This window comes from Denticeps clupeoides, chromosome 3, assembly GCF_900700375.1.
Source record: "Denticeps clupeoides chromosome 3, fDenClu1.1, whole genome shotgun sequence".
NCBI classification, from domain to species: domain Eukaryota; kingdom Metazoa; phylum Chordata; class Actinopteri; order Clupeiformes; family Denticipitidae; genus Denticeps; species Denticeps clupeoides.
Window position 1 is genome coordinate 3,523,854 of NC_041709.1, and position 143,492 is coordinate 3,667,345.

Below are 143,492 nucleotides of genomic sequence, written 5' to 3' on the forward strand. Positions count from 1 at the left end.
TGAAGACAGAGCATCACCATCTCCAGACGTTCCGGCTTCAAAGCCAAAACCTTCCAATCGCTGCCTAATACAATCATTTCCCTGTACGTTACGGAGCCGAATGGAAGTCCCGGGTTCGAACCCTGCTCACTGCTGACTGAAAGACACACGCCATGAAACTCGTAAAAAAAAAAAAGGGAGGAATGGTAGTAGCCTAGTGGGTAACACACTCGCCTATGAACCAGAAGACTCAGGTTCAAATCCCACTTACTACCATTGTGTCCCTGAGCAAGACACTTAACCCTAAGTTGCTCCAGGGGGACTGTCCCTGTAACTACTGATATTAAGTCGCTCTGGATAAGGGCGTCTGCTAAATGCTCTAAATGTAAATGAATGGCCGAACCCCGGAGATGTTGTCTCGAACTTCTGCGACCGCGAGGCGGACGTGTTCCAGCTTGTCCAGCTGCTCCTTGACTCGGTCCTCCAGCTCCTGCATCATCAGGAGACTCTCCTTTTCCCGGAGTCCAACTTTAGCAGACATCCCGCTGAAAACAGAACGGTCCACGCGTTAGAAAGGTTCGGAAGAACATTTATCCCCAAATCTCAGGTCGACCGCAGACATGCAGGGACATGAAGAGAAACGTTTCGCTTTTTTTTTTTTTTTCCTTCCGTTTTCGCTCATTGTGTTCCCAGACGAAACGCTCATCCGACAATAAGTATTACCCGCGTCTTTGGATGGTCTCAGGTGAACTTCCAAGTCTTCCCAACTCGAAAACGTTCGGAATTCTGCGGCGTGATGACGTCACAGGAGGACGTACGCTTTTCGCGGCAACGCGGAACGCGATGGACGAAGATCTCGCGCGGTGACAGTTGTTCCTCCGCTGTGTAATGTAGTTCCAGGACCACATTGGTGGTTTCGGTGAATTAAAATTTGATTTCAGGGCACGCGGCGTTGCTGGAGGCAAATTTTACCCCAGAGGAAAGGGTCCTCGTCCCCTTCGGCCTTTTTATTGACGCTCAAAAAAAAAAAAAAAAAGTGGCACCTTAGTCACTGCACCAGGTCTTCGAAAGTGTAAGGGAATTTATATTTCTATTCCTTCAGCAACCACCCAGTAGTGTAGTACTGAATTGAGTCCACAGCAAGAATATGTACAGTACAGGCCAAAAGTTTGGACACACCTTCTCATTCAATGTGCTTTCTTTATTTTCATGACCACTTACATTGGTAGATTCCAAATAACTCCACCTGTAAATGGTCATGAAAATAAAGAAAGCACATTGAATGAGAAGGTGTGTCCAAACCTTTATATATATATGTACTGTGTGTGTGTGTGTGTATATATATTTTAAAAATGTAAAAAAAAAAAAAAAATCAAATAGGATAGAACGTGGTCCAGGGCTTTCATTTCCGAAGCCGTTGGCCAAAGGCTAAAGGTAAATGCCTTGGTGGTTGCGCTGGTATTACGATGCTTTCTTCACACAAAACCCACCTATTTATGTCACCCAAAAAGAGCACTTTTAAGGATGAAAGGCACAGCAAAGTCATATTTATAGACCCAGTTTCCCAACGTTGTCACCAGCCTTTTTTTTTTTTTAAAGGGGTGTGTGTGTGTGTGTGTGTGTGTAAATCATACGTAAGAATAAATAAAACATCTCAAGAAAAAAAAAAAAAAAACACAACTTGCTTTATTTTTACCCTGGCGAACTTCAACAAGAAAAAGGGGCAAATATGATCACATACTTAAAAGGATAACAATAAGATAGATACCAGGATCAGTTGCAGGAGAACACCAGTCCTTTAACAAAAATTAAATATGTAAATGAGAGAGCGGGCAATAAAACATCCACTGTCGCCCTTTAAATACGAGGCTACAGAGAAAAGTAAACGGGTAAGAACAGGGATGAGAGAGCAGCCATGAATTCAGTTCCAAGTGCTCAAATGCTAAAAGAAGCCCAATCACTGCAAAAAAAAAAAAAAAAAAAACCCACAAGGCTGTACAAACGTCCAGGAAACCAACTCCAAAAGCACAAGCGGGTGAAAAAGTGGCCTTCGCGCGCATGTTCCCATGCTGACTTTCCCTTTCCTATTAGTGATACAACAATAAACAAGCATGTCTGGGCTTTCCACAAGTTTGACAGTAATTCATCAGAGGATAGAACTGTACATTAATAACATTAATAATGCAAAGGATCATCAGGATTTTTTTGTTCCCCCTTCAGCATATGGAAAAACGTGCCGTTTTGGTGACAGCATGGCATGGTAGACGCTGATGACGTTTTCATCTTGGTTTCCTCTTTCCGAAGGTGTTGCTGTACCATTTGAAGAAAACAAAACACAACACAGCCGCTTGGTGCCACGTGAAGCAGTTCTGCGAAACGTTCCACTCCCTCCCCAGCGAACGTGAACATGAAGGTTTGGACCCTGATTACAAGAACATGTAAGCTGCTTTTATTGCTCGTGCCACAAATCGAAACCAGGAGTTTTATATAAGGAGCGATGTAAAATACACCAGATCACAAACCATTTTCCAAGACAATCGCACAGATGTCAAAACACATACAAGGAGCGGGTGGGAGTAATAAAAATAATAATAATATTAATAATAATAAAAACGTCAAAAGAGGCTGAACAATGTCTGATTTCAATTCATAACTGCTTCTGACAAATTCCAACGTATGGGAGGCATCACAACCACATTCATTTTCCTATGAACACCAGCCATCAATTCCCTCCCATACCTTCATGAAGGCTCACAAATGAAAGAAACCCCACCCGTCAAACAGCAAAGCCTAGTTTGTCCTGGACACAGAAATGCATTTTCAACAGACCTTCTACACACACTCTGAAAAGCTGGCCAAAGTGAACACAGCCACATCATCAAAATACACACGCACCGCATCGATGCCACTGGAGCGTCGAGAGGCAACATGTTTAATAGCATATTTACTTCGGTTTACAATACATAGGAAAAGACAGAAATGAAAAGTAACAGAAAAATGTGTATCTGAGCAGTCTTTCAAAAGCAGTGTTGTACCAGAAGCACCTTCAGGGAGCTCGTACCCCCACTTGAATGAATCTTCAGTTAAACAGAATAAACGTCCTCAAATTTGGGGTTTGAACGGTTTCTTTTATTGAATAAAACGTGTCCTTTAATAGAGCAAATAAGTGTGGGTGGTTATATATTTAAAAAAAAAAAAACGGGGAAAAAGGTTAAAACTCCATTCGCTGGTCACCAGTAAAGATGAGAAGGGGACGGGGGGGAAGTGACTCTCTGCAGTTCTTTAAAAGGCTTATAGGTAAGCTAGTTTATAGGAAAGTCCAAAAAATGGCCAGTTTTTTTGTAATGGCAACAGATGGGATGCAGGCATTGAATTCACTTTTTCGGCTGAATCTGCTGACGCAACATAAAAATCATGAACTTTCTGGTTTAACACTATTCTTCTCTTGAAATGGACATGAAATGTTAATAAATAAAGATCTTAAAGAGTCTGCTTCAAAGTGTCCCCAACTATTATGTCTATGTTTATTTATATATCTATATATGGGTTTTCAATATGTGTCGGATTCATATACATACATATATATTTTTTTCCATTTTTTCGTTTTGGGGTTTGTAGGTCCGTCCGTATGTGGCGAGCTGGAAAAGAGGGGGAAAAAAAAAGAAACAGACAGACGCTGTAGACAGCGAGGCTGGAGGGTGGCACAAGTCTTCTCTTATGCTTTGCCCTCCTCCGCTTTGACAGACTGCGGCTTGATTGCTCCTGTGCGGGCAGGTTTGGCAGCGCCTGTGGCCAGAGAGTCCTGCAGCTTTGTGGGCACGACTGCTGCTGGTGCTGCCTTGCTCTCGCCCACTGCTTGCCGGCCTTCCCTCAGGGGCTATACATGCACACGTATGGGGGGGATTTTGAGTACGCTATTAAGCACAAGTTAATTAATCAAAAAGTGCTTAAATTTGAGCATTAAGGGTTTCATCTAGTGCTGCACGATTAATCTAATCGCAATTGCAATGTCAGTCTGTGCGATTACAATAAACGCAAAATGCTGCGATTTAAATGATTAGTACATGGATTGGATCGCAAACATATCCGATCCATTCTCTCAAAGTCTCACTTCAGTCGGATGTGACGTGTTTGGTCACATGACGTTCGATTCAGAGACATATGGTTAGACGCCGCATGACGCGCGTGCATCGTACGTCAACGTTGCCGCCATATTGCGATAGGCTGTGGCGTGAAGCATATACATGTCTATGGAGAGAAGTGCATAAAAAGGCCTCACTCTTGTGCTGCTTGGGGCTGTACAAAGCACTGTACGCTCCAAACCAGATCCCGGGGGATTACATTTCATAGGTAAGTCTGGACAATTGTTTTGAATATATTTGGCCATTATAAAACGGGTCTTAACCTTAGCTAAGCTAGGCTAAGCTGGCGAAGCTATGCATTCCTGTGTTCAAGTCAGCCTCCAAAAAACGTTTTGGCTAAACGTAGGCATTAACTATTTAGACTGTTCTTAGCTGTTTAGTTAACTTTTCTCAAACTTTGAAGGTTTCCTAAAGAAATTCACCTCAGTTTACAAATCTTAACCTTAGCTAAGCTAGCAAAGCTATGCATCCCTGTGTTCAAGTCAGCCTCCAAACAACGTTTTGGTTAAACGTAAGAACTATAATACGGGATTTTATAATGGCCAAATATAATCAAAACAGTTGTTTAGCCTTACCAGGGTTTGTCGTTCGACAGTAATGTTTTTTAAAGTAAAGACTTTTTTATGATTATTTAATTTAGTAGAATATTGTATTTTGAAAGCACTGGGCATTTCAGGTTGTTATAAGTAGTTTGTATGTTTCACTTTGAAATTAAACATTTCACTATTAGTATGCGACTTTTCATTGATATACAAGCAAGTGCCCTTTATCATATCGCAATCGCATATCGCAATATTAATCTCAATATGTTTTTTTTTTCCCCCAAATCGTGCAGCCCTAGTTTCATCCCATTAAAAATAATACATAACCATGCATTATTAACTCCAACTGAACAGTAATACATATGAAGAGATGAAAAAGGGACAAGAAAAATGAAATTACCTATATTTACAGTGGCTGGCTCGCCTTCATGCCATCGTCAGGCCCTTTGGCGGACTCTGGGGCAGAAGGGGGGGTGGAGTGGGTTGGCTCACGGCCATGAGTGGGGTAAGGGGGGGAACGAATGACCACTGGCTTGTTGACCTGCATGACAGGTCTCTGAATGGGGTTTGGGAAAGGGCCGTTGGTGGGGGGGCGCATGTGCATTACCATGCCGCCCTGAGGTGTGGGGACCTGTAACGGTTGGAAGCAAAACGTTAATTTCACAACCGTGGACAGTTGCAGCTGCCAATTAAGTTATCAGGTTAACCTTCTGTGTGCAGGTGGAAGAGAGAGAAACATGTCTGAAGGGGAACTGATCGTACCTGGGTCGTGTAATGGCCAGGCAACGGGACAACAGCAGGAGGGGCTCCAGGGCCAGATGGCTTACCACTGGGACTGGCTGAACCAGGTCTAAGAGCAAGACGAGGGAGTAAAAGCTGATGTCAGCCTACGTGGACAATTCTGGTCTTTTACACACTTCACATATTAAGGATGATAATACAAATTATTATATTGGAGCTTGAAGAATTGGTTTTCTACAAAGTGCCTGTTAATGTACTTTGTAATTGGCCAAGCAGGAATAAAAACCTGACCAGTCGTGCTTAAATACAAATTGAATGTGTGATAAAATTCAGATAAAAGTTAGAAACTTTTGTTTTGCCTTAAATGAAAACTCCCAAAACTGCATTACTTAATGACATACATATTATACAAATGAGCCAAGTGACTAAAATAATCACCTGTAGGATCCTCCTGGTATGCCTGGAGAGTGACTGGGCTTATCGGAGAACTGGAAACCCTTCATTTCCAACTGAGAAGCCTGAGCAATCAAACGGAACCATGAGACGATGGACTAAAAACTAAAACGAGAGCAGGTGATGACGCAGTACACACCTCTCTGCTAGCGGTCATGACAGGGGGTTGAGAGCCAGGGGGCATAATCCGACGCGGGGCTCCGACGGACAGGTTCTGGCCCTGCTGCAGCTGGATGGACTGGGGTAGGATGAGGTGCTGCTGAGCTGAGCCATACCGCAGCTGAGAGCCAGGAAGAGGCATGGTCACCTACACACAGGTGACCACGACAAAGACCATTTACATAAATATTTTTACACACACACACACGAGAAAAATTGGTAAAATAATAAATTTTAAGAATTTCAGGACCTACTACCTGAATGAGCTGAGAGTCCATGAGCTGGGAGGTGCCCATGCCTGGAGCCTGGTTCATCTGGCCATCGTACACCAGGGGCTGACTGCCATTGATTGGCTGGTAGTGGGAGCCTGACTGGGGCTTGACCATATCTGATGGCTGCATGCCTGGAAATCCAGAGTATGGCCCTTTAAGAGGAGCCCCTCCAGATAGCACCATGGGGCTGGGCTGGGACAAGCTGGGGTGCATGTAGACCTGGGACCTTCCAAAAAAAAAAAAAAAAAAAAAAAAACATAAGTCAGAATCTGATGCGCCAGTAAAAAACAGATAAAAGAAAAATCTACAATTTCACATTTGTTTTATTACTCGAGTAAGGAATAAATAATGATTGAAAAATGGTTTGAGAGCAACAAGCTGATCCTATTGTCATACAAGATCGCAAAAAAAGAGTTTTGTGTGTGAAGGAAGAAAAAAAAGTTTTCAATCAAACATTTGTACCTAAATGGAGGCATTGAGCTGAAGATCTCCTGGGACTGGGAGACAGGCAGGCCGCCCCGGAGCCCCAACTGAGCCTGGGCCTGCAGAGAGGTGTGCAGGGAGATGGGGATCTGTTGGGCAGCTGCCGCCTGCAGGAGGGAGCCTCGGTTATTTAACATTGAGTAAAAACCAGAGAGTGAAATGAAGCGTCCAGACCCACCTGATAACTCTGCTGCTGTGTCATGGTTGGGGGAACCAAGCGAGGCTGACTGGGAAAGACGTGAGCGTCCAGGTAGAGAGGTGGAATGTGGTTACCTGCAGGTTTAAATAAGAATTTTTTTTCAAAGTCAAACAGGTATGATAAAATAGATTCCCATGTCATCTCTTCAGAGGAAGCCTGACTCCTTACCTTGCATGGAGACAGATGGAGCAACAGAGGCGACAGGCATGGGGGGCATGGAGACCCCACCAAAAGAGCTATAGTTCACACCACTGGAGGAACCCACGCTGCAGGCAGTCTGAGCCCCGGACCCTGGCCCACCAGGAGAGCCCTGCTCAGGAATAGACTGGGAATTCTCCCAGGCTTTCCGCGCGGACTCCATCTGAGGGAGGTGAAGGCAGAGCGTCTTCAACAACGTTTCATTTCAGAACATGCTGGACGTATAGATTGACTGGCATGGTGGTTTACCTTGAGTGTGAGGTCAGGAAAGGAGATGGGGTTGAGACTGATGCCAGGTTGCAGGTGGTCTCTGCGGAGCATGGGGATGGTCTGAGTGAGCACCGGCTGCGTGGGAAGACACAAAAAAATGCTGTGTAAAGCATTATCGCCCTCTATGAACAGCGCAGAGTACTGCAGTTCCAAACGGAAACGAGACAAGTCGTACGTTGCTGGCAAGAGGGTCCTGTAGCTTGGTGACTGGATTGGACACGGGAACGCTTGTGGGGCCAGGAGGCAGGCTGAAGTCAGTGTCTTTGGAGCCAACACCAAATTCAATGGGTGGCACAGGAATAACATTGTCCACATGGATGTCAACACCGTTGACTGGCGTGATGGGTCCTTCTAGCCGCTCCACGCCCTCAGAACCCTTACGATGTTTGAGGGAGCGCTCATTGCCGATGGGTCCAGGCTTGTGCTCCTTGCTCTGCTCTGGTCCTGCATCCGAGTCCTAGTGGAAAATAAGATCAGTGGCCCAAAAATAAATAAATAAATAAATAAAAGCCTTAACCAGTTCAAATTCTAGCCTTTGGGTCACAGGTCCATTTGAGACAGGAACAAAATACATTGTACTCACAATTCAAAGTTAATTATTGGCCACAATAACCTATTGACTAGAATGTTTTGTACTGTTCAAAGACAGTAAGCATGTTATTACTAGTATGATATACAGCAAAATCTTTAGCTTGACAGACGAGTTAAAAAAAATTATCATTGATAGAATCAGTACATGTTCAACATCTTTTTTTGGCATTTGCTTGGTGTGTGTTTACAGTAAAAACAATCATGTATCTGGCAACAGTGCAGCCGGAATGTCGTTCCCGCATTGGGTCATTTTGACATGTCTACAGCACCAGTGAAATTAAATAGCAGCACAGCAATAGGGTGGTAGTAACCTAGTGGGTAACACACTCGCCTATGAACCAGGAGACCCAGGTTCAAATCCCACTTACTACCATTGTGTCCCTGAGCAAGACACTTAACCCTGAGTGTCTCCAGGGGGGGACTGTCCCTGTAACTACTGACTGTAAGTCGCTCTGGATAAGGGCGTCTGATAAATGCTGTAAATGCAATAAGCCTAATGTGATTAATATGTTTAAGCAGCGGTCTGTTTTAATGTTTAACTCACAGGATGACCGTGCAGTGACTTTTCATTTGGAATCTGTATTGAGCCCCCCCCCCCGCGCACACGCCTTACAAATCAAACTTACAATGACCAAGCCACAACCTTTGGAGAACGAGGGTGCTCTCACCCTGGTCATATATGGGGCTACCAGACTGTCTGGAATTAAACTGCAAAAGACTGGTGACAAGCAGAGTTTTTAACATGGCACCTTCTTCTCCATCTGACAGGGTGGAAGGTCTTTGAGGCTCTCGGGTTTGGGCTGTGCTGGGGCAGACCCCATGATTTCCTCTGGCTTGAGGGTAGCATAAGGGGAACTTCTCTGGGAGGAGCTGGCAGAGGATCCCTGAGACTCAGCACTCAGGTCAATGCCACTGTCAGCCTGACTTCCCTTAAACACCTGGGAATAAACACACAACATAGAGGGTGTTTTCAGACTCCCAATGTGGACCACATGGCTAATTGTATGCCATGCCAATTTGAAGTCATCGGGCAGATTTCCACAAACGGAAATCAATGTTTAGTGGCACGTTGTTTGATGACAAGTGAATTTTTTTTTTGGAAAGTTTTTGGATTATTCCAGGAAAGGGGCTTAAGCCAGCATGCTGAGTCTCAGAAGATGTCCACCCAGGCCGGTGAGCGGCACAGCACCCCCCCTGCCAGAGGCAACCACAAGGAAGCACAGAGGGCACATTCAGAGATGATGAACCAGCACAGCAGAGCTCAGACACCCAAGAAACGCCAAGGAAACACCCCTAAACCATGATTCCAAGCAGCTTTTGACCTTTTCGTAAGACACTCACACACATGCAGGCGTATTTAAAAAGCTTGACCGTACCTCAGAGTGCGGATCACTTCCCGTATAGGACACTTGCTTTGTCCAGGAGTCCCCACCCGCAGACGACACAGTTAGGGCTATGGATTGAAAAAGGGAAAATGTTTAAAGGCCGTAATACACATGAAAGCACGATGCTCCAGTGAAAGATGAAAAAAGTAAAAGCCCTGTATTACCTGTACTGTTAGTTTCCCATATCTCGGTCCCCAGGTTACTGGCTGAAAGGGGGTCCTCTGGTTGCTCAACTGAGAGGTTGCCCTGCTTCTTAACAAAGCGTGGGGGCATCTTTGATGGAATTCTATTCTTTACTGCTACCTAAAAGCACATAAAACATCATGTGTTTGTTCCATAACTAACAAAGCTGTTGAGCAAACTAGACCATTTGAATTGCGGCAGAACTCACTGGAGGCCCCTGTTCCTTCCTCCTGCGCTCCTCCTCTTGTGGACGTCGCTGCTTTTTTGACAGGGCATCTGGGAAGCCCTCTGTACTTTGAACAGAGCCTGTGGCCTCTCCATCGGCTAGAATGTATAAAGAGCCAAATGACAGTCAGGAAATCTGGGACATGACATTTTAGAATCAAAACACAGGCTTGAAGACAAACGTACTGGGGTAAGCGCTGAGATCATACTGGGAGAGCGGCTCAGCCATGTCTCCTTTCAAGCCCCTGGGCTTCAGGTCCTTGTCCATCTTCTTTCCTGGGACCTCATTAGGACCACTCTGGAGGGGATCTTCAGATTGCTCCAAACTGTACACTGAGCCTGTGTACTCCTCTGAACCCCTGCACAGAACAAAACACAGGGGTATGTTTTCCCAGGACTGCATAGGACATAGCCAATCAGAACACTTACATTTAAGGCATTTATCAGACGCCCTTATCCAGAGCGACTTACAATCAGTAGTTACAGGGACAGTCCCCCCTGGAGACATGTTGTGTCTTGCTCAGGGACACAATGGTAGTAAGCGGGGTCTTCTGGTTCATAGGCGAGTGTGTTACCCACTAGGCTACTACCACCCTTAAATTAACCAGCATCTAGGCCACCACTGCCCCTGTGTATGTGACGCCTGTTGACACCCCTGCGTATAACATGTTGTATAAGCATTGCAAATGAATGGAACAGAGGACACTGGAAAACATGCTATATACATAAATAAAAAACATTTTGTACTCACAAAAAAAAAAAAAACCACGAAACTGCAAAATGCTCCCATTGGAATATTACTGCATGGACGACTATGTTTCAGATAGCAATACGTGATTTAAATGATTAAGTGAGCAGCCGGTTATGCCATTATGGAATTTATACTTCCCTGATTGAATGGGCATAAACACTGCTACAGCAAATGAGCTGTGTGAACTAATATTCATTCCAGCAGATTCTTCACCACATCAGGATCTTGCTATTTACCTGGACAACTCGCAGCTCTCTCCTTCTGCATCAGCCCGCAACCTTGGAGTAACAATAGACAACCAACTCTCCTTCATAACTCACATCAGCAATCTTTCCCGCTAATGTAGATTCCTTCTCTACAATATAAGACGAATCCGCCCTTATCTGTCAAACCAGGCCTCCCAACTACTGGTTCAGTCCTTAGTATCTCACGACTGGATTACTGTAACTCCCTTCTAGCTGGTCTACCACTATGTACCATCCGACCTCTGCAACTCATACAAAATGCAGCAGCACGACTGATCTTCAACCATCCCAACTTTTCCACACCACCCCTCTGCTACGTTCCCTCCACCGGCTCCGAGTAGCTGCACGCATCAGGTTCAAAATACTGATGCTGGCCTACAAAGCCAAACATGGAGTAGCACCATCCTACCTCACAGCCCTTATTATACCTCGCACTGCACCTCGTTTACTCCGAGCCTCCAGTACTGCTCGCCTGGTCCCTCCATCTCTGAAGGTTAAAGGAAGACATTCATCTAGACTCTTCTCCGTCTTGGCCCCTCGGTGGTGGAATGAACTTCCCCTCGAGGTCAGAACAGCTCAGTCACTGAGCACCTTCAAACGACAGCTCAAGACCTTCCTCTTTAAAGAATATTTAGATTAACGTGTAACTTTCTTGTTGTCGAACTTTGTGTACAGAATCTACAACAGAGTGAATAAAATAGATGATCTCTTCATCGATGGTAACTTAAGCACGTTGTAAGTCGCTCTGGATAAGGGCGTCTGCCAAATGCCGTAAATGTAAATGTATTAATGTGTGTGAACTTTGTTCTGGGCACACAGTTCTACAAGCAGCAACGAGGTTAAACTGTCTAGATTATTTCCCAGTTTGAACCAATCCAAGTTTGTCTTCTTTGTAATAGTCAAAATCTGGACCATAAACTTCATTTTAATTTAAAAAAAAAAAAAAAAAAATCACCTGACTGCTGTGATGAAAGATTGTAGTTGGTCAGGTCTTCAGATCACTCACCTTTTACAGGTCAAAGATACTCCATTCTGCCAGCTATCATTTCTGCCGGAAGTGGCCGCAGTCGTTTGAGTGTCTGCGGAATGGGACATCTTCTCCAGGATGGCAGGTTCGCCCCGGCGATTCTGACGCTCCAGGGGACGTTGGCTGGAGAAGCTTCGCTTGGAGAGCTCCCTCTTCTCTCCGGAACCTGGTTCACCGTGCCCTGAATCAGATGGTATGTCTCCATGCTGGGCCAAGCCACGCTTGTCTCTCCATTCGCTGAAGTCACTGTTGTCCGAGCCAGACTCCCAGTCCTCAGTCTGCTGGTTTCCCAGCTCAGATGTCCTCCCACCAGTATAGTGACCGGGCCAGCTGTCTTCCCCGCTCTTGGAACGACCAGGCCAAGGACCAGCAAAGTCGCCGTTGATGTACTCCTCACTTGTCCACTGGCCACCCGGCTCGCGATCCTGCCTCAGGCGCCTGAAGCGTGGAGGCTTGTCCTGACGTGGAGGACGCCGCCTCCTCAGAGGACGGTTGTCTGGATTCTCGTTGTCCAGGTAGTACTCCCCCTCTGCTCCTCGATCTTCTACACCGTTTTCCACAAAAGGGCCAGGGAACTTCTGAGGGTACTTCACAGGCTCGCGCTCAACGGTCCTTCTGGAGTACAACTCTGATCCCACACCATAGCCGTTTTCTTGAGCGCAACCCCCAAATTGGCCTCCTCTCCCCCTCCAAGCGGAGACTTCTCTGGCTCCAAACCCACGTTGGTATCCAGTATTGAGCCGTGGAGGCAGAGATCTCCCAAACCCCCTGGCCGCTTTGGCCTTATCTCTTGACTCTCCAGCGCCTTGGTCATCGGCGTAGACTTTGTTCGACCTCCAGGAGTCTCGGTCAGCCTTCTTCACGTCCCCATACGTAGAAAAGCTGGCCTCCCCGTTCTCGGAGCCCTTCTGACGGCGGCGTTTGGGGAGCTCCTCGTACTCGGACGCTTCGCTCAGCGTTTCGCTGACATTGCGTCGGCGGGGCTTGCCCCTCTGGACGTCTTCAGTCTTGAACTCCCGTTGGCCACGACCCCGGCCCACTCTCTGGGTTTGTGCGACGTTGGTGTTACTATTATAACCCCCTCTGGTGTTCTCCCCACGACCGCCCCGGCCGCCACCTCTGGAGCCAAAATCTCTGAAGCCCCTGCCTCGGCCACGCCCAGCTCCACGAGCTCCTGCAAACGCCTGCTCCTCGTCAATAAATATCCAATTGTTGCGACGTGGCACTGAAGCGTCTCTTACCTCAGACACATCTCTGGCCTGAGATTTGACTCCTTCCCAGGTGTTCTCCTTATTGGATTCTTCTGCTGGCCTGGAAGGATTCTCAGCTTTAGCAGGTGAAGGCTGCTTCTCCTCTGGCATGACCGTCGTGGGGTGTCTGCTTGTTATTGGCTGACTGTCTTTCTTGAGGTCATAGACGTTGGTAAGGACCTCTTTTTCCAGCCTGTAAGGAACAGTCTTCTCTTCTGGCTCAGCTTTTGGCTTTTCGTTTTCCTTTTCTTCTACTTTCAGGGCCTTGAGCACAGGCTTCTTAATTGGTCCAGTTCTTCTGGTGAGGACTCGGCTGCTAACTTCAGACGGCAGGCTGGCGCTGCTGGAATTAGGCTCAGTCCACGGCTGCTGGCTGCTGCTACCACAATCCTTCTTCTGCACTGCATCTTTCCTCCAGAATTCTGAATCGTATCCCTTCTCCTTGTCAAAAGCTTCATCTTGAGGATCGGAACAGTCCTTGCGGAGTTTGCCAAAATCTTTGGGCTCAGATTTGGCATGGTCAGAGTCTGTCTGGGAGCGGGAAGATGAAGGCGGCAGTGGGGAATCACTGTGGGCAACCTCTCTCTGGGAGCTCAGAGGCAACTCAGAACTTCTGCCCTGACGAAAGCCCTGAGTAAGGTCTTCAACAGGGGTATCGAAGCACTCATTGCGGTCTTCATACGAGTCCTGCTGTGAGCAGGTTCTCTCACTCCTGTAAAAAAAAAAAAAAAAAAAGGAAAAAGTGAGAACACTGGCTACTCCACAATGTCAGATCTTTTTTTTCCCCCCAGAAGTTTTTCTCTTCTCACCGGTCATCTCCTTGACTTCGGTCATTGCTCTCCCGCTGTCTCTGATAAGGTGGGGTAAAACTACGAGCCGGGTACGCATCTTGGCCCCAAACAGGGTAAGGCTCAGTAGAAGGGGCTCTTCTCTCTGGAAGCAGACTAGAATGGCTGCCTTCATCAGAGGCAGAGCTGGGGCTGTTCAAATGATCCTGCTGCATCATGGGCTTAATCACCCCTTAATAATAAAAAAAAATGTTAATAAATAAATAATAATTAAAAAATTTAATAGTTTTTCATAGAAAAATTTAAAAGAACGTGCCCGCTCACCTGATGAGTGAACGGGATTGGGGTAAAAATCCACTGCCGAGCGGCCCTGTGCCATTCGAGGATCCATGTAGGATGGCATCATCATCCAGCGGGGATCAAACCCAAGCATGTGAGGTGGGTAATAACCACGCTGGGGGTGGGCTGAACCAGATTGCTGCCACTGTTGCATATTATACACTTGCTCCTACAAATCACATAAAAAAAAAAAAAAAAGTGATAAAATAGTCATTTAAACAAATACAACTGCTCCAAAGAACACTAGGCAGCAGTGGCCTTCATGCAACGTCTGCTCCCTTCAATTCTCCCTAGTAGTGGTGATATTGGATTTACAGGATTAGGTCATTAGCGCTGGCATCCTTTGAAGCGGTCAGCTGCTACGCTCACCTGCTGCTGGTGCTGCTTTTGGAATCGGGGTGGAAGAGGCTTCTGGTTCACCCCAGGCGAGGTGGGCTCGTGGCCGTTCTCCTCCGTGTGCCAATTGAAGCCAGAGCTCATGTCATCTCTGTAGTCCTGGCTGGAAGATGGCTCTGATGACAGCTCAGACACCTCTGCCGCAAGCGTAAGAGACACATATGGTTAATGGCAGCAAAAAAAGCAGCAGGCTTCTAACACATGTTTGTGACAGATCAATAGTGGCCACTTTAAATTAAGAATTTGGTAATTTCACCTTTAATACCGTAAGTCCAGGCCTCTTGGTGGAGTTTAGCAGAATCTCTGCCAGGAGACAGCAAAGACTCCTTGACATCTGGATCTTTCTGGGACTCCCCAGGACGTCCAGCCTTGTCACTCTTGCCGAACTTCTCGTCGAGCTTCTTGAGTTTCTCAGCACAGGCGGCCAGACGCTCCTCCCGTGCCCGTCTCTCTTCCTCCTCCCTGCGCCTCCTTGCACGCTCGACGGCTTCGGAGACCTCGGTTGAGGCAAACTTTCCCCTGGAATGAGCCTGACGATGGGGCTCCTCAAGGTCTTCAGCAGGTTCACAGTGCCCAATGGCCTTGTGCTGAGACTGTGAGGAGAGATTCCATCACGTAACACCACCATTTCACTTTAATACTCTCCTCCTAAAGCTCGGCACACACTGTGCAATTTGGGAAAATACAGCTGTATGAATAAATTGCATGCGAAGAACACGCAATGCTCACTCACAACTTGCCCACTCTGCTTTTAACAATCACCCTTGGTGAGCATTTACATTTTGAGCATCGATCAGACGCCCTTATCCAGAGCGACTTACAATCGGTAGTTACAGGGACAGTCCCCCCCCGGAGACACTCAAGGTTAAGTGTCTTGCTCAGGTGGTATTAACAATGGTAGTAAGTGGGACTTGAACCTGGGTCTTCTGGTTCACAGGCAAGTGTGTTACTCCCAACCTGACTACACACTATACGGGAGCAATATAAACATGTCGGACCTGCATCGATAGCGAATCTCACCAAAGCAAAAGCAGTTTGTGTAATTTTGTGCGCAGAAAACACAGCACGGGGAGCCAGTGTGTATGGTTACACTTCAGGGGTTAAGAAAGGGAAGTTATCATCTCCCTACTTTTCTCCCTGTTGTTGAGCCAGACCTCCATGTGCTGCTGCTTGTACTGTGCTTGTACAGTTCTGTGTTCGCACAAGGCCATCAAACACATTTTGTGATTGTGTGCTCATAACATCAGGTACACTTCAGGACATGCAATCAAGCTGCGATTGGGATGTACTCAAGCGAGTGAAATTCAGCTGAAAGTGGGCCAAAAACCCAGCATGAACAACTAGCTTCATATGCTCTGTATGTGCTCTTACCTGTAACTCGGCAGAAAACCTGCCACTGGTCTTTCTGGCGGCCAGGGACTCGTGGTGGCGCTGGTAAGCTTCTTCCTCTGCAGCATCATGGAGGTACACACCCTCTCCAGAACTGAGAGAGGAATGCCGCTCACGCAGATTCTCCCACTCACTCCTACAAAGGAGTACTTCAGTCAAACTGAACTTACTCAGGGAGATTTCAGAACCTAAAACCATAATACTGACCAAATCTTATTTTTGTCATTATTGGAATGGTCCTCCTCATCATCACTGAACTTAAGCTTCTCGCTATAATCCACTTCTTCATGGAGGCCTAGAAGTAAAAAAAAAAAAAAAAAAGAAAAAAAATCGATAATCATACATCCAGATATAATCTCTGTGCGAAAATATACCCCTTATTCACCTGCCCACCCATCCTCGCAGTCGTTGTCCAATTCATCCAGATCCTTCAGATCCTCTGGATTAATGATGGCGGGACGAGATGGTCTGTCACCAGGCCGACGGATGGGACGAGGAACTGTTCGTTGGGGTGCACGGATGAAACGGCTTTCTCTCCTAACCTCTCCGCTGAGCACAGAAGAACCAGGAAGTTGGTATATTCAAATTAAACCATAGAATTATTATGCATTAAAGGAAAATAGATCACTGTACAGATAGAAAACCAGAATTAGAAGAAATTAGAAGCCTCTCTTCCCTCCATAACGGACATTGACCACACACGCGGCACCAGGAAAGCCACCAGCATTGTGAAGGAGTCTACACACCCCTCATATGCACTCTTCACCCTCCTACCATCCGGAAAAAGGTACCGAAGCATTCGAGCCCTCACTGCCAGACTCTGCAACAGGCCATCAGACACCTGAACACTCAGGAACTTTCCACCCTGGACTGACACACACACACACACACACTCACCCACACTCACACAACCTCTGTTATATTGAAATATTATCTATCTGTAATATCCTCTATTAATGCACCGTTCCATTTTGGACAGCAATATTTGCACTATTTTACTTTGCACATTTATTATTCATTTCAGTAGTTTAGCGCTGCCTGTCTCATTGTTGTCTACATGTTTTTTTTTGTTAAATGTTATTCTTGCACTGCCTGTGACCCCTGTTTGTACTTCATGTAGCCCAGTTCGTCTCTGTCGAACACGTGCACTTCATGTCAGCATGTAACATGTAGCAACAGGTTCTGGAGAAACGTTATTTTAGTTATTTCTGAAATGACAAAGTTAGAATCTAATATAAACTTATTTCATCAATTGCGAGATGGTAAGACCTACTTGATGGGTTCTGGGGCAGAGAAGGGTGGTCTGAAGGTGGGCCTGGCATCAAAGCGTGCTGGAGCAACCACAGTAGCTGGGCCATGTTCAGAGGAGCCAGGAGCATCACGAGTCTCCTTAGTGCACATCTGCGGAGGGGAAAAAAGGCGAGCAACATGACAATGATGGCCCTTCCTTAATCTTCCTTTTCTTTACATGTGCTAAAGATCCCATCTTGCCACGGGATCATACTTACGAATGCTGGAAGCATGTCATGGTAGGTGGTTGAACCGTGGTGGAGCTGGTACTGCAGGGCGGAAGGCGTTGTCTTGCGGACCGGCTGAGCAGGGCGCAGCGACGGTTCCTTGGGGTCAGGGGGAGTGGTGGTAATGGCAGCAGTGGAGCTGGAGGAGGAGGAGGGAGCAGGGAGGGATGACGCTGCCTCGGCCGCACCACTGCTTTTGCCCTCGCCCTCGGGAGAGAGAGCGGATGAAAGAGTGGCAGGCTGAAGATTCCTCCCCCCGCCCTCTCTCCAGCTAGTCACATCTGAAGAGGAAAAGATAAAAACCATCCCAATCACATGGCTGGACTCCATCAGGCGTTATGTCTAATGTATTCATAAAAGGACCAATGCTCACTTTGAGGGCGGAGGCTTGGTCCGGGCCCATACGACGGATCGTAGGCGCTTCTTTCCTTGCCAACCTTGTCCTGTTCTCCAGCTGCTTTCAGCGTCGGAAATTCCTCGTGAGAGAAGGGCTGCAGTCGGTTTGAGCCCCTTAAACCAACGAGATCTGCTGCCTTTCCATTTAGCTGTGCCCATTGCTTTGGTCCACCTGTGTTTGTGCTCTAAAAATAAATTAAAAAAAAAAAAAAGAAAATCTCATAGCCACCATATTTGTACTGTCTATTTGAACAAGACCCTACGATTTATAAAATCTGTTCAGGTTCAGCTAAGAAAGAAAAAAAAAAAACCTCTGTACCTCCTGGCTGGTTATTGGTGTCGGCTTCTGAAGACTGGAGACAGATTTCTGTAAAGCCAGCTGCGGCTGCAATTCCTGCAGCTGTGCTGTGGATGCAATGGAACTGAAGGACCAGGAAATAATAATAAAAAAATTAATTATTTTTTTTTTAATTATCTGCAGTGCTGGATAAATGAACAATACAATCCAACACAATCAAATAAAGCTTCACTAACCCCTGGAAATGTATTTAAATTAATAACACAAAAGATCTGTTAAATGTAATACAGGCACCATACACGCCATTAAAAAAACAATTATAATTTTTAATAATTCATGAAAATCCATTTTCTGCCCGCTCTCATACGCTCAGCTACCCACGCAAATGTAAGCACTCGTGTCGTACCCCACACATGGCTGTCTATGTTCCTGAACTACCTGACAGATACATCCCTTTCCTGCTCGTTCGAGCCGAGCGCTGTTGTGTTGCAAGTTGTGTACGTCTTCACGTCATGCCGCCTCTCTGCCGATCTAAACTAAAACCCGGCACTGCTGGCAGAAGAGGCAACGGCGACAGAGGACTGGACGTTTTATGTCTAACCTCTTTTGATCGGGTTGTTCCTGTTTGTTTGCCCATCCTGTTCCGTCCTTCGGAACAATAATCACGTTGGGATCGTTTCCTTTGTTTTCAGACTTCAAACTCGGCAGGTGAGCAGGCGGGGGCATACGCCGGGCAGCGGCCACTTTGCCAAGACTTTGCAGGCCATGTCGCTGAACAACTGGGAAGGAAATAAATAAATAAATAAATAAATAAATGTACTCAAAAGGACAGTGCAGACCACACACTGTGTGCAAGAACTAAAACTAAAAGCAGACTATGGGGGGCGGAGTCACAGTACCACGTAGGCGTTGCTCGAGGCATGTTTGTGAATGGCAGGTTCAGCAGTCAGAAAATAAAAACGCTGATAATCGAAAAGAGCTTGCAATACACTTGCATGCGTGACCTATTAACAGGACGAGTTTAGATCTAGAATTAGTAAGTAAGGTGAGAGAAGGGGCTAGGTTAGTAGTTACTTTCTCCTCTCATAGAAGAAAACAAAGCCATAAAAAAAATAAAGCCCTATATGTTTATATATATATATATATATTTTTTAAACTCCAAATGCCCATTTTCTCTCCAAATATTTGCATTAATCTAATGTTTAATGTGACTTAATGATAAAAAGTATTTGTATAAGGTGGTCTTACCTGTGGTTTTCTGAGTTTCTATTGACTTTCCCTTGTACTTGTCAAATAGGCTGAGCGAGGAATACTTGCTTTTCCCATCCTTGGACTTGGTTATTTGCCCCAAACGATCGGACATTGCGATGTAATGTCATCGAGTATGGAAATTTTTCTTTGCACCTCTTCTTCTGTGCCGTCTGTGTCTGTAGAGATAAATATAGGTAGTAGTGGGTAACACACTCGCCTCTGAACCAGAAGACCCAGGTTCAAATCCCACTTACTACCATCGTGTCCCTAAGCAAGACACTTAACCCAAAGCGCCTCCAGGGGGGACTGTCCCTGTAACTACTGATTGTACGTCGTGTTGGATGAGGGCGTCTGATAAATGCTGTATATGTAAAAGATGTTTTTAACGGAATGAAGGATCACGTTGCCTTTGAACAAAGATCTCCCAACATTTGATGGGCCACGATTATTTCAGCAGTCACAATTCAACGTATGCCCTAATGCCCCAGAATACAAATGTGCATCATGTTCAAGGTCACACTCTGAAAATGTCTTAATAATGTGCCAAACGTGAAGAATTAAAAGCACGCATGCCTCAGACATGCCAACCCCCCGCCCCGCAAAAGAACAAAAAGAAAACAATCACTTAAAACCAGGGGATCACATGGTCCTAATAAAAGGGCCCTCGTGTGGCGGATGTCATTCCAGACGCAAATGGCTCACGCCACCGCAAGTTCAAAAGCCGCCCTCAGACAGCGTTCGCTCCCTCACTCCCTGAGGTGAGCATTTTAGGCAAAGCCCCCCCACCCCCCGCCTCGGGTCACAGGGTACGTGTAGGTCCAGAAAAGGTCCCACTGTCTTCTCCCAGTGGATGGAAAATTCAGTTCAGAGCGGGCTACTTGCTCGGAGACCACTTTTCCGACAAGGTACAGGCGTGACGATTTTACACTACGCTGGACAGACGGACCTCACATACAGACGACTGGTGAACATGGACCTCCCCGGCATAAACTACAAGCAGCACATGTACATGATGCATAATCGAGAATAAGACTCAGACTTCTCCACTTTGTTTTTATACTTTGGTTTTGCTGTTTTATTGTGCGCTTTACTTTTTTTTTTATTGATCTCCTTCTTTGCCGTTTTTCGAGGCATTAAAAAAAAATCCTGTTCTTTTTGCTGGTTGGAATTTCCTCTGGACAGTTGTCCGTGTTTTTAAGCTATGGTCCGTAAAAATTTTACAAAAAAAAACACCGGTATCCATGCTGGGGTATGATCTGGGATTTAAAAAAAAAAAAAAAAAAAAAAAAAAAAAAAAAAACAGGAAAAATAGAGATACAAATAAATGAATAAATAAATACAAATACAAGCCATGTTCCACTGGCCAACCGGACGACCACACAAGCCGCAACACAGAAGAAGTCATTAACATGACAATAATGTCACTAATGTCAAGTGACATTAAGGGCAGGCATGAAAGGCGAAGCAGAATGTGGGGACGGTGCTTTGATCAAGGCGACCTCGGTGGCACCCTTAGCTGTTCTGGATTTAAACCTGCAACCTTCCGATCTGCCGTATCTCCGCCATGAACCCCGAGCTGCACCTGACATCCCTCCCTGTGACCAGTGACCACACAAAGTCTCTCTGCACAAAGTAACGCACAGGTAACAAGCACATAAATGTAATGTAGCAAAAGATGTAATATGAGAAGACCTCCAGTGCAGTGGTGGCCTAGCGGGTAAGGAACCTGCCCTGTAACCAGAAGGTTGCCGGTTCCAATCCCGATCCACTGAGCAAAGCCCCGTCCCCACACACTGCTCCCCGGGGGCCTGTTACACCGTGTGCTGTGTTTCACAATGACAATCGCTTCACTTTAAAAGTGACATTAAGGCCTGTTTTATAAGGGGTGAATAATCAAAGCACATCCAGATATTAAAGTGGCCCAAAAACAGCCTTGAGTCTGGATTTGATCACCAGTGTCTAAATAACACTGCTTATAATAAACAGTGCAAAAATAAACGACAGTTCTGGGAAATATGGGGGGGGTGCGGAGCATTAAACGTGTTTGCCGTAAACAGACACGCACAGAGGGGGGAATCGGGACAAATGTGCGAATTCATCTCACGCCGCATCACACTTGTCCTCGCCGGTGATGCCTGCTTCGCACAGCGGCGCAATTTTAATGGCGTGTGTGCTTTACGGTGCACGGACCGTCGAATGCGTTTGGGGGAATTAAAATGCGCTCAACACTCAGGATCTCAGAAACGTTACACGTACACGGCACGGCGCAAAACGTCTCTAAAAAGACGCAAATCCCCAGAACAAAAAAAAAACAAACAACGTAACGACTCATAAAAGAACATAACGACAAGCAGAAAGGCCTTGATAACAACAAAAGACTACATGAAAGGGAATGAAAAGGCCAACGCCGATTCTCCAGCAGGCTAATTAGCCATGCTAACAGGGACCGATGCTAAGTCCAAAATCTACAGACGATGACGGGTTCTGTTCGGATTTCGGGTCTAATAATAAAAAAAAAAAGATACAGGCATGTCGTGCTATCCCACGATAAGACTGTGAACGGTGTGTAATATTATATGTGTGTGCGTGTGTGTGCTTTGAGGCCCGTCATGATCCTGCTCCTCGATTTGTAAACACGGCAGGCTAACGTTAGCGGTGACGCTGGGAGATTGACACTAGCTCAGATTTTCGAAAAGATTGTTATTGGAGCAGAAAACATGCCGCTATGTATAAATAAAATTAATAAATACATTTATATGAGTTTATGGGTTTTAATGCACGTAAAACTGTATCCACTGGTCCATTTAGCATCAAACCGCAGGGTCGCCAACAGAGACAGACGACTGCCATGATAGCAAAGACAGCGGCAGGGTCCGGGGACGAAACGGGCTGTTAAAATGGCCAGGCTGCGAAAACGACAAACGCGGGACGTAAACCGCACGCAGCCCGACGCGACCACGGGGCAACGCGTCTCCAGTCCCCCCCGGGGGGGGGAAAGGCTGCGCGCATCGGACGAGGCGATTAAAAATGGCTGCAGCGCAGAACAAAGCAACAATAAACCTGGGCAGAGGGTGTTTCTGCCGGAGCCCGGCAAAAAAAAAAAAAAAAGCGCACGGCGTTCACGCCCGAGGAGAAGCCACGACTTACGGGGTGCCGCGCAAAACGAGGAGTTCGGTGCAGATCGGGCGAAGTGGCTCCTGAACGAGCGCCTGTTCGGAAGGAAGGATGGATGAGGATTGCGCTGCCGATTCCTTTATCCCTTCGTCCCGTTCGCTTGTGTTGATAGTAGGACCTACCCGGCCTAAAAATGAAAGCCCTCGCTCTCGTCTGTTGTGGGGTCGCTGTGCACGGATGTGACGTGGTAAAATGAAGCAGCGCCACCCAGCGTTCTGTCGTGATATTGTACCCAGGAGAGTCCCATTCCAGGCGATTAGTAGAAATCACGAGGACTGAATGGTGACACATGCCTTCTGTCTACATTGAGACTAGCATGGCCATTTTTATTAAATCCAATGTTTGTTTGTTTTTTGCTGCAAGAGAGTACCTTTAATATGCATCATGTGGGGCAGTGGTGGCCTAGCGGGTAGGGAAACGGACCCGCAATCAGAAGGTTGTGGGTTCGAATCCCGAACCTCTGAGGTGCCACCGAGCAAAGCACCGTCCCCGCACACGGCTCCCCAGGCGCCTGTCACTGCTCACAATGAAAATCACTTCACTTTCATGTACATGTGTTGCTTATAGAGGTTTCCAACAGTCTCGTGTTCACCAGCTGTCCGTATGAGAGTACCTATCGTAATTGTTTCCATTAACAATGGCATTATACAAGGTTTTTGAATTAATGCATAATAGTCAAACACCAGCCATAACTGCTTATCCAAAATCAGTCGCAGCCTTATAGACGCATACTTATAGGTGGCCTAGCAGGCTTATGTGGTTTGCATGGTTACACACACACTACTTCCCAGCTCACTGCTCACTAATTATGATGGGTTAAATGCATTTACATTTATCCAGAGCATTATCCAGAGCATAATCCTGAACGATTTACAATCAGTAGTTACAGGGACAGTCCCCCTGGAGCAGCTCAGGGTTAAGCGTCTTGCTCAGGTACACAATGGTAGTAAGTGACATAAAGCAATCATTTTCACTTTATTTACGGCTGATTTAGAGTCTCCATTCCATGTAGAATGCAGGACGAAACCCATGTCAAAATAAGGACTGCATGCAATCTCATCTGAAATAATTCTTTTTTTTTCAGAATTTAATGTCATAAACTAATGATAAACATACCCATTAACCCTCAACATTTATATTTTAATGTTCTTTCTGTTTTATTTTGTTTTGGGGTTTTTAATGCACACATAATATATATGTGTGCAACATTCTATATTGTTATGCATATATAATATATATGTAGAGTCTTTTTTTTATTTAATTGTTTTTGTGTGCACAGTGGCATGAAGGATAGTGATTTGGCCTCACGCCTCCATGGTTGTGAGTTCAAACACCAGCTCAGACCTTGTGTGTGTTTGCATGCTCTCCCTGTTTTCCAGGTTTCCTCTGGGTTCTCCAGTTTCCTGCTCCATCCAAAGGCATGGGCGCAAGGTGAATTGACGACTCTCAGTTGACAATAGCTGTGAGTGTGTGAGTGAAGGTCCTTTTGTCTGCCAGGGGAATTTTGAAAGATGCCTGAATTTCATTTCTAGCAAATTAATATTAGTGTTGCATAATTGCTTTAGAATGTGCTCCAAGTTACCTTTAGGTTTCCTTTGGCATCCTGCAGTTTCTTGGCAACTTTCTTGTTTAACTGATCTAGAGAGCATGTTAAAATTTTTATTGTAAATGCATCAGATAATAAAGACGTACAATAAAATATAAATTAATCTAATCATACTACACAGGGATCTATTTTCTAAATGGTGCAACTGAAATGGTGCAACAAACACGTTCCAGGTCGGTGTCTTTTTCTAAACCAATCAGAGACCGCAAAGGGCGGGACTCGCCTCTGATTGGTCCAGCCCGACAAGTATCGCTTCTTAAAAGCACCAACCCGGCGGATCCCAACATTCCATTTATACATTTTAACATCGTTTTTCTTGGTTAAAGTTTTTTTTTTCACACCTTAAACTACTCATCTTCCATTTTAGCGCTAATCCTCTGACGGCGCTTTTGCATTCTAGAATTTCGCACAGTGCATTTGTAGAATAGATTACATGCAGCGATAAATGTACTGGCCCAGTGTATCTTCTCCCCAGCAACCAGATCATCAGGCCGAGACGACACTCAAGTTCAGGCACTTACAACACTTTTCATTTAGATTTTATTTTTTATTTCAAGTAAGCACTTTAAACACACAACACATTTCCAGCAAGTTGCCTTTCATGTAGAATTGTGCTTCAAAAAGGAACTTCACGTTAACCAGATTGATATTAAAATCATTCACAAGTAAAGTTTTTGCTACATGCACAGCGATTTAAAAATGAGAAAAACTGAACCTGTAAAACTGTTTTATTAAAAGCGATGTCATCGAAAAAATGGTGCATCTAACTTTTGTTCTGGTGCATCTCAGAAAAAAGTTAGTCCTGTTACAGACATACCTGCCTGATGTGTATTACAACCTGATTAATGCTGAATCTTAAGCTCAATAAGATTTTTTTTAAGTGCAGTGATTGTCATTGTGATACACAGCACAGCACATGGTGCCACAACGAAATGTGTCCTCTGCTTTAACCATCACCCGATAACTACATTAATAATGGCGAAGACACGGCGATTACATTTGACTGTAAGATGTAACAGTACCTAAGGAGACATGTGTGTCTGTGTGACAGATATTACATGATCGGAATTTTAAATCAGTCCAGTGTCCACAATGATGTGCAACAGGACAGCCGGATCTGCCTCTAGGTGGCACAAGAGCACAAATAATCAACTTTTTTTTTTTCCACTTTATTTTGGCATTCTGGGTCCAGTTAGTCTGTCTTAAATTGAACTCACAATTAGGATATTTTTTCATTGAAAGACATCTTTAGTATCTGTATTTACACATTCATTTCACACATAAAATACACGTTACTTATTGAAATGGGTGTGGCTGTTGTTTTTTTTTCATCCATTGCATAACAGTTATTTGTCAGATTTGAGCTGGCAGTGTGGGGATGTGTCAGTGGCAGGATTTGGTTATATGGCTCTTTCAGGTCTCCCAGTACAGTCACTTCAACTTGGAACCAAATTCCTTGCGTGTGTTACACACTTGGCCAATAAATACGATTCTGATTCAGTTGGAACGAAACGAGCATAGTCTTGATCGGCTATGCCTGGTGTGTAGTTTTGGAAGGTTTATAATTTACTTTAATTTCCAAAACAACAGCAAGGTCTGTTACCTGGTACTAAACACTCCAAGCAGTCCGATGTTGGTAATAATGTTATCGATTGTATAGCTCTTGCTGAAGAGTTATGAAATTATTATGTGAATGTTAAGAACAGTTTCAATGGTTGACTAAAGATGATTGATTTATAGTTTGTTAGATAAATGGTTTGGTCCAGGACCATAAAGGCTGGCCCAAGTTGTTAGAGAAAGACTGAGATGAAATGAGATGGAGAAGTGAGAAGAGAGGAGTTTTATTGCCGATTTTTAGAGGTTGACTTACGTTTCGTTATTTAGATTTTTAAAACTGTATTTATGTATTATTAAAGTTAATTTGAAGTTTGATAGAATTCAATATACAGAGTCTGTTTTGTCCACTTTGTGTCTCCATCCCTGCCACCATCACCGTTCAGCTGTCCTGCACAAGGCCCACTCTACAGCATCCAGTAATCACTTTTTTAGTTAACCACATCCTACAATTTAGCTATAATATCAAACTATTAGATGTGACTTTTTTTTTATTATTCTGCTTGAAAACCATTTCTTCATGTGAACAGTCTGTGTTCGGGGCGAACACGACACTGGCCACTTTCAGTCACTTGTGGGGGACAATCTGCGTTGTCAGACGAAGCTGTTCCCATCACGTCAGTGTACGTTTATCTCCTTGAGGGAACAGGACCCCACGCGCCGTGGGCCTCTTAGCTGTCAGAACCAGATGGTTTTGCTCAGCAGCTTTGCTTTGCTCCAGTTGAACATCAGCTCCGAGACGTTTGTTATTCCTGCTGCATTTTCCACCCACCTCTGCCACATTCGGACCGGGTTCACACAGTAGCTGGGTGTCTTCTGTCCTCTTGATCAGTTTAAGAGCTTTCAAGAAAAGGAGTCCCACGTCCCTTACGAACATCTGCAGGGACATTCCTCTCTGTTCTCAGTTCTTGTTATTTAGAGTGTCGCGATCGCAAAGACGTGTCTGCTGCTACTGCTGCTGCTGCTCTCACATTTTGTGCATCACCCTCTGAACACACTAAGACGTTGAAACCACTTCCTGTCACAGTTTGAGTTAGGTCAACAGAAACCAACCGCTCTACGTGGGATTAGTCCTGCACCCGGAGTCTCAGTGCTGAGGTGTGTTAAATACTTCATATAAGGCCTACTGGTGGAGTCAAAGTTGTTAATATAGAGCTCCGCAGTTGTGGAACAGCTTGCCTGTCAGTGTCCGGGACTCAGACACAGTCTCAGTGTTTAAATCCAACCTGTTGGATCCAACCTGTTTTCTCTGGCTTTTTGTTAAAATCCTAGACCCTCATTTCACTTCACTTTGACACAGTGTCAATTATAAAGTCCAGTTTATCACAGAGTCCCCCTGTTAGACACAGACAGTTAAATTCACCAGTTAGGCTGTCCTAGTTAGGGTACCGGGCCACTGTAGCACCAATATACCACTATAACCACATATTTCAGTATCGGTCGTACAGTGCAACCGTCTGCCACTGCTTCTGGTTGTTTTTCTCCGAGACACGGAATCAAGCGCCCAGACTACTGGCAGACCCCAGAGAAGACACCAGCTAATAAATCCTGGTTCCTGACAACTGCTAAACAAGGACAAACCATGAAACAAACCAGAGGGTCACCACAGCCACCACCACCGTAACAACTACAGCTTCAGGGATCTTCAAGTGGACCAGTAACATTATTATGGACACGTAATCTAGGCCATGACACTGGACTACACCCTGGACTTCTCCAACCCTACAACTGTAGGACCTATTATTATATTGTACAAATCATCACCAGCCCTGCACTGACACCATTTGCAGGCTCACTCTACCCCGGAAGGGGGTCCCTCTCTGTATCACTCCTTCCCAACGTGTGGTGGGTGTCAACTGTAGGGCTTGTCCATGAGACAAACTGTATGTGATTTTGGTCTATATAAGAAATAGATGTTGTTGTTGTTAATGATACTTACTTTCTCAGGTGGCCTCGCCTTCATCCGAACAGTGCTGAGGTGGGTTCATCACAGTCACACACACTGCACAGGCCCTGGAGTGTGACACCTACTTTTCACCAGGAGCTGCGGAAATGCACTGATCTACAAATCACCGCAGATTAGGACTTTTGTCTGTGTAGCCAAGTTAAGGGAAGTATAAAGTGGTCCTCTGGTCCTTTGACCAGATCCATTTCTAACATACCTTACAACGGATTTCCATCGATCTTTCCATCGATTTTTATCAGCCACTGTTCTGTTTGCGTGACAATAATCACTCCCAAACCGTTATTTTCCTGCGTCACTCACCCGTTGGACTGTCCCTTTAATTAACGACTACAAGTCGCCTTGGACAAGATTAATAAACATATTTATTCAAGTCACCATTAACAGGGGAGGAACACTTCGGGTGGAAATGGACAGAGAGAGAAACAAAACCATTTGTCGCTGTTTTTTTCCAGCAAGTGACAGATTGTTCTTGTTCCTCCTTTTGCCCAACCCCCCCCCCCCCCCCCCCCCCCCCCCCCCCCTTCCTCCCTCCTTCTTCCTCCTAAGACAGAGTGTGAGGAGATTAGAAGGCACGCATGGCAGCGGGCCGCGTGGTCGTCCCCGATACATTAATCTGCCCGTGTGCAACACTGGGTTTATCAGCACCTCCACCCCAGTGTGTGTCTCTAGATGAGGTTCACTGGAGATGAAGGGGGGGGGGGGGTCCCTTTCCGTCCTGTAAAAAGTCTCATAACAGCTGAACCTCTAATGTAGTCTGGCATGGCTTTATCGCTGAACAGCACACTATCTGCGTCCCTCAGTCTCCCACTGCGGCAAGGTTATTCATATCTACATGCACATTTTGTTTTCATTTTTTGCAGGAAACACTCACGTGAAATTACACATGAGAGGGAATTCATCATTTGCTTTGAGTGAAATTGCTCACATCTAATTTATGAAGACAAGGACAGAGACGGACTTCCCCCAAATGACCGTTGCAGGTCAGCATGTTTAATGTTCCAGGTCTCGCATGTGGGTCTGGTTGTCACAACCAATGATCAGCCACTGGCTTCAGAAAAATGCATCCAGTTAGTCATGCTAATGTGACTAAACGGACCCAATTAACAGTATGCATTTTAAGGAGCTTTATACATGCATTGCAGCACCATTTCTGCACAGTGACATTCATTTTGCACAGCACAGTCATTTTCAAAACCGTTCCACAAACACACAAAGTACAGCACCAATTGTCAAAAAACAAAATCATGCTCAATGCAGCTTTACAAAATATGTACAGGTTGAAAAAAAAAGCCTATTATTATGGGCTAATAGAAAACTTTGCAATGCAATGAATGATAGTGATGCAGAGTGCACTTGCGCTGGAAGAAGGCTGATATATGATTTCTTTGTAATTCGTTTTTATGAAGCTTAAGAGCCACATTAGCCAAGGAAATAGCTGACATGATAACTCATTCAGGTAACAGACAGTCGAGGATGGTCCCCCAGTCCCGTAACTCAGCACATGCTCTGATCCACTATCATCATCGCTCACTTTTAATAGGCTTTAATGGGAGGTTCATGCTAATGTCTTCACAAAATTGTCCCTCTCCGGAGCACAAACTCGAAGGGAATAAAAACTGGTCTTGTGAGACGCCGCTGCCAGAATAGTAAACGGCAGCCGTGGATCCACGCCAGACGGTTACCAGCAAAATAAACAACAAAATGCCCATCATCTGTCACGGACCCACACACAAATAAGACTGACGCCACTAGGTTTGTAAAGGCCGGGGACAAAGTATGAAATGTTGCCAGAAAGAGTTGTTCAGTTACCACAGCCTGCCATTTACTTGTCTATTTGTCTAAATAGAGATATTTGAATTTACATACCGTTACTCTTCCACATAATCAGAAGCAGTGGTATTAAAATGAATAATCTGGGACATAACAGCAGGGTAAATTTCTATTTGTAGGGTACAGATGTTAAACTTTACATTCAACATAATCCCTGAAGCTGAAACAAAAAAACTATCCCTTACATTTGATCAAAGACATTATCGGTCTTAAGCGCATAATAATGAAATGTATTAAATATATTACAATAACGGCCATACAGTACCATGCTGCCATTAAGAAAACAACAGAATGGTGTAAATTGGTTTAAAAGGGCTGCACTTTTGATAAGCCCTCAGTAGGTAAAGAGACTCAGGACAGAGAGGGAATGACCTGCCACTGACTTTCATTAATTTGTCTTCAGACAGACTTCACAGCCGCAGTCTGCACTTTTTAAACCACACGTCACACAAGACTCAGACCGCCAGGGTTCAGGTGATGCCAACTGGCTTCCTTAACTGAAGGGGCTCCAGCTGAGAGTTCCGATGGAGATGAGAGTCTGACAGGTACTGGAGGACAGCCACACAGTCTCCACCAGACTGAAGTGGAGGAAGCCCAGGGCGAAGCCACAGGCCGTGTCAGTGAGGTGGTGGCGGCCCAGAAGCACGCGAGACATGCCCACCAGGAAGGCCCAGAGCACCAGCAGAATGCGCAGGGGCACCGCCAGCACCAAGTGAGACAGCAGGAATTTGGACACCATTGCTGCCCGACTGGCGTGGGCTGCTGGGAACGAGTAAACATCCATGGCCATATAGTCTAGGAAGCTGGGACTCATCTCCCATGGTCCTTTGCGCTTGACCAACTTCTGCACTCCAGCCACAGTCAGCACATCCAGAATCAGAGCTGATGATTTGAATAAAGACATTTTAATTGATTAGTATATATACAACCAAATAAGATCTCTGTACAGGCTAAGAAAATCTAAACTTATTTAGGGTTAATCTTATTTAGGGTTAATGACAGATCTGAACATCACAGGTGACTGAAACATGCTGTCACTTGGAGACCAAATAATAAAATAAAACTGATGCATAACTGCTAAATCCAGCTGCGTGCACATACAGTATATACCCTACATCGTTCAGGGGGAATAGTCCTGATCTTGATGAATGGTGCAGGCAGCTGGCACAGATCAGGTACTGATCGATTAGAATACTCCATCAGGGAGTAATTTCTTCACTTCATTCCGAACTAACTCACTATCACATCTTGATGTACATATTGATATTACGAGACAGAAAAGGCCATTGCGAGCTAGTAACTTCCGCATCAGTATTCTGTAGTTTCCTTGCATTCTTTTGAAAATGATCTTTTTGAACGTTTTAAACAACAACAATGCACACATTGTACCTGTATTACACAGACTGAAAATAACATCCTCACTCGCACTCTGTAATATGTGGGTGTTTACTGTCCCAGGGGGACAGTAAAGGAGCACATCATCCCAACATAAACCAGCAGTCACATACAGAAGCAGACAATAATTCATTGACTATTGTAAATGTTTTGATATGTAATGAATGTGTTAAACGGCTGTATTTAATTAATTAGTTGGCATAGGTTTAGTAGATTTCAGCTCTTCAGTTTTGAATTGATGGACCAAGTGATATTGTATTTTAATATCTATGCTGACCTTTATGGTTTGTCATATAGGAAAAATAGCTCTTTGTCTCTTTATGTTTTTATTAACTTTTTCATTTATTCCCTTCTTAAACACGAGTGAAATCCTGAGCACACAGCTGCCTGACCCAGACATTTTGCCCACATGCTCATAGATATGCTTCATTTAGCGACCCATAAACTCTGCAGTCTGAAAATATTTTCTAAAAGCACAGGTCCTGGTTACATTTATGCAGAGATACCAGCTGTGTAACACCAGTTGTGTTAGATCAGGGACTGCTAGTCCTGTTCCTGGAGGATCCCCTGACAGAAAAGTTTCATTCCAGCCACTTCATGCTGAAAGCACTAAATGTGGGAACAGGCAACAGGACTGGGATCTATCACACCTCACATCTAACTTATCTAGACTTTCAGTGTCATGTGACCTCTGCAGGGGTTTGGAGGAGATTAGTTCTGAACCTAAAACCTGTAGAAAGGAACATTATTGGGAAAAACATTTGGCAGCCCTGATGTATTGTATGTTAATGTGTACTACACAGTTTCTTAAGGGCTTGATTACTAAATGTGACATACTTCATGTTTTATTTGTGAATGCTGCTCATATCTGAAAATAAAATGAAGCATACATGATTAATATGATTCCATGGTGGGATGCGGTGAATTATTTTTACATATGCATCTATCCTTTCGTTTAAATTATATATTTTGTATCATATTTTGTATTATATTAGTATATGTCTTCTTTCACAGTAGTTAAGATACCCCTCTGGCTTGGGGATTGTACTTTTTACATTGACAATAAAGATATTCTGATTCTGACATGTGTCAGTCCAGAAATATACTACAGTGTTTCCTTTAAGCATCGGCGACAGAAAGTTTTAATTCAGAATATGGGACAACACATTTAAAGCACCATTAGGACAAGGCCAAGGTCAAACCCGTGTTTTTTAGAAATATGGCTGCCACCCGCAGCACTTCTGCATCCTGTACAGCGTTGCAGAAATGCTGATGGATGAAGTGGCCGCAGTAGAGGGCACATCAGGTAATTAGCTGGAGGCGGGTATTACATATGCAGCGTGTATTTCTCTACACTTCTGCTAGCTTCAAGGTTGTGCTGTTACAGTGGCCTCACTGTCCACATGGTAAGCTAAGTCAGCCCGACCTTGTGGGTTTATCCCGTCATTTATCTTCTGGTATCTGGTATATCGTTAAATAATGATGAGCAGGACCAGAAGATGCTGGCAACACTCAAAAGACGACCTCTGGGTATGACGCAGAAGGCTAATTTGGCACAATTTGGACATGAATGTGTGTGTATGCAGTTCTTTTGGGGGGACATAAAATAAAATAAAACTGATGCATAACTGCTAAATCCAGCAGCGTGCACATATGTACCCTACATCGTTCAGGGGGAATAGTCCTGATCTTGATGAATGGTGCAGGCAGCTGGCACAGATCAGGTACTGATCGTTTAGAATACTCCATCAGGGAGAAATTTCTTCACTTCATTCCAAACTAACTCACATCTTTTACATCTTGATGTACATATTGATATTACTAGACAGAAAAGGCCATTGCAAGCTAAAATTTACATTGTTTCAAGTAAAATCTTCAGTTTTGTCCCAAGGAAAGATATAATAAAATATTTACAAAAATGTGAGGGGTGTACTCAATGTATAAATAAATGGTCAGTAATTCAAGTTGTAGATAATTCCAAATATCATACTTCTCCACAAAAAACTGAACTTCACCTCTCCAATGTGGACAGGCCGAATAAAGTGGCCAAAGGTGACCAATAACTGGTTCTGTGAGATGAGATACCACGAAATGACCCCTCCCCACTTCTCTGAATGCCATGCCATCGAATCGCTGTCAACAGAATGTGCCTATGATCAATAAAGTCACATGTCCAGAGGCCATGTTTCTGTGTTTTAAGGGAAGCCATACCCTACAATTCAAAGTTTAGGGTCATTTGGAAGGGTCATTTTTCCATAAAAAAAAAACTGAAATGGCTTTGAATATAAAAAATGACAAAAATAATAATTAATTTACAAAGTTACATAATGACGTAGTAAAAAAAAACCCCACACATCAGCTGACGCGCTTTCTAAATGACCCTGAACCATATGAACCGTAGCGTAGAGAAGGTGTCAGGGGTCATCACGAGCATCTAGGCAGCACACAGAGTCACTTTTGCCTAAATGTGGTTTGGCTTGAGAACTACTGACTGATGCCTGAGATCCTGTTCTCCGTGGGCCACTCTGGCACTGTTTTTTTGCGGCAGGGCCTACAGTGGCCCGTGCCACTCACTCTAAAGACGGGATTTACCCAGCAGAAGGTTGACCAAGACCTCTTGGCCGGCCAGGGTGCTGCTTCTAGTCAGACACACAAGCGTGCCGAAGATCCACGGGATCCCGTGGCCGGTCAGCGCCAGCAGGGTGACCATGGAGCGCACGCTGGCCCAAGGGGAGGTGGCGTGGGCGCAGACCCCGAGGCGTTTGGACAGGCAGATGTCGATGGCCAGGAGCGAGTTGATCGCGATGCCCCGGAAGGACGGGTTCAGCTGCATGCAGTCCTCCTCCGGCAGCCTGCACGGCTCCTTGCCGCCGGCGGCCTCCGGACCCTCGCACTGCTGGCTCTGCTGCTGCTGCTGCTGCGGCGGCGGCGGCGGCGGCTGCTTCGTCTGGCTCGCCCGCCGTGCCGGGGTGCTCCTGGGCGTCTGGTTCAGCGACAGGAACTCCGGCCGGCCCAGCAGATTGGCGCGGTCCCTGGCTCTGGCTCTGCAGTGATTGGAAGGCATCGCGACCGAAGACCACGTCGGCTGCTCCTCGCCGTCCGGCCCGGTCAGATATATTTGGACGCGGGAGAATGCGCGCTCATGTTACCGTGTCCACGGGAACGCGCCCGGCCCAGCAGGAGAGACAGAGAGAGACAGAGACAAAGACAAACAGAAACCCGAGCGGAACCGGTCCATTCGCCCGGCGGCGGCGTCGCCCCGTGCCGTTCCGGGTTGGAGTTCTCCAAGGTCCTTAAAATCCGGATGCTGCGCTCGGCGCGCCCGGAGACAATGGCACTCGGACAATGCCCGAGAACGCACATTCGGGCTTCTTTTAACTATCAGCATTTTCTTGTAATTATGCACACCTTTGTTAAAGGCCATTGTTGGTGCATTTTAAGAAAAATGACATTAATCAGATAACAGAATAGTTTATAATCGCACAAAAATCGATTGCACCGTTTGGATTAACTCACACAACCGAAAAAGAAACACAATCGTTAAGCGCAATTTTTTTTATCTTTATGAATTTATGCGTGAATAGTAAATTAAAAAACACAAACAAACAAACAAACTCAATTACCCAGAATGCCAACGTCAGCGAAAAGGAAGTGACGTATCCGTCCAAATCCAATAAAGGAGCCCCGTCCCGAGCGGCTGAGGCAGTGATGCGGGAGGACGGTCCTGCGGTGGCCGCGGTGGGGCCGCAGGAGCCCCGTCGACCGACGCACAGACCGGCGTTTGGAGACGGACTTTATTAAAAACAAGTGACATGTGTGCATATGCGTCTTCCCGGCGTTTTGGTGGCAACAAGCCTGTTCACGACAACAGACATTTACAGACAGCGGAGAGAAAGTTGACCCGGTTGCCTTTGGATGTTGCAGGGCTCGTTGTAACCTGCGATGATAGCAATGTAAGTTGCGACTGAGCCAAACGAAACGAAATATATCTGCAAAAAAAAAAAAAAATATATATATATATATATATATATATATATATACACACACACACACACACACACACACACACATATAAAATATGTATGAAGCGCAAGCCTGCGTACAGAAGCTGGTTTGTCGGGACGTGTTGCATATCCCTCAATGTCAAATCTATTATAAATAGGTTGGGCTAAAGGTCGCAAAACGCATCTAAATAAAATACATTTTAAAAAAAGCCCGGAGGATTTACACCAGTAGTCGGACACGCTGGAATTATGAACGAGGCTCTTTCATTTTAGGATTAAATTACACCGAAAATGAACCGAGCAGAACGTGACGTGCCTGCACGTTCCACGTGAATCGCAGACCGGAAAGTTCGCGACTGAACACGGGGACCCGGGCGACGTGACGTCGAGGTCGTTACGTTGGCATTTCTGTGGCGGCGGATCGGGGACCGGCGGCGGCGGCGGCGGCGGCCGTGTGTCGGAGATGCGCTCCGGCAGCCTCGCCTCCTCCGGCCGCGGCGGATGGAGGAAGTGACAGGCGCGGGAAAGAAAGTTGACGAACATCCGCGGATTAATGTTCCACATCGCCCGGGCCGCTGCTGGATTACCGGGGACAGTTTTTTTTTTAATTATCCGTAATTATTTCTGCTTTTTATTTTTATTTAATTTTTTGGCTATTTTTAATTTTGCTAATTCAGGATGCGGCCGCCACCGTAAATGCCCCGCTGCTTCCATGCGCCTGACCCCCCGGTTCGTTTGGGCTGTGCTGGTATTCGGTGCGATGGGCTGCATCCAGAGCATCAGATGCAAGCCGAGGAGTTTCCGTGAGAGCGTCGGCGTGCTCGAAGTCAACTCGTCCATCGACTCCAACCCCACCAGCATCGACGAGTCGTCCAGCGTGGTGCTGCGGTACCGGACGCCGCACTTCCGCGCCGCCGCGCACGTCCTGGTGCCGCCCGTGGCCGGGAAGGAGACGTGGACCGTCGGCTGGATCCAGGCGTGCAGCCACATGGAGTTTTACAACAAGTACGGGGACAAGGGCATGTAAGTGTGCGAGCGCTCATCAAACATCATTTCGAACTCATTCATGGACACTCTATAATCATTTCACGCATTTATCATTTATAAAATATAAAATTGGGGGATGTGTTTAGGACTGGACCTCGATGCACAATGACCTTGCATTCTAACCAGTGTGGTGAGTTTTTGGGGGTCAGTATTCTGTTCATGCAACGATGCGAACCTTTGTTAAAGTCAGCTTGTGTGTATTACTTCAGAAGTGGAAGTGGAGGTCTGTGTCTGTGGGTGTAACGTGCGGTTTAGTACATAAGAGTCAGATGTAAAGGACATGAAGAGTAAATTATGCATATTTTTGGAGCAAAAAATACACTGAAATATTGCAACGCCTTAGTTATGCTTGGGAGTTTATTAAAATTTTTATTTTTTTTTCATTATGAAATTAATCGGTTAATTCTTTCACAATATCCATTAAAATCGTAGACATGTTATGACATGTATTTAGAAATCTACTGACAACGTCTGTAATCATAAATATGTACATTAATATTCGTAGCATTCTGTATTCTTTTCCTCCATAGATCAGTCCACAGTCTGACCTACATTTAGTAGTGTTATTACAGAGTAAATGAAGTGTTGTACTGTCGATGGTGTAAAAAGGACACTTTGATTCTATTTTTCGCTGCAGACGTCAGGCCCTTCATGCTCAGACAGCCGCGTGTGTTCTCACGACAGATGCGTGCGATCTAGACCTGCAGCCACAGCATAACGGATAGTTTCATCTGTCCCACTTCCTGTCAAAAAAAAAAAAAAAAGACTGACTGTGTCCCACTTCCTTGCTTTAAAGGCTCTCTGTGTGCTGAGATAGTTGCCGTCTATTAGTGTATGAGAAGGGTCTCCATGGAGGTTGAGGACATTGTGGTTGTCTGTGCCACAGCTTGGCTCTGGACACGGAGCATTATTGGGGGAAACACGCACACACAAATACACACACATTAATGCTGCATGGAGATTAAAGGACTTGTCCCCTGGCACACAAAACATAATAAAGCATGCAGAGATGAAACCCAGAATTTCAAAGCCTCTGTCGCCTTTAATGGCTCGAAATGTGCATGCTTTGTAGATGTTTGGCCTGAACAATGACCAGCAGTAGATTCGTCCCTTTCAGCCTTTGCACCCAGCCCCATCAAAGTGACACATTTCTGCTGATGTCAGGCATAAATAATGGCCTGGCAGGCAGGCGTGGTAGTCCATGTTCTTTTCATCATGTTAGCCAGTTTTAAAGGTCTCTTCGCAGCGACCTGATGGCAGCGGTTTTTGCAACACTCTTCTTCCCTTTTGCTTATTTTTAGCATGGGGAAGGGTTGAAAAAGGCACGACTAGCAGCAGGGGCTTTCGGGTTTGCAGGCCGCCTTTAACGTTTGTTACTGTCAGAAGCAGTAGGCTTGCTGTTTGCACTGTACTGCTGCAAACAAGAAAATGGGAGATCTATATATGTATTTGGAAGGCAGAGGTAGTAAATCCCACTTATTATCAGGGTGATTTCAAACGTCTCTTGCTTTTACTAATTTAGCTGAAGAAAATGCACGATATGCACCAAAGCAGAACAGACAGAAGCTATAAACTAACTGCAATAAATATTTGGGTCACCAATTGATTTCAATTGCCTGACATTCGTGCGCTTTATGATGCGTTCAACTGGCCATGTGTTCAATTGGCAGTTGATTCTGGAGTAATTGACCTTGGAGACCACAAGGGGGCAATATAAAATTTTTGCATTTACCAGACGCCCTTATCCAGAGCGACTTACAGTCAGTAGGTGCAGGGACAGTCAGGGTTAAGTGTCTTGCTCAGGGACACAATGGTAGTAATCGAGATTTGAACCAGGGTCTTCTGGTTCATACACGAGTGTGTTACCCACTAGGCTACTACCACCCAAAATCTGTCATACTTGTGTTCTGAGTTTTATCGCCTTACAACACAGCTGCTTCCTTACTTGACACTGAATAGACCAACTGACACAAAGGCTGATATAATCATGAGGAAATTAAAAGTAATAATTGCCCAGGGCCTCACTGGTATGGGGCCGTCAATGATTGGAATTAAACCTGAAGTTAAGCTTAAGAATCTGCTTAAAAACAGGAGTTTTGTGCTCTGCCGCACTGATAAGCATCATCAGAAAATTGACTATTTGTGCACAAAAGGGCGTCAAACCCAAGCTCACCACTGCTGAAGACACTTCAGACTCATGGCGTTAAGTTCAGGGACACAGTGGTTGGAAGTGGAACTTCCAGAGCCTTTGGTTCTGTGGTTCAGACGGCTTCGTAGCTCACAAGGCCTAGACACCCCGGGTAAAGCAGAGCTTCTCTACCCAGGTTCCTCCAGTCGTTATGAACCAACCACACTAGGTTGTTAATGGTCACAGTGGAGTGGAATGTCGGGTGGGCCTTTAGGTACAGGACTTGGCATGATCGGCTGAACTGGCTGAGAGCAGTGTTCTCAGAGAGAGAGAGACACACTCAAGGTGGCCTTGATTGATTACGCACCATCTCCACGTGCCATGAGAGAGGATGCAGTGGCTCCATATCTCTCCCCCGCTGACACTGAGAGTGGGGAAAAAAAGCGGGTCTGCGGTGTTCTCTCTGAATTCCCGGTGCATCCCCGGCTTTTTAGGGACATCGTGTCCCACCCACCGCTGCCCACGCTGCTTCACTACTGAGATGTTGTAGCGCGCTGCCATCCCTACCTTCTCTTTAGCAGCGGACCCAGAGAGGCGCGTCTCGGAGTGTCTTTATCTCCACCGGCGCCTTTCTAATGAATGCTCGGTGAGGGTGAGCGTCTGTGTCTGTGAATAAAATCAGCCTTTTGGTGTCACACATCCATACCCAGGGACGAAAGGCCCACCCAGGGGTGAAAGGTGATCAGGGCAGTGGTGGCTAATGGGTTAAGGAAGCGGCCCCGTAATCAGAAGGTTGCCGGTTCGAATCCCGATCCGCCACTGAGCAAAGCACCGTCCCCACACACTGCTCCCCGGGCGCCTGTCATGGCTGCCCACTGCTCACCAAGGGTGATGGGTTAAATGCAGAGGACACATTTCACTGTTTCACACATATCACATGTGACAATCACTTCACTTTTTTTTTTTAACCTATGTGAGACAGGGACAACGGGTTTATTGTTAGCGCGCTAAACGCTCCACAGCCATAGTGATCAGTGGCATTTGTTTACCAAGTGCACGCTCTGGCATTAGAAAATTCTCTTTTTGCTGAACACAATTATAAAAGAACAGGAAAAATAATTTTCCGCTGGAATGGAATGTTCAAGAACAGAATAAAAAGCCCAAATCGGCAACATCAGAGGGAACATTTCTTTGCTCGTGAAAGGGCACATGACAACGTTCATCTCTGGGATAATCACTTTTATGCAGGAGAGGCTGATAAACCAAACACACAGGCTTGCTGTTATTATTCTGCAGATGGAAATCTCGCTCTCTCACTGAATTAATAGCCACGTGCGCTTGTCATGTGGTCGCCCATCAGACGGTGTGGTCTGCTCCGCTTATCCTGAAGTTCTGGGAAGAAAAGGTCAGTTTCATTCCTGCAGTGGAGAAATCAATAGCCAGCAGATAGGCGTGGCTTTGAGAGGTGCCCGTGTCCCCGAATGTCACCGTCTGTGCCTGCCTGGGAGCCAGAGTTACTGCTGTCTTTTATTTTTAATTGTTTCCATCATTTCAGCCAATCTGCAAATACAATAATTGTGCCACCACTACGAGGGGGAATAAAGAATAAAAGGACGACGGCTAATAACTGGCTTTGCTTTTAATACATTCGGCATGATTATAATTCAGTCAGGATATTGGAACTTCCCCCAAAACCAGAAAGCTTCACAGTTTCATTTTAGAATTGAGAAATATCGTACAGAATTTTGAGTATTACTCAAAATACACGAAACTTTTAAAAATATTCAATCATATTCAATTTACTGCGAGGAGTCCTGTGTTTAAGGATTACATTAAACAATAGTAGAAACATCATGATTTCATTGAATTTACATTATAAATTACACCAAAGAACGCATTAGTTTTACCCTTTTACTTTCTCTTTCTGTAGGTGAGAAAAGAAAGTATATTAGAAAATATATGATCAATGCCTTAATATGAGCATTGGTAAACACTGACACAGTACACTATGCCACATACGGCGACTCGGCAGTGTCAGTGTCAGTGAGGAAACCCTGATCACTTTCACCCTCTTCTTCAGGTCCAGCTGGGAGCTCCCAGATCTGAGGGACGGTAAAATCCAAGCAATAAGCGACTCGGATGGCGTCAACTATCCATGGTACGGCAACACCACCGAGACGCGCACCATTGTGGGGCCCACCAAGAAGGACACCAAGTTCATAGTGAGCATGAATGACAATTTCTACCCCAGCGTGACGTGGGGCGTGCCGGTGAGCGACAGCAACGTGCCGCAGCTCACCAGCATCCGGCGGGACCAGAGCTTCACCACCTGGCTGGTGGCCATCAATCAGGGCACGGGAGAAATGCTGGTGCTGCAGACCATCCGCTGGAGGATGCAGCTGCACATCGAGATCGACACCAACAAGCCCCTGGGCCAGCGCTCCCGGCTACGCGAGCCCATAGCCCAGGAGCAGCCTCAGATCCTGGGCAAGAACGAGCCCATCCCGCCCAACGCCTTGGTCAAGCCCAACGCCAACGACGCTCAGGTCCTCATGTGGCGGCCAAAAAACGGGGAGCCCATTGTGGTCATCCCGCCCAAGTACTGATCTACAGGGACGTCAATATGTGGACATGGGCGCGAGTTGGAAGGAAATGGAGCCCAACTGCAACCATTCTACCCTCAAACTGGGTCGGGAATCACTGTGCTATATGAATTCATTGCAAAAAAAAGGGGGGGAGCATTATTGCTTTCTTTTTCTGAGGTAACGTACGGAAGGGTTTGTACAATTGTTTAAGTACATGTTCCACAGGAGGGAGCAAGCCAGTTGTCTACTTATTGGGAACTTTGGCTTTGTTGTTTTTGCTATGAAGGGACACGTTCGTGCTCGATGTCGATTGACAAATCGTTGGATTATTATTATTATTTTATTTTTTTTTTATATGTAAAGGAGTGAGACATTCGATCCATGCTGCCTTAAGTTTACATTGCTTCTCACTGCAAACTTTTAGCCTTAAACGACGTGCAATGCAGTATTCCTTTTCTACCCCGTCCCCCCCGTCCCAGACCTCGATACTGGTGTGTTCCCGGGGGAGGAAGCCGTAAATTGACAGTGCTCTATGTAAAAGGCACCTTCGATGGCAGTTGAACCAGACGTTGAGGCGAACCGGTGCCAATCACCCCGTCACCTGCCCAGAGACACGTCCGTATCCCAGCCTCCAACCGCCGTCCTCGAGTCTTCCGGTAATTTCCTCTCTGCTTGTGCACAACCCTGCCCGTGCGAGCAGGACTCTTGCCCTTCATGGGTACCTGGGCAGGTCGCAGAACTGGAAGCCAATCAATAGCTTTATTAATGAGCAATGGTGTGAAGGCGGCGGCCCAAGGACATGAAATAAGTTTTTAATCGCCGGGCGAAAGGGAGCGAACGCGCTTTTGCTTTTCTTTTTCGTTTGGGGTGTGCAATTCCATCCTGTTTTGGCTGCCCAGACTGGCCAGTAATCTGTGAGTCTGGCCGGACCGGAATAAAAGCGCTCGGATTGTGGAGGGGGCGGGGGGGTCGGCTTTGGCTCGCCCGAGCTCGAGGGGGGGGGGGGATTTGGCTTCTTATCTCCTTAGTGCATCAACAACCGCCACCAGCGGAGCAGGATAGCGAGTCGGAAAAATCGTACGTGTGTGTGTGTGTGTGTTTCGATCTGCCGGATCTGCGATTCGCAATTTCTTCGAGATGTAAGAAGGTCTAACCGCAACCTCGCTCTGTCTGCAGGCGTGGTTGGAACGCCGTCGCTCAGGTCAGCTGTCGGTCGACCTCACCGCCTACTGGGATTACGTCTCCAGCAGACATAATGGCACGTGGTGTTCTGAGAGTGACGGACAGGCCGGAAGCAGCCAGCTGAAAGGCGCGGTTTGTGATGGCCACGCTGGCCGCCTGGAACCGCAGACTGATCGCCTCCGCCCGCCCCGCCCGGTGTTCACGGCAGAGGGCACTTTGGCCAGAGGGATGAATGACTGAATAATTGAATCCTCTCTGTAACAAGAAGCCTTGGTGTCCTGCTTGCTGCGAAAAGGAACAGTTTTCTTGTCGATATACACGGATATATACAGATGTCGAGAGAACCCAGATGGAACGAGCACCTTGGCAGGAAGTGTACCGCAGAAGTAGGGCACGGAGCAGAAAGTAGCCGCGGCCCAGAATTGTAACGTCCTCCGTGCGAGGACCTGAAGCCACAATGTGGCGTCTCGCTAAAAGGGTCGTCGAGTAATTTTTCATAAATTAAAAAAAAAAAAAAAAGGCCCCAGCGTCGCAGGAATATGCCACAGCTTGCCTTGTGCGAGAGAGTGTGACTAATTTGACCCGTTCCCCCCCCCGTCCCCTCCTCTCTGATCGTGGCACGCGACAGGAGAGGACTTAACTTGTATTGGGCGAGGTGTGAGGGGGGGGCTATGATAAAGGGCATGCCCTTGCGACAGAGGAACATCCACACACCGCCAGCCCACCAGAGTTCGCCCGGGACACGATCGATTATCTGTGAGTGCTGACCTGCGCACGGCGCGGCGGTGTTGGATGCATCGCGCCGCAGCTCTCGCCGTTAATGAGCCTTGTGTGCGTCCTTTGTGTTCGTTTCGCCGCAACGGGGGGCTGGGATGCAATCTATTCTTTTCTGTATCAATCCAAAACGCTCCACCACTCAGCTTCCCATTATACCGCGTTCTAAACAGGCCACGGTCTCCATAATGGGCCAGTGTTAAGGTGTCCCCTGGCCCACAGCTCCTACTGGGTTACCCCACGTGAAGGGACGCAGGTGGGACGTCACCTTCGTAGCTGTCCCTCGGCCTCGCGGCTGCCTCCGCCCCGTCGAGCGCAGCACTTCATTTCCCATTCGTTATTCTTTATTCTTTTTTTAAAAGAAAATAGTTAGAGGTGTGTGAAGTTTGGTTTGTTTATTTATGACATTAATAAGTGGCAATCAGAACAAGTTCAGCAAAGGGGCTTTATTATAACTGTGTGTTTTCATATGAAAGTGTATTATTTTAAGCAGCACTGACAAAAGAGATTTCTTTTCTAGGTTTTTCATCAAAATTGATACTTGAAAATGGAACATTACTGGCAAAAATTAAAACTGTGAAAATGCACAAATGTGAAACAAAAATATATATATCATGAAATTATGTCTTTTCATAATTTCATGAATTAAAAAATAAAAGGTATAAACATTTTTTACATGATTTGTGTGTGTGAGTGTAAATGTTAAGGATCTGTAGACACTGACAAGTGCACCACCAGCACTGCAACGCTGAAATTTTACACAGCCAACTAAATGGCCACACCAACCTAAACCAGATTATGTTACGTTTAAATCTCTTCACGTGATAAATGCAGAGATTTCGTCAGTTTTTTTAGCTTTATCCCAAACCACCACTCTTCAGCTTACCTGTTTAGTTCAGGGTCACTGGGGAAGCTGGAACGCCTCTTCCTTACAATCTTTACACCCAGTCGGCGGCCCAGGCTTGTTTTATGGCCCAGCTTGATTAAAGGTGAACTGAGGTGCCGTCGGAGCATTTAAAACGTCCTCGAACCTCCTCAGTCCCACATTTTTCAGTGCTGGGCGTGCGATCAGCATAACTGGCTGTTAGTGGCTGATTATTAAAACACTTTGCCTAATGATTCTAATGCAGGGCACATTGGTGACAGTCGTGTCTCGCTCCTCTTTCTCTCTCTCAGGGCAGCAGAAATTGGATTTCGGTATTGATTTATGATCGCACCGGACGCAGCATTGACCTTATGTCCTCACACTCGACCGAGGATATGCCGTAGTCATAGACAGATGGTGACATTTTGCCCTGCTGAGGGAACATGCACCCAGGCAACTCGAAAATTGTTAACATTCTTCAAACAACTAGCAGTATTGTTATGCAATATGTGTGATTTTGGGGGTAATTATTAGCAAGTGATTAGCAAACTGCTTTGTTAGGTGTTTGGACTGATTATTTGCATGTGTATGTTTTTACATGTATGGCATTCACAAGAACATTTACAGCATTTACCAGATGCCCTTATCCAGAGCAACTTACAGTCAGTAGTTACAGGGACAGTCCCCCCCTGGAGACACTCAGGGTTAAGTGTCTTGCTCAGGGACACGATGGTACTAACTGGGATTTGAACCTGGGTCTTCTGGTTCATAGGCGAGTGTGTTACCCACTAGGCTACTACCACCCCTTTTTGGCATTTATCAGACACCCTTATCCAGAGCAACTTGCAACCAGTACCTGTGACTTTGTGGTCCTACCCACTAGGCTACTACCACCCATGACAAATATATAATAACTAACTGTGAACAAATGAGTTGTAAAGTGTGTTGCCAGATATTATATATGTGTGTGTGTGTGTGTGTGTTACCAGTATGGTTGAGAAGTGCTTCAGGGTCTGGGCAGGGATAAACAGAAGGTGAAGGACCCAGCTTATAGGGATGGGGTAGTGTGAAAGGGAAAGAGCAAACGAGGCAGAGCGCAACATCACACATTATTACTGGAGGACTCTGGCGCTGTACGGCCACGAGGGACGAATAAATCAATCGCCTGGTGCCCACAGAGGCCTCAGAAAACACCGCGCTGCCCCTCCGCCAGGAGAGTTGTTGCAGCGCCAAACCCCGCAGCAGCTAAACTGCGTGATGTACAGTTATTCCTGGTCTGCGAGGAGCTCGTCGTTTCGGCCGTTACGGTGCTAGCGGCTCGCAGGCTGTATGCTTTATGAAGCGGGGTGTGATATGGTGCCCTTATTGCATATGAGGGAGGATTCTGCCACAGCCCTCTTTCATGTCGGTGTCAGCAGAGCCCTTCCAGGAAAAAAAAATGGGGGGAAAATGACAGCAAAAAGGCAACAGACACGTGACTTTTGTTACCAGAGTAGATGAGATAGTTTAGTTACTATTAGATTTGTTAATGACTAATGAATTAGACATAGCCATTTATGGCTTTGATAGTTTTCCATCCTTATTAAGTTCATTTAACTACATGATATTAGGGAAGAATGAGCGTGCAGCTTTTGGGATGAGGACTGTTTTTATTCAGGTAAACTTTGGCAAAAGCAACATCATTCTTCGATGCGAGCAGCACGGCTACTCCATTACTGCCTCGGCAGTAAACAAGTCACCATGAGGCCATAAAAAACAGTCAATAAATGTTACAGTGCAGGACAGCGGAGGAAAAAAAAAGAGAAAAGAATGAAATTGATATTCTCCTCAGCCTCTGCTAATAATCTGCGTCCTTGGGTCCCTACTGATGGGGTGTACTGGCCTGATGCGGAACTGCCAGGCTGGTTCCGTTGGAATGGTGGAATTGCCAAAATCACGTCAATCAAACCAAACCCTTACCCCACACATGGTTGGAATGGAATTGTTCCCAGTAGCTCGAACAAAATCTATTTATTTATTATTATTTATTATTACACATCAGATCAGAAAAAGCATTTGCAGATAAACAATGCAGCTCAGCATGATAACAAGGTGTATTCAAATTCAACATGCTTTGGCAAACAGACACGACCGCAAAAATGCATGAGGTATCCATCATCTGTTGAAAAGAGATTAAAACCGAAAGAGAAAACCCCAGCAGCTCTACCTTACATAAATGCAAAAGGGACATCATATGTCCCTCTGAGATTCGTTCAGTGGGGATGCTTTTCAGCCAACTTGACATTTTCAATAGAATAAATGGCATATTAACTTATTATCCATGGATGAAGCGTGGAAATGAAATCTGCCCATAAAAATCTTCTCTGAGGAAACCGAGCTATAATCCAATGCGGGAAACAGTGGCGTCTCTCTGCACGGCTTAAAAACATTTTAACGGGTCACGTTTTCATTTGGACACTTTAACAAGAGCAGTGCTGCAAACAAAATTAAACTGGGCCAACCCAAGAGCCGAGTTCCTTTAACAAACCTCATGGCAATTCCTGGATCTGTCCATCTTTATCTTTATTAAAACAGATTAAACCGCATTTCAGAACTTGCAAAACAAGTCAGTGAGTGTCATGCACCGTTCATTGATAGCAGTATTGTGCAGGTCCCCCTTCATTCAGCCAATAAGCATTGAAACTCAGAAGACCAAAAAATGAGTTGTGTGGTATCTAGCACATCCTTTGAGTCCTGTGAGTTGCAAGGAGGGACCCCCATGGATTTCCAGAAAACCTTACAGAGGCTCAGTCGGGTTGAGATTTGCGGATCTCCTTTAACCCTTTGCCTTGTTCCTCAATCCGTTTTTTGGAACATATCCGGGTGATATATCCTTCTGCAAGCTATCACTGCCATCAGGGGATGCTCCCAGATGGGAAAACCATGCACAGGTGACCACACTCGTGATGTGGAGAGGGGTCAGCATGGACACTCTAACCAGTCTACAGACGCGCAGCGTCATATATGCAGTAAGCTGTGATGCTCTGTGTGTTCATGGCCAGCAGCATTAATGGTTCCAGCAATTTATGCTACAGACGTTCAATGACTCTGTGTTGGGCCACTTTAATCACACACAATGTCATGGACAGTTTTGGCAATGATTTGAAAGTGAAGTGATTGTCACCCTTGGTGAGCAGTGGGCAGCCATGACAGGCGGGGAGCAGTGTGTGGGGACGGTGCTTTGCTCAGTGGCACCTTGGCGGTTCGGGGATTCAAACCGGCAACCATCCCATTACAGGTCCGCTTACTTACCCGCTAGGCCACCACTGCCCCACCGCCATTGATTTGACACCATCAACCATATTTTTTTTCATTTTGTCCCACTTACAACACATTTAAGAGTTATGCTACTTTAAGGAATTGTTCACCCAAATGCTTGTCACCCCTAGACAAGTATCATTGTAACCAGACCCCCCCCTTTCACCAATAGCCTGCAGGGGCCGAGCGTTGAGGTTTTTGCATAGAGCCAGACTTCGAGGGCCAGGGGTCAACATTTCTGAGGCCGGAGGTACAATGACAGGAAAATATAAAGCATAGCCCCAGATAGCCATTTATGGATGAGAACTTAAGCCCCCATCACCAGCTTGCATTCCCAGGATGGCACTCCATGCTATATTTACAGCAGACTCTCTGAGGACGTGTCCTTGGAGTGGTGTCGCATGCATTGTCCCACACCTGTCCCGTCCCCTAATGCAATGTAATCACACCTAGAGTGGCATAGATGCCACAATATTAATATCAGAGCCAGAGCTTAAACGAGAAGTAAAATCTGCAACTGCAGCCGGCATCAGATGCCCACCGTGGGCACCTCGGTATCTGTCCCATGCTCTTGTGCCTGTCAACACCAACGCTCGCCATCTCGGTCGGACGGTGAGGGAAGGTTCTCAGGCAGAGAAGGAACGCCAAAGCCGACTCAAGGTCAGACACGTTCCCTGGTGCCAGGAACCTCCAGCGCATTGTGCTGTCAAGCACGCTTCACTAATTAATCTCATTATTAAAAGGCCTGGCTGCTGGTGTCCAAAATCTGACAGCTCCACTGTGAGGACCAATTATGAGCTGGAGGCAGCGGGATTCAGCACTTTCACCAGAGGCCATTAGAATTCTTTCACTTAATGAAAAATTACCGCGGTGAAGATCGCTGACTGCATGGCTCTCCATTGCAGTTGTAGTAATATTGCAAACACTCATGCCATTTAATTGGAAATTCTGCTGTCGGTGTTGACAAATGAGAGAAGCTGGGAGCAATGGGGAACTTGGTTAATTTCAGCTTTTACTTAAAAGACAATTTGAAGATGACATGAACTTCTAAATGAAGATCCTATTCAGGGTGACATTCACATTACTAACAGCAGCCAAGTTCTCCCAGAAGAGCATCACACGGTCTCCACTGGCTTGCCTTCTTCGAAGAAAACATGATTCGTCAGACCAAGCCATCATCTTCCAGTGCTCCATGATCTAGTCCTGGTGCTTAGGAGACCTCATTAGTTTCTCTTAGCAGTGGACTGCAGCCAGCATGGACTCTGGACTCTCTGGCTGATCACCATGCAGCAAGAAATACCACTAGGGTGGTAGTAGCCTAGTGGGTAACACACTCGCCTATGAACCTGAAGACCCAGGTTCAAACCCCACTTACTACCATCGTGTCCCTGAGCCAGACACTTAACCCTGAGTGTCTCCAGGGGGGGACTGTCCCTGTAACTACTGATTGTAAGTCGCTCTGGTTAAGGGTGTCTGATAAATGCTGTGAATGTAAATGGTGACACCTTTCTAGCATGACCAGCATTAAGGGTTTCATCAATCGGAATTCTAGTAGACAGCATGTTCGTGACAGAAACAACAGAGAACTCTTAACCAACTGGATCTATTTTCAGCCTCCAGCATGTTTGAAATTCAGCTCTTGTTTTGTTAAGTTGACCACGGAGAGTTCGGAGAAGCTGACGCCTGCAGTGAAGCAACCTGCTGTAACCCTGCTCATGTTCCACCCTCCCAGCAGAGAACCCAGCCTCAGGTCCCGTGTGATCATTAATAAAACATCCAAGGCAACCCGTCTCCTTCCTCATCCCGCGGACCAGTCCCGCCACACTGTCCCCGCGGCTCATGATCAGCGTGTTTACGGCGGTGGCCGAGGCAGACAGGATCACGGTGGAGCTCTTCCATCTGTTCCTGCCCGCTGGTGGTATTAGTCCAGGCCCCTGGCAAAGACTGAACCGATGCTTCAACCCGGCCGACATGAACACATTGAGCTATTTGGGCAGAGAACACTTGATTGCTTTGTTTTAAGCCCTTTCTGGCACAGTGAGCAAAGGCGAAATTACAAGCCGAGACCCAAAACCCCACAGACTGTTCTGAAATCAAGTGACAATGTTTGTGACTGGGGTTGAACCAGGGACGACGACGTCTATAAATGCCCTGTATACGAATAGGGCCACAGTCGCGGCTGCAGTATTTAACCAGTTAAACCTTTACTGGTCCCCAGAATAGGATAGAGGAAATGTGGCCAGGAATTCAGTCCTCCATATAAAGCTGTGGGTATTTTTGAAGCAGCCCTTTAAATGAACCCTAAATTGTCATGCTTCATATTGTCATAAGGATGTGTGCAACCTCCACCTAAACTATGTACATATAGCACCATGGAACAATTTAAGGCAGTAGGGAAATGGTTTAGAAGGCACTTTCTAGAAGTGTAAAAAACACAAAAAACTATTATTAAAAAGGGGAAGTGGCAATAATTTCATTTTTATTGAAAATGTATCTGGGTGTACTCTATACATAATTTCATAGTTGAGAATAAGGAAAATCCGTTTAGGTAAATCAATATTTGATCAATGTCTGATGTTTTTTTTTTTTTTGTTACATTGACAAGATTGCTTGCTGCTTAGATACAGTGGTTTTGTTCTCACTGGTGCCTAGGCCTTCTGCAGGAATGTGCATCTTGCTATTCTTGAAGGTCTCAACAAGGTTCCCATCGCACTGGTGTTGAAGAATGTAAGATGATGATGCCCGGAGAGCCTGCATTCTCTTCCGACTAATATTAGCTGAAGAATGCGAGTCCGGCCTGCGGGGTGGAGAACCGGCAGCACCACTGCCTCCTCTGGGATGCAGGAGCTGCGGGTCACATGTTGTGACCTGGAACATTCCATCCACTTCTGATCCCACGTCCAACAAGTGGCAGGAGGGGACAGCGACATTCTTCACTCCTCAAACCCCCTCCAAAGGCCAGTGATCGGACCGAAATTCCATTACTGTTCGTCAATTATGGAATGTTAATCAGTTTCTAGTGTGTTCCAATGAAATGAGTGAGAGGTGGCAGTGTGAATGGAGGGTCTTAATTATTAATTTTCAAGGACGGGTATCTAAACGAGGACTAACATCTCTTCTACAGCCAGGCAGAAGACTGCAGTCAGCGGTTACCATGTCATATCCTCTGGTGATGGCTTCCCGGAGTTACCTTTCAGCTTTATTCCTTTAACATGCAAAGTCATATCCTACGGCAGTGCAAAGTCATTCATATTCAGATGACTGGTTGTTCTGCTTCTATTTCACAGGGAGGCAGGAGTGGGGGAGGGTTCTTGTGGCGCCACAATTAATACGAAAAAAACACCAATAATGAAGAAGGGCTGAATTTATTTGAGAAAATAAAGCATCCAGGAAAGCGTCACTCAATCAAAAAAACAAAAAACACACACCGTAGTTATCAGTCTGGCTGGATCTAATGGTGTCTAATGACAGCAAGGTAGAGGAGATTTTTCAGAATTCCTGTCCTCCGGTGTTGGACAAATGACTCGCAAGCCTTTGTTGACATGTTCATAAAAATGCAGGTGCCACAGATGCTCAGATCTGAGGTGATGCAACATTTCACCAAAGAACAAGACACACACAGTACATGTAAACGGAATGCTTTGGTAGATGCCGTGCCAATAAAATAAATATATATATATATATATATATATATATATATATATATATATATATATATATATATATAAAAAATAAAAACAATGATGAGTAGGTGTACTTTATTATGGCATATATCGGCAAAACATGAACACATGGTATAAAACACCACCTTGATGTCCATTAGTTAAAAACAAAAGCACAGTAACACTTTGGGGCAGTTGTGACTTAAGGTGTCCATGTAGTTCAGTTTGTCCATTCCTTTTGCTATGCCATGCTTTTATATATATATATTTTTTTAAAGTGTGGTTACGAGGCATTGCACTTCTTTTAGTGTCCTCACTAACTTCTCCAACCACCAAAAGATTGATTAGCTCTGGGGGGAGAAAAAAAAGGACCATGAAGAAACTTCTGAAGGCTCTGTTTCAGATGATATGCAGGTAAGGCACCACTCTCAGCAGGAAAAGAGATGGAGGGGATAAGAGGAGAGGAAAGGGAATGCAAGAAGCTCTACGTAATGGGCTTTTATGGAGACACGCTTAGCTGCTCCAAATGGGTATAGCCTTCTGTTGAAATTCATAAATGTGAAATAGACCCACCGATCCATAATAAAAAAAAAAAAAAAAAATCACCCTTCTCACATATACACACATACACACACACCTTCAAACAATTTCAGCAAAGTCTGGGAAGTGGAGAAATCATGTAAATCAAAAAAATTGTAACTGTAACATTATTAATACTGGGATTTCAAGGCTAAAGCAACATTTACACTGCTTGAGAACAAAGATTTCACACTCATTTGACATTAATACAAAGCTCAGGCTGTCGCAGATTCATGCGTGTAGGATAAAACGTGAGATGAAGTATAAAAATGACGCTTCAATCCAAAATAAACTGGGATCTCACGGTCCACATCATGACTTTCTTACGGCTGATGTCAAAATAGCCTTCACAGGTATTAAACGAAACCAAAATAGACATGGGGTCGTTAAAGCCCAGAACGCGGGTCCTCTGTGGGCGCAGCTTCAGCTGCTCTGGTTGAAGGGACGGAGCGTGGAGTCAGCTCCCTGGGGGGCTGGGGGAGGAAAAGAGCAGGACAGGCGGGGGGAGAGAGAGGAGGGCGGCGTGGCTAACAAAGTGAAGCCAGTGCTGGGCACCCTGGGGCACGTGACGGGATGCAGGAAGGGGCTGGGGGTGGGGGTGGGGAGGAGAGGTGAGGGTGCCCTGTTTTTTGCGGACTTGAGACATACTGGGCGTATTTCAATCTGAATCAATACTTACGCATTGGTGTTTCCAAACCCCCCAGTGAAGCCTAAACACAGAGGGGAAAAGAAGAAGAAGAGGTTTAGAGAAAGAGACGACCTCTCACCGAATGAATCGTGATCTTGAAGACCACACAAGCATGAGCTCACATTTATTTGCATTTAGTCAAAATCTGATTAATAATAATAATAATAATAATAATAATAATAAAAAGAAGCTAGAAAATCACTATACAGTTCCAGTTTCAACATGAGATAATAACAGCTGACTGCTCAGCAGCATAACCCCTTGGCAAAACTGCACATCTGTGTGTGTGTGTGTGTGTGTGTGTGTGTGTGTGTGTCCTCGAAAGTAAATAGAGAGAATGAGGGGGGTTGAGAATGAGAAAAAATAAAAATAATAATATGACAACGTACAAAGAGGCGAAAATGCATCACAGTCAAGTCAGGTGGACGTAAAAGCGCCACGTAAAGCAAATGGCGATCGACAGCACATAGCTGTAGAGCGAGCGGCGGATGAAAGTGGGCCAGGCTACTTTATTCCCGGCGTGTGGATGTGGCCGGCAGTGAAATTTGGGTTAATAAAGAAGTCACTGGTGGGATTCCTCCATCCCCAAAAGAGCAGTCAGCAGTGCGCCTTCAGACTCACTCACACTTGCACACACCGAAGAGATATTTATTATCTAATGGCCTATGATGCGTGTTCCTTGTCAGGTGCTGTAACACCGATGGGAGCAATAAACGGCAAAACAAACGTGTTCACAGAGGCTGTGCGGTTAAAAATGACAGTAGATTCATATTCATTTAGTTAATTCTGCCATGAATGAATGCACTTGCGACCTTTAACTACAGGGACAGACCACCCTGGAGCAAACCCAGGGACACTATGGTAGATAGTAAAGTATGAAGCTGTGACTCAGTGGTCATTGGTTCGTAAGTAAGTTTGTTGTCTTAAAGCTAATACTTCAGAGATATTTGAAAGCAAGTAATATAATTGGTGCATATTAGGGGCGCAACGGTACTCTTAATATCGAACCAGTTTTGCTATTATTTAATGAGTTAATAACTGTTGTGCCTCCCCTCACACTGTTGTAACTGGAGCTGAGCTGTAAGTGACAGGGTGGAGACAAGGAGTCAATTTATTAACCACTAAAAAATTAAATAACATTAATTAATTAATTAATTAATTAAAAATAAATATACATTTATTAACACGTTAACAACTTACTGTATCTTAACCTTACTATGCCTGGTGGAATGACTGTCAACATAAAGGTCACTCGTTCCTTAATTCTCTTTATGCACAAAACCGTGGCCCAAAAGCCAAGACAGGAACTTTAGGACCATTACCATTGTATCTGCATCCGCATCCACCCACATGCTCTCTGATTGGCCACCGCTGTGAAGTGAACTCACCTCCCGAAGACCCGAAACCTGGGCCAAAGCCGCTGGTCTGAGGTCCAAACCCTGAGCCCTGCTGGGCCAGATTGCCAAAGGATGGTGCGCTCTGAGCGGCCATGCTGCCAAAGGAGGGTGCACTTTGTGGGGAGGCAAAACTGGGGAGACATGACATACAGAATTTATTAAGTATTCAATAACAATCAAGTGACAGCAGACAAAGCAAGAAATTTCACAAGACTAGACACTTAAAAAACATTTTAGGAGATTTAAAAGGCAATGGTCTGTTTAATTAAAATGGAGCTGTAATCAAACAGATCTTCATTAATCATGAAATGGGATTAATCACTGAGCTGTAATTAATGGGACAACATGTTTGTCAGAGGCTAAGAAATGGCACCCACACACACAGATCTGCTAATTTCTTAAGCCTGATATCAAAAAGACTGTCTACAAAATGTAAACTAATAAAATGTTAACATCCATAAACTCAATAAGCTTGTCCTGGCTAATGCATTAACAGTTATTATTATTATTATCACGACTGCGGTACCAATGCACCCTGCCAGGGCTGGAGACTAAAGATGCTGTGGTATGTAGCCTTACATTCATCACCCTCGGGGTGTGTGAGTGTGGGGGTGGGAGATGATACAAGACAGGCCACCCCTAATATCTGCTGTCTGTGGAACTCCCCCACCCCGTTTTTACAGAATCCCACTCAATATATTCATCAACAGCAACGTACTGTGAATGCAAATGGTACGATTAGTGGCACTGTATTAAATTTCAGCGGCATGAATAAATAAAAATTGGGTAGCGTCCGTAATCGCTCTCATGCATGCACGCTTCCGTCTCATTAGCAGCTGAATGGGGAATATCACAAGCCAGCTCTGTTCCTGTGGCTTGTGAGGAAAACTGATGAAGTCTATCAGGCCGCACAGGGCCAGCTGTAGCCAAAGAGCCTCGCACCCGAAAACAGAATATTCACTTCAAAGAGGCTTGGACAGGACAACATATGAATAAGAATGAAAATAGCTGGTTAGATGTCGCAGGTTAGGACATTGTGTGCAATTATCAATGATTTATCGTTAAGTTTACTATAATATAATAAATAATAAAAATGTCTCCCTCCTCATCAAGAGAAACCCAGTCACCATTAATTAAAGAGATGTTGTTTGAAGTTTAATGTTAAATATGTGTGTGTGTGTGTGTGTGTATGTATATATATATATATATAAATATATAACAGCCTGGTAGCATATGGTTTGTTCTATTTTTCAAATAGTTTGACCAAATCACATACCAGCAAAGGAGGTTAAGATCCCACAAAAGTCTTATGATGGGACTCTTCCTCCTCCCCCATTAACTTTGTAGGACTGCTAGGCACAGTATGGCCAAGAGAGCTTGGTTATGTGCAATTAGACATTAAAAAAAAGTCAATTTAATGTGTATTACACAGATCAATTTTGATTTTTTCTTTGAGAAGGGAAAAAACAGCCCAAATAGTGTCAGGCTGAAAGGGACGAGGACTACATAGATATTCTTTGTGCTATTTTTATATTTAGAGCGAATGTTAGACAGAGCATTATGGGCAGGAGATTAAGACATATTCAGAGACAGGAAAAAAGAAAAACTATAAGGAGAGGATCAGAATATTAACAGAGAAAGTGAGAAAGAGAAACTGGGGAGATTGACACAGGTAGACACAAAAGGCTCTAGATAAAATAATATGGCACCATATGGACCGCACCTTAAATGTTCACTGCAAGCAGCTATTTTACACTGCTAACGTGCAGCTACTCAACTGCCAATCATTCCATATAGCCCAGCAGCCATGAAGATAAGCAGAACCTTCAAGCTAACAGATTTTTCTAGCACGTGACACGTGAAAACAAGGACCAGGACGCCAAATGGATCTAGTACAAGAGTAATCACAGAACGAACAGAGACAATGACACGCACACAAATCCAAACACGCACAGAGGGAGAAAAAACTGAGCCCTGAGGCATGATGCCACTTGTCAGCCCAGGCGTGGATTACAGCCTGAGGCCAGGAGAGAGGGAGGGGACAGAGACTGTGATTGAGGGCAACATGGACGAAGCACCAAAGAGGTGGAGAGTAGCATAAACCCTATGATTAAGGATGTGTTTATATGCGTGTGTGCGCAATCGGACCTCCAGTAAAATATATAAACCAGGGATAGCCATGACTGCAGGAACTTTGCCATCTTAATCTGATGGTTGGGAAGCGTGCACAAGATTTGAGATTATCCCAACATAATGGAGGAGCAGCAGCACTGGATGAATGTCCGGCAGGGCACTCAGGGGTCAAATGAAAAAGGAGTGTGCACGCGTGCAAAGTTTAATCCACTCTCAGATAACTACAGCATAGAGCCTTAAACTTGGTATAATTCAGACTGATTTAACAAACTTTGCCATAAAGAGCTCTGGGCACAAGAAAGAAACACAAAGCGGGAGATGAACACTGACGTTTACATCGACGGTTGCGTTACAGCAGGACCGTGTGTGAAAATGAGCTAAAAAGATGACGGCTGGTGCTCAGCTGAATCTGTTTCTAATGGACGCGCTACAATCAATCAGTAAAGAAAAAGCCATGGCTGAACGTGTGAGTCCTGTCTGATGACGCAAAAAAAAAAAAAAAGTAAACCAAACAAACATACAAATGGATTTGTCTTGTTAAGAACCACAATATACAGGGTGGGCCATTTATATGGATACACCTTAATAAAATGGGAATGGTTGGTGATATTAACATCCTGTTTGTGGCACATTAGTATATGTGAGGGGGCAAACTTTTCAAGATGGGTGGTGACCATAGTGGCCATTTTGAAGTCGGCCATCTTGGATCCAACTTTTGTTTTTTCAATAGGAAGAGGGTCATGTGAGGGTCATTTTAACATAACTTTATTCTTTCATGAGTTATTTACAAGTTTCTGACAACTTATAAAATGTGTTCAATGTCACCAATCATTCCCATTTTTTTAAGTCTGAATGTAAGCAGTGTGACTGGTGTTCACAGAGTAGGAAGAGGAAAAGGAGGACTTACCCAAATCCGCCCATGTTGGAAGCTGCTGTCCCTTCACCAAACACTTTACCAGCACTGGAGCCTACTGGGCCACTAAAAGACGGGCTGGAGCTGAAGCCCGCCCCACTACCAAATGCAGGCGAGCCCCCAAAGGCTGGTGGACTCCCAAAGACAGGAGCACTGCCAAAGCCCCCTGTGAGACAAAAAGAGGAGTAATTAGGCTTCCTTTCCTTTAGCTGTTCAAATATCAGTATGAAATATTATTTTTCAAAAATCCATACTTTTCCATTGCATCATGTCTGTAGATTTTTTGGGGAAAAAAATCCTACAACTTTTACATCATCTCACTTATTTAAGAAGCAATTGAAAACCCTCTTATTCAAAAAGTATTTCAGACAAATCTAGGCATTTTAAGCAAACATTTTTGCAAGCCATCGCATGAGGACAACAGCAGCAGTCAGTGCTCATCATTTCAACGTTCATATTCACGACACGGCATAATACATATTATAATCAGTGTTGACATTACTATCAATAAGCTGAACACGCCGGACAAACTGAGGAATCGGGCAGATGTTCGCTCGATGTCTGCCAGAGGGAGCTGCTATTGGGACAAATCCTGGACAGCGACTCACACACTCCATGTCACTAGTGGAGAATGGCTAGATCACGTTCATCTGCTTGCCTGGAGGGTGTTTCTGGCTGATGCATATTGACGACCAGCCACACTTTTCTAGCCAGTGTGAGGATGGGCGGTTTGCAGCAATGGGGGTCTGAAATTACAGCCTGCACCCGCCCCGCTGAATTATTGATTAAGCTAATGTAACTGGATTACATTCTTTGGATCATGGCCACTTAAGGGACAACTAGTGTACTTATTTCCCCTATTTCTCGCCTCAGAACGGCAATAAATTATTGCTAATATGGGTGTGGGCGGGAAAAGAAAGAACTGATTCACTGAGACTGTGACACCGTTTAAACGTGTCATGTTGTTGCTCTAAACCAGGTCTGTACTTCAGACAGACGTGACCCCCGCCAGCTCATCTACAATCCTGGGCGTATGAGCTAAATAGAGAATCGGTCGGACCTTCAAAGTGAGCGGAGGCTGAGCACTGCAGTGTAGATGAGAGAGGGTGGGTTGAGAAGAAGGGATTAAGTTAACCAATGAACCAGAGCTGACCGGTGATGGATGAAGGTTGGCGCTGGCCTCCTCTGATAAGGCTATTTGAAGAGTTGTACCAGGGAAGCTGTGCTCAGACAGGGCTCAAGACTAACGGTGATGCGCCTAATTTTTTCTTCTTTTCAGCTTTTGCATTTAACAAATCAGTTTTAAAGGATCACTCTTTTCATTTTAAATTGCTGTCCATACAGGCAATATTGAGTTGTGATTGATAAACTAACAATATGGTTAAAAAATTTTTTTTTTCTTTTTCAAAGCACAATTCTACAACTTACTGATAATGTACTGAAAATGTGCTTCAGTGAGCTGAAATTAAAACAAGGAATGATAATAAAACAATGATAAAATAAATAAATTAATTAATACCTAGACTTTGACTTGATTATCATCTCGGCCTGATGATCTGTTCGCTGCTGCCTGAGTACATTTACATTTAATTTCAATCATTTTACTCAGGCTCATACTTGTGCGGTAAATTTGGCAGAAGGTAAGGAAACGGACCCGTAATCAGAAGGTCGCCGGTTCTAATCCTGAACAGTCAAGGTGCCACAGAGCAAAGCACCGTCCCCACACGCTACCCCCCAGGGAGCTCGGGGTTAACTATTTAGGCCTGATTAAAGCTCTAATACAGTGCACTTTCAAACATTCAGGAATACCTGGACCACGGCCATTCAGAGGCAGGGCCCGCCCTTTATAATCTCTGATTGGTTTAGATTGGTCTATTAATGTTCCTAATACTTTACTTGGCAGACGCTTCTATCCAAAGCGACTTACAAGGAGAAGACAGCGGCAATTCCCATTCAGTTTCCATAGATTGTGAGTTACTAATCCATTTTTGGATTGACGACAAACTAGAGTCTGAACCATCATGTTGCTGCGATCTCCAGAGCCTGCAGGTTCACTCTCTACAACATTCGCAAGATTCGGCCAACAGGCTACGCAGCTCCTCGTCCAGGCAATGGTCATCTCCAAACTCGACTATTGTAACTCTCTCCTGGCTGGAGCCTCTGCAGTCACCATAAAACCACTCCAGATGATCCAAAATATGGCAGGCCACCTCATCAGCCAAAATACACCCATGTTACGCCTCTTCTCACCTCTCTCCACTGGCTCCCGGTAGCTGCTCGCATTGAGTTCAAATCCTTGATGCTGCCTACAGGGCTGTAAATGGAACTGCACCCTCCTATATCAATACAATACTAGCCAGCTACACTCCTGCACGCTAGGGGTGTTAAAATGAATCGTATAATCGATGCATCGAGATGCAGACGTGGACGATTATGCAACGATGCAGTGCAGAACATAATCAATAATATCATGATGACGTGGAATTCAATTTCAGCCTGATCTGGGAACAGCGCAACTCCGGGTAGGAGTTTTACGCTGCACGTATTGTCATGTGACCAATTTGGACATTACACATCCCAAATATTACTGTTTTTATGTACTACAAAATGAAATAATACAAGGACCTCGGTTCCTCTGCTTGGTGGAGATGTCGATCTGCATCAGGTGCTGTGTGCATTTAAAGAAGAACTACCTGTTCTATAACTGTTACAAGGTGAGTGCGGAAGTTTTTCTGCTCTGGAGCAAATCAGAGCGTCCACACAGGCGTACAAGACCGTAACTCTGGTATTTGGAAACATCATGTGACCATGTAGAAAATGGCTGGGATGCATCGCGATGCATCGATATCGAGGCACTGCTAATCGTAACTGAATCGAATCGTGAGACCAGTGAAGGTTCACACCTCTACTACACGCTCTCTCAGATCTGCAAATGAAATGAGACTGAAAATTCCCTCTTCACAGGGTCTCCAATTCCAATCAACTCTGTTCTCCGTTGTTGTCCCTGGCTGGTGGAACAACTTGCCCTGCTCCATTCGACTAGCCATGACTACCACCACCTTTAAGAAGCAGTTAAACCACTCTTATTCAAGTATTTCAGACAAATCTAACACTTACACACGCACATAATAATGCAATATTATATATAATATAATAATAATAATAATTGTATTCTTCGTCTAGCACTTAATCCCCGAGCATGTTTATTCCTGACAAGTTAGGCCTTATCAGGGCTCTTCGTTTTTGTAAACTCAAAATCTATAGAATTCTCCTGTAAGTCGCTTTGGATAAAAGCGTCTGCAAAATAAAGTTACAAAACTCAGAGTCCTGATAAGGCCTAACTTGTCAAGAATAGAACATGCTAGACATTTTTTATTTTTTGGTGAGTGTGTGTGCACGGGCGTGTTAGACTCGTTTAGAAACACTTTTTAAACAAGTGAGTTTTCAAATGTTTCTTAAAGGTGGTTGTAGTCTCTAATATATGTCTGTTTGAACCACAGTGCGACCTCCACATTTTGAAGCACCAGTGAGGAATTATGTTGCATGTCCGACCAAATTGGTCATACTCTAAAGACCTGTGAGATGGACTCTAAACTGAACAAAAGGGCGCTTGGTGACAGAGATGACAGCAGCATATTTCTGAGCTGGTGACACAAGTGAAACCTCCATTATTGACTATTTTTGCTCCATTTTTTCACACAGTCTTCTTACGCAGTTTATTTGAAAGTTCATATGACTTTCCACCTTTATATTTTTTGATAAAAGAACCAAAACACTTTCCAAAATAAGGTGGAAGGTTTAGCAAACCACACACTTAAAGAGTCGTTTTATTTTATTGATAAATGTTATCAATGCCTCAAAAATGTATTACTTTTAAACTTGCTCTTCTAGAAGAGCTTTTCCAGAATAATAGCTGTGGAGAACACTAGAAGGTTATATAAAAGCTTTGCAGGAACTAATGCACATGCAAAATCAAGAAACCCCATCTTTGGCCTCTATAAATTAGTCTAGGTTGTCTAGTTCAGTGGTTAATGTGGGAACCATGAAACATGGACTGGGGGAGTCAGGGAAAATTGGTCTAATGTTTAAATTTTCAATTGCTAAGAAATAACATTACAATTCTTGGCTAGCAAACAAACTAATTTATTGGATTATGTTCATGCAGCTTTATCTGAAGATGGGGGAGACATTTCAGGGGTCTCTATATGTTCTGCTCTTGGTCTGTTCATTTATTTCTATTAAAACGCTGACATGCGCCAATAATGTTGAAGCAATACCGGCTTCAACAGATCCTATTAATTCATACCTTTTTTAATTGAAATGCAGTGGTAGCAATAACCAAACACTGTTCTTCCTGCACCAAGAACAGACAAGGTTGGTGAAGAAGAGGCAGATCTCAGGGAGGACCGAATGACTAACAACCTAGCAGCTCTCAGATGTAGTTGGGCTGCTGGGGTCATGCTCACTTATCCTCCAGGCACTGACTTTCATAACACGCTTTCAGCCTATGTCCGTCACACCCTCCATTGTCAAAATGAAAAGGGCCTACCACAAACCCCACTCAGTGCTTTCCACAGGCGTTCCAGTAGTGCCAATTTTCACACAAATGTCAGAATCGATATGTGCTTAACCCGCATTTGTATTCAACTCAGCATAATGGCACAGAAGCCACAGCTATAACAGATTTTGGTTCTTTTGAAAATGTAAGTCTTTTGCCGTGACCAGTATTATGATTAGGGCTTGCCATGCATTGAATAGGGTCTGAAATTACCTCTTTCAAAAGGTCAGAGCTTATCGGTCATCTATCAAAATGCCACTTACAAAGACAGCTCAGGAAGGAAGACATTTGCAAAAAACATTGCAATGAAAAGCTTTGAGAGGGTGCAGATAATGGATTTTTGTGTAGAATTCAGATTTCGCCCCCAATTGTTCACTGTTGCACCTTTCTGAGAATAGACTCAAAGCACAAATCTTACTTCCAAAATTAGGCTCTTTTTTTCTTCTTTAGAAAAACAATGTCAAAGCTAACATCTAGAAGTCAACTCCATTACATTTTTGTAATTTCCCAAAACGGGATGTTCATATCTTTTGTTTGAAGAGAGTTTTCATTATCACTTTCCCTTTCATGAAGTGAATTTCAATTAATTTCTACTCTCGACAAATTAGTCTTCATACTGAAACGGTGAAGAGCTGGCGCTGTGAGTGTCGTACCTGTTTTAGCAGGGGTGGAGAAGGAGCCAAAGCCCTGCGAGGCTACACTGTTTCCGCCTGAAGTGAAGGTGCCGCCAGGCTTCTGCTCGCCGAATGACGAGGCCCCAAAACCAAAGGTCTTGGCCCCACTGTTCCCAAACAGGCTGGGTGCACCTGTAAGACAAATGCAGTCGTCATTCAATGGGCATGGACCACAATGACAAGATGCTTTACTACTTACTGAGGCTAGGAAATATGTGGACAACAAAAATTACTATTCTTTGGAGTAAAACATTCATAAGCCATAAAGATTTCAATTTCACCATTAACCACCTTTCTCATTGCAAAGATTTATATCAATAATTCATATAGGAGAATATTTATGTCAAGAAATTGTTAGAGTAATCATAAGCTTCTGAAGGCTCTCTTCCTTTATTCCTTAAGAAGACTGATCAAGTTTGGATGCCCGGGTCACTAAGTTCATTAGTCTTAAGCAAAGCAAAAAAAAATAATATTGAAATGTAAACACTTCAGATTTTAAAAAAAGATTCAAATTAAAGTGAAGTGATTGTCACATGTGATACACAGCAGAACAGCACACGGTGCACACAGTGAAATTTGTCCTCTGCATTTAACCCATCACCCTGAGTGAGCAGTGGGCAGCCATGGCAGGCGCCCGGGGAGCAGTGTGTGGGGACAGTGCTTTGCTCAGTGGCACCTCAGAGGTACCTTGACGGATCGGGATTCGAACCGGCAACCTTCTGATTACGAGGCCGTTTCCTTAACCGCTAGGCCACCACTGCCCCAGAGAGCTGCTGCAAGAAAAAATACCTAATGGCTACAAAAACAGTGCTAAAAAATGGAAACATGGGTCTTAAACCACCTTCCACTTGACCATTTGAAACTATGTGTCCCCTCATTTTACTCACTGTGGAGGGACTCCTGGGGTGAGCATTTTTTACTGTAGTAATTAACACAATCAATCTCCAGACATATGTCTAGTGTTACTGTGTGAGAGGAAATGGGAAATGAGAGACGGAGACAGGGGGCAACAAAGCAGGAGGGGAGTAGAGATGGTGTCTGAGAGGGAGAGAATAGCAGATTCAGTAGAAGCAGAATGCATATATATGAGCTTGGAATAATGGGCTTATGACAAGGGATTCACCTTTCATTTGGCAGAAGGAGAATGGGACAACGGGTACGTGCTGCAGTGGCAGAGGGGGTGACAGATGCATGCTGGGACTGATATCAGAGGCAGCAAAGGGTGCAGAAATGCAATCCTGCTGGCATTTTCAAAAGAACACACTAATGTTATTCTAAGGGCTTCCAAACTTGGTTGCTTTTCTAATAGCCATAATATAAGGAATTTTACAGCAAACATAATATTTAACTGGTATATATATATTAAGCTTAATAGCTTTAAAATGCATAATTGCAAATTTTGCAGATTGCTGCCAAATAGAATAACATAGCAGAGGTAGCAGATTGCAGTGACTCAAAAATTGACCTCTTGATTAAATCATATAAAACCCAAATAAATAACTTGATATGACGAGTATGGATTTCAAGGGCCAGAGTCCTCAAACGTTTACAGTGGAATTGGAAATGTGACTGGGACCTTTAGCCAACCTTCTATGCAAACCAATGGTGCGAGTTAATGTCAATGAAAAGCACTTAGTCAGGAATGGGAAGGGAAAAGCTTCAACAGACATTTGATCACATTTTTAATGTCTGGAGACTGTTTTTAAATAAAACATTGAATTGTGTGTCTGTTAATTTTGGCTTAAATTTACAGAGACGTAAACAAAGCCAAAAAATGCACAGAATGTCAGTGGGATGTTAGATTGATATATTGCTATGTGTTTCACAGAGCTTGGGTGAACTAAAAAGTTCAGAAAGGTAAAAAGAAGGGGACTCCGGTAGAGTTCATAGAAGAGTGAGTTCCCCATTGAGCCCCTATAGGATATCAAAGTCTATCAAAGGTCTCAAGTCCCTGCACGTTCCTACTGTGCTTCTTGAATCAACCAACCATTGATTCAGGGTGCTTCACGTGAGATTTCAAAAGAAGGCTAGGAAGATATAGGTAAAAGAACTAGATGAGGGAACAAAATGAGGACAAAATGAAACAGGAGTTGAGGCATAAGCCAAAGAATCTGCATATTTACAATAGGCAAGTAACACATTACTGTAAAACAAAGCTAAGGCTCATGTTAGCACATGGAAGGGCACTGGGATGTCTGAGGGAGGACAGGGCTGGATTTACAAGTCCTCACCCCCCACACACCCAGGAAGGCTGTGTGAAGAATCTGTGCATGCACACACACACACAAACAAAAAACACTGAGACACGGAGCCACAGCCAAGCGTGACTGCGCATTTTAATCACACCAGGCTGGAAAGGATCACACAGCATGCAACAGCAAAGATTTCACTTTCTGCATGTCTTCAAAAAATGTTGAAAATGCTCTTAGTTGATTGTGTGATCCTCAACAGTCATGGCACTATCGGTCACAATACACATTTTTAATATACATTTAGAGGGGCTTTGAATCAAATTAAACGTACAGTGGCTTGTTGGTAATTTTTACAGTTGCTATGCCACTTTACTTCCCTTGCTCTTTAACATACATTATCTGATCAGCCATAACATCACGGTGCCTAATAGTAAGTAAGTCCTACATTCGGTGTGATTGGGGATGTCAAGAACGCATAATTTTGCCTATAATTAGTGATTTAGTAATAGAGACGAGAAAGTGACATGAATGTTGAATGAATGTTTTAAAGTGTCTTCCTTGAGGCTTGTACTGCATACTATTTGTAGCCTATATCAATTGTTCCAAAGGTCTTGTAGTAACAGTATTATTGTAGGCAAGCAGGTCAGGTTATTCCCAAAATTAGGCCTACACAGTATCAGCATCACTGCATCGTCTATATAGTTCACCCGAAAGTCTAGTTTGTAGTGTAGCATTCTACAAACACATTACTTAATACCTCAACATGTTTATAGACATATTTAAAGCACACACAAAAACACATACACAAATAGGGATACACTTAGTGTTATATAAAGCTGGCACCTGTTTGGTTGGCCTGACCAAAGCCTCCAGTATTGGTGGATGCAAATGGGTTCTTGTTGGCAGCTTCCTCACTGGGCTTTCCCCCCAAACCACTGAAGAAGCCTCCACCAGAGACGGCAGCTTGGTTGGCTGACCCTGAGCCAAAGAGCCCTCCAGAAGAAGAACTTGCCTGTTGAATAAACACACAGACATAACAGTGAATACCAGAGTAAAACACACCTTAAAAAAACTGCATTAGAGAGAGATGGACCTGAATGTGAATGCACAAAAAAAAAAAAAAAAAAAAACAATGAAATAAGGGAATTAAACTATAAATGTATTTGAAAAAGGGATTACAGAATTCAAGCAACAGCATTACTAACAATGTTAAAGATTGCTGTGTCATCTAGTATTAAATAAAAAGCATTAGTGACTAACTAATGAATAACGAGTCAGTGTGGTTCATTTCAAAATTAAATACAAATCCACCTTCCCTTAAAACAAACTTATTTAAAAACAGAAATTATGAAACTAGTCTGGGATAGGCTTTTCACGATGCTGAAATTTTAAACTCGATAATAGAGGGGAAGGGGGAAATTTTTTATTTTTTTTAATATTAAAAAAAAAAAAAAAAGTCAGAACACCATATATATATATATACACACACACACACACACAACATAAAGAAATTCATAAATAAATAAACGAATAAATGAAAGGTCCCCTATTATGCAAATTTCACTTTGTGAGATTATTTAACATGATTACTAGTTCCCCTAGCCTTTCCATGGTCCTGCAGTAGCTAGAAATAGCGATAGGTGCTTTAAAGAGTGCTTTGGCAATTCGGCTTTGCTGTTGAGAGAGCGGAAGGGGAAATTGTCCCCTCATGTAGTCATAAGGCGAAAGGTTACCTGCCCCTTTCTCATGCTTTGTCCGGCCAGAGAATTTCTCACCTCACCACTGAAAAAGTAACTGGCTTGAAAAAGTCATGTCTTGAAAATGTGCAAAGCATCGCAGTTGCTCAGTGATTGGATGTAAAATGAGAACAATGTTTTCAGTTCCATCACGCAAGTCTCTGAAGAACAAGTGGGTCAATAAATGTTTTTTTTTTTTTTTTCTGGAAAAACGCAGACACAACTTCCTGGTTGCGGCAAACAGGAAGTGTTGACGCAATTTCTGCAAATTCTTCTATAGGCTGCTCTCTTCTTTGTCCCACATCTCTCCTCCTCATTAGCGCCACAACTGAATTTCGGAAAGAAACTTCAGATACAGTATTACAGTATACAGCATGAGAAGCACTCATTGCTTCTCATGCCACTAAAGTAAAACATATATTGTGTGATTATTTATTTGTAACACACGGAGAGAAGCAAAGACACAGCCTTTCTTATATTTAACTTGCTTAATTTGTCGTGCTGCTCACTTTGACAGCGGCAACTATGAAGCTTTTCTTGCAAACGGGCTTGTCCAGATCTTTTGGTTTTCCCCATTCATCTGGTTGATATCCAAAATACTTCCAGATGGTGCCCTTGCTTTTACATTTTCTAGCAAGCTTGGTTCTGCAGAATTATGTATAAAGGGTCTCGCTCAGATAAACATTAGGTCCTCTAGGTAGCCAGGCATTGCATATTGAAATCGATAACAATTATTATTATTATTTTTTTTTTTTTACACATTTTAGTTGCTCTGGGCGTTCGATAAATGCTGTAAATGTTTATGTTTCACATAAACCTTTCTTCTTTTTATTGTCTTCTACACAACAATGCGAACGGAGTGCATTTAGTTGTTAGAAGTGACACTGGGAACAGATACACGCTTGCATTTTTAACAGCCAGAATGTTCTGCTCAAAGGATCCTCATGATGTGCTGTGGTCTTATGGCCAGAGCTCTATATTGTTCAGAACCCCCACACTCAATTCCCGTCACTGCAATGAGAAAGACCGGCCCGTCTGTCTGTCCTCAGCCCTTGGCGCAGCGGAGGTACACTGAGGGGAGTTTCGCTCGGATTGATGTGACATTTAATTTTCGTCTGTCTCCCCATTGCAACACCGACAAGGCTGAGGCATTTAATAAATAACTAAATGAAACCGCGGCCACGTGAATGGCGGTTCTGTGGCTGGGCCTTGGCTGTCTTGCACGGCGAAATGATGCAGTTTCTTGTGAATGCTAAGTGGAAGGCTGGGACGGGAAGGAAGGTTACCTGTCCAAAGACGCTGCTGCTTGGCTGCTGACCAAACACTGAAGAGGTGGATGTGCTGCCAAAAGCTGTTGGATGCGGAAAAGATAAAACATTTCTCAATCAGATCTGGGTGATGAATATTGCATGATACACCAAAGCAAGGTCAAACATTTGTTTATGGTCTTATTCTGGAACACAAGTAAATATACAGTGGGGCAAAAAAAGCATTCCATCTGTGTCAATTTGCTGAGGTAAATCTAATAATGAATTCAGCTTTAAACTGACTATAGTGAATATGTTTCATTGGAAAGTTGCCGTTGATACGGTTTATATCATCACAAACCATTCATTCGCTTTGCATTATAATTTCAGCTTTCTCCATTTGATTTGCGCTTGTCATTAAAACTTGTATTTTACACACTAAAAAACGCACGTTATAAAGACAAGTGACTAGCATTATACCAAACGACTTGTGTCTTTCTAGACATTGCAAGCTACCTACTGTGCACTGAGAGCAGAATTCTGTCGCTGGGTGTGAGAAGATGACTGCATGAGTGTTTACGTGTGCATGTTGAGAGTGGGGGGGGGAAATAAAGTGGCGCAGTAATTTTATGGCTGAGCAGCCACCGTTCTGAATTATACCGGGGCAGTGCGCTGGATTACAGCTCTCCCTGTTCACCAAGAACGCCACAGACGAGCAGGAGAAGGCAAGTCCCCAGGTCGGCCTTTTATCTCACTCACCACTCTGGCTTTTCCAAATGTGCACAGGAACACACACACATACATAAATATAGATGTGACACATACCATAGTAGAGTCCATGTTAAAGTCAGTATGTTTCCATGCCGAGATTAGCCTAATTGAAATCGTACTACAGTTCTTGTGCGAAAGTACACGCACAGGAGCAGAATGGATGAACAATTCAACTCCGCTATGAGTGGCCCTGGGTAAATTCTATTATTCTATCTGGTTGACCCATTAAAAAAAAAAAAAAAAAAATCACTGTTCAAAACAGAAAAATAAAAGAACTGGAGGGCAAATTCTCCATCCCCATGTTGAGTGTTGCACTGGATTGATTTACAGATCCGTGCAATTCATAACCCTGCACACGTTAGTTATTTTGCAAACGAGATAAATGCCATACAATTGAGGTTATCTGGCAGCGGGTCCATTTAGTCGTGGAAAGGTACAAGATTTTTATGCAGTGTGCAGCAACGGATTAGGGTTTGAGTATCATCCCCCACACATGGACCAAAAACAGTAGGGAGAGCGAAGTCTAGGAAAGCCCAACGGATTTGAATAATCCGCAGCCAAATATGATGAGGTGGTCGTGGAAGCAGGGTGCAGGAAACACTGTGATCTGATTTGTCCATCCAGTTTGACCGGATAGGCGGCCTATTAATGAGCTCTGACCGACGGATTAAGTCCATTGTCTAATCAGTGCAATCTTACAAATCCAGCGCCGCTCAGCAGGCATTGCTTGTACTCTAGAACAGCTTTCATACTTTAATCCATCCCAACGCCTCGCCACTGCAAGCCTGGCCCTGGAGGACGCTGGGAGAGGGCTGGCTGGAGCATCAGCATTTAATGAGCACGCCTACGCTGCTATTATACAATTGCGATCGCGCGACTTCCATGACTTTCATTGAGGTTACAGAGCATTAACGATGCAGAAGAGAGGAACGCCTCAGTCAGAGGTTGACCAGGATGGTAATTTAATTCGCGTCCTATCAGCTACAGGCACACGCAGCAAATTACTGGCTGGAGCTGGGGCCGGCTATTAAGCTTCCAAACCGAGCAGACGGTCACAAAGCTTAAAAGGTCTAATGCCCAGCAAATACTGGTTAATGAGAACCAAATCGATAGTCCTCCCTATGAGCTCAATGAGGGCTCTGTATTTCAACAGGATGTAGAGAATGCACGTTTCTACAGTCTAACTCCATTATTCTGGCCAGTGAGCAATCACAAAGCCGTTAGTGAAACTGAGTTCATGAGGGGAAGAACACACAAAATAAATGCAAAATATATATATTTTCGTTCCAGAGGGTTGTGGGGGAGAAATTAAAGATGATACAGGTGGAGCTGAAAAAGGTGAGGAATGCAAAAGGATTTACAAAAAAAACTATATGTTTAAAACATCTGTGGTTTACAGTGATTTACAGATATCAGTGCATTAAAAACCCTCAAAACATTCTGGTCACAATTCAAAGGCATCAAATAGTTATTTCCATGCAGCTATTAACTTAAATGATAAAAGGTTCTCTCCACAGAACCACAGAATGAAAGGAAATGTTTTAAGTGGCCATCCAAAATCCTTAGACAACCTACATAAACCAGCATGCCAGAGATGCCAAACAGGAGATGCTTCAGGCAAGATGGTGTATACTGGGGCTGATCAGCTGTCCTTAAGCTGCTGCCCACCCACTCTCCGGTAGCCACCAAGAGAATTCTGGGAATCCATGGGAATGGGGAAGTTTGGAGTTCCACAGCACACCCCAGGACCCACCCTCCAGACATATTCCTAGACAGCCCGCGAAAGTGATCAGCTGCCACCCATCAAGACCAGACGGCCACCTGCTGAGCGGCCGTGAATACCTCAGCCAGAAAGAGCTGACTGCCCCGGAATTCCGTACCCTGAATTACCTAGCGTGGCGTAGAAATGAACTATTACAGCAATTCAGAGCATGCCTTAAATGCCGGCAAATTCCGTATGAAAAAAAACCAGTGGAGTGCAAATTGTCAACGCTTGGTGGCACCATTGCACCCTGCCCTCATTTCCCTTCAGGGCTGCAGATAGGAGAGCCGCAAAGACACTAAAAAAGTACAAACAAACAATAAATAAATATAAAATACCTACCAATACCAATGAATATATACACATTTAAATTAATACAAATGCTTTTCAAAACAAGTCTCTGCTTGTGCGCTTGATTTTATTAATCTATATGGCATTGCTTGATACGGGTTCAACAATCAGTATTACAGAGATTTTAAATTCTTTACCCCCCCCCCCCCCCCATTTGTGACATCAGTTTGTAATGTCTGGACAGTTTACAGATGATCAGCTATGTGCAACAAGCAGACATGTTCCACCAAAACAGATGGGGCTACATCAGGCGCCACCTTGCTGTTCAATTATCCAAATGCGGCTGATGGATTGTTTTCCTAACAATGTCCTTCAAAAATCCATGTGATCCACAACTCCACTACTGAACACGCTGGGTCAGACAGCTGGCAGCTGCCATGGTAATGCACCACTTCGCTCAGATGCATTGCTCTCCATCCTGAACAGTTTTGCATTATACCATCTTAATACTTCCAATACATGGACAAAAGGACACATAAAATGCAATCCAAAAAACAACTTAATATTAAAATTAGAATATGATTATTCATACATATCATCTGTCGTTCACTGTGCAATGGAACTGACTTTGACTGATATTGGCAGAGTGGATTATGAATGTGAAGACAGGTTCAGCCCAGTAGGGTCATCTTCACTAAGGCCATTTCCAAACCACTTAGCTACCAGTCCCATCTAATCCCAGCCTACCTAGAAGCACACAGCCAGAGAAGGGACGGCATGAGATCTCCAAAAGAAGAGATGCAAGAGAAGGGTCTGGCTGCTAGCTTCTAGAGGTGGGCAATATCAATATCAACATTTCATGTTGTAAAGATGTCATACCATTATGCAGTGGATTATGTTATTAAACTTGTGATGGTGAAGGCAAACAAAGTTTGATTGCTGAAGAATTAATTCCAAAATGGCAGCTACTTCAGTGTAAGGGTGGGTGATGAATGAAATATACTTTATTTATATTGGATGTGCAACGCAATAATGACTATCATGTACATAAGAGTATAAATCGCATGCAACAAGGAGAGTGATGAACTTATATTTAATTGGGTGCCTTCCACTTACCATTTTCACTCTACACAGAGTTAAAATTACTCTTATCTATAACCATGGATTTGCACCTTGTAGGTGTAAAGCGACAACATTATACACACGAAGATGTAGAGGTCTAGTAATCCGTGCTTGTGCTTTTCTAAGGTTCTGCCCACCTGCCACACCCAGTTTTCTGACCCATTTTCCCCATAGACTTAACATTGGAGCATTTTTTGACAGGCTCTCACAACCTCAATTTTCACTCTAGACACCCAAAACACAACATCCAGTATCTCCATGACCCCCTCTTTCCGTTGCACCCCTTTTTTCCCCCCAAGTGGCCACACCCACACTCCTCCTATTCAGCCCCTAATTCTCCCCACTCACTTATAATGGGAACTTTAACCATTTCTCACATCCACACACTTCAACATATTGACATGAAACTTGACACAAACCTAATTGGAGTCCCGCCTAATTTTCTAGACCACGCCCCTGACTACAACCACGCCCCTTACACAAAACTACACCCCCAGAAACCAAAAATGGCCAAATTGACTTTGCTTGTCAACATCCCCCATGAGAAGCCACACCCCTAGCAAGCCACACCCCAATTTGACCACGCCCCCAGTAAAAATAAATCTGCCAAAAAATTTAGCACGTCAACAGCGCCCCCTTTTCTTTTCTTTGACCATTTCTCTTTTAATCTTTTCACGGCTTTCCAAGCCAAAATTGAAGTTTGTTTACAAACATCCCTTGTCTAGTTAGGATTAATGTAATAGTCACCTGGATAACACACACTTTCAATTCTTATCCATATATTTGTCTTTACTGACTTTGTTATACTTCACATATCCATAAATATGATCGATGAAGTAAGCCAGTTAGTGTTATTCCCTATTAACTGACTGATATGAAGACAGAACGATTGACACTCACCAGAAGGCTGGCCAAAGCTGAAGCCAGTGGAGGAGGTGGTAGCTGTGTTGGCGCCAAACACTGAGCCCTGCCCAAATCCAGAGCTCTGTTGGCCAAAAGCAGGAGTACCGCTGCTGAACAGGCCTCCTCCGGTGCTGGGGGTGGAGCTGGTGCTACTGGTGCTGCTCAGCTGGCTGAAAGAAAAGGTGTTGGCACTGCTGGTGCTGCCAGAACCAAAAAACGTGCCGCCGGCACTACTGGAGGGGTTAGGAGCTGCAGGCTGGCCAAACACAGGTGCGGGTGCGGACCCAAACACAGACTGACCAAAGGTGAAGCCTGCGGAAGACCCTGAAGCTGGTTGGCCAAAGTTGCCCACCTGCCCGAATACAGGCTTGCCAAACCCGGTAGGGGCTGGAGCGGCGGTGCTAGCACCAAATGATGAGCCGAACCCAGTGGTGGGGGCAGGAGTGCTGGTGGGAGGATTGGACGGTTGGCCAAATACCGGCGTTGTGGCTGCAGTGATTGCTGGTACAGGGGTGGCAGTGGCTGCAGTTGCTGGGGCTGCAGTGGTGATTACCGGTGTCAGGGTGGTGACCCCCAGGGTGGTAGTCTCTGTGGTAGTGATGGTGGTTGATGGCTGGGTGAAGATGGAGCCCGGTGTGTCAGAAGGGGGAGCCACTGCAGCGGCCTCTTGTGTAGCAGGTGTGGTGAAGGCTGATGCAGCTGGCACTGGGGCTAGAGAAGCTACTGGGGGTGGCTGAGAGGCAGCTGGGTCGGAGGTAGGAACGCCCTCTGAATGCTGAGTGACTGATGAAGGTGGAGGAGCAGGTGTCACAACTGGATTTGGTGACAGGGGAGTCGGAGGCTTCTCTGAAATGTTAACAGCATTTGCTGCAATCGAGGCAGTTGAGGCTGTAGCTGCAGATGTGTCCTCGACAGACAATGGGGGTGATTGACTTTGAGGCTCAGGGCTCTGGGCTTCAGGCTCCACAGCCGGGCGGCACTCAGGTGAAGGCTCGGGCGGGTTTGTCTCCGTACTTGGCAAGGGCGCCGCCAAGACACTGCTGAAGGAAGGGGGACCAAAAGAGAAGGTGGGTTGGGCAGGTACCTCAGGAGGTTTGACCACACTGGATGAGGCAGCGGGATCTGAAGCACTGGTCTGTGGTAGGAATGGAGTCTCCTGTCCTCCACTGACCCCAGCCTCTGCTGGGGGCTTGTTTGTCTGAACAGAACTAAAGCTGAATTGTGCCAGTACCCCTGAACTCTGACCAAAGGTGAAGCCTTTGGTGGTCTTTGGGTCCTCTTCACTCTGTCCAACTCGCAGACAAGAGAAGTTGCCCAGAGTGTCTCCGCCAGCAGTTGGGAGAGTTTTGGGAGGCTGAGTGTCCTGAGTACCGAGGGCTGGGGTGGATGAGGTGATCTTTGCAGGCTCCGCGGGCACGTTCAATATGGGAGAAGGGGTTGAGTTGGTGCTGGCCCCCAGAGCAGGAGAGCTGGACTTGGCGAAAGAGAAGGAAGTCTCTTCGGTGGCAGCTCCAAATATTTTACTGCTGTTGTTCGTGCCAAAGGAGAATTTACCCAACTGGCCGGGATCTTTCACTGAAACAAAAAACAGATATATTAAACCTACTGCTCCACAGAAAAGTCCAATATAGGAGGTTAAGAAGGATCTAAAGTGCTGAGAAGTCTGCTGCACCTTGCAGGACTCCAGGACCTTGTGCTGCAGAAGATGCATTTGGAGCTGTAAAGCTGAAGCTTCCTGCTGGCCTGTTCAAAAGGGCACAAAAGTACAATTACAATATGGCCACTGGCAACATAGATTCTGCCAATGAACAAACCAATGCATTCCAGAAACTGTGTGCTTTTTCCAGTATCAGCTGGTTGGGAATGTGGGGTCGAGGAGGCTCAGACATTGCCCCGATGAAGGTCTGGGGACACTTACCCAATGAACGAGAAAGGCTGGCTGCCCTGGTCTGTTAAAGATGGCGCAGACGCAGCACTGGACACTGGGATGTCAGCGATTGATGAGGCTCCTATAAAGTGAAAGTGATTAGTTGTCACATGCGACACACCTAGTGATTTTAATCATGATGATGATTGTGGCTGCACAGATTAAATTAAAACGACCGACTGCGATATTTACATTTAAATAGGGGGGCTCTGCTGCATATCAAATGTCTCAACCAATAGTCAGCCAACCACCAGGGGGCAAACAAAAGAATAGACTGTATGAGAGGAAACCTCAAATTGTGACCGAGTGAGTCGTTACATCGGGAGCAGTATGTGACAGCATAGCTATATACACACACACACACACACACACACACACACACACACACTGCATTGAGCCTCTCAGCATGCGTCAATACGGCAGTCACTTTCTTATACAACTTATATATATTCACTTTTCTGTGACTTATTATTTATTGCTGCTGCACTTTGTCTTCTATGTCTTCTGTGTATCATGTTCTATGTTCTGTCTACGTGGGAGAGGTTTTCAAGTAAGAATTTCATTGTGCTCTGTACGCTGTACTTTGTACATATGACAATAAACTTCAACCACCAACCTCATATTTGGACTGGGTTCAAAGCTCATTCAACCACACTTCTCTGATGGTATGAGCGAAACTTTTAAAATTCCCTAACTTTTCCATGACATACCCTGACCAAAAAGCAGAATTTCCATTAGCCCCCATAAAAATCTAAATTTTGGGTGCTAAGCAGAAAAGGTCATTTAAAGGGATATAGAATTCAAAACTGCATTTATAGCATTGTTGTTGAATATAGGTAGCTTGGCAAGTTGAATGGGTGGTAGCCTACAGGGTAACACACTCGCTTATGAACCAGAAGGAGGTTCAAATCCCACTTACTACCATTGTGTCCCTGAGCAAGACACTTAACCCTAAGTTGCTCCTTTTGAGCAAAACAAAAACACTCACTGGGAACAAAGATGTGTAAATAAACAGCTGGTTTTGCCTACTGCACTATATGCTATTAACAAAATTCCCTGATAATTCCCTGACTTGGCACCCAAATGATCAAACTCCCTGCCTTTCCCTGTCTGGAAAAGACTTTCCTGAAATCCATTGATATTCAAAAAGTTCCCTAACCTGTGGAAACCCTGCACAACTAGTTAAGTTTTCTTTCTGAAACTATTCTGGACCTGGTTATTAGAGCATTTGCCAAAAGAAAATAGTCTGTGGTCAGGAGATTTAAGAAACAAGGAAATGCACAGTCCCTTGCCCAGGGAGCAGACATCGCACTCAACTGATCTTTCATTCCATAATGCACAAACCTGGCAGAGTATCTTAAAATATTGGTCCATAACAGGAAACTGATTATGTAATAGGTAGGCTAATTTTTAGGCTAAAGACAATTAGGTTACACTTGATCTGAGACACACAAGATACACATGTATTTTCATCAGTTTATGACTTTATGAAGTGGAGTTAGCCAATTTGTGGTTTTGAGACACATTGATTACTTACCACACATTGGCCTGTAATAACTGAAGTCATAACTGATGCCAAATGGCAGTAATCCACAAAAAGAAAAAAAACTGAGAAATGGCACACAAGTAAATCTTATACTGATATTCCCATCATATTGAATCATTGTTAAAGAGGTTTACAATGTATAATTCCCATGCAATTAACAATACAACTGCTCAGACTATTATGCCATCTGGCAAAATTACAGTGAGAAGCAGTTTCAGCCTGTATGTGTTATAATGGCTGGGGAGAATTTATCAATATTTTAATCAACAGCTTGCTGAATACCCACTTACTGAAATGGAGAACATTAAAAGCAAGAGCCACTCATCTAATAAAAGCTGGAAAACATGCACTCAATTACAGAACCTGCCTATTCAGCTATTAACATGAATTAATTTCTAAAAAAAAAAAAAAAAAAAAAAATGTGTGTGTGTTTTGTGTAGTTGTCTCGACCGGCACTGTATTATGGGTCAGTGCACAACGCACACTGTGAATACCGGAGGCTTTGCAGTATGTGATGAGATGACATATAATGCTGACTTTCACAAACAGGGTATATAACATTCCTAAAGCTTCTTAAGTTTTACTTTACTTGCAAAACGTGAACTTACTAAACTGAAGACTACTTACCAAAAACGAAGCTGGTTTGTGGGGCCGGAGTAGTTTCTGTGGGAAGTGCAGCAACCTTTAATGCGCCCTGAACAGAGTTCTGTAAAAAACAAAATGCAGAATTTGACACAAGGTACAACAAAGCGAGTCACAAAACCAAGGCAACTTGTCTTCATATGACATAACTTATATGCTCGAGTCAAAGAGCTTCACAGTTGCCCATGTTTGTTACTTAAAGGATTTCATGCCCAACAATGTTGTCACCAATTTTCTCTGTAGTAGACACAGATAGACTGCTAAATTGTTCAAATTGCAAAATATGGCATGCAGTTATGATCTGGTCATGATACGTCAATGTACCGCAGTGGACATACTCGCTTTGCCTGAGTGGTCGCCACCGTCGCCAACACCTGCTGGACCACTTGCACGGCAGGTGCCGGTACAGAGGAACTGTAGAGATGGGAGAGAGAAAGATGGAAGTTAAATGACAACACAAGGAAAAATCAGAAAGTGAACTGGTCCAGGGTACAGTAAGTGTGCCATAGTTGTCAGAGCAGATTTGGTGTTGATTTGTTCAAGATAACAGTCCAATAGGTTTAAGAGTAAGGATTGTATTAATTAACCCAGCATGGTGCACTGGAGGAAGGACTTGAGAAGCAACATGAAAAGCTTATGGTGGCTAGAATTGCAAGTAGCCTCACACACATCTTTCAAGAAAAAAATGGAATAAAACTACTCAAGGCCAGCTAAATCTGGACTACTGAAAAGAAAATCGCACTAAATGTCAAGCATGGTAAACCCGATAAACCGTGGCATTCACAATTATCATTGATTTAAAAAAAACAAAAATTGTGTAATTGCCCCGCCCCCCACACCTTATCAATTTGAATGACAATCCTTAAATCCTTAAACGTCACAAACAGCATTCAAAATCAAGGTGCAACTCAGAGCAGAAGCGAAGTCTCAAGCAAGTGCATATTAAAGGAAAAACTGTTGCAGGGGGTTGCTTCAGACTGCTCTGCATTGTGATCAAAGCTAATTTGGAAACTACCCTTAGGGCTGTTCTGTACAGATACTTGTGACAGAAGCGGAACGGGCCAAGCTTGGAAAGAACAGTTGACCATCAACTATGGCAACTGGAAGATAAAGAGAGAGTGAAAATTGTAAAGTGAAATATGAGAAAATTGGTAGCGGGGGAGAGAGTAATGCACTCAGGTTGGTGGAGTCTTTCTGCATAAAATCAAACGTGATGGAGGCAGTGACCTGATAAAGATGCTCATCTGGGTGCTGCTTGCTCACGGTCCCATCACACACGTTACAGCAAGGCCAAAGACCCAGAGAGCGGAATGCACCAGACTACACCTCACAGCAAATGCCAACCATTGCCACAGAAGCGGCAAAAGAAAAAGAGCACACGCAGCACAGAGATGGATGTGCCACTGGGGCAAGGTTAAGGCTGTGGAAGTGCTGAGCACACAGGGCTTTGATATGATCTGTGCCAAGGTGTCAGTGGGGCAGGCGAGTGGCGTTCTTGTTGAGTCCTTGGAGAGAAGAGGATGTGAAGCTGACTTGACCTACCAACCTCCCCCGACACAGTCGGGAATAAACCTGCGGCCACTTCATACAGCTGCAGTGGTCTGTTTGCTGTGACCATCCCATTCATAAAGAAATGCCACCGTTTCACTACTAAACTCACAGGAACATTAGTCGACCTCACCGATAACTTCTGAAAGGAGGACCCCGGGGTCCTCCGTAAGACTGTAAATAATTTAAGGGAAGAAGACATTAATGATGCATATGGAGACGCTGGCTGTCTATGGCCTCCATGGTTACCGATACGTAATACCAGCCTTCGCAGAACAAAACCACAGCAGGTCTTCCCATGTCACCTTGCCCGGGAACACCATTCAGATTACACAGCTTGCCAAGCTCCTCAGAAGGGCTGGGTTACACAGCTATACCTTTACACGACTGTGCCAGATGATATAATGTGTGCAGTGAATCATGGGAGCAATTCAGACTCAATCATCCTAACTGGACAACTAATGCATTGTTGGGTTAAGGAAACTCCGGTGCTTAAAATTATATGTCTGTCATGTGGGTTTTTGCGGTCTGTGAAGTCACCAATGTGCCTTTTAGGAGGTGCTGTGGACACCCAACGAAAAGTAATCAGTCAAGTGGAAGCAAAGCCAATGAGACAGATCGGCATAGCTGCATTCACTTGCATTCAGTATCTGTATTATAATGGTGGCCAAGGTGTGCTACATCAATGATAAGGGCTTATTCTGTAATCGCAAACATTTTCAAATAGGTTCAAGTAAAACATATTTTATAACATTTCATTTACATCTTATAACAGTACCAGACCGATGTGTCCAAAAGAAAGAGTTCTAAAATCCAAATAATCTTAATAAATTAATAAATAAATTACCTGTCTAAGATTGACTAGTACAACAACAACTTTGGCATGTACTACCCAGCAAAAGATCATGATTATACCTTTTCATAAACTTCTGTTTAAAGGTTCAGTAATGAAACTGGACGTAACCTACAGGGAGTCTCCGGCAGCAGCGGGCTGGGCAATCTTCAAAAGCAGCACTGTGCGAAGGCCTCACAGAGAACTAAGCCTCATTTAAACTGTTTAGGTCAGACCCCACACTTGGCTGCATGTGCAACATGCAAGAAATGCTGCCTTAATTCTGGAGTCATGTTAAGAGACGGTAAAGGATGTTGGGTTTGGAGCTGAACCCAAGAGCTCAGTGCGCCCAGGCTGCCAGCACAGGGCTTTCTAGAGACAAAACGAAGCAGTAGATACACACACTCACTCAAAATAAATTCATTTTACTGATGAGTGCTTCAGATAAATTCAAATTATGCAACAATATGTAAAAAATTACTATGAAATGATAATAGTGAACTGTATTCCTTTATCAATTTAAATTCAGACTATTTCAGTTTCAGTCATACAAATGCAATGTGTATAACAGACCCACAGAGGCCACACCCCCCCAAAAAAAATGGTCAGTTCAGGGGGTTGAATAACAGCGCACCTAACATAACATGCAGAGTATATTTTCACTGCACTAAAGTTTTCTTAAGACCATTCAGACATCTTAATGCAAGGCGGCACCATTTAACATTTCCCAGCATCTGTCCACTCTGACATTCCAGCCATTGCCCTCAGCACATCCAGATGTTAGCATCTGCCTAAAAAACTGCAAGTTCACATCAGAGCAACATGCACAGAGCTGACTCATGTAAGGGTGCAAATTTTGCTTGGTCGCAGAGACTTCACATTTGTTTTCAAGCATAAAAAGGAGGCTGTACTGAGACCTTGGGTGCCAGGACTTGATGAATGGTGCTGTGCGGAGTTTATGGCAACGTATGCGGGCAGCAAAACAATGCCTAACAAGCAGCAACTGAAACAAATGGTGCTTAATGCAACAGGACAGTAGGTGAAAGCTGATAGGTCGAGACCCAGACCCTCAGAGAGCATTGCTCACATAATTCCACTAACATATAAGCAAATGGGGATGGGGGGGGGGGACTGATTAAACCACAGGCAGATTATTTAAAGTACATCACACTCTAATGGTTAACGCTGACATGGAGAGCGTAGCGCAGGGAATCACTTGAGCCTTCCAGCTATGGCACGCCTCCTCGGCCGTGCTGCATGCAGCTCCACTCGGCCAGGGGCGGGGGCAGCACAGAGAATTGAAATGTCAAAGCCGACAGGCCCAGTCCTATAGACGGCTGCTGTCAGTCCCGTGGCATCCACCACTCAGCCGCCTGCCTACACGCCCCAGTGCCCATGAGTGCACAGCAGGTTCTCGTACGAACACACACACACAAACTTATAAAGAACTGTATAATTCAACTAATATAAACCAGAACATACTCATTTATTAACCTTTGTAACAAAAAAGCAAGCCATGGTACAAGTAGCCAAATCACAACCACAAGCAGTGAACGCAGAGGGACATGAAGAAAGCCACAGCAGGAGACTCCATCTGAAAAGTGGGAGTGCGAGAAGCCGTATTACTAAAACATGGCACAAGGCGTCATCCAGCAAAGAGCATGTTGTCCTTCAGCCTCAGCCAAACTAAAACAAGCAGTGGTGACCAAATGAAGGACTACATTTAGTTACATTTAAGTTACATTTAGGCTTGAAATTGATTACAAGTCATTGATTGGTTCAGTCATTGATTACAAATCAGGAAAATTCGGATTATCTTTAAATATCAGGATATTCCGAAACATCTTAAAAAGACTCGAACAGACAAAGTTGTAATTACTCCAGACTTTATAAGCACCAAGAAGCACCTTTAGTTCATGTAACCCAATGTGTGTGTGTGTGGGGATTAAATTAAGTCAGTGAAACAATATGTGCAAAATAATTAAATCTAAAGAGGATTAAAGGTGATAACCACAGATCCTAACAGGGTGGGGACCACAGACACTGCTTAACACCTTCCTTAAATTTAATACTCTGTACCATACGATGTATACTCTCAAACAAGACTCATATGTATGTGCATGTACACAGTGATTTAAAAAAACAATTCAAAAGAACAATAAAACTAGGCACCCAATGAAGAGACTTACGAAAAGCTGTTAATGTGAAATGGAATGTCAACTACTTTACTTTACTTAGCAGACGCTTTTATCCAAAGCGACTTACAAGAGGAAGACACCAGCAATTCTCGTTCGGTTTCTATAGATTTTGAGTTACAAAACTAAGAGCCCTGATAAGGCCTAACTTGTCAGGAATAGAACATGCTCGGAAATTGTTATGTGCTAGACGAAGAATACACACACCCGTCTCTTTTTTATTTTATTTTGTGCAGTGTGTGTGCATGTGTGTGTAAGTGTAATATACGTCTGAAATACTTTTTGAACAAGTGGGTTTTCAACTGCTTCTTAAAAGGTGGTAGTAGTCTCGGCTAGTCGAATGGAATGGCTAGTCAACTAATAGACAGAAAAGCCCAAATTCCCCATGATCGCTCCTATCATAAGAACAAAGCTTACCATGTGGGCTGAGTTGTGATGAGGGGAAATATGATTCTAGAACACAAACTCTAACTCTAATTTCTTTAGGTGTGAACAAAATGTCTAGAAAACTAACTCAATGAAACCACTGTTAAATTTGGGCTAAATTGAACAAACACTTGAACAGGTTTAATGAAACGAGTTCATACAAAGTTGCGGTCTACTGGGGACTACTTACTTTGTGAACAAGTGTTGAACAAACTTCTTAAGATTCAAAAAGACAATATGAACACTTGATGTTATGCATTCACATCCATTACTCCACACTAAAGGACATTCCTGTTTAAGAGAACTTTCACTACCTTTATCTGGACGTACTGGAAAGAAAAATAACTTCTAATGGTAAATGGGTAAACATCACAGACATACGTGCTTGGCCATCCACATGAGCTCTGAGAATGTTTATCATAAAAGTAGAGATTGTCACCTGATCACGGTGGAGACCGGGATGGCCGGCCCCTTGTCCTTCAGCTCCTGCACGTTGACCACTTGTGGCACAGTCTTCAGAGTGGACTCAGTCAGAGAGGCTCCCACTTTAAAGACAAAAGTTAAGAAAACAGAATACCTGTAAAAACTCTAAACACACCAGATATGCAAGTAAAGATGCTAAAAGCATGCATGTTTATATGTATTCATGTACACATGAAACAGACAAGCTGCCCCCGTGTCATTTACATGCATGAAATCCTCACAGATAGAGCATGATGGCAAGATTCAAGAAACTTGTGGTTTAATGTTGCCACCTGGTGGCAGTACTGCAGAATGACAGGTAAAAAACAATAAGCTCAAGCTACACATTTGAGTAAATTATATATCAGCAGACCATCAGATAAAGTATTAATTACAATTAATAGTATTAATTACAATTCAGACCCTTTTACCAACTACTTGCATGTCTGTTGCACACCTAATTTAAGATTTTACAGAGGTAATACTATATTGCCACCCAATCCACGTACTTGGTTTCTGGCTGGCCATCTGTCTTCTGAGTGCTGCAGTTGCAGCAGCTTGTTGTGCAGGTATGGTAACGGGTGTGGTTTTCTCAGTTGGCGGAGCTCCATGCTTGACTGTCTTAGTTGCCAGTGCTGTGCTATCAGCACCAGTTAGATGCACCTTATTGGTTGGGACTGTAAGGAAACAATAACATTTCAACTTTACGTAACATAATTAATTACTACTAATTTATTTAGCTTTATATACAGGAGTGGACATTGTTATGGAATTTTATTAAAAAGGTACAATTTTACAGAAATTTTAAAGAACACTATTGCATTTCTCTGAGCTACACAACCTGATTGTGCAGCTGAGGAAAATGCTTGGCCCAGTAGCAGAAATCCACACAAAAGGTGCGAACACAGGCCTCGAACGCCTGCTGAAAGAGGCTACAGGGGAAACGGTTGCCCAGCAACCACCAGCACCAAGGGTCGAAGGGGTCACCAGCCGGAGGCTGAAGCTTCAGCTTGAGCATTAAAATTGCACAACATATACACAGGCATACGAAAAAGTAACTGAAGTTAGGAAATCATGGAAAATCTCCAAAAACATTTATTTCTTATAATCATACTGTAGGTCTCAAAGGGCTTTGACAGGCCCTGCAGTTGACACCCCTCACTTTGACCCTTTCTACAAAAAAAAAAAATAAAATGTACGTTCGTATATATGTATATATATGGGCAGTGCTGGCCTAGTGGTTAAGGAAGCGGCCCCGTAACCAGAAGGTTGCCAAATCCCGATCCGCCAGAAGTGGCTATGCATTGGTGGTTCAGTGGTAGAATTCTCGCCTGCCACGTGGGAGGCCTGGGTTCGATTCCCGGCCAATGCACAATCAGGTTGTGTAGCTCAGAGCAATGCAACTCATCTGCTGTTACGGGGCAGTGGTGGCCTAGCGGTTAAGGAAGCGGCCCCGTAATCAAAAGGTTGCCTGTTCGAATTCCGATCCGCCAAGGTGCCATTGAGCAAAGCACCGTCCCCACACACTGCTCCCCGGGCGCCTGTCACGGCTGCCCACTTCTCACTCAGGGTGATGGGTTAAATGCAGAGGACACATTTCGCTGCTGTGTATCACATGTGACAATCACTTCACTTTCACATACAGTGGCTATGGAAAGTATTCAGACCCCCTTAAATTTTTCACTTTTGTTATATTGCAGCCATTTGCTAAAATCATTTAAGATATTGGTCCACATTGACATGATAGCATCACACAGTTGCTGCAGATTTGTCGGCTGCACATCTCCCATTCCACCCAATCCCAAAGGTGCTCTACTGGATTGAGATCAGGGGACTGTGGAGGCCATTTGAGTACAGTGAACTCATTGTCATGTTCAAGAAACCAGTCTGAACTTTATGACATGGTGCATGATGGACATGGTCAGCAACAATACTCAGGTAGGCTGTGGCATTGCAATGATGATCAATTAGTCCTAAGGGGCCCACACCATTACACCACCACCACCAGCCTGAACCATTAATACAAGGCAGGATGGATCCATGCTTTCATGTTGTTTATACCTAATTCTGACCCTACCATCCGAAAGTTGCAGTAGAAATCAAGACTCATCAGGCAACATTTTTCCAATCTTCTGTTGTCCAATTTCAGTGAGCCTGTGCGAATTGGTGCCTCAGATTCCTGTTCTTAGCTGACAGGAGTCAGCTAAGAACAGATGTTCCTTTTTCTGACCATTCTCTGTTAACCCTAGAAATGGTTGCGCGTGACAAGAAGATCAGAAGTTTCTGAAATACTCAGACTGGCCCGTCTGGCACCAACAATCGTGCCACATTCAAAGTCACTTAAATCACCTTTCGTCCCCATTCTGAAGCTCTTGACCATGTCAACATGCCTAAATGCATAGAGTTGTCACCATGTGCTTGGCTGATCAGTCATTTTGTCAACGAGCAGATGGCCTAAGTGTGCCAATTTCAAAGCAAAATCAGCATAAATCACAGCTGGACTCAAATGAAGGCGTAGATCCCTCTCAAGTATGATCAGAAAAAAAATGGGACAGCACCCAAGAGAATATATGAGTGTCACAGCAAAAGGTCGGAATAAATATAAAGATAAAGTGACGTGATTGTCACTTGTGATACACAGCAGCACAGCACACAGTGCACACAATGAAATTTGTCCTCTGCATTTAACCCATCACCCTGAGTGAGCAGTGGGCAGCCATGACAGGCGCCCACTGCTCAGGCTCAGGATCAAATCTAACGTATGGGTCGGGGACGCCCAAATGATGAACTGGAAAGATGAGGACAGAGCCTGGATGAGGAACTGGATTAAGAGTTTAACTATTACGGTTTACACACCCACTCACCTTGATATAATAAGAGGTAACAAGTTCAGGATTGGGATAGTCTATCCAGAGAGGTGATTATCTTAAAGAATTGGTTTATCAAAAGATAAGTTCCAAAAATATTTCAGTAATTACATTTCAAATGCCAATCATGTACTTTTTGTACAGGATATTTAAATAAACCTGACAGTCTCTGTGTGTATAATTTCTTCAAAATACCTGGGCTTATGAGTGATCCCAAGCCAGGGTTCATTTTGGCAAAAGGAGTGGACTGCATGAATCCAGGTTGAACGGATGAGGTGCGCACCACGGCATGGTGGCGCGAGACAGCGGGGACAAGAACAGGGAGGGGTACTGGCTCTTCTTCCTCCAGCAGGGCACACTCCTCCATCTCCAGAGCCTGAGACAGCGAAGATGTAGAGCTCACATCATCCAGATCCTCATAGTACTTAGGAGATAAGAAGGATGATCTGGAAAGATTGGCTGCGAAAAAAAAAAAAAAAAAAACAATTAAGTGCACACTGAAATTTTTATTGTGACTGATGTTCTGATTAAGAATAAGCAGCATACCTGGTGCTGTGGATCTGACTGGAGGCATTTGGCGTTTGGACAGGAAGTTTCTGAGCTTGGACTGCTTAGCGGGGGTCATCTTACCTGCGTGGTAATGGAAATTTCATGTGTTTATCTCTTGCACACGCATTCACAGCTACTAATATGAGCCAAAGGTTCGTCCTTTCTGAACCTCAGAACACCACAAATTAAACATTTTAAGCAAATGAAGAATTTTACTCAAAATAAATCTGCATGACTAAAGGCTAAAAGTCAGAGGATGTCAATTTAAAATGGCTCATAAAACGCTTGTACCAGGAGATTTAGATGGGGCCTTGGGGGAGGGGTCCAGGCTGGCCTTCAGAAGTGCGTCCTTCAAGCTCTCCAGTTCATTGTCGAGCCTACAACACAAAACATTGAGCCGTCAGCCAGCAGAAGCGAGGCATGAATCTTAACTGTTAGTCAAGGACACAGCAGTCTTGAACTAACTATCCTTTCAATTCCTCCAAAAAGAGTATGTAGGACAAGAATACAAAGTTGACAAAATACACATGCACAACATGTGTCGTCTCACTCCAGGAGATAGCAATAAATGGTCAAAGAAAAGAGAAAGTGGAGACGTAAAAAAAAGCGACAGAATGCTGGGCCTTCAGCTCAAAGATATGTAACATACACCGCAATACAATTAATAAATAGTGATAACAAGCAGAGTAAAATTTGACCACAGAAATGTTGATGTTAGTTGAAGTCTAAAAGTCTGAAGTCTAAAGAAATTGTGGCAAGTTAATTAGAAATTAGGTACCTAGCAAATTTAATGGTCCAGATAAGTAGACAAATGGCTAACTAAGTATTGGGCATTACAAATGATTGCCTCTCCTATAGTTATTAAAGAATCAGAAGTTGATCAGGACATTGACTCAGGAGGGTCAGAGCCATTAGATCTAAATAGCAAGATTTTCAATCAAGTTATTACAGCCAATAGGTCAACCAGCAAGGTCCTGCAGTTTGAAACAACAGCAGGTAGGACCAGGAGATGATGAATTAGCAGGTCAGTCTCCAAGGCCTAGCTTCATAAGAGCATAATGGGACTCCCCTCCTTGAGCTAGGGGACAGCAGCCTGCCAGGACAACAGTGAGGAGTTACTTAGGAACGGATCCATATTTAAATAAGAGTGGAAGTGGAAGGCCCAGCCTCAGGGGACCAGGAATGGGGACTCATCCAGCCATAAAGTCCATAAATTAATTTGTGAGTAAATGAATGATCAATTTCAATCCCTGGCACAGGTACATAAAGCCTATTGAAAATGACAAATAGGGTAAAATACATAAGAGTAGTGTTAAAGAAGATTGAATACACACCCTTGCTCTGAGGTGGTGCTACATGTCCTGCTCCAGGTGGAAGTCTTGTTGTAGAGCCGCAAGCTCTGCAGGTCCCTTTCCAAATGATCCAGCTTCTGCTTCTGCTGGTTGATTATGTCCAGGTTATTAGCAAGGGTAGTGAAGAGCGTTTCCCTCTGAGGTATGATCATGTGCCTACAAAGAGACAGCACCATAGATGTAGAGAACAGACAGTGAGGAAAATGTAAATCCCACATATTAAAAGTTATCTTACTTCTGCTTTTTCCTATTCTCCAAGTGTTTCTCCCATTCCCGGTCAAGTACGTCATTCACATCCTCCGCCGTAAACTTCACATACTGGTAGAGTCTGCGGATCTCCTGTTTAAGGATATAGATTTTGTCAGCAGGGTTGAGGTCTGAGCTAAACAGTATAACATGGGTCGTATGCACAAGAACACAGAAAAGTTTCACCAAGTTTAAAATGTACTTGAAGGTTACAGAAGAAAATTATCAATTATCTTGTGAGGAAAAAACAAAATTGAAATTGTTACAAAGGTGGTGGTCACACCTTGAGCTGTTCTTCCCTTCGGGGGTCCAGGGGTTTCTTGTACAGGAGCTGCAGGTAACTTTTATTTTTGATGAGCTCACTTTGAGTCTTTGCATCTTCTGCTCCAGCAAAGCCTTCCAGCAACGTAGTTTTCAGGGTGCTGGTGTCTCCATGCAGGGACTAATATTACAAAAGAGTATTACAACAACTAATTACAGCACTCAGATGAGAAAGATGATGTGTATTTATTAATATGACTAAAGAACTAATTATTTAAGGAATATAAGTGAGTCTTGGAGAACAAGGTGGTTGAAAGAAAGCAAAGGCATTTTTAGTGTGTAAAAACAGGCCTATAATTCTATAATTCACTAGTGCCTACCTCTGTGGTCTCCTTAATCTCAAGGATGAAGACATGTAGGTCTTCACACTCTTTTCTCAACTCTTTCATCTCCTCGTTGCTCCCCACCCGAAAGTCAGCCTTCTCACTGCAAGCCTTTAAGTAGTCCAGCTCTTTCTGGAAGTGGCCAGTCTGTGTTTTACATAAACAACCAGTCAGTAGTTAAACCAAATACCAGTCAATTCACAAACAAATTCAAGAAATAGAATAAAATCCACAAAATAATAATTACTTAATGTTTTAACTTATTTTTATCCAAAAAAAAATATGCATAGCCAGAGGCCAATTGACTAATGCACAATGCAATCTGAAGAGAACCACCAGATGATTCATCTGGTTTCTATGGTGACTTACCTCCTCCAGAAAGCTTGCAATCATTGGATCTGAGTCTTTCTTCTGCTGCAACTGCTTCTCCATTGCCTTCATTGTGAGAGCTGCCGCCTGCAGAAAAGAAAAACACCTTTGCATCTACAGAAATTAAATTTAAAGTTCTAAAACTCACTGAAGTTTCATCAGTCAGACACAGACCAATTGGCTTAGTTAGGGCCCAAGCCTCAAAGGTGCAAAGCCCTATTGTTTTTGCAAAGATTTATTATGTTTGTTATTATTATGTTTTTGCAAATGATTATTCTCTTTCAAGCAGAGTTTGCCATTATTCAAGTGATTCCTATGCACAAAAACTTTTCCTTTTGCCCCACACGTCACACTTCATGCAAAGCTTGTACCGAGACATGTTTCAACCCTGGCGTGAACAGTGGGGCTCAACGGTGCCACCTAACGTGCTACTCAATTTCATGTATCACCACCAAAATTAATATGCATATGTATGTAATGTATGTACTGAAAAAGGGCAAACTAATAATAGAAAACTATGTAATAAGTAAAATGTATTTTTCAGCAAGAGTAGAACCTTCAATGGTCTCACGGTTTGATTCGATTATCAATGCATTGACTATCGATGAATCACGATTCATCCCAACAAACACAAACCGTTTTTCTGCTCATTGGACCCAATCAAAACTACGTGTTCGGAGGCAGTCAAATAAACATTGCATGACACGTTTTCAACTGAAATCCCAATAAATAGTGCTATCCATTTGGAACTGAAACGCCAGCTGAACTCTGCTACAAAGAGCAGCAAAAACATCTGTTGTAATGCAATAATATTTATTTAATTTTAAATATTCATTAAATCAATAATTGCTTAGTTAACTAATCCACATACAGCAGTAGTAAATGGAAAATAGACTTATTGAAAAAATGTAACCTCTTCCAGAATTAAGTATGTGAATGTGGGAGTAGGTACCTGTGGCACAGGAGTGCTGGCTGGTGGCTGCATAGCAATTTTCTGTGGGCCTGCGGGACCAATGGTGGGCTGCATGGGCCGCACTGGGACAGCTAAACATAATAACAAGTAAGTAAACAAAACAAAAAAATTTCTTGAAATGAACCTTGATATGGCTGCATTAGTAGCCTTGATAAAGTCTGTAGAAGATCTGGAGAGGTTATGTACCTGGTACAGTTGCAGGTTTGCTACCAATAGTTAGGGGTGCTGGCTGACTACTTGGTTCAATCACTGAAAGTTTAGGAGTGGAAGCAAATGAGAAGGGCTGTGGAGCCGAAGGGGGTGCACCAGGGGTCTCCATTACTGAAAACCTGAAAAAAAATTCAAATAAAAATATTTTTAAATTGAAGAGCCAATTTGTTCACCAAATAAATAACAAACATTAAGAGCTAAACTCATTAAAAACAAATACATTACACTGAACTGTATTACAGCCAAGAAAAAAAAACTAGCAATTCAAAGCATGAATCATAAACATGGCTTAGTAGGGCTGGACTGGACTCTTTGAACAAAATTTGCGCTTTTTACTTTACTGCTTTTTTTTTTTTTTATACATTGTCTTTCACTCATTTGCACACCTTCTCCCCACCTGTTACACATATTTTATGTTAAAGACGTAAAAGTGTAATATTTGGTTATGTTTGCAATATTGGTCTTCATTGTATACTTGCAACATTTGCAATACTTTGGTCCGTAGCAGTCGCAAAAAAAAAAAAAAAAAAAAAAAAAAAAAAAAAAAAAAAAAAAAAAGTGTATGACTATGTATGTGACAAATAAAATTTGAATTAGTATTTTTCTATGTAAATAATCCACATAGAACATTTAAATTGTTTACATTTATAGCATTTAGTAGACAGACAGTCTCATCCAGAGAGACTTTAAAATGTCCATCACAGAAAGTCCTCATTTGGTTCACTAGGTACTAATCTGTAAATACAATTGGATTAATAACTCAGTGCCCAACTATTTGTTTAATACATACTTGTAAGAGGCTGTATTTTAGACATCCAGACAAGCACAAGGACAATCATTGAATGCAGAATGATATCCATACTTCTCTATGGTGCTTGACAGGTCACTCACTGCATATTTGTGTGCAAAACACCCATTCCACACATCTAAATTTATGACAGTTACATTAAATCCTAATGAAGAATTAAGAATTGCCCATACGCTATAGCCAGCAACATTTATTGGAATAGTGCAACATGCACACCAGGATCATTTTAAAACAAATAAAACTACACCTGTCATTAAGGTTCATCCTGATACTGGGGGTGGCTGGCTCTTTAAGGACTGCGAGTGGGGTCACAGCCGGCTGCCTCTGGGGTACAGGAGACCTGGCTGGAGGTGGAACAGACTGCAGGACTTGAACTGGAGCTGGGCCCACGGGGTTGGTGGCAGGAGGCTTGGTGATGGAGGGTGCACTGAATGAAAAAGGAAAGGAGGCAGGGGCTTCTGCAGACGGAGGCTTGGAGGCTGGTGCAGTGAAAGAAAAACCTGTAGAGGACGGGAAGGGTGAGGAAGTGATCGGGGCTGCAGCGGCCAGAGAGAAGACGGAGGGTGCGACTGCACTTGAGACAGCAGAAGTGGAGGAAGGGAGGCTGAAAGAAAATCCAGTCGAGAGCAGGGCTGGGACAGCTGCGGTAGTTGCAGTTGCCGTGGCAGTAGGTGTGGGACCAGTACTTGGCATCTGCAGAGGTGGAAACGTGACAGCGGAAGATTTTGGTGGGGCAGGAGCGACAGCCGACAGTAGCGCTGCAATGGAAGAAATTATCAGCAAATCAAATAAAGTAAAATATTATGTATTTTCTGAACTAAATGAACTCAGGTTGAGAAAACCAAAGCAGGACATGTTTTCTACTCATTACCTGCAGCCGGCTGCCTCTCCCCATCAAGAGGAAGCAACATGGCAGCATTAGTGAGCTGCTTCACTCCAGCGTTTGTATTGAGCAGTGAAAAGGGGCACAGAACACCATCAGTGGACAGCAGCATGAGGGTGGGGGATGGTGGGAGTTTCTTGTCATCAGCTGTACAAAAAGAAATGCATATATAGCCGTTTATTCACTAAAGCAAATATTGAACAAAAGTGTGGTTCAAACTGCACCAAATGTAAATGCCATACCTGACATCTACAAAACTTCTTACCAACTGAACCCGCAAATATTTAACATTCCAGCTTCTAGTATAGCAGCCCAGACTGAAGAATAGACAGGAGTCTGGCCACAGGCATTAGTATTCTCAGGCAGAGCCGTCTGAGCCTGCTGCTTTCCACTTATATGAGTCATTCAGACAAGCAGAGGCTATTGTGAGTCTCTTTTCCATGTGCACTCAGAAGAATGCAGTAGCTGAAAAATGATTATTTGTAATTCAATCGACTGGAAGTGTTTATGCAACCCTGGGTACCTTGAACGTCTGCATAACTGTCTGCATAGGTGCGAACAATAAGTAAGCATCTAAGCAATAAAAATGAAAAGTCTGCAGGCGCAGTCTACATAAATACTGAATTGGAGTTCAATATTACAGCCTCCACTTAAACAAAAAAAATGTTAGTCCTGGGGGAAGTCTGAGCCTTTTACCAGAAGTGACTAGTGCTACAACAACACACATCTCCAGACCAATTAAAATATTAATATAATGAATGGACATTTTGTGTAGTCCCTGATTACAAGAATACTCACAAATATGAACCTCTTCTTGATTGGTGTAGTCAATAGCCATCCCTAAAGGCAGAGTGTCATCACTGTCCACAGTGACTGGCAACTCTGCCCTGCTGGCATCCTCAAGCAGCCACAGCTCCCAGTTAGTCTGAGCACATGAAACAATTATTGATCAACAGTCAACTTGCTTGATAAAATGAAAGGAAGCACAAATAAATATAAAGAAAGGGTAGACTGATTGCTTCACTTCAGCCACCATGAGATCTTCCATTTAATTTTTATTACACCGTTGAAGACAATAATACATGGCAGGAAATACAGGCAATAAAGACCTTGTTTACAAAATATCAACAAATGAATATAAACTAGTGTTAACGTTCATAATGCACATATTAATATATAATACAAATGTATATAGAAAAAACATTACCTTGTCCTCCTGTTTGGCGATGATTCCAACTTCAATGGAGGCTGCTGATGCAGCCAAAACCAGATCCCTGAAGAGCAAAAAGGTAGCAAAGTCCCCAGTCACATACACACTTTATTTTATTTGAAGACATGGCTTGTCAATTCATACATAAATAATTTGATAAGTGACAACAGTGTGGCATCAAGACAAACAGTCACAACTCACCAGTCCTCTATGTGACAGAGGAAGTAGTGGTGCTGTCGCTCAGTGGCTGTGCCATATAGCATGTCATTAAAGTTCAGGTACCTTTCTGCCCTTCTATCATCCTTTTTCTAGCAACACAAACAAATGTGAAACCACATAACTCAAAGATAAAAGAACAGTTGCAAAATATAAAAGAAAAAGGGATGCAAGCCCTCTTGTACAACTTTTTAGCTGCTTTCAGAAATAAATCCTGTTTGTACGCCGTAATTTTGCCAAAAGCATGATGGAAAGAGTCGAGGGAATTACTCACTGGCAATGAAACCACCACAAGCTCTGGGGGTGTTTCTAGAGATCCATCAGCTGCAGCATAAACCACTGCAAAGTTGTAGGTACTCAACCACAGCACATCCAAAACTGCATTTTCCGGGGAGGGAAAACAGATTAACACATTACATATAAAATACAATCCTGATGGAATCTATTTAATTAATTTTACAGATATATGCAAGCAATTCACTTGTATACACACAGGCTGTAAAGTATATGAATAGAAAGCAAAGGCCTTGGTTTAGTCAAAGCAGCTGCAACCAGCCTGGAGTGTTCATGGCACCAGACTTATTCAAATCACACTGTGGTTTTGACTACTGTTGGTGAACGCAGCCTGCTGTTGAATAATCTATTAAGAATAATGTCTTTAAAACACACAGGTGGAAAAAGTTAAGGACAATGAAAAATCTGATTAAATAAATATATATACTGCCAATGACTAAGATAAAGGCTGGCTCATGTCAATCTGGACACACAAATTTTCAGAAAATATTTACTAAATATTTCAAACATTTACAATTAATGCTAAATCACACAACAACAAAAACAATTACCTTTGACAGGGTTGTCTGAAGTGTAAAAGTTTGGGCAAGGGATCACTTTCTTCTCCTGCAATTGCTTTTAGGACAAAGAAAAGAAAAGACTTCTAAAAATGTTCAGTTCAAATGATTTAACAATCAGAAAAGTCATTAAGTAACTTACTGGGGTGTACTGCACAACAGTTGCATCCTGTTTACCCACTGCAACCTGCTTTCCTTTTGGGCTCCAGCAGACTAAGGGAATAAGGGCCCATAACTACTAAGTAGTCCGTTAGATTTTAATTAAGCACACCAAAATAATATATGCATAAATTAATTTAAAATGCTAAAACAGCATAATCTAAATTCCATGCCTCTGTTTCTGAATTTCTATAGTGTGTATTCTATACCCTGAATGCTTAAAGCAGAAGACATACTAAAGAGGTAAAAAACCAGAGTAGCCTTTGATGATTTTAAGTTACCACCATTCTACAGCACTAACACACACATTTCTCTTAGGAATAAATAAAGTATTTATCTATCTATCTTGTTCCCTGGGATATGCTGGATGTGGGACTCACCACAAGTGACGCCCACTGTGGCAGGCAACTGTGCTGACACCTTAACATCCTCTGTCACATCCACAATCATCACACTTCCATCAGACAGGCAGAGAGCCAGCACTGTGGGCTGAACAGGGTTCCACTTCAGGTCCTGCACTGAGACCTTTGGATCAACACCTGGCCTCAGTGATGCAAACGGACATTTCTGTTGTCTGGCCTAAAAAAATAAAAAATTGAGGTTAAGACATGTACAGTCCTGGCCATAGGTTTTGAGAATGACACAAATACTGTTTTTCACAGAGTTTGCTGCTTCCTTTTTTTATTATGGCAATTTGTGTATACTCCAGAACGTTATGAAGAGTGATCAGATGAATTGCAAAATCCCTCTTTGCCTTGAAAATTAACTTCATCCCAAACACCCATTTCCACTGTTTTTCAGACCTGCAGAGGTTGACCTGGTGTCAAGAAGGGCAGCAAAGAAGCCACTTCTCTCGAAGAAAAACATTAAGGACAGACTGATATTCTGCCAAAAGTACAGGGATTGGGCTGCTGAGGACTGGGGTGAAGTCATTTTCTCTGATGAAGCCCCTTTCCAATTGTTTGGGGCATCTGGAAAAATGATTGTCCGGAGAAGAAAAGGTGAGCTCCACCATTCAGTCCTGTCTCATGCCAACAATAAAGCATCCTGAGACCAGTCATGTGTGGGGTTGCTTCTCATCCAAAGGAGTGGGCTCACTCACAACTTTGAATAAGAACACAGCCATGAACAAAGAATGGCACAAAAGCATCTTCCCACAACAACTTCTCCAAACTGTCCAGGAACAGTTCGGTGAAGAACAATGCCTTTTCCAGCATTGACATTTTGAGTCCATGGTCAAAAAAATGCTTGACACTTAATCCAATTGAAAACTTGTGGTCAATCCTCAAGAGGCGGGTGGACAAACATAAGCCATGAGCAATGAGTTGCCATCAGTCAGGATTTCAGTCAGAAAGGTGGTAAAAACCAGAAGACCCAGGTTCAAACCCCACTTACTACCATTGGGTCCATGAGCAAGACACTTAACCCTAAGTTGCTCCAGGGGGGGACTGTCCCTGTAACTACTGATTGTAAGTCACTCTGGATAAGGGCGTCTGATAAATGCTGTAAAGTGTTATTAATGTAAAAGAAAGGGCCTTTACAATTATGAAGCAGCAAACTTTGTGAAAAACAGTATTTGTGTCTCAAAACGTTTGGCCATGACTGTGGAACAAAAGTACATTCTTACAGCGAGTAAAGCTGTATGTAGCCATAGCTAACTGCAGGAAGAGCGTACCTTGTTGAGGAAGGCGCGGACATCATAAAAGGCCAGCACTAGTCCTGCAGCTTCACTCATCCCACATACTGAAAGGGTAAGTTCGTCACTGCTCAGGGCAAGATTGTGCATGGTGGCCTCCACCGACACCTCCACACCTTTCACACCATCCACTGGAGAAAAACAACGCACAGTCATGACCAAGGGGCCTGCTTTCACACGTTGCTTGATGTTGATTCAAAAGAGGAGACCATCACCAACCAATGTCGTTGGGGTTCCCCTCCCTCTTTCCAGCCGCGATGATGTCCCGCGTCAAAAAAACCTTCAGCGTCCTGTCCAGGCCCACGAAGGTCAACCCGTATTTGTTCGAGATGGCGAGCAGACTCGACCGGTCTTTCGGCAGGTCCCGAGGCGTCGCAAAGACGCGGATTTTCTTCATGTGTCGGAACTGAAAATCCTGGAAACGCGGCAGATATGAAACAACCTGTATCAAAGTCGCCTAAAATGTGAAGTGAACGTGAGGTGATTGTCACATGTATGTGTGAGGACACACGAAATGTGTACTCTGCTTTTAACCAAAATCACCCTTGGTGAGCGGTGCGCAACCATGACAGGGATTCGAACCGGCAACCTGTTCTGATTAGAGGCCACCACTAATGCCCGACGCTCACGACATAAACAACATTTGTGTTTTGTAGCCTGGAAGCTAACTTGTCAGGATAAAATACCAACAACTACTAAATGTGTAAAACACAATAGGCTACATTAAAATAACAATACACCGCACTCTGCGTTATAGCTAAGCTAGCTACGTTAGCCAGCCAGTCAACTAAGCTCACAAGCATGTTGTTAGCATAGCAGCGCAGATACCTTCATTTCCCTTTCGGGAACAGATTCGGGGTCGTCACTCATTATGGTCCACGGTTAACTGATGTCTCTGGCAAGACTCGAAATTGTGTTCCGGCCTTTATTACACAGAACTGAGGAAAAGTTTCAATATCTCATCAGCCATGCCGCGCATTTTGTTTTTTTTTTTTTCTGAAAGGAAGTGACGTAAAACGATGGCGTCGCTTTGAATGTGCGGAGGCTTTACTTGAAAGTAATATTGTCCTATAAAGTAAGCATTTTTAACGACAATTCTTCTTCTTCTTCTTATTATTATTTTAAAACAATTTAACCCAATTTATTTCTAGTCATTCTACACGTCACCACAGACTCCCGTTTAATTCCCGGTCCCTTTCATCTAACATTAAAAGGTGCAACGCGTAAGTGTTTTCTTTTAAAATATTTCATTTAATTTCCTTCATCGTGACGTGATGCTGCAGTAACTCGCACTCGCACAGTTGCGATACCTGGATGTCCTGTTAATTTCAGTAAACGTCTCTGCATCAAAAATTCACATAGCATATTTTAAGCTGTTTACTTTACATGCCCTACACATTCACCATTTCAGAGTTACATAGTGTGACAGTTTTCAGTTTTGCCTAATAATTGTGTATTTTACAATAAGTTCATCTCAACTGTGCAACTTCTGCAGTTGTGTTTTGAATAATTAAACATTGTTTGTGAAATTAGTTGTGAATTATATGTGCACTTTTTGAATTCACAGAAGACAGGTGATGAAGTAAGGAGTTTTATTAGAAAGCAGACATTTCAGAATTGCATTGGAAAGAAATCAAATCATCAAAGTACACAAATGTCAATCCAAACTGAATTTGCTGGAAGAGGAAACATTAGCAGTAACAAGGTAATTCATTTTTACATCTAAATTGCCATTTTGTATTAGGCCTCAGTTCTGTTACTTGAGTTAAAAGGAGTATTTAGAGCATACATATATATATATATTTGTCAGGAAGTCACACTTAAAATTTCTTAACACTGAAACACTTACTTTTTGCATGGTTCTCACCCTTTGGGCTAAGCATGGCTGAGTCATCAATATTGAAAAAAAAAAAAAAAAAAGCATTACATTCCTTGCACCTAGTTCTTAGTTTTCCTCTTCAGCCTGTTAAGTAAAAGAGTGGTGTTTGCATAACCTGCATTTGCCCGAGCCACCTCAAGCTCAAGTTGGCACTAAAACAGGCCACCATTCTTACAGAGCACGCATAGCAAAGCAGAATTTTCAGGTACCCAGCAATCCATGACAGATCACTCATAGTGCACTTTCTCTGATTGTCAGCGCTCTCAGCACATGGCTTTTGAAGGTTGCTCTCTGGAACTTTCTGAACTCAATTCATTTTAAAATATATAAATATATGTCTTTATTATTCATATATCTAAAGTGCTGGCATTATTTCTAAGAAACAATGACACTAAACAGTGCTCGAGAAGTTTGCTCGGGGCAAAAAAAATGCATTTTAAACACATCATACAGTTGCCCATTAACACATTTACAGTAAGTTGGAAAGGGCTAATTTATGATGAAAGCCAAGAGACCAATGGATACGCAGACAGAGCAACACATTTGTTTGCACTTCAAAAGGGTTTGCTTACATTTTAATGATTTGCATCAAGAGTCAGTTACACACTGTAAATGTCCCAGAGTACATCATCCCAGGGTTGCAAAAGCCCGGTCTTCACCATATATGCACAGAAATTATATATGGGATGATGTCAGTATGTCAGTAGACATTCTGATACCAACTACATCTATAGTGTGGGTGTGATCAAATCCTCCATGGCTCAGTGCCACAATGTCTGAGAGAGGCATGTTTCAGTCAAGCTCTGTTCAGTTTAACTGGGATTTGGAAAAACACGACTAGAAAAAGCATTAGGTTAAGTGGCGTATACATATATGAACTGCTCATTGTTCATAAGCACAGTGTATTAGAGTAAAAGATACAACAGGCTCAACCTGACATCCAAATTCCCATCAGCATACTTTACAAAAGAAATGCAGGGGGCTACAGACTTCTGTAACGCAGACCATTAACTTTACAAAAGAAATGCAGGGGGCTACAGACTTCTGTAACGCAGACCATTAACCTTGCCATTGTGCAAAAGCAATTAGTGCCAATCTTTAGAGACCAAAGGTCTTATTAAAAAATAATAACAATAATAATGAAATAAAAAGACATATTGGACAGCAATACAGAAGCTACCACAAACTTTCTCTAAGTGTTAGCCATGACATTCTCTGAGCTTTTACTCAGCATTTAGTGCAACATAACATATTTTCTTTTTTGGAAGGGATGGTCTCATTGATACTTGAATAATCTATTACCATGCAGACAGGCAGGGTAGACATTATTGGAAGAAACCGAAACAAACTGGTGTATTTAAGGTGTCACAATTGTATGTATGCTTAAAAATGGTTACATATTAACTATAAGACTTAGTCAAGTCTCCATATTTTATTTTTATAAATAAGTGTTAATATTTCAGTCTATTTGTAACTTCAGGTGTTATTGAGAGTTCCCGCAACTCCACTACCCCTTGCCTTATGGTGTTTTAAATACTGTATTAATAGTATGAATCTTGTCTCTTGCCTCTAAAACTGTACAACTTTAACAAAGAGAGAAAAAAAAAAAAAAAACACACACAGTACATGAAAGTGGCACATACACCACCTTAAAAAAAAGAATACAAGACTACCATACTTTTTCCCCATTATTTGTCTATTAGCGTATGCAGAACAGTGCAGCATTTCGTAAGCGAGCAAATATGCCCAAGCTATGCAGAGCCTGCTAACATTTCACAAAAGCACTTTCACCAAGTCTGCACAGTCTCAGCTCTGCGGCTTGTGGCGCAGCGGTTCGTTCCGAAAGATAAACATGTGGATTCAAAATATGTTTTCACTATTAGTATGCCATGCGCACTGCAAGCAGATTTGTGCAAATACACGAATTCCCCCAAAGTCTCATTTAAGGCACTAATCCAACCCTCAACAAAACAGGACAAAGGCTATTCTGTCCAGCATAAGCAGTTTTGCTGGATGTTGTGAGATGTCAGCCAGTGCCAATGACAAGTGAAAGCAAATATCATATGGTTTTTACCAATGGTAAACTGGAAGAACTGGTGCCACATAGCAAACAGAGACATTTAAAAAAGAAAATTGCAGGATGGTTTTACTGTTAACTGCAAATAAGGTAATGAAGTGATTTCACATTATTGTCCATGCATCACTAAATCAAACCAAAAAGTGCACAACCTGGGGGTGGTGGGGATCTGGGGAAATTCTGGACCAGTGTTCTACGGCATTGGAAGACCCCTTCATAGCCCTTCTGAAGCCCGACAGCAGCTGTAAAAGCTGGCGATCATGTCTAAGTTGCATTCGCCCAGGCAGCATTCGCCCCCCCCCCCCACCTAGCCCACCCCAGCCCTGGGCAATCAATCAATCAATCATAACTCTCTCTCTCTCTCGCTCGCTCACAAAACCCCCTTGTAAACACGTCTTTTCATGTCCTAGTGCAATTAAAAACCCTGTGCTCCTTTTCAAGAAACAGGACCACCTCAAAGCACAAAACTGGCCCATTTTTTCAGTGGCACGTACAAAAGAAATATTCCAATGGCATTAAATATAAACTGGACTGAAATGGGTTAGGGTGTATTATATATGCAGAATTTGGCATATTTAACAATATACCACAAACATTATGCCTTTAAATGTCATTTTTCTTTTCTAATTTAGTATAACAGCATAGCAGCTCAATTTATATTACTGCATCGTGAAAAAAAGATACTTATATTACAGGTTTTGGTGTATTTGTGTTTTTCCTACTCGATTATAACCCATCCATATTCAATATTTATCATCTCATTACAATTCTTGGCTTGTTAAAAAGGAAGTCATACCAGTGACTGAATAAGATTAGTCTTGATTCTTTGTGTTGGCACAACTTTTCAAACACATTTAGGGCAATATGGATATACAAGATGTTGTCTATCATTTAAAATCGACGCGTCAGTGTGCTCTATGTAAAACCAACCATTTTTTTATGCAGATACTGGAAAACATGGGCTGAATTGAGGACAACAGAAAAAAAAGCATAGTGTCTTTGTTCCTTTTTTCCTCTTGTTGCCCTGCCGCAATGCAACAGTCATTGCCAGCGTGACTGTATTGTTCCTTTTAAGTGACGTTTTAAAGAAAAAGGAGGAGAAAAAAAAAAAAAAGCACCAGGGGATTTCAATCTTTTCTATTAACAGTCTCTTCTTGGCAGCTCCCAGATCTGGCAATATCGGCTTCTCCGTTCTAATCAGGTGCAAATGCAATAAAGCTGACAGAGAGAAAAAAAAAACAAACAAACAAAAAAAAAACAATAAAGTGTAGCTGCATTAAATTATTTTTTAGAAAAATAACCAAAATGCAAGGAATCCAGTCTGATTCTTGAACAACTCTCCCACTCACTGCTACTGGGCTGATTCAGGACTCTTCGCCAGGCCAAAAAAAGAAATAGTTCTGAAAACGTAAGACGAATCACTCCTTGACGTACAGGCATACAAGTTTTTTTTCTTCTTAATGCAGATTACTCAAAAAAAAAAAAAAAAAAAAAAAAAATCGCATGCAGACGTTTTGCATTAGTGCATGATCTGGCAATAACAGTATGCTATTTCAAAGGTATGTTAGAAGTGCTGAGATTTACAGTCAGTCATTGTCAGTGTAGAAGCCATCGGTACCAGTTTCGGGGTGAAGCGCAGTACTCTGTAGGTCGTCAAGAATCAGAGTGTGGCATATGGCATTTAGGTCAGCAGTGCTTTGAGAATCAAATTAGGGCGTTGCACTGAAAAACCTGCATTCACATTGGCCTTTATCTGGATGAGACTGGACACACCTGGACACAGTTTTTTTTTCTTCTATTGATCTCCAAACAGACACAGGCATTGCAATGATTAATTATGACTGGCATTATAGTTTTTTTCTTTGTCATATGACCTAATGGAGGCCTATTTCTACACACATTTTTATTCAGATTGAGTTCACCCACTGCAATTTGCCACAAAAATAAAAATATATTTATTTTACTGCATAGGACTATAAATTCTATTTCAAAGGTCCCTACCATGGCTTTTGAAACGGTTAATAAGGTGCTTTATATATTTCCAGAAACTCGGCTTTTTGCAGCATACCTTTTTGTGTATTTCGAGCCTCATTTCTTCAAAAGGAATAAGTAGGGGTGGGACAAAAATGTATTGTTTGGTATTACATTATATTCTTTCGTTAACATTTCTCACAACCACGTGTGGGGGAAAAAAAAAGAGGGACTGCAGTGCAATTGAAAAAAAAAAAAAAAAAAAAATCGAATTGAATGGTCAGGCAATGTACTAAGCACTGCAGAATTGGGGGGGTGACATGATTTCTCATGTCCCTATAAATCACTGCACTTTTCACTGCACGATTGCAAAACAATGCCTGCCTGCCGCAGCCTGTGTGTGTTCAGCCATGCCTGTGTTTGCTCAGTTCGAACAGCAGCAGCAGCAGCACCACCACCACCCCTCCCATCCCCACAGAGGAGTCCTGCCTCCAACTGTGCTGTGTGTTGTGTGCTAGTGCGGTAGGCGCCATGGTGAGTACGCGGTGTACCGGGTGTTACTGTGCTGAGCTATGTGCCGTGTGTTTTCTGCGGTGGAGAGGTTCCCTTTTGGAAAGGAGTTAGAGGAGGAGGAACAATGAGGAGAGGCCACTACTGGCCGTTCATCCGAAGCCCCTCTGCAAACTCCTCCTCCTGAGGTCCTTCCTCCAAGCCAGAAACCCCCTCCCCGCTGGGAATGAGAGGTGCCGGCCCCAGAGTTCCTACAGCATTCTCTACCCTAACCACTTCATCTTCGTCCTCCTCGGCCTCCTCCTCGCCAGGGGGTCCCGATAGCTCAGCCTCATGAGCCTCATCAGTGGGGCTTGTCGCAGGGCTGGTCCCGTCTAGCAGATGAGTTCTGAGCGTCTCCTTGCGTTCAGCAAAGAGCCTCTGATCCAGGCCCAGGGCTGAGGGGGTCAGGGACTTGAAGTCGACCTCGAAGGGCAGGGTGACACCAGGGACTGGAGTTCCCCCAATGCCCAGCGTCAGCCCTACGGCCGCGCCGCTGCGATACGCCTCCATCCCGTCCGGCAGCATGGACTTGATCTTTGGCAGCCAGCGCTTACGTACGCGCCGGGCATTGGTACACATGTCAGCTGCGATCACATTCATCTCGCTCTCCTTGAAGTTGGGTGCAAAGTTCTGACAGTACACTAAAGGATAGACAGGTAGAGATCACGCCAGCCTGTTATTCCCAACAAAAATGTACATGCACATGCACACCCTGGATGCTGTCCTAGTCTAGCAAGCCTAGAGATCATCGATGTGGCCGTTTCTGAACATAGCACTTAATGGATATTTTGAGCGGGTGAACCATTATTTTACATAATCAGATATTGGTATAAAGTAATGCAGGTTGGAGGTTATCTGTTTAAATGGAGAACAAGTGAACACTCACGTTTAACAGCATTCAGTACGCGGCTGTCAAGGGGTTTCCGACTGGGGTCGCTGGTCGAGGAGCGGATTCCAGTGCCACAGCTGTTTGCCAGGGTGTTTCTGCGTGCACATAAAAACAAACGCCAGGGGGAGCCATCAACACCACTGTGACAGACGAACAAGCCGTACTGTAACCGTCTGTACTTGCGGCTCACGTAAAGGCCCATACAGGCAGATTCTCGGCCAGCTCTGTTTGTTCGCATACAGCCGGGGCGCGGTCACGGCGGTCTAATGTGCTGAAACACGGTGACGTGCACCAGGTTCTAGGAACAGAATGAAATTTATGTATGTACTAACCTGTCAAAGAATGTGGCGAGCAGTCTGCGAAGCAGAACTTTATGTTTGATCCCAGCACAGAGATGACAGTTCATTAACTGTCCTCGCGTCATGAAAACACCAGTGCCTGGAAGACAGAGAAGGCGTCCATCTAAAGGTGTCTACAATAATCTCGTTCACAATTATATTATGATAATGATCACTCCATTCATATACAACAATCCAATCTGCATTCCGTATTCCACATTAGAGAGTTGCATTTGGAAGTTTGCACTCATTCCTTTCTAAGGCACAATCCACAAATTATTCAAAATTTGAACTTTCAATAAAGCCAGAGCACTGATGATAGTTTCCTGTAAGTTACTACACATATTTGAAGGAAGATTGAATCAGGCAATCAAATGGGTCTCAAATCATCTCGGTCACAAACACATCATAATACTATCACTATCCACGATTGTTGAAAAAGATGCCAATTATATGATCTGACCTTCAGAAGGTCTACAATGAATCATCTGGATTCTGTGCACCACACATACACATTTCATAATATATAGTGGTATACTTTTATTGTTATTATATCGATATAATCAATATAGATAGTTTCGTTGGTTTCATTTGGATCCAGCATTTGCAGATGGGCCACTGTGAAGAGCGAGACTGCTGGTCATGTACAGTGATGGTGACCCATGCATGAGGTCGGCTTAATTTAGCTCCAATACAGAGGCTTTATGCTAGCTTTGCATGTCGGCACCTGCTGTACTCACATGCCCCGTATGAGGAATGCTGCAAGCTACATTCGTTCAGTACAGAGACGCACGCACCTGCCACCAGCTCCAGCTTTTCCCCTGGGTCGCCCTCTGTGTAGAGTTTGGGGTGGCACCGATAGCCAATCTGGCTGATAAGGCTGGCAGGCAGGGCAACCAGATCTCGGCGAATCAGGACACAGGATCGGTTCTCCAGCGAAATGGGCATGGCCGCCATTTCCGGCTTGTCCTGAACTGGAGACATTAGGGTATAAGGTTTAGGGGGGTGTACAGTTTCACCTAGGCCACAAACTATTCCCTGCAGTCAGCCCATCTTCCAATTTTACCAAATTAGAAGTCATGAACATTTGAGGAGTGTTATTACTGAATCAGCACCTGCAGTGATAGAAGAGTTTTGGTGTCTTTTTCCTCTCTCTCAGCCTCTTCTATTTGACCTCTACCAACTCACTGTCACTCATCACACACACACACATGCGCACAGCGCACACTTACACACACGCACGCACGTTGAACACTCCGTTCTCAGATATCCCACAATGTCACCCTCCCGCGTCCCAACTCATTACGGAGAGAATGGATTTCAGAAACCTCGGAAATTCTAGACTTGGGACAAAGCCGCACACAGGAGAAGAATGTAGAAGTAGGCAGGTATGATACGCTGCAGAGCCTGACGGGAGGGGCCGAGCGAAGGACCTGAGCAGAGCACGACTTTGCACATACAATGTAATTAGCCAAGATAAATAGGTGTGGGGGAAAAAAAAAAAAAACGAGAGTCTTGAGTTTGAACCTTTCTCTGTTATTTTTGACCAAATTACCATACATTTACATAATGTTTGTTTTGGCAACTGATGAATAGGGTTTATGAATATAGGGTTTATATTTCCATTGTTTTCCATTTGTTTGTAATAGTGCAATTACCCCAAGTGGCCAGTAATTACTAATTACAAAGTCAATGAGCTGCTCTGTCAATACAATTTGGTTTAAATAAAAATATTAAGATAAACCTATTACATAAAAACTTGCAGCTCATAGTTTCCTGTAAATAAATACATGGTAATTTCAAAATGTGATCTTTGCATGGGTCCAAAGCACATTGAATGACAACATTAAAATATGAAACCAATATACCAAAATCACTACAGAAATGAATTGCACAAACAATAGTTATCGTTCTTTTCTAAAACAATCTAAAAATGACTCACAACTTGATCTGTCATTAAGCATAGAGCAATGATAACAGTTTTGTCTAAACTACATTTGGTATACACGTATTTGACACGTATTTGAAAGTAGACTGCATAACACCGACAGCTGTGCAGGTCTGGCATTGTGAAGACTTTCATTTCTGAAATGTTCACCTCTGCCTATTCCCACCTGGGGTAAATCTCATTTCACGCCAGGGCGCAGTAACAGAGGAGCATGGTATAATGCACCCTGCTCAGGGATCGAGCAGTCAGTACTCGGCGACTACCTGCTGTTCGGGTTCCGCATTTTACAATGCGTTTTTCTCTCCGTAATGAGCAGCATCTGAGGGCGGGGCAAGTAAATATTTCAAGCCAAACAACTCGCGTCTGAATTTTACGGCAGAAGCGATTTCTTAAAGGCACAAGTGATTCTATAATCCTGAGATGGTTTCCATTCACATGTCCAATATGAATAGGTCATATTGTACTAAATTTTATCAATGAAGGCAGTTTATTACAAGGCAGTTCATTGACAAATTTGTTTTAATCACTGTGATTTTGATGGTATTGATTTTAAATGAAAACTGAATGTGCTGAAATGCTCCCTGAGTGCTAGCTGGGATACTCACTGCCGTAGGGGTTCGCAGAGCGGCCGTAGATCTGGCTGTAAGCTTCCTCCGTGATGCCATCGTAGGGTTCCTCCTCAAACTCATCGTCCTCATTCTGGTAGGACGTGGGACTGTCCGTGGCGGGCAGGCTTGATTCACCAGGGCTGGAGCGCTCACCAGGCACCATGGGATACGTCTGGCTCCCAGGAAAAATGGCCGCCCCTCCTCCAGCGTAGAAAAGAGAGCTGCTCCGTGCCGCCCGGTTTCCTCCAAGAGCCCCACTGTTCTCGCTGGAGCTGCGTTTGGCCAGGCTCTGCAGGTTTAGGGGGGCGGACTCCGAGCCCTCCAGCTTGATCCGGCGGGCCGGTCCCCCTGGGACGGAGGACGACCAGCCAGGAGGCCCCAGCACGGAGGGCAGATTGTTGCTGGGGCTTTGCGGCTCGGAGCCCGGTTCCTCGATAGCGGCCGTCTGGGAGTCGCAGTGGGGCGAGTTCGCCTTGAACATGAGGTCCATCCCACGTTCCACAATGTGCTGGATCTGCAGGTAGCCGGCCGTGTACATCACCACCAGCTGCTCGCTGGCCGCCATGGTCAGCTTACCGGTGTAGCAAAAGCCCAGGATCTGCTGGAAGCAGGTTGGCGTCACAGAGGACGGCAGCTCGAACTGGGATTTGGAGCTCCCGCTGAACAGGTCGCGGAAGTAGAGGCTGCTGGCGGCCAGCACGGCGCGATGGGCCTTGAAGGCCTGACCCTTTACCATGATGGACACGTCGCAGTACTGGCCCAGCAGACGCTGCTCGTTGAGGGAGCCCAGCACCGTGCTGCCAAAGTTGGGGATCTCCATGTGCAGCAGCTGGGACATGATGGCAGCTTCACAGGAGCACTGGGGACAGGGCCAGGAAAAGGCTCATCTGAAAAAAGCCAAAAAAAAAAAAAAAAAAAAAGACTATTGTGAGTCTGTGAATCATTTTCATCTCAAATTTGTATATTTTTCATAACTTACACCTGCCAAATAACAGTAGTGTTGTTTGGCATATAAAAAAAAAATTCAAATGCATCCCAGCCTCACTTCAATCCGATAACAGCGAAACCAAGAGAAGATGAAAATGCATATTTTCCATGCCCACGACTGCATTGGTTCTCTCATCTAAGCCCCCACTCGCAACTTTCACAACTGAACAGTGCAATTCCAGGAAAGCCAACTGAAAAGCAGCAACCACCGCGCGGCTGCCTTATGCCACACACTCTCTCGCCATCATACTTCTCTGACCTGGTCGGCAACAGCTGTCAGGAAACGCTCAGGGAATGGACAGATCGCGAAGTCTTCACATGCTGCAACCGGCAAAACGAAAAAGCTCTCGGAAGGTCCCTCCGTTTCGTTTCTGTACTGGATCACTTTTTTTCTCCCCCCCTCCCCTCTCTTTATTCCTCTCTGTCTCTTTCTCCGTCTGCCCTTTTTTCACAACTGAAAATCAACAAGTGTTGCAGCTGGAGCAGAAAGGGAAGAAGGAGCGCCTGTCAACGATGAAGGCAGGGTGGACGCGCTGCGTGCGATCAATGCACCGTCTATACGTCGCAGGGAGCGAGGGAGGGGGCTACAGTTGCAGACAAAGATCAGGGAAGGAGGGGGTGAGATGGAGGGACAGTCATTTGAGGACACCAGCAGGAGAGAAAGCACCTACGCACAAAACCAGGGAGGGTGTGGCCACCTTTGAAGGCGAGATTTGCTAAATAAACTAATCTAGATCTAGACTGACGAAAGTCATCAGCACTCTACGTCCATACACCCACACACATATATATATTCCCCTGAAAAGAATAACAATGCAAACAATGCTCGGATTCCACAAACTGTATGGCTATAGTTGATATAATAGTCACACTGATATTAACTGTAATTAGTCATTAAAGCTTCGTTCAAATGAAAACATCAGATAAGAGGGTTTTATGGTAACGCACTGTCTAAATGAATCTGTACAAAGGGAAGCTCATGAGTATGAGTGTACAAGTCTGCTTACGGGGGGGCGTGCACTGGGAAAGTTGCGGTCTGACTGTTTGGCTTTTTTGTGTTTCAAGGCCATGTCATATTCAGACACAATCCCTTTCCCCAAATGATTCATTTCAACACGGCAAAAAAAAAAAAAAACTGTGTTACTGCTCTGTCGGGGAAGTACAGGAGGGGAAAAAATAAAAAATTAAAGTTCTCAATGTGTGTGTGTGTGTGTGTTCCTACATACCACCTGCACCGGTAGCAAAACTTCAAAAAGATTCATATTGAAACCAACTAGACAAATCTGAACGGAACAGAGAGTTAAGATGGAAATGTAGTAGTCATTTTATTATTTTTTTTTTTTTTTTGTGTGTCATTACCACCGGAGTGAGCGTTGCCAGACAAGGCCAGAACTGTTCCAGGCCGACCGCACCGCCGGCGACACACGTCCCTGTGTTCTGCGCCGCCTCATCCCTGCAGCTCAGCTCCACAGCCGGAGGACACTTCTCTCGCAAGACCCCCCCTCCCGGCCCTTCCTGCCTCATTCCACTTTTCTCCCGGCTGCTGTCTCGCTGCCAATTAATGCACAGCTCTGCATTGCAGTCCCTCGCGCCACAGCCAGAGAGCCCGTGCTGGGTGTAGAGTCTACAGGCATGTACGTACGTGCCAGCCAGGCGGCGGGGCGGTAGGATGGGTCGGCTTGGGGGGGAGGGGGTGGTTGCAGAAATAATGTCGAGTCAGGCAGTCGGCTAGCGCACACCGGCAAGAGCACTCGCTAAATATAGACTTTGCACATCTCTGATAGCAAATGTAAAAAGGGGGGGCAAACTTGATAAACACTGCCGCCGAGGACCCTTCCGAGCCCCGGCACTGTGGGGTTTTATGACGAGTCCGCCTAGGGCCTGGCGAATCAGGACTGTTCAACTTTCTCATGCAGAATACAGATCTACAAAAACATCAAAGTTCTGAAAGTGAGCAAAAGAACCCAGGAAAAAAAAAAAAAAAAAACCCCAAACAAACATAAAAATAACAAGACCTGAACATAAAGGTTGTTACATTGAAATTACATTTCAATGGCGAGGGATCATAAGATAGTGAACAGTGCCTCCTTTATAAATATTCAATTACTGCAGTTGTTCTCATGTCTAAGTCTACAGACACAACAGATTCCATCCACGTTGAGACTGCACAGCTCCCTGGCAACAGTCCTACCAATCGGGACGTCTGAGTGTCTGAGGCGCGTTCCGGGATGCCCGGCCCAGGCAGCGGCGGAGCAGAGGTGCCTACAAGCTCCCCGCGGAGAAACTCATCTGCTCGGGTGGACAACACACACGCACATGGGCAAAAAAAAAAAAAAAAAAAAAAAAAAACACACACACACACACAGTATGCCTGTCTGCCACGTTTTTGTCTGTAGGAAATCGACTGACCTTGAACGGAACTGTTATTCGCAAGCGAGCGACGTGCGGCGGTATTTAAACGCATGAGCAGCTGCTCTGTTTTGCTTGTGATTTCATTTCACGCGAGTCCCAACCAGCCTCCACGCCCCTCGCATCGACTGCACACAGGGCGGGAGGGGCTGGGGAAAGAGTTGACATTACACGCAGGACCACGCTGAGAGGGGTGGGGGGCGTCTCCAACCTCTCCGAGGTGATATCCCTCCAGATGGGCTTTTTCCCCCCACTTCCCTTGAATGCTCAGACAATGAGAAATCAATGGCGAATTTTCACAGAGCCCGTTGCCATGCGGCTTGATCCAGACAAAAGGGCTTGTAAAGCAATAAGCACTAAGCGGTGCGCCTCTCCCGACATTCACAGAGATCTTGCTGCCATATCTGATCGATGGCCGCTGTCTGCTTGGAGCCTACACGGGGCTGATAAGAAAAAGTATCACACACGAAGGGCAGGTCATCCCAGGAAAAGGCCAACTGACTGATCTGTACCAGGGCCTTCAACATATCGTTACCTCTTCAAACAGAATGGGACAAAACGTCTTTACTAAAAGAACTAGGACCTATGACACTATTTTATCATTGGTGAAAATAATTGGTAAAAAAAATCAATAATTATTCATTTGAACAACTTGTGTTAAATAAACCTTGTGAAGATTTGTGCTGCATTCTCATAGAAACAAGCATAAAGCAATTACATATTGTGAATTCTCGTATTATTTTGTTTATATTGAACGAAAGCATATCAATATTTCAAAAGGTCCAATTTTGCGGAGGTGAATATTCGGTTAACACACACTAAACCTCATATTGTTTTGGGGTCAAATTTAACTGTTTTAAGTTAAGATATTTCAGTAGCAGCCAATATTTCATGAATATTTATTCATTTTTTAGGGTAAAAACATATGGTTATCATCTGTAGTGTTCTGGGTCAAACTAGACCTGACAGAGAAGAGAATTTGGATGAATTTGGTCGGCTTAGCTGGCCAATCAGCTAAAATCCGAATGATCTGCTCCAGCATCATTATACTATGTAATAACCTCAACGTTAGCAGCAATCTAGCAAATCTATTCAGTTACAGTGTCCAAAAAATAAATGGCATGGAGAATATGCAGTCCATAAAATATATAAATAAATAATAACTAGCTATACAAATAAATAGTCTGGAAAAAACTGTGGATGAGTCTATTAAAAATACATGAAGATTAGCGGTGTTTGAAAATATTGAAACAGCAATATATCGCAATACTTTACGTGGTGATATTGTATTGATACAGGGCCATTAAATGTCGACATCACGGGTGTTTTCTTTAGTGAGGTCAGCATACATGAGAAACCTCCACACCTGTAGATGGCGCTGTACAGCTGGGAACTTTAAATTACCGCTCATTTCAGGCAGAGTGAAATAGCAAAACATGTCAGACCGAGCACAGCATATAACCACAATATATCGCGATAAAATCGTATTGTGGCCTGTGTATCGTGATACGTGTTCAAATTCAACCAAACCCCTTTTTTTGCTGCCTTGTTATTATCCGGCCACTGCATATTTGACTAGTAAGTGTAATTTCTCACGGGTTTCACCAATTGTGGTAGATAGCAGGTGCTGTTGATACCAACCTAATATGTATGCGAACACGGGGCCATAAAATAGTACTTTTCACACTGTGAAGCCTGTCAAGGCTGCAGTGTGCAGCCTTGACAGGCGCCCGGGGAGCAGTGTGTGGGGACGGCGCTTTGCTCAGTGCCACCTTGGTGGTTCAATATTTAGTCACTGGTCTAAAAGCTGCACTTTTAACTGTTTAACATGTGATAGCCAGCACTAAGAGTTAAAATGTGTTGCATTGTACGAACATTTTAATTAAGATTGATTCACTTTTCAATATAAATATAATTCAATATAATTACATATATAAAGTGATCTTCGAATGTCTGGGTCATGTTACTTTGCTTTCAATGTCATTGTGAGACATAACAGTGTTTCAAATGTCTGCAAAACATTTTGTATGTATTTTTACATACGTTGAAATTTCCACATTATCCAAGTGCGCAACGAAAAGTGCAAATAGTTTTTTATTTTATTTTAGCATTTTGCTAGAAGAGAATTGCCCTTAAATTAAATGGGACAGGAGTGGTTCCCGGTACATAAAAACTAAATCACCATTCACCAGCCTGATCTTAAAACGCTTAAGTTTAAAATGCTTTTCATACTTCTACTTCTACTTCCCAACAACATGATCAGCTTAGATCTTCCTAGTTACCCACTACAAAGCAGACTACTTCTTTTACGTCTAAGTAAGTATCTAAGTAACTAAGTAAGGGGTGGTAGTAGCCTAGTGGGTAACACACTCGCCTATGAACCAGAAGACCCAGGTTCAAACCCCACTTACTACCATTGTGTTTGTTTGATCGGGGCAAGACACTTAACCCTGAGTTGCTCCAGGGGGGGACTGTCCCTGTAACTACTGACTGTCAGTCGCTCTGGATAAGGGCGTCTGATAAATGCTGTAAATGGAAATCCCATAGTTTTTCTCTCTCCTTTTTAGGAGCATTTCTAGCCCAGGAATCTGCTTTCAGTTCAGTGCTTTTATTTGCCTACCGTACACATAAGAGTACGGACTGAGCCCGGCTCGCGACAGCCGACTCCACACCAGCAACCGGCAGGAAGTAACAGGAGCTGCTTTCTCAGGATTGTGTATGCGTGTGTCCTTTCAGCGTGAGCAACACACAAGGCTTCTGCAGTGGTGGCACTAAGTCACTGCCTACGCTAATGGACTCCGGGTGGGCACGGGACGTAAACAAAACAAACGCCATAGGCCAAGTCAGCGCTCCGCAATGACAGCCGGGCCGTTTCGGAAGCACAGAGCAGAGCTCTATACAATGCAAAATAGGGCACACTCTTTAATTAAATTCAATTGAATAAAACCGCTAATCATAAGAATTATTAAAACCCATAGCTGTTTTGATGAATCTGTTGTTAGTGTATGCATTACATGAAAAGCACATGATTAAGATATATTTTATAATATGTATTACCATATTTGGCAATAGCTATATAACACCTATAACGTACAATAACTATACAATATGTAGTTTTTAAATGAATCCCATTCCAATAGCTATTGCATTTCATTGAGCGGCTGATTTCTTTAGATAACATACTTTGTTCCACAAGCCTGGCAAAGTGTGACTGTTCATGTCTCAAGTTCCCATTTCCCATAAACGTCAGAGTGATTAGATCATCTTGACAATGACACAGATGGTATTCAAAATGATATGGTCATATTGTGGCTATCCTCGTGCCGTGATGCAGTGGGGGAAACAGGATACATACGAGATCCCAATACAGAGGGCACACAGAATCGAGGAGGCGAGTTTCTAATGCTACGTAACGCGTAAAGGCGCATGATTCCTTCTGAAGACTGCAGGAGAGAGTGTGTGTGTGTGGGAGGGGTGTCTATCTCTTTCTGTGTGTGTGTGTGTGTGTGTGTGCGCGCGCATAGAGCTTGAGAAGTGATGAAGGAAAAAACTTAATAAAACGTCCTCGTCACAGTCTGCAAGGGGACTCTCTAAATCAATCCAGGAGAGAAAACTGCAGTGTTCTTCTGCCATTGAGTCACTGTTTTTTAAGGACGAGCTGCCCTGATTCTTTATGACTCAGCAAAGGGAAGAGGAAGAGAGAGAGAGAGAGAGAGAGAGAGAGAGAGAGAGAGAGAGAGACAGTTACAGTGAGTGGCTTTCAGGCGGCCTGAAATCTTCCTATAAATCTGTTTATAATGTCGATCAAAAATCACTTTTTTTTTTTTTTTTTTTAAATACTCACAGTGGGCCAATCTTTATTTCAGTCAGTTCCGACAAAGATCCTCCAGTCATTAACTCATCACACAGCGAGGAGCCAGTTGAGGCTCCCATCCTTCATACCTATTTCTCATCTTAAAACACACCTATTTCTGCCTTGCTGAGACATGAGATGTCTGCCACCTTACATGGTATCTTCTATTTTTTTCCCCTCATCTCCTGCTCTGCCAACTCATCCTAGCCCGATACGGTCGGTATCATGTGATTACCTCATACATTCCTCCAACATGTGTTAGACATTCCTCCAACATGTGTTGCATACGCATTTCCTTAACCAGCAACACAGTGCGTCCAAGAATAGTATCTGTATCTGCATGTAAGTGCTGAGTACATGGTTATAGTGGTTAATGCAAATTATTCTATATTATACAGCTGCACGGCACTTTGCAGGGCAACATACGTCCGGTACCTTCCCTCAACAACACGCCACGGACTAATTCCTCGGAAAATCACTGTCCCTTTCCTACAGTACACAGTCAGACACGCATGTGACTGAACGTTGCCCAATTGCTCCAGAAATAGACGTACAAATTACACACTGCACGCAGTCACATATGACACAAATATTCTATTCCATGCCTAGCCACATGGGCTTAAAGCCACGGTTGTTTTCTCTCGTTGCAAAAACTTCTTTAAATAGGTCAAAAATGGTTTATATTAAACTGTTCAGAGGAATCCTAGCATGTGAAAGGCTTGTACAGATGTGAACTTGAGACGACATTGTGACCAGAATTGGGCAAATTATTATTCAAGCTATTTCTCACAAGTGTAATTAACAATTTTACACAGTTGTACCAATTTCTCCACAATTGTTATAAATAAATAAATCATATTAAGATAAAAGCCGTTTATACCTTATATGCATAAATTGTACCACAATAGAATTTACGGTGAAAACTCCTAGGGTTTTTTTTTTTTTTTTAATCTTTAGAAGAAAGACGTAAGATATAACAGTATATTTATATTTTTGCTATAAAGCAACTCTGCACTAAGTACAAAGGGAGAGATTCCATCAGTTTTAACACCATCTTCACAGCTATCTAACCAAAAGTCCAATGTAAGGGGGCTAACAGCAGACAGCATGTATTTGCTCTGGTCACGTGACCAGAGAGTGACACCTCACTTAGTGCCCACATGGCCATAAAAAGCTGCAATAACGGAGGCAGGCGTGCAGGTACTAGCAGTCCATGTCATTTAAGGACAGTAGTTCAGGTTACTCTGTAGCTCTGTGCTCAACGCATGCAGCTATTTTAGCAGCCGGCCCCAACATCTCATGACGACACGCGGCCGTCGGCCATGAGCCGAGGAGGACCCTCTTGTCCTCTACTCTGTGACATGGCTACTGAAAAAAACAAAACAAACAAAAAAAAAAAGCGAAGTGATCGTCACATGTGATACACAGCAGCACAGCACAGGGTGCACACAGTGAAATTTGTCCTCTGCATTTAACCCATCACCCTGAGTGAGCAGTGGGCAGCCATGACAGCCGCCCGATTCGAACAGGCAACCTTCTGATTACGGGGCCACAACCGCTAGGCCACCACTGCCCCCTTGGCTATCTTTGGCTTTAGTCGTTATGAGTCGTTTTATCTTTAGTTGTTATGAGGGCTGGTCACCGCAGCACTGAACATACAGGACTGTCTCCTGAGCGAGCGAGCGAGCGAGAGTGAGAGAGAGGTGGCCCAAATACAAAAAGTCCACAAAAACATCACATACTTTAAATGACTGATCCAAGACTCTCACTGCCAGTGTTTGAATGCATTAGTAAGCAGCTTGCATGCCAAAAGACTGAAACGGTTTAACAGTTATGGCCAAAGACGACAGCTCTTTGTGAAGCCCTAGAACAGTTGACGTGGACAGGGGGAAAAAACAAAACAGAAATCTCTCCAAGAGCACTACGGCGTCACGGAAGCGGATTTCAGTTGCCCACTTCAGACTATCACCCAATAGTGCGCAGGGCACAGACACCCGGAAACACGGGACAAATGACCCCAGATGCAAAGAGCATTTGGTCAAACATTTCGGTCATACCAGCATCTGTTCTGTTGTATATACAGGTGTGCATGAATACAACTCTATATGCATATTTATGTATTTTCCTGGTTTTAAGGGTTGGTGACTCTCTTATCCAGTCACAGACGAGTCGTTTAGCTGGTGGCAGATTGGTGGCATGTAGGGCACTGAAAGCTGCATTGTACTAATGAGAGGCACGTTATCCCCGCACTCTGGACTCTTTGCACAAGCTCACTTTACACAAAATCTTTTATTTTAATGTTATACATTGACTTTCACTCATTCGCACACATATTTTATGTTAAAGACATAAAAGTGTAATATTTGGTTCTGCTTGCAATTTTTCCATATTGGTTTTCATTGTATACTTGCAACATTCGCAATATTGTGGTCCGTAGCAGTCGCTACATTTCATTGTGTCGCCGTGTGCGGTGCTGCAGTCGTTTCACAATGACAACCACTTCACTTTCACCGTTTACAACAGTCACATGGTTGTTGGTGGAAAAAGAAGAAGAAATTCTGCATTTCGGAATGACAAAACCATCGAACTTTCAGGTCCACTTCGAGCGCAGCAGAAACAACAATAGCCGCGTTACAGTAACGCACCAGCCAGAGAAGCAGAGCGGCGGGCGGGCCTCAGATTCCAGGTTTTTTCCACTGCTCTGGACCAGCAGCCTCGGCTCCGGCACACCAACCCGGAGCCTGCGGCCGGCTCCGACACCGACACCCGCAGGGCGGGCTGCTGCGGCGCCCCTAAAATCCAACTGCAGGTCACACTTCACACGCCCTACCGGCCGGACCCGCGGCCACATGAGCGGGTTTTAACTAAAACGAATGCAGAACGGACAGCCAATACACGTGTGTGTGTGTGTTCTAAATAAAGTGAAGTGATTGTCACATGTGATACACAGCAGCACAGCACACGGTGCACACAGTGAAATTTGTCCTCTGCATTTATCCCATCACCCTTGGTGAGCAGTGGGCGGCCATGACAGGCGCCCGGGGAGCAGTGTGTGGGGACGGTGCTTTGCTCAGTGGCACCTCAGTGACACCTTGGCGGATCGGGATTCGAACCGGCAACCTTCTGGTTACGGGGTCGCTTCCTTAATCGCTAGGCCACCACTGCCCCATCCCCAACTCGCCACCCGATTAAACCTCAGCTGCCGCCTTACGCGGCGACCGCCCCTCTGCGGCGGTGGTTTACTCAGCATGGATCAAGAGGCGAACTAAAAGCAGCCCGAGGTTCTGCTGCGAAATCGACTTGTGACGACTGCGCTCGCTCCAAAAAAAAAAAAAAAGAGAGAAAAACGATACCAACGGAAAGGGAGGAGGGGAAAAAAAAAAAAAACGTTCACGGTTTAAAAGCTGGACCAGAAAATGTGCACATGCATGCAAGTACAAGCTAGCCCACACACACACACACACACACACACACACAAAAGCTGGCGTGACATCCATACCATGTGATCATGCCAGGCGTCATGCCAAAGGCCAGCCATGTCACTTACCAGAAATCTCACAAAGACAGAGGGGAGGGCGGAGAGAAGAATGAGCCTTTTAATGTAGTGAAAAAACCGAGAACGAACACACACACACACACACACACACACGTTTACATTTACCGTAAGTCAGAAGTTAGGAGCAACGCAGGGCCCAAACGTTAACGTCAGAGCTCGCACGGCCAATTCTGTCAGCCTCTGAAACGTGTTTATTGTCCATTGTTCCGACTCTCGGCGTTCTCTCGCACGCTTTCCGCTCGCTGCAAGCATGGTTTTAATCCTTCACGGTGCGCGGCGCCAGCCAACGGTAACACATTTACGGGGGAGAAGGGGCGCGCGGCTGTATATGGCAAAGTGTGACAAAGTATACGCCGATATTTCCTCCGCGGCCCCTGCAACCGTAAAGTGGACGTAAACAGCGATAAATACGTTAGCAGCGGCGCACCCCCATGTATGGTGCACAGCGGGGCGCCGAGGAATATCGCAGGGACTCGGGTCATTGTTTAAAGAAAGACGTGCGTAACGAACCCACCGACTCCTTCCTATTTCGAATGGCATCGCGGACGCCGTGGCAGGAAGGGGATACGGGACGATACACACACACACACACACACACACACACAAAACGAAAACTATGAACGGATGCCACGGTGCTATACATATCAGTGACTATAAATACAGACCGCAGCGGGAAGACAGGGCACCTGGGCCCAGAGCGGCCCGGCCGCCTCGCACCATTTCGCATCGCGCCACGGCCTCGCCGCCACCGAAGGGCCGTTTTTTTTGAGGGAAAGAGAGCAAAAACGGGCGAGGCGCCGGGCCACGTCCACCGGGCTCCGGTGAAATCCGCCACGGGCTGGTCAGATAAGAAACACATCGGTTGCAGCCGGGTGCAAAGTCTGAGGGGGTTTCGGCCGAGGATGCAGTCTTACGCTCAAAAAGGCCGCCAAACGTTACCGGTAGCGGGTGCCATGACCTCCGGCGGAATGTGCCGCAGCGCTGCGCCTGTCGAGGGCAGACCAGGACACGGGGGGGTGGAGGGGGGGCAAAAATACAGCTGTTGAGCGTCATCGGCACGCCGGACGGGGACAGCAACGCTGGAAATAAAAGGCACAACGCGGGCCGGAGCCCGGGGCAGATGTGCCGCCACCGAGGACCGGGGCCCGGGAAAAGGAGAGAGGGGTGCAGGAAATGCCAGGGGGCCACACGCGAGCCGCGCAGGGAAAGGGCCGCTGTGCCCAGTCACATGTTGTGGCTTTAAAAAAAAAAAAAAAAAAGAAAAAGAAAGAAAAGAGAACAAACCGGTCGGCAAAGTGCTCCCAATTTTACACAATCGTCCCTTTCTCCCCGTTCCCGGTGTCCTGCAGCCAGGTGGGACGACGCTTAATTTCAGTCACATGACACTTCGCCCACTTGCCTGTCACCAACACAAAAAAAAAAATTGCACAGACGTCGCGATCTATTGATCCACGCAACTTTATCACGTTCTTGTGTCGATTGGTTTATATCGTTTATATCGGAACGCAAGCAAGGTGACAGATTTGGGCCGAAACTAGCCGACTGGCAGTAATAAAAAAAAAAAAAAACGACAACTTCACAATTAAATCAGTCCAAAATAATAATAATAATAATAATTAAAAAAAAAAAAAAAACAATGTTTATCCAGCGGGACGTGCAACTTGGCGGCTCGGCGGCCGGGACATTCTGCGCGCCCGCCCTGCCGTTATTATTATAATAATCATCATCATCATCATCATCATCATCGTTTTAGAAGGTGTATAGCTCTGGCCGGGCCTGCGCCGCGCCGCGCACCGGACTGCCCACATTCCTCCACTGCAGAGTTCTGCGGGGTTTGTTTTTTTTTTTTTTTTGCCCAGGAACGAAGTTGCGTTCTCGGACCGACGCCGACACCCCCCCCCCCCCCCCCCCCCCTAAATAAATAAAAAAAAAAATCAAAGTAAAGTGGAACCGCCGATCGACGCCGCGATTTATGTAATTGGACGCGGGCAGAAAACGCTGCATTGCGAACAAGTTCCAACGAGGAAATAAAAACGCGCGAGGCGAGCAAAATCGCGCGAGAAATGCACCGGGCCGCGTTATTCTCTTAATAAAAAAAAAAAAAAAAGAAGGGAGGATTCCCACCGCGAAGGCTTGTTTGCTTTTTCCTTTCTTTTCTTTTCTTTTTTTTTTTTTTTTTTTTTTACCCGACGCGTCCCTCCTCCATGTACAGCCGCTCCCGCGCCGCTTTTACTTCTTCGGATGCAAAGTTTGCAGGGTCCTCGTCCGCCCAGGCCCCCGCCGCTTCACCTCGTTTGATCGCCCGCTTCTCCTTCTCCTTCTCCCACCATCTCTCTCTCTCTCTCTCTCTCTCCCTCCCTCCCCAACTCCAGGAAGTGATTGCAGCTCACATGGACGGCGGCTGAACTGCGCGCAGCCTGACATCATTCTCCAGCGGGTTAGGAGAGGAGTTTTTTTTTTTTTTTTTTTTAAAGACGCAGACGAGGCGCAGCCTCCTCCTCCTCTTCGCAGCAGAAGCAGCAGACAGCCGCCGATGGCCCAGAAACTTCCGAGCCGGCCGCCATAACGCGCAGGCCGTAAAAATGACGGGCGCAGAAGAAACACAACATCAAAATTTCGGGGTCCGTAGTAGCAAACTGAAAAAAAAAAAATCCTAAACGCCAAATAGGACTTCTGTTTTTTTGGTATAATAGCGTGCCAGAAATTAAAATTCATGGACCATCCTGTAGAGCCTGGCCTGCATTGTAGACCACCATGGCCTCTAGAGCCTGGCCTGCAAACGGCCTCGTTCTGCAATACTTTAACTTGTTTTTTTTTATATATATATATATATATATATATATATATATATATATATATATATATATATATAAAAAAAAAAAAACAAATCTGATGCAGATTGAGGCCCAGCAAGTGGATTTGAACCTGTGACCTGTGTCTTCTGGTTCACTGATGAGTGTCTTACCCACCAGACTACTGTACAAGAAGGCCGAAGCATTTTGCGTGTGATTGTATAGCCAAATTGTGCCACCCAAATGAAAAAGGCGAAGCTCCTGTAACGTGAAATAAACATGCAAGGTTTTCTCTGCCACCCTCATGAACGGAAGAACCGTCCCAGCCAGCCCGCCCCATGTAGAATCAGGCCTGCTTTAAAGAAAAGTGGGGTCGCAGATCATTTCCATTTATCAGACGCCCTTATCCAGAGTGACTTACATTCAGTAGTTACAGGGACAGTCCCCCCCTGGAGCAACTTGGGGTTAAGTGTCTTGCTCAGTAGTCACAATGGTAGTAAGTGGGGTTTGAACCTGGGTGTTCTGGTTCATAGGCGAGTGTGTTACCCACTAGGCTACTACCACCCATAATCACTGTGATAATATTCTAATCAATTTGGCATTTTCAACTGTAATCATGACATCTTTATAGATGAATCAGCAAATTTTAAAGGTCCCCAATCATGAAAATGTCACTTTGTTAAGATTATTTAACAGTAGTTCCCCTGGCCTTTCTATGGTCCTGCGGTGGTTAGAAATGGCGATATGTGTAAAGCGAGAGCGGCAGCTCAGATGGTCGGATCTGGAATTTGTCCCCTTATGTCGTCATAAGGGGAAAGGTTTCCTCCCCTTTGTCATGTTTTGTCCGCCCAGAGAATTTCCCACCAACCGTCATGGCTACCAAACGTGCAAAGCAAAGTTTCTCTGTGATTGGACGTAAAAAAAAACGAGCACAAAATATTTATTTATTTTTTTAAAAAAAGTTCTGCCACGCGAGACTCTTTGGATATTTTTTCTGGAAAAACGCTGACACGACTTCCACATTGTGGTACGTGAATGGTGTTGATGACGTCATTCGTGCGAATGCCCGCTCACGTCTACGGGCCGCTCTCCTCCTCATTGGCATTTGAAGCTACAGGCACCGAAAATCTGGGGAAATCTCACTGTGTGACTGGATAAAATGTGGCTGGAATTCTGCACCACGAAAAGAAATTCGTAAAACGGTACTAGGGGACCAACATACTACGGATATAAAAGTTGCTTATGGACGGCCTTCCTGAAAGGCCGCTTCCTGTGAGAGCCCGAGCGTCCCTCCACCAACGGCAGGATATGATCACACGGACCTCCCTGGCAGTTCACCGTCTCAGAAACGCCACTCGACAATTGAGCGCGTGGCGCTCACAGTATCAGTAGCAACCCGCACACCGGCATGCGTCCCGCTGCCCGTCCCTCGCGCCACTGTAGCCGATTCATTACCCGGCACAAAGGGCGCCATGCTAAAATGGCCGATTTGCCAAGTATGAGGCATATGATGTCTTAATCCCGGAACAATGGGGGATTGTCCGCCCGCGCCGGGCTGAATAGTGCCACACCATGCAACATGGGCTCCGGCCGGCGGCGCTAGATGTTTCTGGCGCGGTCGGGGAGCTACAGGAGGCCGACTGGGATGCTGGACTCTCACGCAACGTTGGCACTGAACGAAGCAGAGCGTACCTTAAAAACCACACGGTCAACACAGATTGACTGGGGCAGTGGTGGCCTAGCGGTTAAGGAAGCGGCCCCCTAATCAGAAGGTTGCCGGTTCGAATCCCGATCCGCCAAGGTGCCACTGAGGTGCTACCGAGCAAAGCACCGTCCCCACACACTGCTCCCCGGGCGCCTGTCATGGCTGCCCACTGCTCACTCAGGGCGACGGTTAAATGCAGAGGACAAATTTCACTGTGTGCACCGTGTGCTGTGCTGCTGTGTATCACATGTGACAATCACTTCATAGTTAAGATTCATATGAAATGAATTATTTGCACAATAAGGGGGGGAAAGAAAAAAAAACGAAGCCTCGTTTTTCTGACAGATCTTTTTACGCCATTAAGTTACAGTTGACAAAAATTGGCCACTAACATAATTGACACGAAAAAAAAAAAAAAAAACGTGAACGTTCCGGTTGCTGGAGGCGAGCTACATGTCCACAAACACCATGAAGCACCAGCCCAGGCCGCCCAGCAGGAACATGGTCACGTGCATGCTGTAGATGATCAGGTCGTTCAGCAGGCTGAAGTCCAGGCGCCGGTGGCCCAGCAGCAGCAGGATGACCGACAGCTTGTACTGCAGCCGCAGGAAGACGCGCACGCCCAGGTACTGCAGGCAGAAGAGGGCGGACAGCGCCACCCACAGGAGCGAGGTGAAGAGGCTGCAGCCGAAGTAGAGGAGGAAGCGGACGAAGCCGTACATCCACCGCGACTTCAGGTACAGGTCGAAGTTGTTGTACTTGGAGCGCACCAGCTGGGCGGCGCGGGCCGGCCCGCAGGCCGAGTGCATGCAGGTGGTGTGGGGCCCATGGAAGGAGCGAACCCGCCGAGGGATGGGTATCACAGGCATGGGTGAGGCAGGGCTAGCCCCCGGGCGCGGCGCGGTCTGGTTTCCACATCATCAGCCGGGCACGGATCGGCGTGGACGCGCTCCCCTTCTTTTAGGCATCTGGCGGCGCACACATCGCCATGGCAACACCACTGAAGGAGAGACATCACATCACATCACATCAGGGGTGGTAGTAGCCTAGCGGGTAACACACTCGCCTATGATCCAGAAGACCCAGGTTCAAACCCCACTTACTACCATTGTGTCCCTGAACAGGGACACTTAACCCTAAGTGTCCCTGTAACTACTGATTGTAAATCGTTCTGGATAAGGGCGTCTGATAAATGTAAATACACCAGTTACAGCGAATTAATACGAAGCACCTGCAGAAACAGGCCTGTTTCCTAACGACGCCTCGTCTAGACAGGAGGGAGGAGCCGCGCAGCGGCGCGACGATGCGGGATTTACCGTCACGCACCAGGACGTCGCCGTCCCCGCGTCCGCAGGCCGGAAAGAAGCGGTCAGCGGCCGCCCATGGTCGCTCCGGGGCCGGGGAAAAAAAAACACACGGAGCGGGCGCGACTCCCCGCTTGAAACGGGTTCATTCGGGGCAGCGGGAGTCGCCGGCGTCCCGGATTACGTCTTGTCGTAAAAGCGGCCGGTTGACGGGCGCGGCGTGTCGTTAAAGGAGCCGCGCCGGAGAAAACGAGGACGTTCGGCGGGTTTATTAGCACGTTTTTTTTTCGGACCACTTCAAACACCGCCGATTCTTCATTATAAACGGGCCCATGCGCTGCTGTGTTGTTTGTACATGAACAGTGAAATCTACTACAATAATGAAGGACAGTCACGCCTAATGCCCCCCACCCCAGATTGTCATTTTTTTTAGCTACTTTAGGTTTACGTTTCAGCAATGCAATTTTACTTTTATTTAATTTCTCCCAATCCTCGGGTAATCTGTATTATCTATCCGTTTCTCTTGTCTACCTAATTGTTAAATATCGCCAAATATTGATCGTGTTCCTGACATGACCACTTCACAACATAAGGCGTCATGGCAGGTTTGCAAAACGATGCCGAACTACCGCAGCCCCAAATGATCCCTACCACCTCAATCCTATGTGTTATGTGTTAATTCTTTGCTAATTATGTTTGCGTTATAGGACTTGTCTGTGTGTGTGTGTGTGTGTGTATATATATATATATATATATATATATATGGATACCTTCTCATTCAATGTGTTTTCTTTATTTTCATGACCATTTACGTTGGTAGATTCTCACTGAAGGCATCAAAACTATGAATGAACACATGTGGAGTTATGAATTTAACAAAAAAAAAGGCATTTCATGTGATGGGCTTCAAGAGGTCGTCACCTGAAATGCTTTTCCAACAGTCTTGAAGGAGTTCCCAGAGGTTTTTAGCACTTGTTGGCCCCTTTGCCTTCACTCTGCGGCCCAGCTCACCCCAAACCATCTGGATTGGGTTCAGGTCCGGTGACTGTGGAAGCCAGGTTTCAACTTTTTGTTAAGTACATAACTCCACATGTGTTCATTCTTAGTTTTGATGCCTTCAGTGAGAATCTACCAACGTAAATGGTCATGAAAATAAAGAAAACCCATTGAATGAGAAGGTGTGTCCAAACGTTTGGCCTGCCTTTTATAAAAGAATATATATATGTATGTATGAGGCCCCGTAAACTTGCGCTCACCTCGGCCTAACTTTCCCGGCACACTACGCAACCTTCAGCGGGCAGATTTATGTGGCGGCCCGCTAGATTACATCCAGCCTATTTGTCAGGCAGCCAGGCGGCAGCGGGCGCGGATAAATCATAAGCGGAAGGCGTTTTTAAAAAGAGTTTATTATGGTCGTTAATGGCGCGCCTGATCACTTTGCGCCGGATTTAAAGGTATATTATGCAAAATCAGAAAAACAAACCTTATAATACTTAATCAAACATGCATAAAGCTGTCGGTGGAGCTAAATAAATTCTCCCAATTAACTTGCTTCAAGATTGTGATTGCTTTTACTAATTTAATCAACAGTGCATTAATTTGAGCAGCAGCCAGGATTGATGGGGGAGATTGGACACATGGTTGGGGGAACTTCATGGGATCTGGTGAAAATGATGGTGGATGGGCCTTTTTTTTTTTTACAGCAAGCCCTCTTTTCAGTAGAGCATGTTTATGAGAAGTAATGTATTCACAATCTGCCTGTTAGCTGACAGTGTCTACTCCCCATAACACGCACTGAATACATTATGAACACATCTTGCCTTGGGATTAGCATCTCGCTCACGATGCACCGTGGTTCCAAGGCTTATGATCAGTATAGATTTCCTCAATTTGATGGGGGACAAATAATGGATGACATTTAGTTCACACAAATGAACTTGATGTTCATATGTAAGTAACAGGCCTACGTATACAGCATATTGCCAGCACAATAGATTAATAGCTGTGTTTGACTGGAAATCAAGTCATGTGGTTGGAAATATTTATGTAAAATGTGTAATGCTTTTTTTTTGTGTGGACTCACTGAGTTTCAGGAACAGGAAAAGGTGTAAACTCGCAAACCGCCACTAGAGGGGAGTGTTGGATCACGCTTCAGTCCTGCAGCGGCACGACGTAGTTCAGAACGCTCGTCTTGCAGTACAATATTGCGTAAGCGATTTAAAATCGTTTTAATTCGCCACTTGAGTGACCATTTCTTCTTTTAAAATTATTGCACCAATGCACAGGGCATATAAGCTGCAGGGTGACTCAGATTCCTTGCATGGTCATTGATAAAATGTTTTGGATATTAAGAGAAATCCAAATTATTGTACAAATAATTACATTTACATTTATGGCATTTATCAGACGCCCTTATCCAGAGCTTGTAGTTACAGGGGACAGTCCCCCTGGAGCAATTTAGGGTTAAGTGTCTTGCTCAGGGACACAATGGTAGTAAGCGGGATTTGAATCTGGGTCTTCTGGTTCATAGGCGAGTGTCTTACCCACTAGGCTACTACCACCCATTTTCATAAATGGGAATACCTGAGTATTCCTTTCTTAAAAGAGAGTGTCAGGGTCAGGAAATGCATTTTCACAGACATATATTCTGACCCTCACAATACAAGATTAAAGGGTTAAGATGTCAAAATCCTCTTAGAAAACAAAAATACTCCAGAGGTAAATCAATTAATTCATTAACTAAGTAGCGGTCAGAGCCAATGCTTAAAGGAAGACAAATTAAATCAATTACGGTGGGCAGGGGAGCTGAACAAGAACAGTGGGACTTTAATTAAAACAAGTTTAATTAAAGAGTTGTTTGGGACAGGATGCTGCGAGGTCATTTTAACACGTCCCAGCAGGCCCATGATCCAGGCTGCAAGTGCCAAGTGTAAGATCCCCGGCTCCCTGGGAAAAGAAGCAAATGGGCCCAGAAACCAAACAAGCCCAGAGCTGCGTAATGGTCAGATTTGAGTCTGAGGGCCAATTACACGGGTTAGGAAGGGGAAAAACAGCTGAAATGAGAAAAATGGCAAAAGCAAGCAATCTTAATCACAGCTTTGTGCCCCCCCTTCCCTCACCTTTCCAGTGCCGAGAGGATTGCGGGGTGTAGAGAGGTTAAAAACAAAACCTGACCTCTTTCCGCCGGGATTCAGATTGCTTTTTCGCCGCGGCTCACCTTCGCTGAGCGACATTGTTTTTCTTCTGGGCGGGTGCAGTAATATGTTGATATTATAGTGCACCAAATAACAAATCTAGCCCGATTGTACCCATGGCAATTACCCCCCCTCTGTCTGCATGGTGCTCTGCAGCCATCTGCTGTCATTAAACCTGCTTCCCCCTGGCCTCAGCCTCTCTGTTATTTATTGCTGTCATAGTAAATTCCTTTTGCATATTTTTGCATATACAGACTCTGCGTGCCTGTGCAAAAAGCACTTGAATAAAGCACTTGACTCCTGTGGCGTTTACGCTCACGATTAGATTAGATTTCTTTCTCTTCTTTTCAGGTCGGACACCAATGGGAAAATAGTTTCGTTTATTGGACACACAGACTGGATTATGTTTCGGTGTTATGTTTTGTGTGATGAGCAGTATTTTTGCACATGGTTTGAGAAGTTGGTGCACAGTTATAACAGCTTGACAGTGAGCCTGAATGGACACCAATGGATGCATATTTTATAAATAATTGAATAATTATATCGATGGACAGGTTCTCAGCCTTGTTTTAAAACCAAAATAAGAAATTCCAAGGGCCCCTTGCGCATACCTTGATATTTGATGTACTGTGATGATTTCACATAATGATTAGTAGTGTTGAGGCGTCGATCCAGTGGTTAAGCACTTCAGCAAGGCCTCTTATCTACGTGGCACCAGTGTTTAGGTTTGCAGTTGTGAGTGTAAGCGAAGGCCCTGCCCTTTTCTCAGATTATTTCTGAGTGTTAATCTCTGGCCTGAGGGGACTTGCCTGGATTAGAAGGCACTGGAAACATCTGTGGAATGGGGGTTGGGGCCTGGGGTGCGCTGGTGATGGGGGGGGGGGCTCTGGACAAATTGTAAGATTTCCTGGTGAGTTCAAACTGTTCCACAACACAATCCCCAAAAATTAGGGAAGAATAGGTTTCACCTTAAATTCCCAAGCAACATTTCATGCCGATTACATTAAATAAAAGACTGTCTGCTCGTGTTAATATGGCCAGATGATTTCATGATGTGCGTGCAAATGTCGTTTCTTAATAATTGTTGGTACGCAGTCAGTTTAATAAGAAAAAGAAAATGACGATCCGGCACAGCGGAAGCCCGCACTCAGCAGAACTGTGCATATATTTACCCTTTCGGGGTGATCCGCATGAATATGTGATTTAGTGCAGGGGAGCAGCGGAGGATTACACACTTGGCTCCAGCGGTGCTCGGTAGCTCGCGGAAGGAAGAGGCTTGCATCAACAAGAACTGATTTACGTCGCGGAACAGATGGTGGAGAAATTGCTCTGTTTGGAAAAGATGTGCGATTTATTCTTGTTGACATTGTGCACGGTGCAAGCTTTTCCGCCCTCCACCCTCAGACTCACACACACACACACACACAGACACGTCTTCCATGATCAGAAAAGCCAGATTCGACATCATCAGGCGGATATCAGCAGAGCGAACCTGTTTGTGCGTGTGTGCACGATCCCAAACCGACTGCACAACCTGCACATCTGTCCCCACACCGGGCAGATTACGGCCTTCCGACACGTCGCCCGTTGTGCCAAAGCTCAGGATAACAGATCAGGGATGGGGGGAAAAAAAAAACGAAAAACTTTGCAGCTTAAAGCGCTAATCCTTCCTTTGCCGGATCCTCCGTCTTTAACCCAAATCTGCAATCCTCCTCCTCCTCCTCCGGTGGGGAGAATTTTCTCCCAAGCAGCCTTATTTCTGGCTGCCCCGCTCCAGGGGGGTGTGCTGTGCTGTGCTCCACATTGCCAGAGCTCACATTAAAGTCTTGGACGCCGTTCAGGATATAAGGGGCTGCATTTACTACAGCACTTACTGGCAGACGTTTAACCTTAAGTAACACCGAACTGCGCAAATGAACCGCGGGATGTTTTTTTTTCCCCCGACACATTATTGACCAGTTAATACATATTTGTTTTTTTTCTGTTCGGCAATTTCTCACATTTTCCGAGTGGACAACAAGCTGTTGCTGATCACACGTCCGGCTCCCACTCATCACCTCATCCGCCATATTTCCCGGCTCCTCTGATTTACGCCCAAATCGATTTATGCAGAGCAGGGTCGTTGCTCCCGGCATGCGGCTCTAGATGGAGTGACTTTATTGTGCCCCAAAGAAACACTTACTGAGCAAGCAGTTGGCCACGTACCCCACCACACCGTGTGCTCTGCTGCAGGTGCCACCCCAACCTCCTGTCTCAGTTAGAACGGCAGGTCGGTTGAAGCCCCGACAAGTTAAGAACCTTGGCTGCTGTATTATAAAGTAATTGGAGGTGAGGAGAGGTAGTTAAGTTTAACTGCCCGGTAGAGTGAGAGGGGTCAGCACTAACGTGCCGCTCCCCAATGAAGGCAAGCGCCGGTGCGGGCAGTTAAACCGTTGGCCAGTTTAGGCTCTTCCTGGCCTGGGGGGGTCATCGCAGGTCGGAGGCTTGCAACCGGGAGCTCGCTTCACCATTAGCCTGATTGCCCTTGAGGGGTCAGCAGAGGTCAATTGTTGTGTCGATTCCGCGACCCGCCCATCGAAATGCCGAAGTCAGAGTTTGGCCACCTTCTCTCGGCCTGAGTTATGTGCATGCCTGGATCCGGCTACATTAACACAGAAAAATCTATTAGCTCACTCCTTGTGATTTACATGCGCCCTGCCCGGAACCCTCTGACCAGGCAAAAGGAACGTTTTAAATGCATGCAGATTTATGTGCAGATTAATTCACTGCATTTGGATATACAGCATATCAATAATTGAACGTTGGAATTGAATTTTTGCTATTGAAAGTTTCTCTATAACCTGTTTTACTAAAAGCCCTTGTCATAAAATATGGCGGACTGGTCACAGTGCATGTCTGTGTAGGATGTGCGAAAATGCACATTCCATAAAATAAAAATGTCATAATAAGAACATGTGCTTGGCCAATGTTCATCAGCTTGATCACAATCTTTAATTTGCATGTTGATATTAATGAGGGAGGGGCTCTTCTTGTCAAGAGTGTATTATAGCCCTACACCCAACACTCATTCCATACAAGTAATGCAAAATGTTGTACGTTGTCTACATTTGGTCACAATATCATTCTAGGCTCCTTTTAAACTTTTATGAGCCAGCAGTTCTTCTCCACCAGGCCCATATTAGCGATACGGTTTCCAGCACTTCCTTTTTTATGCTGTAATATAAACATGGCGTTATCATGCCAGATCTATGAATTCTAGCCTTACACTCTGAAGTCTTCCTCATTAATGTTAACGAAAACACACTCATACACACACACGTATGCCGCACACACACCCAAATGGGCGCTGAACCCGAACGTGGCCTAAATAAAACGCATCGGTTTCAGCAATCTCAAAGAGCGACTTAATCCATCACTAAGCTATGGGATACATCTTTATCGGGGCCCATTAAAGTCACAGCAAGTACAAAAGTACCCCAGGTCACTTACCACTCTTTCTTTAACCTGTCTAAACCGGATCTCCGATATCCGAATGAAAGAAATACCTCTGGAGCTGCTCAGAGGGACATGAGCTAAGAGGTCAATAGGTTAAGGATCGGGGAACTGATGACCTAACCCCATTGCATCATCATCAGTGGCTGTCTCACAGGGAAGGGAAAGCTGCGCCCTGACTTCTGACTTTCCCTCAGCTTTAATCCGCACTGGGAGAATGGGAAAAGTAAGGATGATATGAATTAAAAACCATTTGCTTGATTGTGGGTGGCAAATATCACACCATGAAAGCAACAGTAAAAATACTTAGTGGAAAAAAATGCACACATTCCTTTCTTATAAAAGGGAAACAAAATTCTATTTTATGGGTTATTCTTAGGTTTTTACAAAATACTAGTGAGTGACTACTACTAAATGTACTACTGGTAACATTGCAGTAATATTTATAAAGCATAAGTAATATTACATTTTGTATACACTGTTTACTTTGTTGACATTATAATGACATTATGTTTATAGATTGAAAAACATTTTAGAATAGAAATGAATAGAAATCCTCGTAATTCAATATGGGTCACCAAAATGTTTTGGATCCGTACAATTACTCTTGTGCACACACTTGAGCAGAAAAAAAAAAAAAACGGCACATTTCTATACACACACAATCATGCTTGTGCTTCCCGGACTGTAGGGGTCTGATTGATTACCCCTCCTGGCAATATTTCTACACTCCGCGTGGCAGATTACAGATGGGAATTCGTGTTTATGGGATTCCCGCCATTCACAGCTCTAGCCTTATATTAAGTGATCAGAAAAGCAATGTTTCTCCACACTTACTGTGTAAATTCTGAAAGAAAAAAAAATAATGCTAACAATGGTTCTAATGACAAATGTTGCTGCAACTTCATTAAAGCTTCATTTAACTGAGTGATGGAACAACACAGTGCTCCCCCATCAAATGATTGCCATTCTTTTGTGAAACACATGTGGATATGTGAATATTTGTAACATGCAACGCAGTAAATTCCTGCATAAACTTGCAATGAAAATGTGAAGTGTAAAAAAATGCAAATTAAGCACATGACACTGGGCTGTGCTATTCTCGGCTCATTTTATTTATTTATTTATTTGGGGATGGGAGGCTGTACATTCATGCTCAGGTTGCAAGCTCTAAACTGAGTGACCCCAGCTTGCCTGGTTTGAGGTTACAGCTGCTCTTCCATTATTCACCGGGTGGCACTATTATCTCCCACCCGGCTCCCGTTACGCAGTGCAGAACCGAGCCGCTGCCAGCCACACACATCCTGTGCTGCGCCACAAGTGCCTGCGTGAAGCCCAGGAAGATGGACGGGCTCAAGGATCAATTTTTAATGGCTGCTCAGCTATAGGTTGTGAGGTGTAAAAGGTCAAACTTCAGAGGAAAAAAAAAAAGCCGGGAGAAGGGAAGAGGAGAGCAGGAACGGGATCATCCCATCACTTGCCAATGAGCTGCAGTAGGTTGGAAAGATAGTAAAACAAAAGTAATGAAAATATGAACCATGTAAGAAATTATATTATATTGTAAAATTCAACAAGAATGATATCAATAAGAATATTGCAGATTTTATAATCAGATTTATTTTAAAAAAAGTATTAAACAGGAATTTGGAATTTAAAAAAAAAATTAATTACTGGTACCCGCCACTGGAAACAGAAGCAGTCATGCTGCAGGATCTGACAAAAAAAACACTTCTGTCTATTAAGTGCACATCTTAAATGAGTGAGTCCAATATATTCTTAATTTTCCCTTCTGTGCTTGAGTTATGTACTCTGGGTAGATTGAAAAAAGAAAAAGTATGTGTGTAACTGTCTGTCAGTTCAGCCTCTCTGCTTTTCCTCTATTTCCAGCTTCTGGAGCAAAGGACTGTTGTTTTCCATCTATAACTGTGTTGTATAAGTGACTACTGCACGAATTACTTTATATATGGCTTTCCTTAAAGTAGCAGGATAGGACCTGATGAAGATAACACTTAACCCATATTACTCCAAGCGCTCTCTTTAGCTAGATTTTTATATCTGACCATTTGAAAGATGGACGATGAAAACTTGATATGGTGTCTTTCCCCTCCCTAATCCGTATTTTATAATGTATTTATAGCATACACATACACTTTTGTGGACCTACTCTTTGGCAGTTGTGGAGACTAAGATGGTGGCCATTTTGATGAATCCAATGATTTTTTTAATTTACCGCTTTGTTCTCTATTGTCACCAAAAGCCACTCGATGAGATGCACACTAACGTGAGTGAATAATGCGAAAGATTTCAGCATACGCCTCCATCACACATTACCTCGTGTGTGTTATTTCATAGTCCCGTGTCTTCAGGTGTGTTCTATATTGTAAAAAAAAATGCAAGACCCATGAATGAGTAGGTGAGTACAAACATTTGACTTGTAGTGTATGTGCACACACTGTACGTAAATACATTTCGGCGAAAGTGTATATTTGTAGAACCCTATTTTCGTACAGATACAGGTACAGGTGTTGCACATTTTGATGCATCGTCAGAATGCTCCAGAGGAGGCCGTGTTTACCTCGCGTTACTCAAAACTCATTATTCAGTATGTTTCGCTCGGCTTGAGTGTCATGTAGGGATGTCCGGGTTGGTGTCGCAACTCTTTACAGCTCGTGGCCCAGGTGGGCCCCGACAAAAAGTGTTTTGCTGCTCCTGAATAATCCAGCACACCAGCAGCTGTGACACCGGGCGAAACCGGAGAGCGACACCCGACACGGGGAGGACCCAGGGGCCGGCCGCCCCAGGTGCGGCTGCCCGCATCGCCATGTCACGTGACCTTTCCCCTGCCTAAGCTCAGGTCTTCGGCCACCGGCCCGAGGCAGGTTAAACACCGCCTTCCCCCTAAAACACCGTCCTGCCGCGGCCGGTTGTATGTCCGTGGCCTGCGGTGGCCTTTGACTCCAGAAAGCCGGCGTCCAGCCACCGGCTCCATGTCAGCAAACGGCAAGTCGTCAGTTCGGCTTTCCGCCGTTATGAATGCTTGCGTGTGCAGGGCCGTAACTCACACCCTGCGACCGACCTCCTGCACCGCCCGGGCGGCATCCATCATCTTAAAGTGTGATCCATTCCAAGTTTGCGGAGGCAGGGCCAGGGCACGCGCAACGGCGGCGGCGGCGGCCAAACTTATGAGCTGTCAGCAGAAAGTGCAGAGCTTTGCCGGATACTGACAGGCCAGAGTGAGTGACACTGACTCTGCTCCCTGAATGCAGAAAAGGGAGGTGGGAGACAGAGCATGGTGCCCGAACCCCCGTGCCTCATTCCCGGTGTCTTTATCTCTGAACCCTGGTTGAACCGCGAACCCCACCATGAAAATCTCAGAAAAAAAAACGGTGTTCTTGTAGACTATGTCGTTAGAGATAAGCTACCGCACCTCGACGTACATCAACCACCTTTTTCTTTCTTCCTCCATTTTCCTCATGCACTGACCCCCCCCCCCCCAACCACAGGCTCCCCCTTGTGCCCTGTCACCTCCCCTCGCCTCCCGTAAGCCCCCCGGCTGATGAATGCATGGCCTCCTATTGATCGCGATGCGTGATGGATGATTGCTCTGAGATGAGTGATGAGGTGCCGGTGAAGGTGCCAATAAGGGCTTGACGCAGAGGCGGGGCCCCGTGCGGGGCCTTAATGCAAGAAGACCAGCCCTGTGAAGTGCTTTGCCCCGCCTTCCGCCGCGCACTGCCCCCTCATCGCCAGTGTTTCTGTTTTCGGTCCTCCGAGGGACTTGGCACCAGGGCAAGGAGGAAATAAGGAGGGAGGGGTGGGGCACCGAAGAGTGCGATGGGTCGCAGATAGTGGATGAAGGTGGGTGGAGAGGGGGGTGGTGCAGCAAGCGGAGGAGTGGGTGAGCAAAAGATGATGGATGACGGGGCCGAAAGGGAAGACTGCTTCGCTCCTACAAATTGATATCCAGGCAAATGTTTTTGTCTGGTGTGAAAAATGGTGTGGCGACTCTCATCTTCAGACCCCCAGCCCAACCCCACAACTCCTCCTCCTCTTTCCCCATCGCTCCGGCTTTTATCGCCCTCCTTCCTCTTTTCTTCCCTCTTTCTCCATTCTTCCTGCCCTCCTCTGCAGCCTCCTGACTGCACTGAATCACACGGAGCAATCGGCTTACTGACTCTCCACCGGACTCTAATGTCCCCGCACCAGGGCCCTCATTTCTCCTTGTCAGTCATTTCGCACCTGTTTTTATTTCTCCGTATCCATGGAAACTGAGGAGGAATATTGCCCCTGCACTTTTCTCATTGCCTCCCCTTTGCACTGTTTAGAGAAAAACAACCCGCATAGCAAGCGATCAGTTACGCTCAAAAATGGGGCGGGAACAATACAAAGAGGCTCCTCTGAAGTCACTTTTATGGATTGAAAATGTTTTTTTTTTTTTTTATGCTTACAGATTTGACTTTGTGTGTATGACTCCTTCATTTGCGTGCAACCTGTACACAATAAATTATCTCTTACCCTCAGGACCCATTAGCATAACTATACATAAAAAATCTTTCTCTACTTGCTTGCCTAAAGAAACATAATATATGTTCACTAATAATTTCAGTTTAGCAGTAACACAGGGGTAGGGTGGTAGTAGCCTAGTGGTTAACACACTCGCCTATGAACCAGAAGACCCAGGTTCAAATCCCACTTACTACCATTGTGTCCCTGAGCAAGACACTTAACCCTAAGTTGCTCCAGGGCGACTGTCCCCTGTAACTACTGATTGTAAGTCGCTCTGGATAAGGGCGCCTGATAAATGCTGTAATTGTAAATGTAAATGTAAATGTAAATGGAACCAACAGGTCTGACACACTGTTGCTTCTGTGGCTACTGGCAGCTAAATTTTAATTTAATACGGTTTAATTTAATATTCAATATGCTTTAATAGAACCCTTACAGATGACAACAAGAGTAGTAATGCGCCATAAAAAGACATCAGGACACAAAATCTTTTGATCTTTCTAATAATTAATTGAATCTTGAATCACTGAAATCACTTGTGCTATGTTTTATCATTCCAGAAAATTCCATGTAAATCAACTCCATACTTACTTATCTATATTGTACCAGGTTGGGTATCCCAGTTGTTAGCTGAAGTGTTGACAGCATTTACATTTTTTACCAGAGTGACGTCCGCTCACTGTTTACAGGTTCGGTTGCCCTGGGTCAACTGTGTCGTTCGGGGACTCAATGGTAGCAAAGGTCAAAAACCTGTCAAAGGTCAAAAAGGGTAGCAAATGTCTACAGGGGTCCTCCCTGCAAGCCTCTGGCAAAAAAGATTGAATTGTTTGTTAATGCTTTTGCCCTCAGACCCATACAAACAATGATACAGAGGGAATTTATAACAGTGCATAACATAATCCAATGTAAAGATGGGATTTACAACAAAGCAGCATTTCTAAATAGAGTTTCTCTGCCAAAATATCTACATTTCCACCCTGTATTCATCCAGTGAGTGTGTGTGTGTGTGTGTGTTAGACCTGCCTTCTGTGTAAGTGGGACTGGGGTGGGAGGCACAATGCCAACACCTCTTACACCAGGGATCAGGGGAATTAGAGATCAGCTCGCTTCTTCTTCTGCGCTTAAGGAGAGAAGCATCTGTAGGAGCGGTTCAGCTGCAGATTAGGAGCAAGGCAGGGAGCAGAGGGCGGATTATGGGTGCAAGACAGCCTCAACACGATTAGGGCGCAGCCCAGCTGTGTGGGGGCCAGCCATGCCGCCCTAAGCTGATGTGGCCAGGGTCACACAAAGCACATGCTGACTATACTGTGAGGTCTGAATGTCATTTTCTAAAATGAAGAATGTTTCCTGGACATATATCTCACTCATTAATCACACTTTTGTGACATTTGGAACATTCTCAGGTTACAAACCATTGAATTCTAAAGTACTCATTTTCAACTTTCAAACAGTTGAAGACATAAACAATGGAACTCAATAATCTTGGCCTGCTGTCACTGACACTGTGGTCACGGTTAGGAGGAAAACCTCAAATTAATTTACTCTTATAATAAACCAATAAAGAAAAAGTCTGATGCTGGCCTACAAAGCCAAACATGGAGTAGCACCATCCTACCTCACAGCCCTTATTACACCTCACACTGCACCTCGTATACTCCGAGCCTCCAGTACTGCTCGCCTGGTCCCTCCATCTCTGAAGGTAAAAGGAAGACGCTCATCTAGACTCTTCTCCGTCTTGGTCCCTCGGTGGTGGACTGAACTTCCCCTCGAGGTCAGAACAGCTCAGTCACTGAGCACCTTCACACGGCAGCTCAAGACCTTCCTCTTTAGAGAATATTTAGATTAACTTGTAACTTCTCTTATTGTCGAACTTGTGTACAGAATCTACAACAGAGTGAATAAAAAGATTGTATTCATAGTTGGGATCCTAGTGAACCGGAACTGATCACTTCATCGATGGTAACTTGAAAGCATGTTGTAAGTCACTCTGGATAAGGGCGTCTGCCAAATGCCTTAAATGTAAATGTAAATTTAATGTCTTACACTCCGAAATTGTGAAGGTCTGACTGTTCAAAGGGACATTTTTGTATAAAGATACCAAACCTTGATTTACATCACATGTCATGATCTCAAGCTCTCAAGACAGATGACTTCTGTAGTCAGTCATTGAGTTGACTGCACACCCCTAATCTTGGTTCACTGTGTCCTGCCATGCAAACGGGCCAAGCGCCGCACTCCATAAGACCAATCTCACCGCCATCTGGGCGGCAGCCTTTCCCGCACTGCAGACAGATGTTGAGAAGCTTTTCTGAGCTCTGGCTCTTAGAGACATAAAGACGCGTGGCATTAGCCTCCCGACTTCTCCTCGCAGTTCGGCTTTGTATCTTGTTCGGTTGACAACGTGTCGTGGTCTCAGATCTTCCCCCAAATGACCGGTCATGTTTGGAGCAGGCATAGTGTTTCCTTAAAGAGTTAATGCTGCCCCAAAAGCGGAATAATGTCGAAAAAATATAATCAGGCAGAAATAATACAAGCCACCTTGAATTCTACGCATCTCCCTCAGATTTACAGTTAGGGGTCGTATGCCATGTTATTTCCTATCCCTGGGGATTTATGGAGTTTTGGCCAGTCTATTTGGAAGGGCATGACAGGAATAATTATGAAAGTTATGATGTGCTGTGTTGAACCACAGGGCCAATTAGAGGTGTAAATCTGCCACACATAATTAATAAAAAAGAAAAAAGAAAAAAAAAAAACACAGAAGAGAGACACTCCATATTTTAGCAACTTCTTCTTCTAATGAAAGTTGAGAATCGAGTTTGGGGTTCGCCATGAATCACGGACGTCAGCACGGGGCATTATTTCTGTAAAAATGTCTATTTATCTGCTGTTGCTGACACTGCTTGGCATTTTGACAGTGCAGGGTACCCCATCAAATTACCTCTCTAATGGTAAATGTTACTGGGCCAAGAGAGGGGAGCACGTGCACTAGACAAGAATTTACAGTAACAGACTGTTTTTCTTTACAACACAATTGCCCCAGAAATATCACAGATGAATGAAAACTTGTAACAAACTAATTCTAGATAATATTCTGCATTTGAATTTTGCCAATATCCTTACCCATGTTACTTACATTCCTTGATTTGCACTTTCCAAGTCATTTTGAATGACAACTCAACAGCACTCCCAGCACATCAAGTGCTGCCGGCTGCCTCAGACTTTTTAGGAAATTGTGGTCATGGAATCAGTCTGCAAATCATCTCAAAACCTCAATGCTTCAGTAAAACCGGAGGATTATGCACATCTGATGAGATCGCTTTCAGAAAGAAGAAACTGAAAAAAAAAATTGGGATGAGGGGATTTTGCAATACTGATTACTGATTACAGATTCAGATTATCACGGTATTTATTCCTTTCTCTTATTCAAAAATGTTTTGCTGAGTCATTTTAGTAAAGATGTGAGAACTAAACTACACTACACTATACTGCACTATAAAATATATTGTTTAGGTCAAAGCACAAACCAATGAACTAAAGCAAGCTCATCTGGTCAAGAATAATAAGAATCTTATTTCTTAAAAAAAAAACAAAACAGGTCATTATACACAAAAACACAGAAAGTGCTTCTGCTAAAATCACAGCACAGCATAGAGATCATCTGCAGGGACTGAATTCAACCTGTCTCCTCCGTGCAAAATGACTCCTCCCCCCGCAGGCCTCCCTCATCGACTTGAACATCTCCACTATGCAAGGTGCGCCGTGCACTCCTGCTGATAAATGGCCGAGGATTGATTTGTATTTAATTAACAATTTGGAGGACCCGTTCGCAAAACTCTCTTATTTCCCTGCCTCGCAAAAGGCACTGGGAGTGGGGACTTGTGGGTAATTTATAGCTTGATCAATATGTCCTGGCCTAACATCCATAGTCTGAAATAAGGAGGCCGGGAGTGCTGTCAGGGTTCACATTGCGCAGGCAGTGTGAATTGGTGGAAGGAGGGAGAAGGGGACAAGGAAAACAGGAGAGCAGAGGAAAGATGAATGGTAGGGAGGGATGGGATTATTGCTAATCTGACCAGCACATGTTTATGGGCAGCACATGCGACGGACACATGCATCATTTTCCGAATTGGAACAGATAGTGGAGTTACGGTTTTCCATAAATTCCATTAAATTCCAATTCATTAGTGACCACAGCAGTTCTTTTTAGCACAGGCCAAATAAAACAAATAAATAAACGAATAAATACATAAACATGTATAAACATATATATAAAATATATATATATACACACACACACACATATATATACATATATATATGTGTGTGTGTGTGTGTGTGTATATTTGTGTCTATTTTTTTTTAATTTGTTGTCATATGTCCTTGTGCCTAGAGCTTCAGAACACCAGTGCTGATATTGAACGCTGTAGAACGCTCCCTCTTGAGTTATTGCTGATCTCCTGCTAATACACCCTATGGCCGCTAGAGAGCAGAAAAGAGTCGATTCCTCTGTATCACTTCATCTCAAGGTGTATACAGACCCTTGTTGCAACTGGAAAAAAAAGAAAAAAGAAATCGTACTGATTTAAACCTGCCAATTAAACCAAACAATGAGACGAATGTGAAATGTAATGTACTGCAGTCTGTAACTCCCACGCTGTGTGAAAATGCGCGCTTTGCGCTGAACGAAACAATAAGAGGCCGTTTACGGTGTTCACAGGGGCTTCTTTTTGAAGGTGAAGCTGACAAGATGAGTCACACTCATATACATGCAGACACACAACACAGACAGACACACGCACACACACATTCACTCACCTCAAGACCAGCTGCGACTGACCCGTTTGCTTATGCGGCCTTCAAATGGGACCCTGAGCGTGTCTGTGTGGGATGCTACCGCACCTTTTACTACCCGCCCATAAAAATGCTTTATAACAGATCTTGTAATGCGGCACATTAAGGTTGCCGTTGTTGTTTCTTGCAAGGTCATTTTATCCACTCTCTCTATCCCCTCCGAACTGCATCCCATCTCTTTCGGCTGCTCAAAGCCCTTCGCCGAGTGTAAACTGGTTGGACAAATGTCTAGACGTCATGTTGAAAGGACTGGGTTGTCTCGCTTGCTCTGCTGTAATCTACATTACCGCATGCATCCTCTGCTTTGGAGTTCAACAGATATCTGCAGAATCCCGAAGACCCCCCACCCCCCCACCCTTGTTTAACCGCTTAGTCGAGACCTCGGCAGCTCGGGGGGGATTAACATGGAGCAAAACAGACCTACTTCTTGTACCTTTTTATTTTTAGATTTATGAGCCACACGCCGCTCCCCTACCCACTCCCACTGCATCTTGATACTTTTTATTATTCATCACTTCAGAATTTAAGTCCCAAAGCTATCCTCATAATCTAGTCAGTCCAGCACACCCAGCCACCCCCAAACCCTCTTGGCCATAATAAAAGAAATGCATAATCCAGTGTTTAAAAAAATCTGAGATTTGCTTGTCGAAATCCCGCCACGCATTTTGGATTATATGCGACCGCGGAGCATGCAGTGGGTTGCTGGCCCCTGCGACCATGCTACCCTGATTTTGGACTCGGCTGTAAAGAACATGCTTATTGCAAAGAAAAGGCCCGTGGGTCCACACATTTCCATTCCCAGTTTCTCGCTTGTAGGAGCTGTGGTTTGGTGAACGTTTATCTAAGAAAACGTTTATCTGAATGTGAACGCACAATCTGGCATATCTGGCATATCTGGCATATCTGACTATCAGATATGATTTTGTATATAAACCCTACAGTTGTGGCCCACATGCACCATATGCTCTCTGAGTACAGAGAGTCAGATTTTATCAGGACGTGCCTCTTCATCCAAAAGGATCTCACGAACACCTTGTGTTCAGGTGACATGCAAACAGCGTCATTTTACAAGATGCAGTGACATGTGCCCTGAGTGTTTCGAGTCTTTTAGCATTAAAGTAACCAATTCCAGTATATGCTAAGAAGACCCAGGTGCAATTTTAAATTTATGAGCCACAACAAGTATCAGTAGGTTGGACTTGGCGCTGGGGGTGGGAGCGAGGGGGGGGGGTTACTGTAATTTATGACTTCTGGGATCTGAAATGATGACACTGGGTGCTTTTTGCTTTTTCTTTCTTTTTTCCATTTTTACTGCGCCACCCTCATCTCTTTAATATGCTCTGAAATGTAAATCTGTATGCACACATGCATGCTGGACAATGCCCCCATTATGAATTTTATGTAAAACGCACCCATAACTCTAAGACATGATGGAGCATATGACTCCTTGTAATTTCATTACGTAAAAAGGGTTGTGTGTTTGTGAGATGACGAGGGGTGAAGAGGAGGGGTCTTATTAGCACAACCTTGCATATGTGTAGAGTGTTTGTGTGCATGTGTGCGTGCGTGCATTGTGTGTGCGTTTTTTGCCTGTGCGGGATGGAGGGAGCAACCAGATCACCACAAATGCAAAGAGGACCGGCATATTAAGTAAAAAGGGGAGCCTTTCAGAAACATTACTGTAATCCATGCACTTACCCCTCAGATTTAATACGAACTGCTTATGCAGGTGGGACAACCACACAGACACCAACCGCAAAGGACAATTTCAATATTTATAATATTTTAAGAAATGTAAAGGGGTCTAAATGTGCCTTGACAGTCTGATCCCCAATCAACCTTAATATGACTCAAAAAGATAAATCACAGAGGATAGTATATGAACAACAACAATATAAAAAAGGTTATGCCAAGACCAAGGACAGAACTTAATACATTATTTTTTATGCTGATCTTTGACGCTGTTTAAACATAATGTATTTGAAAAATATTTGATAAACTAAATGTGTTGGTTAAAAAAAACCTTTTTTCAGCATTTTGTGTTTATAACTGATCGTCCAGTAGATATTAGTGGAAAACTGCAGCCTATTCTAGAGACGAAATCTGTCTATCTGGTCCCCCTAGAATTCAGCTGAATAGAGAAAGGAAGTGTCTCAATCTCATTCTATTAAGAGGTGAGCCGAATTAAGATCACTCTCTGCTTATAGCCATGGGGACATCATAAAGCTGTTTGATGCTGCCCAGTGAACACGGCATTGTAGCGTCTGCCCTTTTGAACTTGGAAGTGTCCCTGGAGGTTAGTCTTTGAACTGCCAGAGAAGCAAGATCAAATAGCCTCTTCTGCCACCCGCCTGAGTGCCACAGTCACAATTTAGTTTTGAAGAAGAGCTCACACCTCTTCTGAGAGCTCCCAGATATTCACAATAAATTCTGTATATTTGATTGTCAGTCTATATTCTTGTCTCGTTTTTGCAGACATTTACTTAGTATTCCCAGGGTAATCTTAGTATATTTTTATAATCTTATTTGTTATGTATTTACTAAATATAAAAAGGTGTAAAATAACTGTAAACATATTTTTATAATTGCATAAAAAATTCAGTTATTAAAAATATTTAAATAATTTGTCAATTATTATTATGATTCAAAATGCTAATACTAAAATGTGTAAACTATTACAAAAGATTAATATAAATCTTGTATTATTGTAAAATTATTTTTAAAGTATTATTGTCTTATTGTCTTTTTTAAATATTAAAACTTTAATGACAACTTGTAAAATGTATTTAATTTCTAGCCAATAAAAAGCTAATTTAAACTTTAAAATTGCTGAGTGGTATTTTTGATTTATATACAATATAAAACAGTACTCTTTTCCTCTGCAACATGTTTATGTTAAAGCACACATACACTCACAGAGGAAGCCACACACTCACACACCTATTCTATTAATAAGGAGGCTGCCAATCCATAATGTGGAATTCATGCTCGGCTATATCGATCGGAGGGACACTGGGAGCGGGGTAAGCAGTGGGGGCTGACGTGGCAGAGGGAGCCCAGACACTCCAGTCTATTGGATTGAGATTCATTCGCTATTTAAGGGTCAGAGATCGGGCCATGGATGTGGCGAGAGCCTCTCTGATCAATACCTCTGCCACACGCCCCAACCTGGCCATTTCTTCCTCCACCGTAAATTCCCTGCTTATTTTTCCCCTCCCTCTGCCCTCTTTTCCCTTTCTGTTTAAGTGCCTTGTGATGTTGAATATAAAAAGAAGGAGTCAACTGGGAGTGCTCGATAACATCCAAATGTGTTTAATATCTGACAATGGCAGTTAAACATCTGGCCCTGTCGCCTTGTGAACCTTTGCACCCTTATGATATTATAACTCTTCCAGCTTGTTCATCTTGTATCCCAGTGGGGAAATGATCTTCCTCGCTGATGGTTATCGATAATAATAATAATGTGCTCAGAATGTATGGTTTAAAAACAATCTGGGAATTTATGCAGTTTGTAGTAGTGTAACTTGTATATTTTATATATATATATATATATATATTTTTTAATTATCATTAATCGCAGGTATTATGATTACTGACTTTACTTTTGAGAAGCCTGTTGAACTGAACAGAGCGGCAAATTCATAAATTGATCTTTTTGTAAAATATTTCGCTCAGACAAAGGCAAGTTCTACAGAGATGTATTAGAGAGCTCACTCCCCATCATCTAGGTTGTGCCTGCTGTGGCCCATCAATGTACCTCTGTCCTTCACGCACCCTTGAGTGGCTACTCATTTCCATACGAGATGCAAACAAGATGCCCCCCCCCACATCTCCTCTAGCCACTTCCTGACCCCCCCCCCCCCCCCCCCCCCCCACCCCTTCACCACCACTCCACCGAACACCTCAGCTGAGCCAGTCGCCTGCACCGGCGCTGCATGTGCAGCTTTCTTGCCTGCCGGCCCTGATATAGTGGGATGAGGTTTCTATGAACACCAAGGTCAGGGACAACCAATCTATTCAATCCACTCACTTATTAGGGATATAAATAATTTGGATCCGGGCTGAACCTTGAACCATGAACTGCTACCCCTGGAACAAATTTATCCCCCCTTTCTCTCTCTCTTTCTCTCATGCTCTCCCTCTCTGTCTTGCTCATCCTTACATATGTATGTATGCAGCCCTTCCATTAGGACAATGAAATGGACGTAGGGCACTCTGCATATGCAATATTCAGAGACACAATTTTGTTATGGCTGGGATAGAGAAGATTTCCCCACTGCCCAATGATAAATTATCGCATGTATGTTTGCGGTATTGCCCTTATAAAGGGAATTTTGTGTGAGGAACATCCACTTCTTTAACTTCTAATGTGCACTGACTTTGCTGTTGCAAGTTGCTGGTTTTTATTACTGTTATTATTATTAAGATTGACATTCATATTTCATGACATGGGGGCAGTGGTGGCCTTGCGGTTAAGGAAGCGGCCCCGTAATCAGAAGGTTGCCGGTTCGAATCCCGATCCGCCAAGGTGCCACTGAGGTGCCACTGAGCAAAGCACCGTCCCCACACACTGCTCCCCGGGCGCCTGTCACGGCTGCCCACTGCTCACTCAGGGTGATGGGTTAAATGCAGAGGACAAATTTCACTGTGTGCATCATGTGCTGTGCTGCTGTGTATCACATGTGACAATCACTTCACTTTTTTTTTTTTTTTTTTTGACATTCATATCCTAGTATAGTTCATAATTTATTTATTTATTTATTTATTTATTTAAATATTAAATCTAATGTTGTGGGCCTGCATCTGTAGCCCTGATCCTCTCTAGAGAAAATTATAAAATCATCGAGAGTATGATAGGATTGTCGCTATATTATTAATCTTCAATAAATACATCTTGACCCAGGGATTACCGTGATGCCCTCTCCGCCCTCTGCATGTTTCTCTGGAGATCAGGCTTTCTTCTTTGACATGAATTATGAAAAAAAAAAAAAAAAAAAAAACAACAACGGAACAAATGTTTAAACCTGGATTGTGTGTCTGATCAGACCAGCGTCCTTGAGTCCCTCGTGAGTCTGGGTTGCAGCATCGCTGAAAGCTGAACTGCTGAGGACTCTTTTTAGTACAGAAAAGAATAAAAATAAAAGTGTCTTTCTCTGGATAATCAAACTGCATTTTTTTTTTGTTAAAGAGCAATAAAACAATAAACAATAAAAACAGTATACATTTTTTTTCAAAATAAAATGCAAAAAAAAAAAAAAAAAAGATGGAATATTCATTGCAGGAATTTAAATAAATAAACAGAGTACATTTGTCATGAAAGTCATTTATATCAAAGTACTGCTGAAATGATGGCCATCCCTCCACAGCAGCTCCATCTAGCATGTTAATGATGTCCTGGTGTCTGCGCTGCAGTAATGAAAGCAGACCCCGGCCGTGGATGCAGCCTCCGGCCTGATCGATTTGCTGTCCGCGAAGCGCACGCCAGAAATGAATATGCCGTGTGATGCGTAACAAAGACAATACACACACACACACACACACACACACACACACACACACGGGTCTGCCTGGGACAACAAATAGCTGCGCCCTGATTGGCATGCAGGGCACAGATCGACTCCCTCCTCCTCTCCTGGGCGAAGACTTTAACTGTGAAACATTTGCACAAGTTCATGGCCAAGACAACCTGTTTTCACATGCGAACGTGAATGCTCACTGCAGCAACGCCACGATTCACCCAGAATTTCGACTGTAAAGGGAATAAAACATTTTATTACACAAAACACACACTCATTTATGTTTGCTTGATAAATATATATTTATGGCCTAGTGGTTAAGGAAGCGGCCACGTAATCAGAAGGTCCCCACACACTGCTCCCCGGGCGCCTGTCATGGCTGCCCACTGCTCACCAAGGATGACGGTTAAAAGCAGAGGACACATTTCGTTGTATGCTGTGCTGCAGTGTTTCACAATGACAATCACTTCACTTTCATTTATTACAATAAAAGTTATGCATTGAAATAAAATATATATAGTACACTTATAGAGTAAGTGTAACTATAAACACGAGAAAGACACCATGCAGTTTTTTCATTTTTAAATGAATTTTAGTCAAACCATTCGACAGCGCTTGAACTTTAAATAATTTTCTTCAGTACAGAACTATAGAATTAAGAAATAAATTAGGGAATAGAATAAAAGACAATGTAGAACATCAATGCTTAAAAATATATATTTTTAAATGGACAGGAGTGTTAACTGTATGGCTGTGCATTCATGAGATTCTGTATTATCCATCAACCCCAGCTTTCTGCTCTCCCGGAATACATAACTAGCGATTGAATTTTTATTTAAACAGGGACATTTGTAATTCCTGGAATGAAGCTTGGAAAGTAGACCCCC

General features: G+C 44.2%; 6 protein-coding genes, 2 long non-coding RNA genes and 1 other non-coding gene across 18 annotated transcripts; 3 read left to right on the top strand and 6 right to left on the bottom strand.

Moving 5' to 3' along the window:
* Positions 1-2,405: 2,405 nt before the first annotated feature.
* prrc2b (proline-rich coiled-coil 2B) lies at positions 2,406-22,821 on the bottom strand. 3 transcript variants are annotated; one of them, XM_028973814.1, is made up of 31 exons: positions 22,617-22,821; positions 19,467-19,645; positions 18,820-18,997; positions 18,240-18,342; positions 17,898-18,105; positions 17,516-17,805; positions 17,281-17,408; positions 16,393-16,556; positions 16,215-16,302; positions 15,990-16,143; positions 14,875-15,211; positions 14,592-14,755; positions 14,208-14,391; positions 13,905-14,115; positions 11,825-13,807; positions 10,009-10,181; positions 9,806-9,921; positions 9,579-9,717; positions 9,406-9,482; positions 8,779-8,967; positions 7,614-7,895; positions 7,418-7,513; positions 7,139-7,331; positions 6,950-7,044; positions 6,751-6,878; positions 6,274-6,514; positions 5,997-6,164; positions 5,843-5,922; positions 5,426-5,513; positions 5,064-5,294; positions 2,406-3,856 (listed from the first exon to the last, which is right to left on the bottom strand). In XM_028973814.1, exons 2-30 carry the CDS (start codon positions 19,579-19,581, stop codon positions 5,070-5,072), a joined length of 6,597 nt encoding a protein of 2,198 aa, XP_028829647.1. In that variant the 5' UTR covers positions 19,582-19,645; positions 22,617-22,821; the 3' UTR covers positions 2,406-3,856; positions 5,064-5,069. The 3 variants fall into 3 exon arrangements, with proteins under 3 accessions (XP_028829647.1, XP_028829648.1, XP_028829649.1); XM_028973815.1 differs by having other exon boundaries at positions 22,766-22,813; XM_028973816.1 differs by lacking the exon at positions 8,779-8,967.
* Positions 22,822-24,081: 1,260 nt separating this feature from the next.
* Positions 24,082-28,292, bottom strand: LOC114786086 (uncharacterized). Of its 2 annotated transcripts, XR_003749161.1 has the most exons (4): positions 28,026-28,292; positions 27,803-27,925; positions 24,226-24,281; positions 24,082-24,133 (listed from the first exon to the last, which is right to left on the bottom strand). It is a non-coding gene; the product is annotated as an uncharacterized LOC114786086 (long non-coding RNA). The 2 variants fall into 2 exon arrangements; XR_003749162.1 differs by lacking the exons at positions 24,082-24,133; positions 24,226-24,281 and adding an exon at positions 24,942-26,740.
* Positions 27,675-31,701, top strand: LOC114786087 (uncharacterized). Its single transcript, XR_003749163.1, has 4 exons — positions 27,675-27,708; positions 27,811-27,841; positions 28,690-28,809; positions 30,063-31,701. It is a non-coding gene; the product is annotated as an uncharacterized LOC114786087 (long non-coding RNA).
* On the bottom strand, positions 28,548-34,392 carry LOC114786085 (inactive phospholipid phosphatase 7). Its single transcript, XM_028972905.1, has 2 exons — positions 33,647-34,392; positions 28,548-30,541 (listed from the first exon to the last, which is right to left on the bottom strand). The coding sequence occupies exons 1-2, from the start codon at positions 34,116-34,118 to the stop codon at positions 30,153-30,155; spliced, it is 861 nt and encodes a 286-aa protein (XP_028828738.1). The 5' UTR covers positions 34,119-34,392; the 3' UTR covers positions 28,548-30,152.
* Positions 34,393-34,745: 353 nt separating this feature from the next.
* Positions 34,746-41,762, top strand: fam78ab (family with sequence similarity 78 member Ab). Of its 2 annotated transcripts, XM_028972903.1 has the most exons (3): positions 34,746-35,007; positions 35,736-36,081; positions 40,314-41,762. In XM_028972903.1, the coding sequence occupies exons 2-3, from the start codon at positions 35,771-35,773 to the stop codon at positions 40,837-40,839; spliced, it is 837 nt and encodes a 278-aa protein (XP_028828736.1). In that variant the 5' UTR covers positions 34,746-35,007; positions 35,736-35,770; the 3' UTR covers positions 40,840-41,762. The 2 variants fall into 2 exon arrangements, with proteins under 2 accessions (XP_028828736.1, XP_028828735.1); XM_028972902.1 differs by lacking the exon at positions 34,746-35,007 and having other exon boundaries at positions 35,119-36,081.
* Positions 41,763-50,648: 8,886 nt separating this feature from the next.
* nup214 (nucleoporin 214) lies at positions 50,649-95,163 on the bottom strand. Of its 2 annotated transcripts, none has more exons than XM_028973302.1 (36): positions 95,004-95,163; positions 94,395-94,590; positions 94,155-94,306; positions 92,860-93,058; positions 92,463-92,533; positions 92,315-92,378; positions 91,744-91,847; positions 91,455-91,561; positions 91,251-91,317; positions 90,842-90,968; positions 90,032-90,190; positions 89,408-89,918; positions 88,329-88,471; positions 88,122-88,213; positions 87,170-87,256; positions 86,798-86,947; positions 86,440-86,598; positions 86,146-86,249; positions 85,893-86,066; positions 84,850-84,935; positions 84,556-84,639; positions 84,205-84,468; positions 81,652-81,819; positions 81,120-81,225; positions 76,018-76,093; positions 75,665-75,743; positions 73,483-73,573; positions 73,237-73,307; positions 71,562-73,139; positions 66,755-66,819; positions 64,576-64,744; positions 61,520-61,672; positions 56,303-56,474; positions 53,254-53,393; positions 51,857-51,887; positions 50,649-50,948 (listed from the first exon to the last, which is right to left on the bottom strand). In XM_028973302.1, exons 1-36 carry the CDS (start codon positions 95,043-95,045, stop codon positions 50,915-50,917), a joined length of 6,075 nt encoding a protein of 2,024 aa, XP_028829135.1. In that variant the 5' UTR covers positions 95,046-95,163; the 3' UTR covers positions 50,649-50,914. The 2 variants fall into 2 exon arrangements, with proteins under 2 accessions (XP_028829135.1, XP_028829134.1); XM_028973301.1 differs by having other exon boundaries at positions 50,649-51,763.
* On the top strand, positions 82,444-82,514 carry trnag-gcc (transfer RNA glycine (anticodon GCC)). Its single transcript has one exon. It is a non-coding gene; the product is annotated as a tRNA-Gly (tRNA).
* A 587-nt stretch (positions 95,164-95,750) lies between the features above and the next one.
* nacc2 (NACC family member 2) lies at positions 95,751-117,590 on the bottom strand. Of its 4 annotated transcripts, none has more exons than XM_028974104.1 (6): positions 117,429-117,590; positions 104,435-105,324; positions 102,679-102,855; positions 101,876-101,981; positions 101,541-101,638; positions 95,751-101,295 (listed from the first exon to the last, which is right to left on the bottom strand). In XM_028974104.1, the coding sequence occupies exons 2-6, from the start codon at positions 105,273-105,275 to the stop codon at positions 100,754-100,756; spliced, it is 1,764 nt and encodes a 587-aa protein (XP_028829937.1). In that variant the 5' UTR covers positions 105,276-105,324; positions 117,429-117,590; the 3' UTR covers positions 95,751-100,753. The 4 variants fall into 4 exon arrangements, with proteins under 4 accessions (XP_028829937.1, XP_028829936.1, XP_028829940.1 ...); XM_028974103.1 differs by having other exon boundaries at positions 117,367-117,590; XM_028974107.1 differs by lacking the exon at positions 117,429-117,590 and adding an exon at positions 107,834-107,890.
* A 2,301-nt stretch (positions 117,591-119,891) lies between these two features.
* Positions 119,892-121,267, bottom strand: tmem250 (transmembrane protein 250). Of its 2 annotated transcripts, none has more exons than XM_028974384.1 (2): positions 121,056-121,267; positions 119,892-120,739 (listed from the first exon to the last, which is right to left on the bottom strand). In XM_028974384.1, exon 2 carries the CDS (start codon positions 120,606-120,608, stop codon positions 120,189-120,191), a length of 420 nt encoding a protein of 139 aa, XP_028830217.1. In that variant the 5' UTR covers positions 120,609-120,739; positions 121,056-121,267; the 3' UTR covers positions 119,892-120,188. The 2 variants fall into 2 exon arrangements, with proteins under 2 accessions (XP_028830217.1, XP_028830216.1); XM_028974383.1 differs by having other exon boundaries at positions 121,066-121,264.
* Between the last annotated feature and the right edge of the window lie 22,225 nt (positions 121,268-143,492).

Coding starts and splice junctions, on each gene's coding strand:
- prrc2b (XM_028973814.1), bottom strand. CDS start 19,581: ATGTCCGATCGTTTGGGGCAAATAACCAAGTCCAAGGATGGGAAAAGC. Junction 9,718..9,805: donor GGAAGGAACAGGGGCCTCCA/GTGAGTTCTGCC, acceptor ATGTGCTTTTAG/GTAGCAGTAAAGAATAGAAT. Junction 6,879..6,949: donor CACAGCAGCAGAGTTATCAG/GTGGGTCTGGAC, acceptor TCCCTCCTGCAG/GCGGCAGCTGCCCAACAGAT.
- LOC114786085 (XM_028972905.1), bottom strand. CDS start 34,118: ATGCCTTCCAATCACTGCAGAGCCAGAGCCAGGGACCGCGCCAATCTG. Junction 30,542..33,646: donor CTTGGTCAACCTTCTGCTGG/GTAAATCCCGTC, acceptor TCAAATCATCAG/CTCTGATTCTGGATGTGCTG.
- fam78ab (XM_028972902.1), top strand. CDS start 35,612: ATGTTCCACATCGCCCGGGCCGCTGCTGGATTACCGGGGACAGTTTTT. Junction 36,082..40,313: donor AAGTACGGGGACAAGGGCAT/GTAAGTGTGCGA, acceptor CCTCTTCTTCAG/GTCCAGCTGGGAGCTCCCAG.
- nup214 (XM_028973301.1), bottom strand. CDS start 95,045: ATGAGTGACGACCCCGAATCTGTTCCCGAAAGGGAAATGAAG. Junction 94,591..95,003: donor TTCCCGAAAGGGAAATGAAG/GTATCTGCGCTG, acceptor CCGCGTTTCCAG/GATTTTCAGTTCCGACACAT. Junction 88,214..88,328: donor CAAACCTGCAACTGTACCAG/GTACATAACCTC, acceptor TATTATGTTTAG/CTGTCCCAGTGCGGCCCATG.
- nacc2 (XM_028974104.1), bottom strand. CDS start 105,275: ATGTCCCAGCTGCTGCACATGGAGATCCCCAACTTTGGCAGCACGGTG. Junction 101,982..102,678: donor AAAGCTGGAGCTGGTGGCAG/GTGCGTGCGTCT, acceptor TCTGTCTTCCAG/GCACTGGTGTTTTCATGACG. Junction 101,639..101,875: donor CTCGCCACATTCTTTGACAG/GTTAGTACATAC, acceptor ATGTGCACGCAG/AAACACCCTGGCAAACAGCT.
- tmem250 (XM_028974384.1), bottom strand. CDS start 120,608: ATGCCTGTGATACCCATCCCTCGGCGGGTTCGCTCCTTCCATGGGCCC.